This window comes from Mytilus californianus, unplaced genomic scaffold (genome assembly GCF_021869535.1).
Source record: "Mytilus californianus isolate M0D057914Y unplaced genomic scaffold, xbMytCali1.0.p SCAF_18, whole genome shotgun sequence".
In the NCBI taxonomy this organism is placed as follows: Eukaryota; Metazoa; Mollusca; class Bivalvia; order Mytilida; family Mytilidae; genus Mytilus; species Mytilus californianus.
Window position 1 is genome coordinate 3,453,969 of NW_026262666.1, and position 144,179 is coordinate 3,598,147.

Genomic DNA, 144,179 nt, shown 5'->3' on the forward strand with positions numbered 1-144,179 from the left:
ACAACATTACTTATCTAAAGGCATTTATTATATCTGATTGCAAGTGACGTTGCATTATTCCTCATATATAAGAAGAAATATATGCATTTTTAAGCAACGCAAACAAAAATTTTGTATTTTTTCCCGCAATTTCAGCATAATTTATGAAAACCAACCAATCCTGTTGTACAAAAAGTACTGAAATCAAATGGCGGTTCATAATTTCTATCAAAATAAAGAAACTATTGTATATGTATTCAACTCAAACAAAAGTTTAAGTATTATTCTCCTTCCATTATTAAATTTCTTATAAAAAACTGATCTTGAGGCCTTTGAAATAACTAGTTACAAATAACATTCATTGATTTTTATCAAAGGAATAAAAATTAGTTATTTTATATATTGCGAACAACATTTTAGTATATTTTCTCTGATATTCTTTTAGTTTAATGAAAAAAAAAACAATCCTGAACTGCAAAAAGTACAAAAATCCAATGGCGGTCAATAGTTTCCATTAAAATAAAAAAAAATTATTGCATTCTTATTCAACAAAAACAAAAGGTTATGCATATATATCCCTAAGTTATTCACATCTTATACAAAAGTACTGATCTAAATGCATTTATAATGTCTGATTGCAATTGACAATGCATTATTTCTGATATAAAAGAAGAAATATTTGCATTTTTATGCAACACAAATAAAAAATTAGTATCTTTTCCCTTAAACTAAGCATATTTTTTGAAAAACAATCAATCCTGATGTACAAAAAATACAGAAATCTAATGGCGGTTCATAAATTCTATCAAAATAAAGAAATTATTACATTCATATTCAACAAAAATAAGAGTTTAGGCATATTTATCCTTAAATTTTTCACATTTTATACAAAATTACATATCTAAAGGCATTTATAATGTCTGATTACAAGTGACGTTGCATTATTCCTCATATATAAGAAGAAATATATGCATTTTTAAGCAACGCAAACAAAAATTTTGTATTTTTTCTTTTTGAATTTCATCATAATTTATGAAAAACAACCAATCCTGATGTACAAAAAGTACTGAAATCAAATGGCCGTTCATAATTTCCTTTAAAATAAAGAAATTATTGCATTCCTATTCAACACAAGCAAAAGTTTAAACCTTATTTATTTAAAATTCTCATAAAAAATCTTACATGTATCTTGAGGCCTTTGAAAGAACTAGATACAAAATCATTGCATTTTTTTTATCAAGAAAAGAAAAATTGGTAATTTTAAACAATGCGAACAACATTTTAGTATATCTTCTCTGATACTCTTTTAATTTTATGAAAAACAACCAATTCTGAACTTCAAAAAATACAAAAATCCAATGGCAGTCAATAACTTCCATTAAAATAAAGAAATGATAGCATTCTTATTCAACAAAAACAAAAGTTTATGCATATTTATCCTTCAATTTTTCACATTTTAAACAAAATTACTTATCTAAAGGCATTTATAATATCTGATTGCAAGTGACGTTGCATTATTCCTCATATATAAGAAGAAATATATGCATTTTTAAGCAACGCAAACAAAAATTTTGTATTTTTTCCCGCAATTTCAGCATAATTTATGAAAACCAACCAATCCTGTTGTACAAAAAGTACTGAAATCAAATGGCGGTTCATAATTTCTATCAAAATAAAGAAACTATTGTATATGTATTCAACACAAACAAAAGTTTAAGTATTATTCTCCTTCCATTCTTAAATTTCTTATAAAAAACTGATCTTGAGGCCTTTGAAATAACTAGTTACAAATAACATTCATTACTTTTTATCAAAAGAATAAAAATTAGTTATTTTATATATTGCGAACAACATTTTAGTATATTTTCTCTGATATTCTTTTAGTTAAATGAAAAAAAAAACAATCCTGAAGTGCAAAAAGTACAAAAATCCAATGGCGGTCATTAAAATAAAGAAAGGATTGCATTCTTATTCAACAAAAACAAAAGTTTATGCATATTTATACTTCAATTATTCACATTTTATACAAAATTACTTATCTTAAGGCATTTATGATGATTGATTGCAAGTGACGTTGCAATATTTCTGAAATAAAAGAAGAAATATTTGCATTTTTAAGCAACACGAACAAAAATTTAGTATCTTTTCCTTGACATTCAGCATAATTTATGAAAAACAACCAATCCTGATGTACAAAAAGTACTGAAATCAAATGGCGGTTCATAATTTCTATCAAAATAAAGAAACTATTGTATATGTATTCAACACAAACAAAAGTTTAAGTATAATTCTCCTTCCATTATCAAATTCCTTATAGAAAACTGATCTTGAGGCCTTTGAAATAACTAAATACAAATAACATTCATTATTTTTTATCAAAAGAAGAAAAATTAATAATTTATACATCGGGAAGAACATTTTAGTATATTTTCTCTGATATACTTTTAGTTAAATGAAAAAAAAAAATCCTGAACTACAAAAAGTACAAAATTCCAATGGCGGTCAATAGTTTCCATTAAAATAAAAAAAATATTGCATTCTTATTCAACAAAAACAAAAGTATATGCATATATATCCTTAAATTATTCACATCTTATACAAAAGTACTGATCTAAATGCATTTATAATGTCTGATTGCAATTGACAATGCATTATTTCTGATATAAAAGAAGAAATATTTGCATTTTTATGCAACACAAATAAAAAATTAGTATCTTTTCCCTTAAACTAAGCATATTTTCTGAAAAACAATCAATCCTGATGTACAAAAAATACAGAAATCTAATTGCGGTTCATAAATTCTATCAAAATAAAGAAATTGTTACATTCATATTCAACAAAAATAAGAGTTTAGGCATATTTATCCTTAAATTTTTCACATTTTATACAAAATTACTTATCTAAAGGCATTTATAATGTCTGATTGCAAGTGACGTTGCATTATTCCTCATATATAAGAAGAAATATATGCATTTTTAAGCAACGCAAACAAAAATTTTGTATTTTTTCTTTTTGAATTTCATCATAATTTATGAAAAACAACCAATCCTGATGTACAAAAAGTACTGAAATCAAATGGCCGTTCATAATTCCTTTAAAATAAAGAAATTATTGCATTCCTATTCAACACAAGCAAAAGTTTAAACCTTATTTATTTAAAATTCTCATAAAAAATCTTACATGTATCTTGAGGCCTTTGAAAGAACTAGATACAAAATCATTGCATTTTTTTTATCAAGAAAAGAAAAATTGGTAATTTTAAACAATGCGAACAACATTTTAGTATCTTTTCTCTGATACTCTTTTAATTTTATGAAAAACAACCAATTCTGAACTTCAAAAAATACAAAAATCCAATGGCAGTCAATAATTTCCATTAAAATAAAGAAATGATAGCATTCTTATTCAACAAAAACAAAAGTTTATGCATATTTATTCTTCAATAATTCACATTTTATACAAAATTGCTTATCTTAAGGCATTTATAATGACTGATTGCAAGTGACGTTGCAATATTTCTGAAATAAAAGAAGAAATATTTGCATTTCTAAGCAATACGAACAAAAATTTTGTATCTTTCCCCAGAAATTCACCATAATTTATGAAAACCAACCAATCCTGATGTACAAAAAGTACTGAAATCAAATGGCAGTTCATAATTTCTATCAAAATAAAGAAACTATTGTATATGTATTCAACACAACAAAAGTTTAAGTATTATTCTCCTTTCATTATTAAAATTTCTTATAAAAAATTGATCTCGAGGCCTTTAAAATAACTAGTTTCAAATAACATTCATTATCTTTTATCAAAAGAAGAAAAATTATTAATTTTATACATTGCAAACAACATTTTAGTATATTTTCTCTGATATTCTTTTAGTTTAATGAAAATAAAACAATCCTGAACTACAAAAAGTACAAAAATCCAATGGCGATCAATAATTTCCATTAAAATAAAAAAATATTTCATTCTTATTCAACAAAAACAAAAATTTATGCATATATATCCTTAAGTTATTCACAATTCATACAAAAGTACTGATCTAAATGCATTTATAATGTCTGATTGCATTTGAGGTTGCTTTATTTCTGATATAAAAGAAAAAATGTTTGCATTTTTATTCAACACGAAAAAAAATTTAGTATCTTTTCCCTAAAAGTTAAATTAAGCATATTTTATGAAAAACAATCAATCCTGATGTACAAAAAATACTGAAATCTAATGGAATTTCGTAATTTCTATCAAAATAAAGAAATTATTACATTCGTATTCAACACAAAAAAAATTTAAGTATTTTTCTCTTTACAATTTTGAAATGAAGTATGAAATTCTTATAAAAAAATCGTTACTTAAGGCTATTTGATTTTGAATAAAACATACCACGTTCAAGTACAAGAGAATATTAAGTAATATATATAATGTTTGAAAAGTAATTTATATATAATTTATGTGTTATTGCAACCAGTTGATTAAAAATTACCGAGTAAAGGTGTCTTCGTAGAGGTCCGCGTTTATCGAATGTAAATACTGTGGAGTTCGTTTTACATTAGAATTTTAATTATATACGTATCCGTCCGATCCGTGCATATAATTACTTTACTGATCGATCGCTGACCGTTGTCAAGGTAACTATCACATAGCTTATTTGACGTATCTGACGGATTCAATGGGTCATCGATCACCGATCAGTCATCGATCAGTCAAACATCCGTCACCGATCATTCACCGATCAGTCAAGTTCACGTCAAACAGTAACGCCTAAGGTTGCAAGTACTGTAACGTAAAATGTTACTTTTTCTATAAAATGTAATTAAAATAAATTATTTACAAAGAATTGTTACACAAATTAAGAGCATAATTTGGTAAAGAAGATATTCCTAATCTTTTTACAAAAATCCGCATGTGTGTTTATCTTTTAAAACAAAAAAGTTTTTAGCCGAACAGTTTTATCTTTTTACTTGATTCAATTCCAGTGTGCTGGTTCATATTCTGGATGCCAGTCTTTGCTCCTTTCAATTGGAAATACGGATAACAAAATGAAACTCAGAAATGGAAAAATACTTAATACCAAACTCGTTCAAGGGATATCTACACGTCTCAATCTTCAAAATCGCTTATCTAAAAATACTGTACTACAATGATCGCTAACATTTGTAATGATAAAAAAGTGGTTACCCTCCTACCAATAAGTGTCATGCAAGAAAATGACTTTCATGTCCCCGTCTTTCCACCAACAATACGGTAAGGTCTACGTTCATTGGTCGCATATTTTCCTTAAATTTTGAAACTGATATGAATTGAAAAACTAACAGTATTATCTATTTACTTACATGAAACAAACCAGGATGCGGTATTCAGTACGTAGGTATCTATCTAAACGCACGCAAGAACACCTTTATCGTTTTAGAAGACCCCCATAAATTTAAAAGTATCATTTATCAACACCTTAAGAAGCACAATCATCCTATTAAATATTTAATTGTCCAACCTTTAGAAGTAGTAAATAAGCAGCCTGGGGAATCTCATTCAAAATTTGTACGAACACTGAAAATAATTGAATTAAATTGGATTAAAAAAAATACAGACAGTCTATCCTCTAGGTCTTAATGATAACATCATGGGAATTGGTAATATATCAAGTCTGTTAACATTATGGTATAGTTTCTAAAACTGTTCGTAAAAACCGTTCTCATGGGCGTAGAATAAATTGCAACCAGAGAAAATTTCGTACCAACAATACAAATATTTCGGACCTAATTACTATTTCAAAAAACACAACCGCAGACATTATCTGTTATATAACCAAGCTCTGTTCTTTACCTGTTAATAAATTACATAAAATTTTAGAGGGTTGCAACACAATTCCATATTGCAGTCGTAAGTATAAAATCGTCCAAATTATAATTGCATATAATTTTTTTTATTAAACTGTTTTCCAAAATTGGTCGCCCTGACGATCATAAAAAACATTTCTTTAAAATCAAATATGTAAATAAAGATTTTGATTTTGGAAATATTGCCGGTATTCTTAATGATCATTCCGTTAAAGAACAATTCCTGGCTATTTTCATAATACTGAGCTCCCTTTTATTTGTTATGTTTACAAAAAATCTACCCGAAAATATGTGTTTTATTATAGCTAAGTGAAAAGATGTTAATATCAGTGACAATACACCTACGTCATGAAATTGCAGTTACTTAGTATTCCAAATGCATTTATGGCACCAGTTCCCATGTTATAACAGGAGACCTTAACATCGTCTATGACCGAGAGTTGAAATCTTTCCTCATTAAAGGACCTAAATATCGTCCCCGTCTATTATTAATTGGAATGAGTGTCGTAACATCATCCACGACTCACTCCGTACTTACTGCACGAAATAGATTGATTGATTGATAGTTGGTGTTTTAACGCCACTTTTAAGCGCCACATTTGGGCTATTTCGTGGCGGTCAGTTTTTATAGGTGGTGGAGGAATCCGGAGTGCCCGGAGAAAACCTCCGACCTTCGATAGGAAAACTGACAATTCTAGTCAATTAACACGAAATAGATAAAACGAGAAAAACCTGATAAAAAATCCTTAGATTCTTTTTTGAATTCAGTAATGAACATAGTTGATATTCGTATTAAACATTTTAAAGAACATTTTACTCCTAACAGCAACCATAATAGTCCTATTTCTCGTATCAAACACAAGTTAAAAGAACTCGCCAAGGAATGTGTTCTTGTCCCGGCTGATAAGGCCGTATTATTTTGTGCCTTATTTTGTACATAAATTAGGCCATTAGTTTTCTCGTTTTAATTGTTTTATACTTGTCATTTCGGGGCCTTTTATAGCCGACTATGCGGTATGGGCTTTGCTCATTGTTGAAGGCCGTACGGTGACCTGTAGTTGTTAATTTCTGTGTCATTTGGTCTCTTGTGGAGAGTTGTCTCATTGGCAATCATACCACATCTTCTTATTCTTATATGCCAATAATATCATTATTGGTTGACGTAAATTTTACATTGAGGTTCTGCAAAAGGAAATCACGAATTCACCAACATTCCATCTGACTCTATTTTTGGAAAATGACATCTGTAACAAACATAAACTTTTAGCTACCTCTTTACAAGCAGGACCGAATAACATGAAAGTTCCAACTATGTACTGGCTTCCGAAGCTGCACAAAACACCTTACAAATATAGATTTGTTACGTCTTCAAACCATTGTTCCACTACTAAACTGTCTATTCTACTTACTAGTACACTTGTTACAATCAAAAACCTGGTAATAAACAAAATTACTGTTCAAATAAGCCTTTGAAAATAGTGGGACTAATTACTTTTGGAGAATCAAAAACTCTTTGGAAGTACTTGATAAACTACATGCTCATATTGGTGATTTCGAATCTGTTCAAAGTTTTGAATTTTCTACCCTATATACCACTTTGCCTCATAATCTCATCAAGAAAAAAATCTTTATGGAGATTCCTTATAGCGTCAAGTTATCGGAATTCCAATGGGGACTAACTGTGCACCACTTGTTGCGGACCTGTTTCTGTATCGTTATGAGTTACAATTAATGACTAAAATCGGCAAAGACCCATCGAATCAACATTTGATACAAAAATTTAATAACACTTTTAGATATTTGGATGATATATTGGCTCTCAATAAGTGACGACTTCAGTATGTACACTAAAGAGATTTATTCTGCTAAACTGACTTTAAATAAAACTAATACTAAGGTAACGGGGTATTTTCTTGGTAAATACAACAGACGATGATCTTATGGTTCTTTTCTTTTAATACACAATATTTAGACTCTAAAACATATAACAACAAATACTAAATATTCACATTACAAGACAGTACATGTAACATATGGGCAAAGGGGAATAACTACAATTCATACTTATTCCTTTAAATATCTACATACTCAAATAAGCCCTTAAGCACAAAAATCTAACTTTTAGTTAACTTTCCAATACAATATTCATATGTATCTCATAATAATAAATAATTATATACATCTCAAATCTCTTAATAAGTTGTCCATTTTATAAATAGATTTGTACACAAAGTATACAAATTCTGACCAACATAAATATATCACATAAACTACACTTTACATAAACAGGCACTTACTTAAATAAAACATAGACAGCACAGACATTACAAGTAAACAACATAGAACACAATGCTTACCCTATATATGGTACACAGGTCAGTGTACTTACTATGTATATGGTACATAGGTCAGTGTACTTACTATGTATATGGTACATAGGTCAGTGTACTAGTTGGAAAACATCACAGTGCTGTGTATATAAAATCTGAGCACTACTCATATGACAAGGTATTAATCCATATCCTGAATAAATAAGAATATAACATTCATAAGTCCAATGACAGGACTATTTCACCAATTAAATAAAATACACAACTACATTTAAAATATGTAGTTTTTGAGTTCTGTATTATTCAAATACCAAATGTATCTATCTATTACTTTTAATGTAACTTTATTATATTTAAAGTACTAGAATGTTTTATATTAAAATGTTTAATATGACTCTGTGTTATTATTTAATGATTTAATCTTTTACTCTTTCATACTCCAAATATTCCTTCATTCAATACATACATTCAATCCTTTCACAAAGTATTAAAATAACATACTATTAGTTTGTTATTAGTTTGTTAATTAGAAATAAGTTAAATCAACTGACCTGAATATAAGAATATTAAAAATCCAAGAATTTGAAGTATAATATAAATATAAGAAATCAATTTATCAAGCAGGTTATTTCATGTCTGCAGTATCAATCTCCAGAAACAAAGGAAAACCTATAGTAAGGCCTAAGGCCTAAAGATTGACCAATCAAAAGATTGGAATTTTCCCTCCAAAATGATATGAAAGAAAAGAGGTTCACGAAAGGGAAAAGAGAATATACTAGAAATAGAAACAATGAGTAACTAAACTATCAAACACTGCAATTAACTTAATAATCAACAATCATATTTAATATATATATCAATCAAATATGACTCTGCCACACTAACAATGAACACTGCCCTTTCCAGGATCTTGATATCTATATCATTTTTGCGGGAAGCTTAACACCAAAATTTACTACAAAAGAGATGATTTTTCATTTCCTATTGTTAATTATCCATTTTTAGATGGTGACGTTCCCTTGTCACTTTCTTATGGTGTTTATATATCTCAACTTGTTCGATTCGCTCGTGTATGTAACAACGTATTTGATTTTAACGAAAGAAATCTCTGTATACTGAAAAATTATTACACCAGGGTTTTCGATATCACAAACTTGTCAAAACATTTACTAAATTTTATCATCGGTACAAGGACATCATTCGTAAATATAAATCTTATACGTTCAGGTATTTCACAGCCAATCTTATATGGTAATATTCTATACAAAGCACAAAAATGTCGATATTCACCTCAAAAGCTATCCAAACCTTTAAACAGACTTATTCAGAAGGGATATAGTTACGGTGCTGTTGTCAGGTCATTAAAGATTGCATTTTTTGGAATTAATATTGATTCACTCATAAGGTCTTTGCATCGGAAATAAACACATTTATTCTAAAACCAGCTGTTGGCATGATACGGGTTATGTTCTTCTCGTATATTTGATGATGGTATGATACTCGACCCCTAACGGGAGGGATTGTGCTTTATTTTCAGATGATGAAGATATAAGCTTTCAATCAGTTTAATTGAGGTCTGGAGCTGGCATGTCAGTAACTGCTAGTAGTCCTTTGTTAATTTATGTTGATCATTGTCATTTTGCTAAGTTTCTTCTGTTACCTATTCTAACATCGGACTGGGACTTCTCAATTTTGAACTGAGTTTTACTCTGCGTATTTCTGTGTGTTTGTTTATTCTACATTGGCTAGAGGTATAGGGGAAGGGTTGAGCTCTCACAAAACATGTTTAACCCCGCCGCATTTTTGCACCTGTTCCAAGTCAGGAACCTTTCGCCTTAGTAAGTCTTGTATGTTTTTTTTTTAATTTTGGTTCATTTATATGTTTCGGAGTTTAATGTGACGTCCATTTTCGCTGACACATTCCCCGTATCCATTTTCAATTTCATCAATGAATTTTAATTTGTCCTTATTAAAGAGAACAAGTACGGGAGCAGCGGAGCTATTATAATGTAAATTTTATTGTGACAATTGGGCCCGTTGAAGTTCTTAACAAAACAAATACAGAGGAAGTACACAAAACAAACCAGATAAGTTCAACCTCCAGCGCCATAAAGTTTTGACCTGATCATCCCTGGTATTTTCCCCTCCAGAGAAAAATTCCATGATAAATATCTTCACGCAGTATATTCAAGTAACCATAACCTTGCAGCTTGATAATTTAAACTTCGAGCATCATGACATATTATTTTATGCAGTAAAATGCAAGTTTCTTCTATTATCATAAAAACCGCTGAAAACAGAGAAATCTGACACGGGCAGAAAAGTTAAGAATGTTGAGCTCTACCTACAGTCCATTTACAACGGTCGGACGACTCTTATAGGAGTTATTGTTCTTAAATGACGAATTTTACCATTTTTTCATTTTTGCATATGGTCTTGAAAACTATAATAAATAGAGTGAAACTTAGACGGCAAAAAATATCAGCAAGAATATTACTACAAATAAGTAAACATGGTCGAAATCGTCAGTCGAATCCTTATTGGAGTTATTGCCCTTTAATGGCGATTTTTACGAATTGTTTGCCTCTGCCCTCATATCTTGTAAACTTTAATAAATAGGTAGAAGCTTTAAATGGCAAAAATGATAAGTAAGATAAGATCTATAAATTAGTCAAACATGGTCGAAATCGTCAGACGATTCCTTATTGGAGATATGGTTCTTTATTGACGATTTTTTCTAGTTTTGTGCGTTTTTGTCTATATTATCTTGTAAACTATAATAGATATATAGACACTTTAAAGGGGCATTAGCTACGAGATAAAAACAAAAACTTAAATTAGGATTTTTTTTTTTTTTTTCAATCATTAATGAAAGGGAAAAAGTGAAATAATAATTCGCTTTTAGTAGCCAGTTTGGTTCAATTTTGTCAAAACAAGCTAGGAAACATCGATGATGAATTATTCCCTTGCAAGTGAATAATTCGACCCCATTGAATCCGTATTCATGTGACCTTCAATTTATCCCTTTAGTCTGAGATTGGTTACGCATGAACTAGGCGTGTTCAGCTATTAAAAGGAAAAGAATGTCAACATTGAAAGTGAAACTAGGGTAAACCATTTGTTTGACTGATTCGATCCACAAAAACTCATTCTTAAACAGGTAAAAACGATGATTTACATATTTTTTCAACCTATGGTATGAAATCAAACAGACCTAGAATATTCCAATTGCACGTGTTCGCTATCTATTTTTATCTATACACAGGCAAAATTTGCTCACGCGAATTTCACATGAATTTCACATGAAATTCACGTGTAAAATTACATATGAGATTCACCTCAAACAATCTTATACATGAAACTCACATGAAAATTTTCATGTGAATTTCATGTGAATTGAGATTCATGTACGTGAAATTTTTCACATGAATTTCATGTGAACTTTACAAAAAAAAATGGTATTTTTCATGATTTTAATTAAATTTGAAAATGAAGATGTTATTTGAATTACATTATTTTACAAATTCACATGAATTTCACGTGAAAAAAAAAAATCATGTGATTTTCACGTGAATATTCACGCGAGTTTCACATGAGATTCACGTAAAACTTACATGAACTGGTTTCACGTATAAGATCGTTTGATGTGAAAATCACAAGAATTTCACGTGAGATTTACATGAACTTAAATTCACGTGAAATTGATGTGAGTGAAATTTCCCTGTGTATTTGTGTTTATATCGGGTTATGTGACCGTCGGCAGTCTTTGGAGGTCACCTCGATGGTTAATTAGATGGCGTTAAGACTAAAAAACACACGAAATGCTGAAACATATTATTGAGTTCATGCATAGTAAATTGTTTATTTTAGACGTTTTACAATTTGGATATACGTTTTAGTATGTTATAAATCAAATATGAGAATTTGAGTCACATCGGTGAAAATGAATATGGCAGCTTATGCCCCTTTAGATAGCAAAAAAAAAAAACAGCATGGCAAGATCAACATATGATATTTCAGCATCGTTGAAATACTCAGTGGACTCCTTATACGCTTGAGCTTCATTTAGGATTTCAAATAAATTGCAAAGTTTTATCATCTTTACTTATGAAATCAATATATTGTAACTGTTTTTCTAATGTTGATATATGGTCTATGTCTGATATATTTGGATATATTTATTTAAGAAAATAGTAAATCTAATATATAGTGAAACTCATCCTATTTTTATTACAGAGAGGTCGGTGGTTCTATCCGGGCACTCTGGCTTCCACCAATTAAACTGGCAGCCATGAAATAGTCAAGAGTGCTGAAAGTGGTGTTAAACACCAAAAAATCAGTCAACCGATCTACTACAGAGCGGCAATGTCTTTTTTGCCTGTTCGTGTTATTATACTCCTACTCTAGTAGTGCGGGCTATATTGTATAGACCTTGTCCATCGTCTGACCCAACAACTATTTTCGTCTCATTTTTTTCCTATAGGTTATACTTTTTATAGCAGAATGACTTCATATTCGGCCAGTGATTAGTTGTAATGTGTGATCCCTTTGATTTCATCTACCATTCATAATTCATAGGTAACTCCGTTGATAACGCTTCTGGTTGACTGTTATTCCACAAAGGAATCATACGCCAATTAAGTTATCAGTGCTTCTACATTGACATGATTTATTTAATTCTCTGTATATCGCTTTAAAATCATTAGAGAAACAGATTCCACCACCACATGTCGTAGAATACGATAGTTATCCACTCTCGACACTTAAATTCTAAATATTTAAAACGCCCGGTGAGCCTCGCGTTTTAAATTTGAAAGTTTAACTGTCTCGAGTGGATAAATATCGTATCACACTTGATGCAGTGGTGCAATCTATATTTTTTCGTTGGGTTTTATTTTCTTCGTTTTTCAGTCCTTTTAAATTTTGTTTTGGAGTTAAATATTTCTTTACGGTATTACTTTTTTAGATCAAATATAAAAATGAGAACAAAAATTACATAATATATTGTACAGACCTAACCAACTACCAAAAAAACATGTACATACAATGACAAACAATAAACAACAAATCATGGTCCTAACAGACTTTCTCGGTACATGCATAACCTGGGAGATTAACTGTTTACCGCAATCTTGGATTGTAAAATAAAGTCCATAATCGGTGTAGTTCTTTGCTTACATTTGCAAAATTTTGAGACAGATTCGGAATAATTTGTAAGACTGTTTATTTTAAGAAAGATAAATAAGTAAATTATTGCATTATTTTGGCAATTTTAACAAATATTAAATGTTGTTTTTGTTTGAATAAATTTTTCATCTTTTACACTTAAGGGGAGATAACTCTAAAGGAAATTTGTTTATAAATTAAGGTTAATGAAATTTTTATATTTTACTTGTAGCAAGAATGCAAGTTCGGTGACACCATCTTTAGTTTTCATTTTGTTAAAGCATATTACAAAACCTTTCTTCTCAAAATTTTTTTCAAAATTCTATCTCATAGATTTCTACTTAAACACAAAAAAAAAAAGTTTTTTCATGGAAATCTATGCAAAATTCGGCAATATTGCACGATTTGTAGTTTGAAAAATAGCACGGTGACCTGTACCTTTAACTAAATTTTTGAAAAAAGCATGCTAAAATCTACATTTTGGCAAAGTATAAGTTATTTTATCTTAGAAAAGTATATACCTATGATCCACCTTAGCCCAGTTTTAGCGCGCACAAACGTCCACCTTGATCTATCTATGTATATATCATATGTCGTAAAAATCAAACTAACAATTACAAAAACTGTACAGCCAGTGCAGCTACCAAATGGAAAAGTGAAAAACAATTTATCAACAGTTTGACCTCTAACCAGGTAGTGTAGCACAGCTGTTGGTAAAATACAACATCTTAAGAAAACAAAAGAAACAGAAACCAATATCATAAAAGTGTTCATGGAGTCCACTCATAAAATATAATTATTGAAATCGGCAGTATTTTTAAGAGACCGCAAAGTATTTGAAATAATCAGCCCATCGGAAGGAAGAACCAATATAACTAAATAAGTTACTTTTTATTATACCTTATAACATTTTTTTTTACAAGAAACATTATCTTAACAGATCAGATACATTTTAAAAAGTAACCCGGATATTAAAATTTTGTCAAATACATAAGAATTCCCGATCCATTAAAGTTTGAAGGTTTCACCCTTTTAACTTTTACAGAATTTAAAAAAAAAAAAAAACAGAAATTCACTTTTTTTCAAAATTAAAATGCATGATACCATATTAGGCGTAAACTTCATTTTTATATGCATTTCATCGGGTACGCTCAAGCCTAAAAATAGGAAGCAAAATACTAAAAAGGAAAAAAATAATATGCTCCTTCAAAAATAGATTTTAAGAATAAATTTTCTAAATTTTCATTTATATCATTGCAAAATAACGATTTTTAATTTCATGGTAATCAGTTGTTCTTAATTCTCTAATCGTCCTGTACATACATGAACTATGTTCCACTGAATGTAAAGCAAACAGCAATCAATCAATAATCGTCTGACCCATAAACTGTATAATCCATGTCATTGTTATGACATTCCTATTTATCCAGATAAACAGCAATCTCATTTGGGTCATAAGTAGTAAGGTCACAGTACATAAACAGTTATTGACATTATTCACCTATAGGATATACATTTGAACATATATGAGGCACAGAAGCGTGAAGATAAACCTACATCTGATTTTTATCATTAAATAAAAGCAACAGTAGTATACCGCTATTCGAAATTAAAAGTGTTGTTTTTTATTGTTGCTTTTAATATTCAAAGGACAAGCACAGATTTAATATATAGCGCCTTTTACTTCATAAGCAGCTATAGGAATTAACATTAGTTGTTTTTTTTACTGATGCTTTTCGAATTGCTTTAATTTAGGAAAACGTCTTTTTGTGGAAAAGAAAAAAAAACTATGAGAATGGCTTTGAAAAAGTTAAAGTTTTCATTTTTATTGATATCATGTCAAGTTATATTTGTGATTATTTTTGGACTTTTGGCTGAATATGAAGAACCAGCACAAGCAAAGTCAAGAAAAGGAAAAACTCCGGTAACAACAATGTACCCAAGTAAGTGTCGACGATAATGATGGTAAATATGAGGGTCTGGATGTTGGGTCCCTCAATTTATATTCTTTAACATCATATACAATTGTTTTCTATTCTTTATAATTCCACACCAATTTATTCTCAATTCTTTATTTTTTGCCTACTAGTCGTCTATCTTTAATTATTGTCTTTTTTATTCTGAAACTGTTGTCTATTGTTTTCTTTTCTGTAAACTCTGTCCAGATCTGAAAGATGAATTACCTATCCCTTTTCTGTACGTCATTTAGAAAGTTGACTCGAAAAAACAGACATAATTGAACACCCTTGTTTATATACCAGTACATTCACAACATAGATTATTATATGATAAATGAATGCATACACAGTCCGGAAATTATGCTTTTCATTCGATGTAAAGTGAACCACACAGAACCCCTACCCTCTACAAAAAAAACACGAAAAAAACAAAATGCAAAATAAAATAAAAATATTTCAAATAGAAGTGACGATCACATATACAAAAAAAAAATGCACATACTTGTTTATATTTTCTCTTTAAAAATATTAGCGAGAATATTTATTATGGGTTTGGATAGTATTCACTTTTTTGTCATAAACCTAGAATATCTTTAATGTTTAATGTGTCATATATATAATATACTTTTATATAACACTACTAATTGTTTGCTTAGATCATTTGAAATTAGACTCCAAAGTATATTCTCTATACACATAATATACATCGAATAGTTAAAGTCTTGTTTAGAAAAAAATAAAAATATAACACAGAACTGATCATTTATTTAAGAAACATTCTTGATTTTTTTAAACACTCACATCATTTTTGTCAGTATTGTAATAATTGACTCGGTCGATAAACTGAAAACAAAGCAAAACAAAAATGCAATGGTCTGAGAAAAAAAAGACATAAATTCTTAAGATAGTAATAAAGTTGAAAATTCCCACAAATAGACAGCCTTGACCTTTGTTAGTTTTGTATGTTTTTTTTTTTTTTTTTTTTTTTTTTGATTCATTTATGTTTCGGAGTTTAGTGTGACATACATTTTCGTTGAATTAGTACACATTGTTTGTTCATTGCCAGCTTAATCCCGCTTCCGGGTCGCTGTGTTGAAAACCCATTGGTTGCCTTGGGCTTTTTTTCTGCACTTTGGGGTCGGGTTGTTGTTTTTTTACACATTACCCGTTTCCATTCTCAATTTTATATAAGTCACCAACAGCCTATACGAGCCCTAAATAAATTTAACAGAAACAATCTAAGATATGCCTTCAGCATATATATTCATTAATTTAAGTGCAATACTAGTAACCTTTTACAACAGCGATACTGCGGATTTATTTAGTTTTTAGGTTAATTCCAATTTTCGTGGATTGATGGAATATTGCACTTTCGTGGATATTTGATTTCGTGGTTTTGCCAAAATCTGCATACATGCTTATATAGAAAATTTGTACTTCGCTCAACATTAAAATTCGTGGTTCACCTTTACCAACGAAATACACGAAAATTAGTATTCCACGAATTAGAATAAATCCACAGTATTACAGCCGATTGCATTGAGTATGTAGGCAAAGGTAATATCTTTTGTTATCTTGCGTGCTTGGTGAACCGTGAAGTCATTATTATGTCAGGTATACTACCCTCCTTTCGAAGTAGACTAGTCCTACAGACAGATAGATTGGTTATCTGTCGGACTAGTCTACTCTTAAAATAGAGTAGTTTACTTAACCTTATAATGACTTCACGGTTCAGCTAGCAAGCAAGCTAACCAAAGATATTACCTTTGCCTACACACTCAATGCAATTGGCTGTAAAAAGGAAATTGTTGCAGTTATGTTTACATTTTAACAGTAGTATATAGAAAGTAAGATCGTCTAAATACTTTATAACAATTGATATATTTCATTTGAGTATGTGTACCAACTTTAGTTTGCTTGTTTGTTCGGTAAACCATGAATTCTCTTAAAAGCCTTTGAAAATACATCAACAAACTGGTCAAACAGGGGTTTCAGTCATCCATTTGTTACTTGACCCATAATCGGTGCCCGATTGGGCTAAAAGTAGTTCATCGACATTTGTCGCTACCCTGTAAATACTTAGCTTGTGAGTTCGAACCTAGCACGGGGCAGGTGACGGTTTGATTTAAATCTTTTAGATTGATCAGGATTGCCAGTTTCCCTGTCTAAGAAATTGAATAGTGGTTCCTCTTCGGTTACTCTTACTTACTCTGCCTATAAACCTGCCCATCATGATATGACCAAGAGTGCCAACAGTTGTATTAAACATCAATAATCAATCAATTATTATAGTCTTTTCATAGGTTATAAACAAATGTAACAACTAGTAATGGTTCACCGAGCCAAAAAGCATCCCTAATTTTGTTCAGCTTTGTACACACTGACTCAATCATATGTTTAAACTATTTCAGTGTTCCAGGATGTGCATGTAATGATATTTATTGGTTTTGGATTTTTGATGACGTTCCTAAAGCGGTATGGCTACTCAGCAATCGGGATCAACTTGCTCCTAGCATCATTTGTTATCCAGTGGGCTCTTATTGTTAGAGGCTTTATTCATGGCAACGTCATGCAAGGCGGAAAATTTAGCATAGGTCTAAGTGAGTAAGTACCAACACAGACTACTAATATTTTTTATTTCATCTGGCAGGTGCAGATCCAGTCAATTTGAAAAGCAGAAGGATTTCTAACCCCCGGAGCACAATGAAACGTTCATATGATTAAAAAAAATCGAAAAGGGGGATTTCGACACCAGGAACAACCACTAGAGCCGCCTCGATATGTATTACAGACGCTCATAAGAATAAGAATTATGAGAACCTCATTTTAATGCAAAAAGTTGATGTTTATTTATAAATATCATTTTAAAGAAGCGTGTCCATGAATACCCACAGTGAATGACAGTTCTCTTAAAGTATAGAATTTTTGAAAAAGAAATAACTTTTAGGTCAGTAGTTGGTCCTAACTCATTAAAACGAATGTCTTGACTAGTATATTTAAAGATACTGAAGTGAATCCATTGAAACGAGCTTTGTCATGAAATAGAAGTCCCTTCATAATATAAGTTCCAAGTGGAAGAAATATTCTGTAATATAATGTATATTTATAGATTATCGTTGATCATCTCAACGAGATTGATTTTCTCGCTTGAGCCGGTACGGCGAAAGTGAGAAAAGCAATCGAGTTGAGATGACCAATGATAATCTGTTTATCGCTATTTTACCTATGACGACGATGTCAATTTAATTTCATTGACAACGCTACGTGCCCCCTTAGTTATTTGCTCCTTACGGAATAAAGGGTATAGAATATGTGTTCCAACAGGAACATATATGATGGCATTGTTTATAAAAAAGTGTCCATACTAGTATGCAAATTTGTATTATATTTTTACAGTATGCTGACGGCCGATTTTGCTGCAGCCACGGTTCTTATTTCTTTTGGGGCTGTTCTTGGTAAAACGAGTGCTTTACAACTACTTATAATGGCTGTGATAGAAGTTGTGTTGTCACAACTCAATGAACACATTGGTCTTGAACTCTTAAATGTAAGTTCAAATGTAGTCAAGCAATTTTATTTTGTTTTCGTAAAAATTGTTGTATGTGCACATATTTGTTCACAGTATATATCTATCCATTAGAAACTATAGTGTATTAAATATTCCTCACCCAACATAAAGGTAACTGGTATTAAGCAATTCCCATTTGTTTTGCTAGTACTCGCACCTTTCTGCTAACCATTGTGAGAAATCAAGTTGACATACATCTGTTTGCTGGTGGATTTATGCATAAAAGTTAACATCTTTTTTTTTAATATTTGCCTATTTCTAGCTCAAGCTAAACGGGTTACATTGAAGGTCACATGAATATGGATTCAATGAGATCGAATTATTCACTTGCAAGTGAATAAGTAATGAGCTGTGTTTCTTAGCTTATTTTGACAAAATTGAACCAATTTGGCTGCTAAAAGCGAAATATTATTTCACCATATCACTGTCATTAATGAATGAACAAAAATAAATCATATTTTTTTTTATATATTGTAGCTAATGCACCTCTAAATACGATGCATTTAACTATATCCATGCCTGATAATATTTAAGTTCAAAAATTGAAAAAAATTAAAGAAATAAATTTAAAAAAAATGTATTACTAGTATATTCAACCAACAATAACAGCACATATGAGTTATTGAACCTGATCATAACAGACGTCAGGAATTTTGAGTAGACAAAAATATGATTTAAAGTGTAATAAATGGAATATATCAGAATTAAATTTGGACTTAACTAGTGCAATTTGGATTATTCTATATTATCATATGTGCATATTAGCAAAAAAACTGTCGCTGAAAGAAGTTTTCATTGTTTTCTTTGGTATGAAGTAGATAAATCGAGAGAAAAGGTAAACAACATTGTATACAAAGACACATGAGTATAGTTCAAACGATAGTTATTAATCGTTATAAATCAATGTGGACATATACATATAGTTTACCGTTATGAAGAAGAACAGGCATCCTGGTCAAAATAAAACTATTAACCCTTCTTCATCAAAATAAAATGACACTACAAAGTTACCACAAAGCAACGACACAGCAACGTTACCACAAAAAAGCGACTTAACAAAGACAAGTAGCACTTCAAATCCACAAAAGAAACGTAAAAAAGACGAGGTTTCAGATAGTAGCGCATCCCAATCTACATTAAGCCTGAACAACAGTAAAGTAACTAATATTGACAAGGAGGAAACAATATCGAACACCATGTCTTACGCCTTATCGTGTATAAACAGTTTAAATGAACATACGTTACAAATTTGTTTTTCGTTCATTTTTTGTACATAAATTAGGCCGTTAGTTTTCTCGTTTGAATTGTTTTACATTGTCATTTCGGGGCCTTTTATAGCTGACTATGCGGTATGGGCTTTGCTCATTGTTGAAGACCGTACGGAGACCTATAGTTGTTATTTTCTGTGTCATTTGGTCTCTTGTGGAGAGTTGTCTCATTGGCAATCATTCCACATCTTCTTTTTTATATATACCTATGCAACCCCGAATAAAACAACCGGGTATACGCATCAGCTTGCTACTAGTACACCAATATATCCAACACAGTACTTACAATATCCGCCACCCCAACCTCAAAACGTGCCTAACCATGTACCGATGCTATTCCAAGCCCCCTCCAAACACAGCAGTCTCCGCCGTTGTTACCTCATCAACAACCTAATTATGTGAGTAGGATACTAACGGAAGTACTTAACCGACTGAACGGTCTTGATCAGAAACTAGGTTGTCTCGCCGAAACTGATAAAAAAAACTTTTAAAGCTTGAGGAAAAATATGTCTTGTTGGTGATTTAAATTGCAGAACGTCAAATGTCTCTGACTTCATTGAAGATGATACATACCATATAACATTGCAAAATCAACTACCGAATCTATTCAGTTATAGCAATGACTCTTCGTTATCTACACGCATAAATCCAGATACTATATCCAATGATTCTGGTTCGAAACTAATAAAATTATGTAAATCGACAGGATTAAGGATATTAAATGGTCGACATAAAGATGGATTACCAAATGACTACACATATTGCGGCACAAAGTCATTTTCAGTTATTGATTTTTTTTCTAACAACTGTTGATTTATTCAGCATTATTGACAAATTTATTATATCCAGTTTTACGCAATTTTCTGATCACGCAAGTTTGCACCTAGAAAAAAAAACAAGAATGTGAATTTCACGGATAAATTAATTACTGATTGTGAACTTGATTATGGAGTTGAAAGGAAAACTTTTAAATGGAGGGATGAAATCATGAATACAAATCTCAATGTAAAGAAGCTCTGTCTAATAATATTGACAATCTCAACTCTTTGTGTGAAGATTTAAATTTTGAATCACAGGATGGCATAGATAAAACTGTTTCCGACTAAAGTGAATTTTTAAATGGAATCATGTCGCCCTACTTTAAAGTTAGGCCAAAAGTGAGTACGTCTCGGAAGAAACAGGACGGAATTATTCCTACGATTGAAGACAAACCATGGTTTAATGATGAATGTAAACGTGGGTATAATCATTATAAAAGATGTCTAAATGTGTTTAACCATAGTAAGTGTAGTACGCATCATCTGAACTTAGTAACAGCAAAACGAAATTATTAATTACTTGAAGCAAAACTGAAACGAAATTTTAAAAAGCAGCAAGGAAATATGTAAGAAAGCTTAAAGCGACACAATCCTAAACTATTCTATAGAAAATTTTCATCTAAGAGTAAAATTAAACCTAAAGCAACGGGAAAGGAATTTTTTGATCATTTTGAACGAATAGCGTCCGAAATTAATTCAGAGGAAAATTCAAGAAATGGAAATTCAAATAATGATAAAATACCGATTTATGAGGAATTAGATTTTGTTATTACCAATAAAGAAATACTATGTGCTATATCTAGTTTAAAGAGAAGTAAGAGTCATGGTATTGATGGATTGTTGAATGAATATTTCATCGAATTCCAGGATATGTTGATGCCAGTGTTCAATAAATTATTTAATGGTATATTAGTTTCAGGATTTTTTCCAGAATCATGGTCTATTGCAGTTATGGTACCAGTCTTCAAACGCGGCGACCCAAGTGACCCGAATAACTTTCGAGGCATAAGCCTAGTCAGTTGCTTAGCCAAACTTTTTACACACAATAAAACAATAGATTAATTACATGGGCAAACACGTATGATACAATAACTGATGCTCAATTTGGATTAATAAACGGACTTTCCACTGTTGATGCAATTTTTGCTCTGAAAAGTATTATTTCAAAAACACTGTCAGAAAAGAAGAAACTATATTGCTGTTTTGTTGACTATACAAAAGCTTTTGACACTATTGATCGAATGAATTTATGGTTTAAATTGTCTAAAATTGGTATACAAGGAAAATTACTGTCCGTTATTCAATCTGTGTATTTAAATGTCAAATCATATGTTACAATAAATGGGTTTTACACAGACTTTTTCAAAAATAATGTTGGTTTAATGCAAGGGGAGGTATTATCGCCCATTTTGTTTGCTTTATGTGTTAATGATTGTGAGATGGAGTTTATAAACAATAATTGTAAAGCTGTAGAGTTGAAAGAATTAAGTTTATTTTTATTAATGTATGCAAATGACATGGTCATTTTTTCGGATTCTATGTATTTAAATGTCAAATCATGTGTTACAATAAATGGGTTTTAAAACAGACTTTTTCAAAAATAATGTTGGTTTAATGCAAGGGGAGGTATTATCGCCCATTTTGTTTGCTTTATATGTTAATGATTGTGAGATGGAGTTTATAAACAATAATTGTAAAGCTGTAGAGTTGAAAGAATTAAGTTTATTTTTTATTAATGTATGCAAATGACATGGTCATTTTTTCGGATTCTATGTATTTAAATGTCAAATCATGTGTTACAATAAATGGGTTTTAAAACAGACTTTTTCAAAAATAATGTTGGTTTAATGCAAGGGGAGGTATTATCGCCCATTTTGTTTGCTTTATATGTTTATGATTGTGAGATGGAGTTTATAAACAATAATTGTAAAGCTGTAGAGTTTAAAGAATTAAGATATTTTTTATTAATGTATGCAGATGACATGGTCATTTTTTCGGAAAAAGATGGTTTGCATTGTATATTTATACCAAAAAATGGAAATTAACTGTAAATATTGATAAATTATTGAAAATTACTGTCAGTTATTCAATCTGTGTATTTAATGTCAAATCATATGTTACAATAAATGGGTTTTACACAGACTTTTTCAAAAATAATGTTGGTTTAATGCAAGGGGAGGTATTATCGCCCATTTTGTTTGCTTTATGTGTTAATGATTGTGAGATGGAGTTTATAAACAATAATTGTAAAGCTGTAGAGTTGAAAGAATTAAGTTTATTTTTATTAATGTATGCAAATGACATGGTCATTTTTTCGGATTCTATGTATTTAAATGTCAAATCATGTGTTACAATAAATGGGTTTTAAAACAGACTTTTTCAAAAATAATGTTGGTTTAATGCAAGGGGAGGTATTATCGCCCATTTTGTTTGCTTTATATGTAAATGATTGTGAGATGGAGTTTATAAACAATAATTGTAAAGCTGTAGAGTTGAAAGAATTAAGTTTATTTTTTATTAATGTATGCAGATGACATGGTAATTTTTTCGGAAAAAGATGGTTTGCAAGAGATGTTAAATGCATTGTATATTTATACCAAGAAATGGAAATTAACTGTAAATATTGATAAAACCAAAATTGTAATTTTTAGAAACGGTGGCTTAGTAAAGGAAGAAGATAAATGGTTTTATGATGATGTGCAAATAGATATTGTTAACAAATTTACTTATCTAGGTGTTGTTCTTAATTTTAATGGAAAATTTGCTGTTGCACAAAAAAAAGTTGCAGAACAAGGTAGAAAAGCTATGTTTTGTTAATTTAGTAATATTAGAAAATTTACATTTAATTATGGCACGTTATTGTCATTATAGATACATATTTGAGTAGTATTCTGTGTTATGGTTCTGAAATATAGGGCTTCCATAAAGCTCAAGACACAGAAAAGATACATATTGATTTTTGTAAAATAATTTTGAATGTTAAAACAAGTACACAGAATGTCATGGTTTATTGTGAACTTGGTAGATTTCCAATGTTAGTAACCAGGAAATTGCGTATATTTAAATATTAGATTAAAGTATTGAATAATAACAATTGTATATTACATGGTTGTTACAATTGTTTATATGATATGTGTTTAAAGAATCCAAAATTAATGACCAAAAAAAATGGGTTTGTAATATACGAAAGGAATTGTTCCATCTTGGGTTAAATGATTTGTGGTATTCACAAAATTCTTTATGTAAAGATCATATTATGGTTATTAAACAGAGACTATGTGATATTGTCAAACAAGAGTTTGATGCTACTTTAGAAAGTTCATCAAAATGTTTTTTGTATAGATATATGATATCCAATTTTTCTTTGCAGTCATATTTATGTAAACCAATACCCGAAATTTATAAAAAGTGTATTGTTGAATTTAGTTTGTCATCACATAATCTAGCTATAGAGAAGGGAAGGTATTCTAATGTAAATAGAAACCTTAGAACCTGTACATTGTGTATTGATGATATTGAGGACGAAATGCATTTTATTTTATCATGTCCTTTATATTCAAATTTGCGTGAATGTTTGATAAAACCATATTATTGGCGTAAGCCATCTGTTTATAAACTTTTACAATTATTAAGCACTACTAATGTAAAAGACTTGTGCAACTTAGGAAAATATATATTTAGAGCACTGAAGCTCAGAAATGACTGTTTTCAGTAAGATGATTTGTAATTCATTTGTTACATATATTTGCTTTTTGGAATTATATCTATATGTATTTATTTTTTGTGTATTTAATACTTCTGTCTGTTTTGTCATGATCTTAATACTATTTTTGTAATCTATATTTAGTATTTATTGATTATACATGTACCTATATGTTGTAAAACATTTGGTTAATAAAGAATTGAATTGTGTGTTTAAAAAAAAATATATATATAAGAGGAAACTCTTTTGTACGTGCGTGCCTTTGTAACTAATTTTGTAAGAGCGTTTGCGAGAGTACTTGATATTTTTTCATAAAGTAGGTGTTTTTCTTATAAGCAACCACCTACAATTTCAATATAATCTAATTTGTGATTAATTTCCAGGTAGTAGATGTTGGTGAATCTATGTTTATTCATGCTTTTGGTGCTTATTTTGGGCTAGCGGTAGCAAGAGTATTATACAGCGACAATCTAGATGAACATCAAAATGAAGGGACAGTTTACCATTCTGATCTATTTTCCATGATAGGTAACCATTTATATATTGACTGTGTTATATTTTGATGCTTTAACTTTGATGAACTGAAAAGCTTAGCCAAAAAATCCAGTACTGAAAGATGTATAATATTTCAAAATTATATGACTATTTTAAGATTATCTTATTTAACAATTCATAATTTGTACAGCAAGTTTGATGTTCCCGTTCAACTTCCGACTTCGTAACATGTGTGCAGGAATATTGTATGGTACTCATATGTACCCTGTGTAGGACTGTAATTTCATAAAAAAAAAATCCTTTTCCAGCCACTCGTTGTATCATATATTAATAACAGATGAAATAGTTTTTGGTATTAAAAGTAGTACATTGTACTACGTAACAAAGTACATTGGCGGATAGATGGATTAGCCGCTTAGAGTTCGAGAACATGATTAACTTGAGTGAATGATAATAAACCCTATGTTGTATAAGATCGACACACTGCATTCTAAACGTGCAAGTGCTGGTGCATAAAATGAGAGTCGTCTGGTAGCCATGATACCTAGACACAGTATTCCTACTCGTGAGCCGACCAATCATTGCTTTTTCTCCTATTTACCGCGTGCTAAGCAGATACCAATTTTCAAATCATTGGTTTGACCTGTACGGAGATCAAACACATAACCTCCCGCGCTAGAGCCGAGAACGCTTCGGCCATGACACCACACATGCAGACGGGAATTAATAAACACAATACAAAATACTGACTTTAAGATTGAAGTTCAAACTAATGTAATACTAAAACATAATTGTAGAAAAACAGTTAATTAATTTTGAAATACTAAAAGAGTATAACATGTTGCAGGTAAATTATCAGTTCTTCAAACTTACTATAGTAGAAAAAAAGGTTTCAAACTTGAAGCAAATAAAAAACCAGTCTTTTCTCTCTCACTTATTAGTGTTATTTTCTTAATACTTTATTTTTAGGTTTGAATAATACATATTTTATTTCTTTTTTTGTTCCAACAGGAACTATATTTCTGTGGCTGTATTGGCCAAGTTTTAATGGTGGAGCTGCTTCCGGTGGAGAACAGTACCGGGCTGTAATAAATACGTACCTCTCGTTGGTTGCCTGCACTATTATAACATTTGCAGTATCGTCAATAGTTGATAAAAATGGGAAATTGGAAATGGTAGGTGCGAACATGGATTAAGATTTCGTTTCGTTCAATAGATCAACCGTGTTTGAAAGTTTAACTTAAATTGTTTCCGTATGTGAGTAAGTGAAAGGTCTTTTTGGGTCGTCAATTCTCTTCAACTTTGTACTTGTTTTGGCTTTCTAACTTTTTTATCTGAGCGTCACTGATTTGTTTTATGTAGACAAAACGCGCGTCTGGCGTATCAAATTATAAGCCTGGTACCTCTTTGATAACTATTCAAATTCTAGACACATCCAACAACTTCATAATAGTCGATAAACATTAATATGACGGATTCCCTAAAAATTGACGTTTTCTGTTTGCGTAGTATATCGTATGATTATAAGAAAACTAACGCGAAATCCCGCGCATGTCGATTGGTTTCACCCATGATAACTAACAAAGGACATGTAGTAACATATATGCTATTGTTCAATTGATTTCACCCGTTTCTCTTTACTCAAATTTGCAAATCATTGGCGATTTCGTAATTATCAAAAGATGTGGCGTTTTGGTTTTTTAATGCGATTATTTTTTATTTTTTTTGTATTCTTTGCGGTGCGATGTGGTTTGGATGTTTTTTTGTTTTTGTTTCAATCGGATGACTGAAATGACAATCATTCAGAATTTAAATCATTTTGCAACCTTTAACCCATATGATCAATTCTAAACAATGAAAAACGAGTGTATCAGCTAAACAGCTTAAAGTTTACTGGTGAATTACAATGTTACGAATTCGTATTATAGATCAATCACTCTATGAATTAACATCATCCCCAAGTGTTTTGCACTTAAGAAAAAGCATATTCAATGATTTAATTAAACAGATAATTTATACCCCAAAAAACCGTGTGTATTTCATAGACTTAACCTTTATATCTCCATCCTTGTTTATGCCACTTTGAGGCCATCAAGAAGTATGGTTGGCTGATATTCGCTCGGCTAACGTCAAATGTCAGCAAGCAGTATATCGATCGACAACAATTTTCAATTAAAATTAAATTATAACCACCATATGATCTTCCATAAAATTATCGCTCATTGTTTGTATTTACAATGTAGGTCCACATACAGAATGCAACACTCGCTGGAGGGGTAGCTGTGGGAGCTACAGCTGATATGCCTTTGAATCCTTGGGGAGCCCTAGTGATCGGTTGTTTGGCAGGACTCTTATCGACTATCGGTTTTAGATTGGTAACAGTAAGTATCAAAATCGACAGAAAAATGATTTTATCATTAAAGTTAACAGGAGGCTGGTACATAAATGTATATATGCCTCTCAATCCACGTGGAGCTCTAGTTTTGAATTGTTTGCGGGACTCTTAACGACTATTGGTTTTATATTGTTTACAGTAAGCTAGAATCGATATGAAGTTGATATGCCTCCCATTCCATATGTTAAGCTCTAGTTTTTGTTTGTTTCGCGGGACTCTTAACGTTTACATTAAGTATCAAAAAGTCAACAGGAAGCTGGTATGCCTTTCATTTCATGTGGAGGAGCTCCAGTTAGCGGTTATGTGACAGCACTGTTATCGACTAAAGGTTTAAGATTAGTAACAGTAACTATTAAAGTCAACAGGAAGCTGGTATGCCTTTCAATCATTGTGGAGGAGCTCCAGTTATCGGTTGTGTGGCAGCACTGTTATCGCCTATATGTGTTAAATTGTTAACTTCAATGTTTATCTTTAGCCGACAATAACCTGATATGCCTCTAGATCAACATGGAGTTATAGATTATCATCTCAACTCGAGTGCTTTTCTCACTTTCGCCGTGCCGGCTCAAGCGAGAAAATCAATCTCGTTGAGATGACCAATGATAATCTGTTTATCGCTATTTTACCTATGACGACTTTGTTAATTTCATGACAACGGGCACGTGCGCCCTTAGTTTCTAGCTACAATTTTACATAACACTCTACTGTGCTGAGAAAGGAAAGTATCAGTCAGTAAGATCAAAGGAAAATTTAGTAAAATATCGATAACTCTTGTTATTTGTTGTTTGTTAGGATTCTTATACACTATTGGTTTTAGATTGTAAACAGTAAAATAAGGGTGCCCAGTGTAAAAAAAGTAGGGATGTCAACTCGGTCAATATATACTAATCGATTACTCGTTGAATTCACCGAGCGAAGAAAAACATCTACAAAATAGAAACATAAAATAATACCAATTTTATGTATTATGGTTCGATCGCTGTCTTATGGATGCAAAACCCTCTAGTATGAGTCAGGGGCGGATCCAGGATTTTGGAAAGGGGGGGCGTATCATTAAATTTTTTGGACCTTTTTTGGCTAAAAAACCATAAAATAAGTGTAAAATGCATTTTATAGTTAACGTGTAGGGGTTGGACATTTTTGGTGCCGTATTCTCTCCATCAATTGTCTATTATAAAATGATTGGATGGATCCAAAGCTATGTACTAATTGATATATTTGATGTGGGATTTGTCAGTACAAAATGGACAAGGAAAATTCTCGTTTGTTGTATGGTTAGTTAGCATAACCTCACAGATTTCTTGTTGTAAACAAGATATACGGCTATTCAATGAAATTTACAATACGACCGACACGAAGAAAGACAAACAAGCAATTTTTATCCAAATGTTTCACCCAAAAAGGGAAGTGAGGGGTTCCAAATCAACCAAAGGCTACGAATGAGTCGGAAATGACAATGAAGTTGTGAATGGCGGTCGACACATGGTGACATATGGGCCACGCCCAGCAGGCAGGTTGCAGTCGGGCATTGAAAAAAGTATTCAGTATATCAGTTCGGCGAAACAGACATTCCGGTCAGATATGGGATTCACATGCAACCCCTCAAAAAAAAATACACCAGTTTTTTTATTAATCAGGTTCATTTTAATGCTAAATAATTCTGTTGAAAATATTTTTTTCTCATAGCAAAAAAGTGGACAAGATTATTGTTTTCAATCCAGATACGGCCAGAATTTTTGTTTAAGGCAAAAATCAGGGTCAGAATGTTTTCTCTAAAATATCTCAGACTGACCCCTCAAATCAAATGGTCCGTACCTTAGACTTAAAAATCTATATCTAGAGCTTACTGACTGGGGATCACTATTCAGCAATGTTATTAATGGGCTGGGGCGTGTGGGGTTAAACATGTTTTCGTACATGTAGGTAAATAATATTGCTGTGGAACTTTTTTTTTCATGAGAGTGTAATAGAGTATTACTTTCTGTTGGGTGGAATTGTGAAATAGAAGTCAATACGTTCAACTTCTTGCTCAATACTTTGTTGCTTTGAAGGCGTCATCCTCAGCCTAAGGAATGTGTTACTGTAATCTGAATTTCAAAATGTCTTAGTGACGTTTTTTTCGACGTACTGGTCAACTCCACCGTAGCGAATCACATGACTTTGACATAATCAATAATATATTACGGTAAATACGAGCGAAAAATATCTTTATAAGTAAAGAATTGTCGCATAAAAATTAAATACACGGGAAATGGCAAAGTTCACAAAGTCTATTCTGATTAATCATTAAAAAAAAAAGAAAAAAAAAAAAGTGCAAGCAAAAGGGGGGCGTACGCCCTCTACGCCCCCCTCTGGATCCGCCACTGTGAGTATAACTTGTACATTGTAAATTAAATGTAATCCATCCTCTACTGCATTTAGATCACACATAAAACACATTCTACTATTTTTTCTAATTCCAATAAAAACGACCAGTTTCAATACATAGATTGTGTGAGGACAGACGAATTTTCGTTATCCATTTACGAAATATTAGAGGAATACATTTTCGAAAATAAAATTGTAATTCTACATTACTTAATGATATTCTAATTATGTAAACTGGCAATTATCTAATCAATTAATTAATAAAATCTATAGAAAAAATATTATCTTGTCAAAGTTTTCTGGGACGAATCGATTTCTCAACTTTAGAACGTAACTTTAACCTACTTTGGGACTATAAGACGATTACCCAAAAGTGCAAGCCTTGGAAATGTGCTCTTGATCATAGCATACGACTGATCGGAGGAATTTATAGTGATAATTAAACGCAAACATTTGATTTGTATTTTGATTGGTTTTGATTAATAACTAAATTCACGGGAGGCGCTGTTAATAAAACTATTTTTTAGCTCGAAACCGATTAGTCGAGTTTCATTTTGGTATTCGATACTCGGAACTACCGAGCGATACTCGAGTACTCGAGTATTCGTTGACATCCCTAAAAAAAGTCATTTATTCTCAATATCTCTTTCAGAAAATGTAAATTTTCAGTGTGTGTTTTTTAAGTTTTGCAATCTCATTGTGTGTTTTTTTTTTAAATATCTGTTTTTATTTTTTTTCGAAAAAAAATAGCTTCAACATACTTTTACCATACTTAAGTTCACGAGTTAAGTAAACGGATGACACACGGCAAAATTTGATTTCAAATTATATGAAAATCTTTATATTTTACTGTAATGATTGTCATTGTAAGTGGGACTATCTTGGAACTGAAGTATGAAGAAACAGTAAACAGCTTACAATCTTGATTATTAGGACTTTGTATATAGACAATTATTATTTGTTTTTCAGCCTTATTTGTCTTATAAAGTCAGGCTTCATGACACGTGTGGTGTACATAATCTACATGGAATGCCAGGGGTTCTTGCAGGCATTGCTAGTGCAGTATTGGCATCTCTGTCTTCATATGAAAAATGGGGCGACAGGTATAGATTTGTATTATGAAACACAATTTTGAAAGACAACAGATGGAATGTAAACTTTCGCTTATGGTTGATTGGTATTTGTTTGGTCAAAGCCAAGTGGCAACATTTCATTTATATTCAGGAAAAAAACAAATAAACGAACTCATTTAATAAACCCAGTGTATAAAATGGACTGTGTGTACAGCAGTGCTTAATGATTTAGATTGTTTCCCCTATCAACTGTTTATATATATTTTTATATTCTCACGTTTATATCTTAAAACTTGTATTTGTCATGACATTAAATTTGCAAATTAGTGTGCACACACTTAAGCTCTCTTGCTTTACTGATCATGATTGCCGATTTCATGTCTTTACGATTTAGGTTTTACTACAAATCTTACAAGTATCACATAAACTTATCATCACAAATGATCCATGTAAAGATAATCCCTACAAGACGGAAATGTACACCTTACACTTTTTTCATATACTAAAAATATTTAAGGCATTGCTTATATAAACTGACCTTACCAAAAAAACGTTACGTTAACCAATGAACCAGTAAAATGATGTCAAGGTCAGAGGAACATTGAATGATGGAATGATGATGATGTACAACACATATTCCATAATGCATATACAGTTTTAGTTGATCTTCTACTTCAAGTTTCCTAGAAACAGACCTATTCATGTAAACTGAATCTAATACTGATCAATGGACCATGCAAATGAGGTTAAGGTCAGATTAACCCTGTCAGGCAGATATGTACACCTTACTCTTAATATAGTTGACCTGATGATTATAATATAAGTACTAATAACTGAAAAACACAGCTGATTATGTAATTTTGATCTTGGTCCGCTGTCGCCGCTGGATTAGTACCCCTATGTCTAGCATTCTACAACTCGTTGCTTGCAATAACAAATTACCCACCACTGCAAAATCTTTTGCCTTCAAAATATTTTTTTTCTCTTTTGTACAGTGTATTTGTAATTTTCCACGGTCGAGCACCTGCATTCAACAGCCCCGAGTACAAACATTACCACAACACAAATTCGACATGGGAACCAGGGCTAGGCAGGAGTGGTGTGGAACAAGGAGGATACCAGATGGTTGCTTTGATAATCACTTTGGCTATTGCTTTGGTAGGCGGGACGATCACAGGTACAGTATATAAACATTGTAATGTAGATCAATTATACGCCATGTAATACACATTAATTAACGCTATAATATACAGTTTTTGATTTTAGTTCATTTATATGTTTTGGAGTTTAGTATGACGTCCATTTTTACTGAACAAGTACACATTTGTTTAGGGGTCAGCCGAAGCCCGCTTCCGGATGCGGGATTTTCTCGCTGTGTTAAAGACCAATTGGTGGCCTTCGGCAGTTTTCTTCTCTTTGGTCGGGTTGTTGTCACTTTGACACATTCCCCATGTCGATTCTCAATTTTATTGCATACCACTTAATGAGTTTGAACAATATTATAGTACTGATATCGAATTGATCATTCGGGACATTTGTACGAATGCTCTTTACATCGTCTTCTAAGAAAGTACATATTTTTAAACGTTAGGCCAGTTTGGCCAAAATATAAAAAGTAATGTTTTATGCCAACCTTCATATTCTCAATTTCGAACATTGCTTTAAAGGGACACTAGCTACGAGATATATAAAGTACTATTTTTTTTTTGTTCAAACATTAATGAAAGTGAAATAGGGAAATAATATTTCGCTTTTATCAGCCAGTATGGTTTAATTTTGTCAAATTAAGCTAAGAAACATTGATGATGAATTAATCACTTGCAAGTGAACAATTCGACCTCGTTCAATTCGTATTCATGTGATCTCCAATTAAACCCCTTAGCTAGAGATGGATAAAGCATGAATTGAGCGTGTTTGGTTATTTAAAGGAAATTAATGTCAACATTGAAAGTGAAACAAAGGTAAATCATTTGATTGACTGATTCGATCCACAAAAAATCATTGTTATACAATGATTCACATATTTTAATCTATAATATGAAATTAAACAGACCTAGAAAAATCCAATTGCACGAGTTCGATTTCTATTTATATCTATATTTATGTTTATATCGCTTATATAACCATCAGAGGTCATTGGAGGTAAACTCGATAGTTAATTAGATGGCGTCAAGACTAAAATACACACGAAACGAAGCTACATATTATCGATCCCATGCTCTGTAAATTGCTTATTTTTGACTTTTTATAATTTGGATATTTGTTTTACATGTTTATAAATCAAATACGAGAATTTGAATCAAATCGATGAACATGAATTTGACAGCTAGTGACCCTTTAAATTGCAACTTTTATCTCATTATAGAGTCGTCGAAAGAAAAGTATTATACTAGTACAAAAACAATATAACTTAACCTACCTATCATTTTTTTCTGTCAGGGCAGGACACAAGCATGTATTTTGGCCTTCCGGAGGCAGGAAACCAGAATATATTTTGGCTTTCTGGAGGCAGGAAACGATAATATATTGTGACCTTCTGAAGACAGGAAACCAGAATATATTTTGGCCTTCTGGAGGCAGGAAACCAGAAAATATTTTGGCCTTTAGGAGGCAGGAAACCAGAATATATTTTGGCCTTCTGGAGGCAGGAAGCCAGAATATATTTTAGCCTTCTGGAGGTAGGAAACAAGAATATATTTTGGACTTCAGCAGGCAGAAAACCAGAATATATTTTGGTCTTCTGAAGGTAGGAAATAAAGGCAACAGTAGTATACCGCTGTTCGAAAGTCATAAATCGATTGAGAGAAACAAACTAAAAATGAGGTAAACACATCAACTATAAGAGGAAAACAACGAAACAACAGAAACACTGAAGTGCAACAAAAAACAAAAACGACAATGCAACACACACAGAAACGAACTATAAGATAGCAACTGCCATTTTCCTGACTTGGTACAGGACATTTTAAGAAAAAGAAACCAGAATATATTTTGGCCTTCAGGAGGCAGGAAACCAGAATATGTTTTAGCATTTTGAGGCAGGAAACCAGAATATATTTTGGCCTTCTTGAGGCAGGAAACAAGAATATATATTTTGGCCTTAGTCATTAGAACATGTAGAACAAACGAAATGATAACTCTACTGTTTAATATGTTTAAGCTTTTCATTATAATCCAAACTCTACTGTACTTGATAATGTATATATTTGTATCTTCTTTCTTTCCATCGTTTATACTTTTTCAAATATTTGTTTTATAGGTTTTATTTTGAAACTACCGTTTTGTGACAGACCTGACGGGGATTCGTTGTTCGACGATCGAGTACATTGGAACGTATCTACAGAAGGTTACCCATCAGGCGTTGTTACAAATGGCGAGAGGAATGGTATAAATAGCAATGATGAAGAAAGAACGTATGTATGAAAAAAGATAAATAACAAAAATATCGAACTCCAAGGAAAATTCAAAGCGAAAAGTACTGATGAGTCTTTTGTAGACGAACCATGCGTCTGGCGTAAATATAAAATTTCAATCCTGGTATCTCTGATGAGTTTATCCCTTATCAAATGGCAAAATCAAAAGCTCAAACACATCAAACGAACGAAAAACAACTGTCATATTCATGAATTGCTATTTTAATTTGAAGTATTTCATGAGATAATGATACAATTACATGTAGAGTGGAAGATGGTGATCTCGCTCAGTACTTTCAATATATATATATGCCCTGACATTTTGGGTGCAGATGGCAGTTATGCACAAGCCTAAAACCTGCCACGAAAATCCCAAAAGACAAGTAGAATGAAATGTTGTCAAAAAGATATATGTCTTGCAATCATCTTATTCTAAAATATGTAGTTTGCCGGTATAATGCAAATGTTGAAATTAAAAGGCAATATTTAAAGGGGCACTTGCTGTCAAATTCATGATCACCGATTTGACTGAAATTCTCATATTTGATTTATAACATACTGAAACGTATATCCGAATTACATTTAGACTGAACTATGCATGTGCTCGATAATATATATCAGAATTTCGTTTGTAGACGCCATCTAATTAACTATCGAGATGACCTCCGTAATCTGCCGATGGTCACTTAAACTGATATAAACATAAAAATACATATAGATAGATCGGCGACCTCGTGCAATTAGATTTTTCTAGGTCTGTTTGATTTCATCTTATAGGTTAAAAACAAAAGATAATTATCGTTTTTACCTGTATAGGAATGTTTTTTGTGGATCGAGTCAGTCAATGAAATGGTTCACCTTTGTTTCACTTTCAATGTTAACATTCTTTTCCTTTTAATGGCTGAACACGACTAATTCATGCATAACCAATCTATAGCTAATGGGTTAAATTGAAGGCCACACGAATACGGATTCAATGAGGTCTAATTATTCACTTAAATGTCTATGAACCATGACTGAAGTTGCAGGGCCAAATTGTCTTTATGTAAATGAGAATACAAATGATATGAACTAAAGATGACGAACTGGATCGTCCTTCACTGTATTGGATACATAAATTACATAAGTGTCCTTACAAAAGACGTTGTTTTTCTAGGTCTCCCATGCAAGTGTTCGACGAAACTACTTTCTAAAATATTAGCATCAATTCTCTTTTAACTGGTTTGGTTCTTATACATGTGGCTTTGAGCGTTCCTGACGAAGATAAATTCAGAAAAGCACTTCGGACGCATGCAATTTATAATTTGTTTGTTTTAATTTTTTTTTTATCAGCAATCAAGTATCGTTTAAGTAATTGTGAATGAAGGGGAGGACTGAATAGGCAACGGATACTTAAAACAAGAATGCACACGCTGAAATGTCTCGACTCCTTTACTAACCATTGATATTATGTAGATAGTCCTAAATATAAAACTTTATTACAACTATCAAATAAACTTAACATGATACACAAAAAATAAACCAAACAAGAAATACATGAACACCTTACAATCATTCAATACACTAATTATAGTTGACCTATGTCTTAAAGTTCAGAAAAAACAGACTTAACCAAGAAAACTTAACGTTGACCAATGAACAATAAAATGAGGTCAAGGTCAGATGAACCATGCCTGGCAGACATATACAGCTTACAATCCTTCCATACAACAAATATAGTTGACCTATTGCTTATAGTTTAAGAAAAACAGACCAAAACACAAGGTTTGTAATTATGGTATTTGATGTATAATATAACAATTACAATTTTATTAATATAGAATTATGTTAGTAATTAGATAATTAATTGTATTATCTAGCTATGCTGGTATTTCTTCTAAATTAACTGAAAAAAAAACAAATCAATCATGATCGTATAGTTGCCCCAAACTAAAATATTATAGATGAACTGGGTGATTAATTATCTTTACCCATTACTTTTACATACGAATAGAAAATTAAAAAATTAGAATTAAAACTACAAACGATAAGACATTTAACAATATCCGATCAGAATTACAAATACAACATCATAACTAAATACATTAAAGTTGGATAACAAGTACCCTGACACGTCTTATATAATTAAATACATTAATGTTGGATAACAAGTACCCTGACACGTCTTATATAACTAAATACATTAATGTTGGATAACAAGTACAATGAACCGTGAAAATTAGCTCAAGGTCAAATAAAACCTGCAAGACTGATATGTACATCATAAAATATTTCTATACACCAAATATAGTTGACCTATTCCATACAGTCTTAGAAAAAAGACTTAAACTCTAAAACTTAACTTCGACCACTGAACCATGAAAATGATGTCAAGGTCAGATGACACCTGCTATCTGGAAATGTAACCTTACGATCATTCCATACACCAAATATAGTAGACATATTGAATACAGTATGAGAAATACAGACCAAAACACAAAAACTTAACTTTAACCACTGAACCATTAAAATGAGGTCAAGGTCAGATGACACTTGTCAGTTGGACACGTACACCTTACAATCCTTCCATACACCAAATATACTAGACTTATTGCTTATAGTATCTGAGATATGGACTTGATCACCAAAACTTTACCTTGTACACTGATCCATGAAATGAGGTTGAGGTCAAGTGAAAACTGTCTGACCGGCATGAGGACCTTGCAAGGTACGCATATACCAAATATAGTTATCCTATTACTTATAATAAGAGAGAAATTAACATTACAAAAATCTTAACTTTTTTCAAGTAGTCACTGAACCATGAAAATGAGGTCAAGGACAATGGACATGTGACAGACGGAAACTTCGTAACATAAGGCATCTATATACAAAGTATGAAGCATCCAGATCTTCCACCTTCTAAAATATAAAGCTTTTAAGAAGTTAGCTAACGCCGCCGCCGCCGCCGCCTCCGAATCACTTTTCCTATGTCAAGGCTCGACAAAAGTCGCAGGCGCGACAAAAATCCAAATATCTGTTACAGTACATACTAATAAAAATCTCTCTCGTCTAGCAATAATAAATCATTTGACTTTTCTTCACTCTACCTTTAATAGTATTCCCCCTCTCATAACTTTTAAAAAGACAAATTGAAATAATTCATCCTGCTTTATTTCAAACAAAAAGAATGGCCAATGTAGAGACAATTATCTTATTTTTGAGAGAGATCAATCGAAATTTGTATAAATCACTCCTACTAAAAAACAAATGCCCTTAATAGGACATTAACGAGATAATTGATTTCTTGATTGATCGACAAGTTATTTGTTACGTGTAGAGGATGCAATTTCATTAAATAATCGGCATTACCATGGGAACCAATTGTGCTCCTCTTCTTGCTGAATTGTTGCTTTATTCACACGAAGCTGACCCCATACACTAGCCATGTCCGTTAACTACAAGTTCCACTGTATAAATGCTGTCCTCTCACTAAAACTGTAATAAAGTATGGTGACTAAGTTAAACGCATCTATCCGATATAACTTGAAATACACGAGACAATAAAGAATTAAGTCTGATTAAATATCTTTAAAAACACATCGAAATTGACAATGAGGGTCGACTAAGAACAAAACTATATGACAAAAGAAAGGATTTCAGCTTCCCAATTGTGAACTTTCAATTTCAATGTAGCAACATTCTAGCAGCTGCATATGGAGTATATATCTCAAAGTTGTGAAGATATTCAATTGCTTGTACTTCCTCTCATGATTTACCTGGGATCACCCTTGGTTTTTGGTAATGGTTCGTGTTGCTCAGTCTTCAATTTTCTGCATTGTGTTATGTGTACTATTCTTTATCTTTCCATCGTATCCATTTTTTGCCATGGAAATGGCAGTTTGTTTCTGAGTTATGAGTTTGAATATCCCTTTGATATATTCACCTCTCCTTTATAAAACTACGTTACAAATACCATTTACGTATCATAAGAGGTTTTCTTTAAACTTACCTTAAAAATTACAACACAATGAAAGGTTGATGAGACATCTTGGAGTAATGATACGATACGAAACGGGGAGAGGCAAACGAACATGAACTCGAACACTTAACAGTATAACCTCCCGCTTCTCAAAGCAAGTATACAAGAAATTACCGTGTCGACGCACTCAGTCTCATTTTGACTGGATTTCATGCGACTCCCTAAAATTTGTTTGTTACCTTGATTTGTTTATTCTTTATCGATTTATGATATTTGAATATCGGTGTACTACTTTCGCCTATTTATACCCATAAACATGTAAGTATCTAGAGCATTTACTTGAACTGACCATCCAAGCAACTTCCGTCATGTTTGAAAAAATTAAGCATTTGATTTTCCTGCATCTTTTATTTTTTTACGTTATAAAATGATGTTATACTTTCTATTCTCATTCAGACCTTTAATATAATGAAATCTGCAACCAAACAGAAAGCTAGTACAGTAAAGCCGGATTCATTTGTGAAGCTTACCACCGAACATATTTGAGACGTACTGCATGCCTGTGTAAAATTAAAACTGAAGACAAAAAACTTTCTTATAGTGTACATTTTTCTTGATTGTGATTAAATGTCTACTGTTGCATATAATGTTAACTGTTGTATAAAGAATACAACAATTGACTTTTTTATTGACTACAGGAATGACCAGTACTAACTAGCAACAATTAACTACGTATTTCGCGTTCAAGCTGCTTCAATATGAGTCTCGATGTCATTTGATAAAATTAAAATTCCTTCCCAAAGAGATAGATTCAATAATATTGCATATCTATATAGAATTCCAGCAGCACTCACAGAAAAAAGGATATATTTTTCAATCATAGTGAGTACTACATTCCAGAGCAATTTCTGTGTACCTCACATTGAAAGATTTCTGGACGCCATGATCATTTATGTGACCGTTTATTATGAAAAAAAATCTCACAGATTTTGTCAGTGATAGAGCAGTACTGCTAACACGTCCGGTTCCATAGAACTCACCATAGTGTGTAGTGGGTTTTCTGCTGCTAACTCTTTAGTTTATTACATTGTGTCTTGTGAGTATGCCTTGACGTGTGTTTGTTTTGCTTTGGTCATTGTGTTGTCCATTTTCCTTTGATTTTGATGAGTTTTGATCTCACCGTCAACTCATGCATAGTACGTGTTTGCCAATTCTATAACTGTATCTGATTTTTATTTACTTACAAAACACTTGAACAGTAGTTTTGTCTATAACTTGGTAGAACAATAACTGCAATATACAGATTTCAGAGCTGCACTTGCCTTTTTGCAAAGTACAATTCATAAAGCTTTCATATCTAAATGAAATGTATATCCAAATTACAAATAATCTAAAATAAACAAGTAACAATACATGGGCTTGATAATATGTATCAGCACTTCGTTTGTATTTTTGTATAGACGTCATCTAATTTTAATTTCAAAACCGCATACATGACCTCCGAAGACTGTCGACAGTCAAATTACCCGATATAAACGTAAATACGAATACCTAGCGATCATGTGCAATGGACTTTTCTATGTCTGATTCATTTCATATTGTAGTTTTAATAGTATTTTTTATCATTGATTTTACCTTTAGGAATGTTTTTTTTTTGTGGATGAATTAGTCAGCCAAATGGTTTATCCATGTTTTACTTTCAATGTTGACATTCTTTTCCTTTTAATAGCTGCATGAATACATTCGTAAACCATCTCCAGTTTATCGGTTAAATTGAAAGTCACATGGAAACTGATTCAATGATGTCGAATCATTCACTTGCAAGTGAACAAATTTCGCAAAACTGTGATGACCTGATTTTTCAATCTTCAAAACCATATTTTAGAAGAGTATTGAGATGACCGTTCAACATATACGAAAATAGTATGCAACGGTTCATATACGGTGAAATAATGTTTATCAAATCAATTGTTTATTCGTAGCACACGTTTGAGGTATGTAAATCAATATCCTTTATGACTTTGAAATAAATAATTTCACATGAGTTCTAATAGTCTGGATGCTGCAGAAGTGGTATTATAAATATCTACTTTAGCTATATACCGTAAGCAATATTTTGCCAAATACGATTCGCCCATCATATTTGCAGAAATTCCCAATAAATACATTATATGAAATAACTCGAATATTTTAACCATACGCACAGAATAGCTTTGACTATGTTGACTGTTATTCATGTATGAAAAACTATCGAGGATTTCCTGTAATAGTCTCATGAATGCATCTTTGCATGAATCAACATTTTCAAGATGGTAATAGCTCAAAAAACGAATGAAATGTGTCATTGGTTTGCAAGTATATACTGTAAAAGGATCCTTAGCGTCCTGTTGTAATTCTGGTAAAATCGCCAATGATTTGGAATCAAGGTTGATATCAAGATTTGTTAAGTTTTTTATTATAGTGATTGTCTTTTCATGTTTCATCAATTCCATTACATAATCATGTAATTCATGAAATACAACGATATCAATAGATGTTTCCACCGGAACAGGAATTGTTTTGTCTGTGAACTTTGACATGACATGAGCTGTTATGATTAATGCTTCTGGATAACGTTTATGACTATAGAAGAATGTTGCTAACAGCAACCATCCTGATATTGCATCTGAATTAACACCAATCAATAATTGACTAAGGTAATAATGTATTTGAAGTATTGTAGTTTGTTGATAGGCCTGCAATGCATATTTGGTATCTCAGATACGAAATGGTGTGCATCTGCAAAAAATAAGTTAAATATGCTTCTCGACAAACAACTTTTAGAATGATGTAGAATGTTCTTTATCAATCTGTAAATATTCCCTTTCGCCCTTCCAGACGAAAAAAGATGAATTGTTGCTTGTGCTAGTATGGTTTTTACGCTTAAAGGCCTATTAATATTACAAGGAAAACTCGAGTAATCATGGAGAGTTTCTGAAGATGAAAAGCATCGAATGCCTTGCTGATACACCATTCTGAAGAAGACCGACCAATTCCGTTTTGTTACTTGTGTCGAACTGGGAATAGAAAAGATTTTTGTTAGGAATAAAATTGTGAAATAGTGTTAAATATTCTACACAGTATAACAGTTTATGTAGGCATGCCATAAAATATGGAATAATGTTGTCTGGTCGCCAAATTGACGGATCTAATTCTTCAGATATCCAAAACATTAAAGTGTTAAGGGAAATATGAGCACAATAACCCATTTAAACCTGGAAACTTCTCTATTATTTCTTTCAGTAAGATTTTCAATAAAGCATAGCACAGTAACTTGGTATGACAGAATGAAAAAATCAACATCTTTTCTGCAACTGAAAACGATATCCTCCATTCAAAATTTTCATTCTTGGATCCTTTGCAACCGATGGGGACAAATAAGACGCCTAATGATGTTATTTGTGAAATAAGATCAGATGATGGCCATTCTGTACGTGGTCTACTGACCCATGGTTGCGCTTGTGATATCCATTTTTCACATTTGATGATATATGCAACATCAAGCTTTTCTACATCATCTGATATACATGGACCATGAAGATTCTTTAACATTCTCGATTGTATCTTCATTCGACATATGACAGCCATTTTTAATGAGAGGACATGTACACCAAAATCAAAATCTGAGTTTTTTAGTAACGTTGCTATAGTCTTGAATGGAAATTCATCATTGGGTACAAATCAAGCTATGGACATTTAACTTATACCATTGAAGTTAGTGATCTTTACCTACCATTTCTCTGGAAAATGCCTGTACCAGGTCAGGAATATGGCAGTTGTTTTTTACTTGTTCTGTTGATTGATAGCAATTCATTTTGTCAGTTTTCATGGACTTCCCTATCATAAATTTGCCTTTGAATTTGGTATTTTTATTAACCTTTTTTTTCAGCTGGTAGAAACAAACAACTATCTTATTCATGAAATTATCTTCTTTGTTTATAATATCAGTGGTATTCTAAAATTCATTAAAAATCATATGCAAATCATAAGTTAGCATGCTATAAAATTGAAAAACATTGAAAGAGAAATTCGTCAAATTATAACATTGAAGTAAATAGTTTAATAAAAACATTAATATATATATATATATGCAATTCAAATCAACAATTAATAAAAAAAAATCCATGTTATAGCCATGCATGCATGATATTGATAAGGTTTCTAGGGAAATGAATGAGGAGGTTCTTGCACTGACCTAATCCCAGAAAATGCAATCAAATTTTCCCCCTGATATTCATAAAAAAACAATTTACCAGGACAGGGATATTTAAAATATTATTTCAAAGGAACAAAAGATGACTGTTCTTATTCTTTAAGGTGGTTTTTTGAAAGATCAGTCAAGTACAAAATATGTATATATATGCATGTAATTGAAATGATTATTAGATCTCTCAAACGAAATGACAAATGAATGAATGACTGCAAGTTTGAAGGATAGTATTATTAGATGCCCCTTAGGTTTAGGGAGATGAAAGTAAATACATCTTAGTTGTGTGATTTGCACCCTATGCACTAGAAACCTTAAATTCATAAACATCTTTTGAGGCCAAATTCACAAGAGTTTTCTTGCCCAGTGGTCGGATTGGCAATTGCCAAATTGTACAAATAGAAAATAAACAAAATTGGAAAATCCAATACTGAAGGCTTATTCCTTACAATTATCTTCACAACAATGAGTTATAAATTCGTTGGGGAACTTTGCTGTAGTTTCAAAATGGATTCCACAGCCTGATTTATCGAGGGATCGTAAATAATAGTATTTGCCCCTTCAACTAAACTGCCTGTTTCACCATCTTCAATAACTCTATAGACCAAATTATTGTCCTCTGTGTAAATAATATGAGAGCCTTCTCCTATGCTGTATGGAATTTCTACATATTTAACCTCTACGACACTTTCTTCTGTCTGTGAACTCTCATCATCTCCTAATGAAAAATCAACCTGATTAAGTAATTCTTGTTCTGTTTCTATAGAAACCGTGTTTGTTTGGTCTGTCAATAGATTCTCATTCTCGTTTTTGACATCTCTTTCAGACAAATGCCTTTCTCGCTTAATCGGTATTTTAACAATATTGGGATCATCCATGTTCATGGCTGCTATTGAATTATAACCTTGAGTTGTGCAATTTTCAAGATGTTTTGTGGAGGCAAGATGACGCCTTAGTTTATATGGCGAGCTTGCCTTGAATGAGCAGATTTTGCACATGTAATTCTTCTGTCTGCCAAAATGTGACTTTCTGTGTTCATTCAGCTGTGAAATTGTTGGAAATCTATTATTGCAGAGGTCACAATAATGTATCTTATTATCAATGTGAGAACTTTCGTGTCGTAAGTATTCCTGATGACTCGATGAAATACGATCGCAGAAATTGCATGGATAAGTTTTTAATCCTGCCTGCTCAGCAATTTCTCTGTGTTCTTTCAGAAAATGATACTTTTTGCCGCCTAAACACTTGAACTTCCTGCTACAGTGATCACACTTATACCTTACCCTGTCATGGTACCGAAGCCGATGCATTCGCAATCCTTGTGCCATCTTGAATGACATTCCGCATACTTCACAAACAAAGTCTTTACTATCTTGATGAAGTCTCATGTGATTACGCAGAGCAGATTTTAATCGAAATCTTTTCTGACAAACTTTACATGAATGTTTTCTTTCTTGTGTATGAACTGATCTGTGCTGTAAAGCCGTCGCAACTGAAGAGAACACTTTTCCACAAACATCACAAATTCCTGGTGTTTTCTTCGGCTTCTTATTTTCTGTAGTCTTTTCATGGTCTTGTTTCCCTTTTGTGAGGGGCGGTCCTGCAACTTTATGTGTTTCTAGCATATGGCGTTTGACATATTTAAGCATACGAAACTTTTTACCACATTTCTGACATGGATACTTTGGTTCACTGTGTATTGGTAAATGATTTTGAAGTCTGTTTTTAGTTTTGAATTGCAATTTACAAACGCTACATGTCAATTCACTGATATCTGTTTCAAAGTGATCACGTATATGTGACTTCATGGTTTGAACAGTTTCTCTTTTATTTTTACATATAGGACATTTAAATTTCCCTTTTTTAGCAGGTCCAGTGTACCTCTCAAGAACAGCAGAGTCATGATCGTAAAGCTCATGACGAACTCTTTCCATTGAAGAAAAGAATATTTCATCGCATTCTCTACATTTAAAATTTTCACTTTGTACTTCAGGCTTTTCACAAACGACTTTAAAGTCTTTGGCAAAATTATGTTCTCTTATCAAGTGACTAGTCAAAGTAAACTTTTTCTTGAAAGTTTCCTGACAAACTTCACACTGAAAAACTTCTTCATTTCTATGTTTTCGTAACATGTGGCGTTGCAAATTCCACTTCTTCATAAATGTTTCTTGACAAATTTCACAGGATAATGGGGAAGATGATATAATGTTCTCTTCAGCCTGCTCATTTTCATCAGCAAATCTTTTATTACTGTTCAATTTCAAAGACAACTTATCAGCAGACAAATCTGAAGTTTCTACATCCCCACCAGCAGCAAACTTTGCATCCAAAGAATCTTCAGTCTTTAGTACCGATACTCTTTCCATTTGACCCGGCATAATCTGACTACCACTACCATTGACCTTCATTACATCATCAGATAAATTATTTACTGCTAAATATCTGTCTATGCTAGAATTTGCTTGGGCTGGTTGCTCATTATCACAATCTTTTCTTTTATCAGCTGAAACTTTAGAACAACAGCTTTCAATCATGTGACGACGGACATATTTCATCATCCGAAATTTCTTTCCACAATTCTGACAGGGGAATTTTGCCTCTCCATGCGTTAGCATATGATCTCTTAACCGCACTTTGTTAATGAATTGTAATTTACAAACATTACAAGTGAGGTCTGTTACATCTATAGTAGTGTGCTCAACGATATGTGTACGCATAGATTCTTCAAACTTCATACATCGTCTACATAAAGGACATTTAAATGGTTTAGCACAATGATCTATCATTTTCAACATTACAATAAAGTTGTGATCATTTACTTCATGCCGAACCCTCTCCAATGAAGATGACATTTCTTTATCACACTTTCTGCATTTAAAGATTCCCTTGTTTTCGTTCATTCTGTCTTCACAGTGGATGGCAATCCCATAAGCCCAATTTACAAATTTTTCATCGGAATCATTTGATTTTAGTTTGTCCTGTTCATTGCCCTTATAGTTGGTGTCTTGTCCATTGTCTTCCAATGGAATGTCCTGTATTTTGTTCTTATCATTAGACTCTTGTACGCAGCTTTCTACTTTGATCTCTTTTTCGTTGTCAGTGACCTTATTACTCCATCCATTGCCAAAACCTTTGATCTCCTGGTCAATGTCATCATCTTTATTGTGCTGTGCACTGTTTATGTTCTCGACATCCTGTATATTTTCACTATCTGTAGTGTCCCGAGTATTGTTACTTTTCTTGGTGTACTGTCCAGTGTTACGCATCTTAACATCCTGTTTATTTTCATTATCTGTAAGATCCTCCTTATTGTTATTCTTCTTGCTTTCCTGACTGGTGCCCTTATCCTTGATCTCAACTTTTATTTCTTTCACGATTTTTTTCAAAAGAGAAGACTTGTTTGGCATTATTTTTTCATTTGTTACTTCTGATTTATTAAAATTAGGCTTCTGTTTTTTAAGAACTGAACTTGTTATCTTCCTGGAAACTGAACTCTGTATTTGATCAGATGATTCATCCAACCTAGATTTTGTTACGGAGACATTTATAGTTTTCTCCTTCCCCGTTGTTACTGATATTTCATTTCCCAGCAACCATTTTGGTGTTTTTATTTTCCTTCCACTCCTTGACATTGCATTTTCTATTTGTATGGTGGCAAGACTCGTCATGTCTGAAAAGAAAGAAATGAATGAAATAAAACAATTGACAATGTTAAACTAAACAATACCTACTTATATACCATGAATACTGACCAGAACTGTATGATATAGTAAAAAGTGTCAAGATTGCTACAATGTACTGTGTGTACAGTATAGAACTGTAGAACAGAAACATAGATTACATTATCAAGTGTATTTCAAGCTTTCGTATTTGTTCTTTTTATTCAAAAGGCAAACCAATAGTGGTAAAATAGTAAAAAAAACAGTCCTATTTTCCCCATTAAATCTTGGAATCATTATGACATTACAATTTGGTCAACAGTCATTCCTAAAGTTTTGTAATACTCAAAATGTAAAAGACTGCTAAAAAACTGACTGGACCAGTAATGCTTGAACAACAAGTAAATCTGTGAGCTACTGCTCACTGTTGATACCCCGCCGAAATATTTCGGTAAACAGGAAGTTGTTGAGTGATGAACCTGAAAACGCATCACACGGTATAGCTGACTTATATAAACCCTGAAACCAAATTTCAGAAATCCTTGTCAAGTATTTCCTGAGAAAAATATGACGAAAATTTTCAACTTGGCTATCATGTGTAAAATAATACAAGTGTTTGGTAAACAGGAAGTTGTTTAGTAATGAATCTGAAAACGCATCACACGGTGTAACTTACTTATATAAACCTTGAAACAAATTTCAGAAATCCTTGTCAAGTAGTTCCAATGCGACGGAAATATTCATGGGACGGACAGACTGACGGATGGACTGACGGATGGATGGACTGACGGAAGGACAGACAGAGGTAAAACAGTATACCCAACTTTTTTAAAGCGGGGGTATAATTACTGGACAAAAAGACCTCTTAAGTCCAAAAAACCTTTGGAACCTCTGGGTCAATTACACGTTTGCAAAAAAATAGTATGAGAGCTTTCTGACAAAGAATCTCAGAGGAATTGCTTTCACAAGGTGTCATTGTAGTTGGATAGTAAAAATCTACCTCCATGAACTCCAACAAAAATGGTCAAATCAAAATGACAGCTTTTTGTCAATAGTGTCAGAGATGTTTGACTAAATTTGTCAAAGTAGTTTCAGAAGAGAAGGTGTTTGTAAAGGTTAATCAAAGTGCTTGTAAGCAATGAAGGGTACAGATTGCTTTAATTTATCAGTGGGAAGTAAAATTAACATTGCATTGTATAATTAAAAGCATTGGTTGTAGTTAATTTAACTACAATTACAGACAAAGGAAGATAACTCCAATTTTCAAGATTACTTAAACAATGACATCATTGATATTTTTAGAACAGATCTTAGATTCCTGCACCTTGCACACATTATGTTATTTTCATGCAAAGTTTAACATCATTTTGTAACATAAATATCTGATCAAATATTTCATTGATAAATTTCTGGAAATGTCCATGGATAGAATGTATAGAATGTTATGAGCAATGCACTATATTTTGTGTATATCAAAAGTAGTGATCAACCTTGGAAGATATAGATATCAAGTCAGTAACATAGGGTTTTGATTGCTTTTCATGCAATCTTTACCCAAAAACAACAATAAACAACGGACACCAAGTGATGAGAAAAGCTCACTTAAAGGGCCAGGTGAGCTAAAAAGTCAACCATGCCTATTGATATCACATAAGAAGAACACATGTTTTTTGCAGAGCATTAAAAAAAAAAAAGAAAATGTTTGTCAACAAATAAAAAAAAAAAATTGAGGAACAAATTCCACCTCCAAATTTTAAAATCTCTTAAATGCTCGTTAAGCCTTGAAAATTGAACTGTGTCAAGAGGAGAATCATAAAATTCAAGGCAGTGGTAGAATCTATATTCATACTGTATAATGTATATGGATAGTTACTTTATAAATCACATCTGGTATGCCTGCCAATGAGACAACATTCTATCAAAAGAAACAAAGGACAAGGATGTAAGCTACTGACAATTGTTTGATCAGACCCATACCATAGAGTAAGCTATGCTATTTTTTTTTTAACTTTCTGTGTAATTAATTTCTTGTACATTTGACGTTTTTTAGCTAATTGTGTAGTACATGTAGACATATGCTGTGTGTTTTATAACTCTCTATCTTGCACATTTATCATTTTTTTATACGTTCGTTCCTTTGATATCTTTCTCCTTTTTTTTGGTAATACATTTGTTTTTTTATGATTGATGGTCTTTTTTCTGTTTAATTCAATAATAAAGAGCTATCAGTCTTTTGCCATCCTCTTTAGATCTATGAGTTTGACTGTCCCTCTGGTATCTTTTGTCCCTCTTCCTGTAGCTTTGTTTTTTTCAGTTTTACTATTTAGTACAGTTTCTGTGGAATGAAATATGTGTCAGATGACATCAGTATGATGCAATTGTTGTAAACACAATCCTGTCCTCTTTTCATGGATTGTGACATCACCCAATTCTACTTATCACTGAATTCAAACCGTTAGCAACACAATGGAGCAGGATATGCTTACCACTCTGGACCACCTGAGATCACCCAAAATTATTGGTTGGGTTCATATAGTTCAGCCTTTAGATTTCTCTGTAATGTTTTGTAAACTATTGTTGGTCATTAATATTTTGTTTGTTTTTTCGCCATGTTCAGGGGTGAAATTGGTCTCCAACCAAAAAAAGCGGATATGGGGTTCCCAGAAGTAAAAATATGGTAAAAAAAGAAAAAATGACGAAAAAACTTGAACTGAAAAAGGAAAAATCTGCAGATCCACAGATAACTTTCATCATTGCATGGTTTGCTCAGTTTCTGTTTTAGACTTGTGAGTTTTTAATGTTCCAACAGTATCTTCCACCTCATTTTGTTACTACAACATTAGTTTTCAGTAAACTGTTTTTGAAAATGACCATAAGAAAATAACACAGCCCCTATGTAAGTGCAAATGAACATCTTCCATAAAACAGGACTTTATTGACATAAAACATTTCTTATTACTTTCATCAAGGTAACAATTTTCAATAACATAATTATTTGTCATAAACTGTAACTAGAGGCTATAAAGAGCCTGTGTCGCTCACCTTGGTCTATGTGCATATTCAACAAAGGACACTCTCCAACACTGTAGACAAGAATAGAATTCATGACAAAAATCTTGGTTTTGTTGATCTTGTATTGCTGATCATTTACACTTTTTAGTTTCTATCTTCCTGAGTTTTTACTCAAAACACAAAAGAGGGTAAAACAATCCTCATCTAAGGGCAATCACTCCTATAAAGGGTGACAGTCTACATCTATATTGGCAAAATTTGACTTGTTCGTAGATCTTGCCTTGTTGATCACTTTTGTGATTTAATTTATCTATTATAATTTTTATCATACAAGGCAAAAGGCAAGAAAATGGTAAAAATCATCATTAAAGGGCAAAAACTCTAAAAAGGAGTCGTCAAGACGATTTCCTCCATATTTTTCTAAAGTGTAGGTTTTGTTTTGCCGATCAATTTTTCCTACCTAAGTATATATCTATCTATTTTAATATTTAAGATATAAGGCAAAAGAGAGGTGAAAGATACCAGAGGGACATTCAAACTCATAAGTCTAAAAATAAACTGACAACGCCATGGCTAAAAAAACGAAAAAGACCAACAGACAAATAATAGTGCACAAAACACAACATAGAAAACTAAAGACTAAGCAACATGAACCCAACCAAAATCTGGGGGTGATCTCAGGTGCTAAGGTGATCTCAAAATTGCAAAACAAGAGTGCACACGCTGATATGTCTAGCCCGCTTTACTGATCACGGATTTTATATTGATAGAAATATCATATAAACTTAACATGATCCAAGAAAATGAGGCCAAGGTCAGATACACCAAACAGGAAATACATGTACACCTTACAATCATTCTATACACAAAATATAGTTGACCTATTGCTTATAGTTTCTAAGAAACAAACTTAACCAAGAAAATTTAACATTGACCAAAATTTCAACAATTTATTCTCAAGTTTCAGTTTCTTTGTCTTATAGTGGCCTGAAATTTATATACAATTGTTAATTATTAAGTCCTCATAAACAGTAAGGACTTATTAATTCAAAATAACTGTATAAAATTGTTGCTTTCTACTAGTAGTTGAAACAACATTTTTTGTTTAATCTGCTTTGAAAAGTATATTCTGTCTTTTTTTCCTTTTTCAACATATTTTTAGTAGTCATTCTGTTGGTAGCAGCACTGTACAAGATTTTTATTGTGTGGTTTAGTTTTACAACAAACATGATTGATTGGTGATTGCCTTAGGCTGCATCCTCAGAAAAAAGCTATATTGCGTCTATACAACATACATGTATTGTCTTTATAAGCAAAGGAGGAAGTTTGTGTGACATAAAACCGGTTAAAACACAATGCATTTTGTGCCTTACAATCATTCTATACACAAAATATAGTTGACCTATTGCTTATAGTTTCTAAGAAACAAACTTAACCAAGAAAATTTAACATTGACCAATGAACCATGAAAATGAGATCAAGGTCAGATGAACCATGGCAGACAGACATGTACACCTTACAATCAATCTATGAATCAAATATAGTTGACCTATTGCTTATAGTATCTAAGAAACAAACTTCACCATGAAAATTTAACATTGACCAATGAACCATGAAAATGAGGTCAAGGTCAGATGATACCTGCCAGACAGACATATAAACCTTACAAACATTCCATACACCAAATATAGTTGACCTATTGCTTATAGTTTAAGAAAAACAGACCGAAACACAAAAACTTAACACTGAGCAATGAACTGTGAAAATGAGGTCAAATTCAATAAAACCTACCAGACTGACATGTACATCGTAAAATATTTCCATACACCAAATATAGTTGACCTACCGATATTACATAAAAACTTAACTTTAACCACTGAACCATGAAAATGAGGTCAAGGTCACATGACACCTGCCAGTTGGACATGTACACCTTACAATCATTCCATACACCAAATATAGTAAACCTATTGCTTATAGTATCTGATATATGGACTTGACCACGAAAACTTAACCTTGTTCACTGATCCATGAAATGAGGTCGAGGTCAGATGAAAACTGTATGACAGGCATGGAGACCTTGCAAGGTATGCACATAATAAATATAGTTATCCTATTACTTATAATAAGAGAGAAATTAACATTACAAAAAATCTTAACTTTTTATTCAAGTAGTCACTGAACCATGAAAATGAGGTCAAGGACAATGGACATATGCCAGACAGAAACTTCATAACATAAGGCATCTATATACAAAGTATGAAGCATCCAGGTCTTCCACCTTCTAAAATATAAAGCTTTTAAGTAGTTAGTTAATGCGCCGCCGGATCACTATTCCTACATTGTATGTCGAGCTTTCTGCGACAGAAGTCGCAGACTCGACAATAAAATGGTAAAAAATATCATCAAAAGGTAATAACTCTAATAAAGAATCTATTGACGATTTCTACCATGCAGACTTATTTTTAGAACTTGTCTTGCTGATTATTTTTGCATGTAAAGTTTCTGTCTATCTATCATAGTTTTCAAGATAATAGGCAAAATTGAAAAAATGGTAAAATTTGTCATTTAAGGACAATAACTCCTATAAGAAGTCGTTTGACAGTTTTTACCTATATGAACAATTGTTAGAGCTCAACATTCTGAACATGTTTGCTTTTGTCAGATTTTCCCTATATATAACAGTTTTCAAAATAATAGAAAAAACTTCTTTTTAACCCCTATATTCTATTTTTAGCCATGTCTGCCATCTTGTTTGGCAGGCGTGGGTCATTGGACAAATTTATAAACAAGATACCCCAATGATGATTGTAGCTCAAGTTTGGTTAGATTTGTGCAGTAGTTTCAGAGGAGAAGATTTTTGTAAAAGTTTCAGACGATGACAACAGAAGACGACAAACGCCAAGTGATGAGAAAAGGCCTTTGGGCCAGGTGAGCTAAAAATCAATGTTAAATATTTTTCTAATTTATGGTTTCATCATATAAGAACATGTTGGTAATTTTACATTTTTTAGCCAATCACACTGTTTTGGAGTACTCTTTGGATAATACCAAAAAACACATTAGATACTCAAAAGGTGTATTTGAGTCCCATGCATAAATTACAAATAACATTTTGTGTTCACTGGCCCAGGTAAGAGGAGGGTTGACAATTGTCAAACATGTTTAACACTGCCACATTCTGTAAGTGGGTGTTAGATTACGTTTTACATTTGTCATTTTGGGTTTTTATAACTTGTTTTGAAGAATGGGTTTTTCTCATTGTTGGTCTACCTATCACATGTACATATGTATCACAATACCTTTATTTGGAGACGTTGATTTAAGGTCTTTTTCTGTCATTTTTTGCTTTTTGTCTGTTGTGAGTGGTCCCTCTTGCTTTCTCTTTCTGTCTCTTGCTATTTTCTTTTGGTCCTCATCGTTGCTCTCATCTTTCAACAATTTATTCTCAAGTTTCAGTTTCTTTGTCTTATAGTGGCCTGAAATTTATATATAATTGTTAATTATTAAGTCCTCATAAACAGTAAGGACTTATTAATTCAAAATAACTGTATAAAATTGTTGCTTTCTACTAGTAGTTGAAACAACATTTTTTGTTTAATCTGCTTTGAAAAGTATATTCTGTCTTTTTTTCCTTTTTCAACATATTTTTAGTAGTCATTCTGTTGGTAGCATCACTGTACAAGATTTTTATTGTGTGGTTTAGTTTTACAATAAACATGATTGATTGGTGATTGCCTTAGGCTGCATCCTCAGAAAAAAGCTATATTGCGTCTATACAACATACATGTATTGTCTTTATAAGCAAAGGAGGAAGTTTGTGTGACATAAAACCGGTTAAAACACAATGCATTTTGTGCCTGTACCTTGTTGGGCCATCAGGATCATAATTTCTATTGTACTGTTTGCCTATGATTGTTTATGGTTTTTTTTCATTTTTGGAGGAGTTGGGTGTTGGTGGTGGTTGGTCTGGTTGTAATTATAATTTCAGTTGGTTTTCGTTACATGGTAAACATGTTAAAAGATGAAAACAAACATTTCCCAAACTTAAATAAGCTTCCTATTACAAATTTCAAATTAAAAGGTGCATAACACATGGAAATATCAACTTCGTATCAAAGTCTTCTAAAGTTCAAAGGGGCATAACTGGGATTTGTCAAAGACAGGATGTACTTCTTACATGCACATCTTCATGATCTGATCTGATAATGCATGAAATTTCTTGAAATCTGATGAAGCATGTAAAAATAGTTGCATTCATAACATTCATACTAAATAGTATAAATTTTCCAAGTTAATGGGCATAACTCAGTAAATACTACTACAAATGCAGGAGTACAAGTTAAACTGTGAGATATTGCTCACTAATAGCACCCCAGATGTCACTAAAGTATTCTGTAAACAGGAAGTCAATGAGTAATGAATGCAAAAAACAGATCACACAGTAAATTTGACACCAAATGTCAGCATGCTCTGATTTGTAGTTCCTGAGAAAATTGTGACGAAATTTTCATACACTACATAGCCAGTTTGTGTACGAATATATACAAATGTAGGTAGTCGGTAAACATGATAATTGGTATTTGATCAGGGATAAATGTGAAAATGCAAAACAAGGTAAAGTATGATCACATTAAACATATTTCAGACATCTCTAAATTGTAGTGCCTGAGAAATATGTGACAAAAAATGCATTAGACTGACAGACAGAAAGACACCAGTACATCCCCTCCAGCAATGCACTGGTGTAAAAAAATTATTCATGCTGCAAAGCTGACACATCATAATCTGTGACTCAAAAGAAAGTTTATTCCTATATACCCCCACCACTTCACACCCCAACTAAATTTTCTCAGGCATAATTATAAATTTCACCTGACAGAAACTCCTGTAGTTCTTTCAGAATATCTAATCCTGCACACTCCACACTTTGCTGTAGAAAGTTGTTCCCAAGCTGTGAAGCAAAAGAAGTCATCGTCATGGAACTAGTATCCAGTGTAACTGCCAGTAGCATTTTACTTGTTGTTGACCTTGACTGGAAAAAAACAACAGTGTTTAACAATATGTAATATATATAATTGTGGGAAAACCTTAATTTAGTACAAATGTAATATGTAAATGCAAAACAATCTTAATTTCTTTAATATATCTATTGTTAGACATGTTGTTTAAAATGACAATTACAATAAAACTATGTATAGAAATTCTTACTACATGTATCATTTTCATACAAAGTGGAATTAAGTTCTAATAGGATTATAAGTATGCTTCATTTTAACACCTTGTACTTTCACGACTTGATTGTGGTTTTCTACTGCAGTTGGTTTAAATTTCTGACCACTTAAATAGTTTGGTTTGTTAAAACAAATTGCAAATTGGGCAAAATTTTGAATAAACTAAAGGTGGAGAGCAACACTTATAGTCAGTCAAGTCACAGTAAGACAGAATTTTTTCCTTTCTAGTAAATCTATATGTGTCAAGTCAAGTTATTATAGTGACATTAATAAAGTATTCATCAAACTTTGTATATTTGTCCCATCAAACAAGTCATTTGTAAAACAAAATTCCTTTCCAGTACTGAACAATTGAATGAGTTTTATTGTTAAACCCTTAATAGTTTAGGTTCTATTATTCAAACCATGATTATTACATATTCAAGGAACTGGTCTTTATCAAATTCTTCTAATATGTCTGTTTCCATGGCTGCAGTTATTGTTGTTGGTTCTTAATTTATCTGAAATTAAAAAACAAGGAAATATATTACAAGACAAGAATTCAAAGAGCTTAATAAATGTCATGAGGCTAATATAAAAAATAGAAGATGTGGTATGATTGCCAATGAAACAACTCTCCCCCAGAGACCAAATGACACAGAAGTTAACCAATATAGGTCACTGTACAGCTTTCAACAATGAGCATAATCCATACTGCAAACTCAGCTAAAAAAAGTCCCCGAAATAAAAAAATGTAGAACAGGTAAAATGAGAAAATTAACAGCCTGATTTATGTAAAAAAAACAATGAACAAACTACAAATATGATATTATAGGATTAAACGCCTTTTTAAAGGAATTTATTGGTGTATAAACTCGACCAATTCACTCACAAACAAATAATGTTATGTTTGTGAGTGACTTGGTCCAGTTTATACACCAATAAATTCCTTTAAAAAGGCGTTTAATCCTTATAATTCTGTAAAAATGGGAGATAAGGATTTTAATTTCCCACTCCTCACCGCTATCACACGTAAATTGTATGTTTGTGTGATTGAATTGGCCTGGCGCATCAATAAATTTTGTGGTAAACGCAAACAAAAAATGTACTCTATGAAATTTGCTATCTGATAAAAAATAAACTACAAAAATATCTTATTATCATCCAAATGAATGTTTTGTGTTTATTTTTTAATTTAACGATTAACGTGAAGTGAAAATAAATATGTTTAACATAGATGCCATCTTGTTTACATTGGTTACAAAAAGTAGTTCTGTCAACGCCGTCTATCGAAAAATAAATAACGTCAAGAGCAACTACCGGGAGCCCTCTCGACCAATCATATAAACGTATTCCCTTATATGCAAATCATATAAGAATTATACAGCAATAAACAACAACCATTGAATTACAGGCTCCTGACTTGGGACAGGCACATACAGAATGTAGAGGGGTTAAACAAGTTAGCGGGAGCACAACCCTCCCCTAATGTATGTGTTGTTCCTATTACAAACATTGGGTAGGCAGTAGATCAACAATGTCAGCAAAAGGTTTTTTCTTTTTCTGAATGATAATTTACCTTCTGGATTTTAAATGCAGGAAACTACTTAACAGTGTTTGTTTGAAAACTTTATGAACTTCAGAAGATGTATGTACATCACTGTACATGATGTACATGCAATTATAAGTTGTTTTTTTTTTATCAACATAGATATTCATTGTTATGTTTGTGTGTGGTTTTATAAGGAATTGTTCAATTATAATTTGCTTTAATGGATACAGTTATGTGGGATTTAAGTAATTACCCCCAAAAAATTATCGCTTTTTGGATTTAAAAAAAAATCTATATCTTGTACATGTTGTACGTGCATCATTGTTTGTTCCTAATTGTTTTCTGTTAATTTTACATTATTACATGCGCAGTAGTCAATACAAAAGGAACGAAAATATCAGCTGTTGACAATAACAATGTCAACCATCCAATAATCAAAGAAAGAATCAATTTCAACATGGTCAAGTATTGATTTTCCAGACTGGTTGTATGTCATTTCAAAAAAACAACTTTTTACAGTCAGGGATATAACTCTATAGGGTTATTACAAGAAATAACTTGCATGTGTTATTACAGATATTTTTATAAGTTGTCTACTCTTTAAACCTAAAATTTTATAAATCTGTAATAACATATGTTTGTTATTTGTAAAATAAATGATCAACATTTTAATTTCTAGCGGGCTCTAGGGAACTCTGGAAACTTTGTGCAGAAACTAAATGCATAGCCTTGATAACTAATTTTTGAATTAAATTAATACACATATCATTAACCATGGTAAATCAATGAGACAAGACTTTTAAGTGAATAACTTAGCTGTAATAACAAGGCTTAGTTATTAAAGGCATGTAACTTATTATATGAGACACTTGGGAATTACTGGGAAACTTGCGCAGAACCTCATTACATGCTCTGGTCATTATTTCTTACAATGAATTAAAATAAATTGTAATTAAGCATGATGTATGTCTGAGCAAATGCTTTGGAGTGATATAGAGAAACTGTAATAACACCCTTTAGTTATTACAGGCCAATATTTTCTGTAATAACATAGGTGTACTATGCATGATTGTCAAAATATGAACTGTTATATCTTTCTATAGTTAAGTATACATAAAGACAATAGTAATATCAATGGAACCTGTATACATTTTAACAAAACTAATGATGTATATTGTCCTTTTGAAACATGTAGCATACATATGTTATCACAGGTCTTTGATTTTTTAGTCCACAATAACAAACATATGTTATTTTTCTTTAATAACCCTATAGAGTTATATCCTTGACTGTTTTATTAATTATTTTCTTTCACTTCCGGTACTTGTTACTTAAGAAATACAGTACAAATTTCGCGAAAGGCTTCCCAAACTCCGAACACCAAGTTTTTTCTTGGTGTGACACCAGGAAACTGCTACATCCCTCCATAAATTCTCGGAGAAATTTGGGAGTATTCCCTCCGACTTCCGCTACCTTTTGTTTATTGTATTAGCGACATCTCTCCCAGTCCGGTGTGACGCGGTGTCACACCAGGTAATTAATTGCCCTAATCCTTCTGATCTATACCGGCACGCGACAGTCAAGGTATGTGAGATTACTTATGTAATTAAACAATTGTATTTCCTGTCTATTGATAATCAGGTTATATTTCTGATTGCTTGAAACAAATAAAAGATTTAAAACCAAAACGTTGTTGTTAATTCTTTCAATTACACTGTACATTTAAAAATAGTTTTATTAAAAAAAAACTATATTTGATTTTTACCTCGTTTTTTTTCTGGTCAGTAAATTAATATTTAATTTACAAAAGAGACATACTTGTGTAAAAAATAAACGGAGACTTACGCTGAATAAAAGTGGGCAGTTTAAAGGAAAATTACATGTCTCAAAGTTTTGTATACAAGTAAAAAAGAAAATATTATTCACTATTCGTTATGCTAATAAGTCCACGCCATTTTCATTTTACGATTACATAATTGCTTGGAACAAATTAAAGATTTAAAAGCAGAATGTTGTTGTTAATTCTTTCAATTGCATTAAAGTTTTATAACAAAAACTATACTTGATTTTGACCTTGTTTAAGTTCATCGGTAAATTATTTTATTTACGAAAAGAGACATACTTGCGTAAAAATAAACGGAAACTAACGCTGAATATAAAAGTGAGCAGTTTAAAGAAAATTACGTGTCTCAAAATTTGTATATGCAAGTAAAAAAGAAAATACTATTCACCATTCGTTATGCTTAATAAGTCTACGGCATTTTCTCTTTACGATTTGTTGGCATTACTTTAGGATAAATAATTACATTTCGGCTACAACAGGAATACTTCTATAGCTGCATCAACTCGTCGTTGCATAATATTCATTTACGCACAATGAATGTAAACTTGTGTGTTGTATAAAGGACAGTGATTTTAATTTTTTTTAAAAGAAATTAATTGCCGTGGGAATACCATACACATCTCAGTGATCAGCAGTCCGTGGTTGAACTTTGAACTTGACTTCGCTCACAATATTGAATGCTAAAAATAGTGACATCAATTTTGTCCACGAGATTTTTATTTGGCGGGAAATATTATCATGTAACAGTAAACTCAGGTGACCTTTCTGGATGACCGTGGGAAAATTCATTCGGGGTTTAAATTTGCTGTTGAATGATTGACATTTGTATGCCTTAAGATTGAGACTCTAGAAGGTCCTTTTACAATTGATTAACCGAAATCTAAAATATAATCCTTTTCTGAATAAACGAACACCAGCCTTTTAATTTTACGTTTCTCAGTCAACACAGGACATAAACCTGGACATTATTTATACGTCCATGGTCAACAATATACATAAATGGTAGATGAAAACAGGATGCATGTCGTTCAGTTCCTGTTGGGCGTTGGTAGAGATCCTCTGTGAAAATGTGTAGATCGTAAAAATCCGATCCACATTTTTTTCTCATATTTCTTTCTTGTAGAACACGATATACAAATACATCATTTTGTTTTAAGCCAGTTGATATTTATATATTGAACAATTAATGAACCGGATATTGCTCACTGAGTAGGTCATAAAAGATTCTAATTGTAGTAAAATCGTCTTTGTTGAAAAAACAAAATTATGACCTGACCGGACTATAATAAAAATACAAAATAAGTGTTTTATTCGTATTTTTATACGTTTGTACGTTTTATTTCAAATGACAATGACATGGGGCAAATACATACAAGAATAATTATCTTATTTTGAAAGAAAATGTCACATTTTTATCTGTCAAAGAAATGAAATTTTAATACCGTGTTTTAAAGCACACAGGTGCAATCAAGATCGATTAAATGTACAAAGGTAATAAATCTGGCTAATCCGATTATGTTGTCACGCGTCATTAATTTTCAGTACATCCGATGGGCAATAAACCAATTAACAGCCACGCGGTGTTGGGAGAGAATCTTTGGAGGAAATTGGGAGTATAATCCGTGATTCGCGGTGTGACACCGCTACACTCCGAAATCCGTGATTAGAGTTCGCGATTACAAACTCTCTGTGCGTACTGTACAACAACAACAAAATTTGTTACTTCATAAGAACATGATGAAAATTGCCTTTTTGTTAGTTTTTCGTCCATTTATTGTATTAAACATGTTAAAACGTTATATTCTTTTACCAAATCGCTTGACAAACATTGTTTATTTTTGTAATTTTTCTTTGTCCAACATTGAAATGTTTATACGAACCATGAATCAGACAGACGTGAACCAACTTTTACCAAAATCTGCATTTTTAGGAAAATAACCACAGAGACACAATGGTACAGCTAACAGAAGAATAATGATCCAAAAAGTGAAAAATATACATTACTCATGCATTAACAGACATTTGGATTGATCTCCTTCATTAAATGTATATATTTTAATGTAAATATTTTTTTAATGCACTGTTTCAACATATTCAATTTATGATTTAAGTTGCTTTAAGTTAAATTTATATATCTTTTGAATGAGAAACATTCAAATTTTGTTACAATTATGTATTTGAAATTATGTTTACAATGGAGATGAGTGATACCACTCATACTTGCCAACTCACATGATATTCGCGTGTAATACATGCTTTTTCGACAGTTTACACGCGAGAATTTTGTCACATGGCGTGTACACGCTTTTAATCACTTTACACGCCATTACACGCTTTTTCGTTGCTTTGATTTTTTGGTCGTTAGTGAGATCACGATTCACTGGTGTTTTCATTAATAGACGATAAATACCGAGAATTTCAAAGTAATTGTTGAGTCGCCATTGTTTATTTACGATATGGACGAACAACAAAAGCCCTTCACTTCAGGTAAGTTTGTAAGTAGGTTTTAAGATTTTGTGTCTTCTTTCTCTCAAATTGACGTTGGGGAAATGTCCAGCAGAAAGAGGTCACTTTCTGGACCTGTACTGTCTTCTAAAGAATCTAGTGCTAAGCAAAAACGATACATGTGTACGTACCAAAAAAGTTGGGAGTCCATGTTAAAATGAATCAAAAGAAAGTGACCATGGGCCATTGTCATGATTGTGCACCCTATGTCATTCTCATATTTATATTGGATCATCTGCAAAAATTATCAATCATTTGCAATCATAACAACATGTGTGAGAGGATGTAACTATTTGATAAAGCATTCAATGGTATTCAAATTATAAAATATTTTGGAATTTCTTTTTCAGTTTCAAATCTAGCCAACAGATTTCCACAGGCCATATGGGAAGGGAATATCACAGAACTGTTGGATCAGTTCTCAGAGTACCAGCTGTCTGCTGATTAACTACCCAGTTTTGACCAGACAATAGCAACATATATAATTTGTGGGGAGCAATGGCAGACGTAGATGACATTTTTAATGGCAAAAAAAACGTCATGACATTCTTTCAAAGCTTGCTATTTAAACGTTAAAGCTATTTTAGTTTTGCCAAATAACAATTCTGACTGTGAGAGAGAATTTTCAATTATAAAGAAATTTACACTGAATTATGATCAGAACTCAATGATATATTGACCATGTTGACACTGTGTGCCTTGTTATCATGTAATAGTAACCAAACTGGCACTTATTTTGAATATTTGCCTAGTAGTGTTGTTTTGAAAGCAGCAAAAATAGGCCACTGTTGAATGCAATAAAAGTTTACAGTAGAATATTGTTTTTTTTTATATTAACAAATTTGTATAATGTTCATTTTAAAAAGTCCGCATCTACATCTCGCGTTTTCACACGCTTTTTGACATGTCATGTCATGTCATGATTTTTCATTGTCAGAGGTTGGCAAGTATGGATACCACTGAAATTTAGAAATTTTAGTTTTACTAAAATACATGTAAGAAAGTAAACAAAAGATCAATCATGAACAAATAAAGCTCTGTACTGATATGGAATATAGGCATAAGACATGTAAAATGAGGATGATTTATGCATGATTTCATATAAAAAGAGGAATTCATAGTAATGCAATTATAAATAACAACCAATAGTTGGGTGGTTGCTGTCAACTGGAAATTTCAACTGATTATCCAACACAATTTATATCTTGGCAATGCGCTTATCCAAAAGTATTTAATTATATATAATTAATGATCCTCAAAATTCATTTGTATAGAGAATTGGTCAGTTGGAATTTTGATGTTAAATTTTTTTATGCATAATCATAATTTAATTTGCAACTTTTAGTAAAATTTCTGAAAGAACAATACTGTATTCACTTCTATTGTGCAAAAAATAAACCTCTGCCCGGTAGCAGCACCTCTGAATACAAAAGATTTTATGAAGATTTTGAGAAGTTCGTCCCAGTTGACCTGGGCTCATGTGGTGGAAAACATGTCATAGATGTTGACGTAAAGGTATTTACTTTGCATCGTCAATGTTTTCCAGGAAAAAGCCCCTATTAAACTTAACTGCACCTCGAATAAATTACAACGTTATGTTATTTCATTTGGTTTAATGCCGTCACGTGGTGACCCCCCTATGGACCCCTATGGGTTAGTAGATTTCATATGGGGTTCATTTTGTCACATTTACTATCAATAGTGACGTCATCAATTAATGCTTTTGTGTTTCATTGCTTTTTTTATATATACATGATATAATTTAGCAGGAAATAAGTCCTGTGTGCTATAAATTCGTTATAGGGTTCACTACTGACCCCTACGGATCCATAGAGGGTTAGTAAAATCGATAGATTTGGCCTTCGGCCTCAACCCCTATGGATGTTACTAACCCTGTATGGGTCCGTCATTCCGGACCGTAGGGGTCAGTAGCAAACCATATATAACTTATATTATTTATAGTAGGGTGTTATTGTTTTTATTTGGAAGAGTAGGTGCCATATGGGACACTTAACATGCATTATTGACTAAAGGACTCAGAATTCTAGCTTAGTCCCTGTATTACTCTTATTAGTCTTAACATTTTTAATTTTTTTCAAAGGGAGATAATTTGTTATAGCCAAATTTGATCTTTCATGGCCAGATCGAAAAGTATAGCTCTAATTGAAAATATACATACTATGGGATTTATAACTATTTAAGATTTAGAGATCAAAACTGTTTTTTTTTTTTTTTATTTTCTAAGATTGGCGGGTCAAACCAGGAAAACATCTCTGCACCTCTAAATTAATACAAATAGTTACGATATATGGTGCTAATGTGTACTGTGTGCAATGTAATCATATAAGTATGTTTAAATTTTTATACGATCAATCTTCACACCTTTAAATTGTTAAATCATATTCCTATAGTCTACCTATATCATGTATATTCAACATTAATCGAGAAACCTAAGATCCACATCATTTCCAATATGGCGGACTTCTACGAAGAAACAAGCGTGCCCAGTATTGTGTACTTTCGTCCCAAAGACATCTCGCCCTATAAATAAATTCAAATTCGACAAAGTCAAACTTATTTCAATCGAAAAAAAATATTAATGTTACAGTGACGTGTAGACTGAAAAGTGTGGTGGCAAATTCTGAAAGTGACACATTCATTTTTAAGGAGCCCCAAGGGTGACTGGAGAATAGAAATATGGTCACTCTTGGTCTCCTCCTGACCAGCAGGAAAACCCTTGCCAAAGTGGGGCGTCCGTTTGGTTGTGCAGGATATATATATTCAAAGCCATGTCTGGTCAGGATGGGGATGCTTAATCCGATGACTTGTGTAAAGAGAGTTTGCGACGCCCTCTGCACCCTTCCAACAACTCTTTGAGGGGTCCGTAGGTGGCCTGTTGCATGACTAAATTTTGGTCCCTTTTCAATTTACCCTCATTTTCTAGTGGCAGTCCAAATTTTCAGCCTTTATCCTGGTCAACCCCCACTACAGGACCTACGTATATACCTATTGTATGTATTGTTAAAGTTGTTCTAATGTCCTGAACATGCATACAATATTTGCCACTGGACATTAACTTACAATCAATCTATCATCGTTGAGGAAACAACAGGCATAATATTGCATGAAACAATGCATTTAAACATTGTTTCAAAACATGCCTATACAGGTTAATCATCTGTATTTTCCAAGTTAAGTTAAAACAGAGACATATAATTAATACACATGTGTATTTGTTTCTGGTAAAAAAGGGGGGGTGAATTAAGTTTTTAATCTTACATTGAACTTTTGATGTGGTTCTCTCATTTATCCATTACAATGAGGCCAAGGTCAGATGACACCTGCCAGTTCGACATGTAAACCTAACAATCATTCCATTCTCCAAATATTGTAGACCTATTGTTAAAATAGAGACATATACACATGTGTATATATGTTTCTAGTTAAAAAAAAAAGGGGGGGGTAAATTTTTGATCTTACATTGAAATTTTGATGTGGTTCTCTCATTTATCCATGACAATATAGTGTCTGAGATATGAACTTGACCACGAAAACTTAGTCTGGTTCACTGATCCATGAAATGAGGTTGAGGTCGAGTGGAACTGACAGGCAAGAGGACCGGATCACTATCCCTATGTCTAGCTTTGTACAACAGAGCTTGTGTCGCAGGCTCGACAAAAATCATCATTAAAGGGAAATAACTCCAATAACAAGTGGACTGAAGATTTCAGCAATGTAGTTTATTTGTAGATCTTGTTTGCTGATCATTCGTGCTATGTAAAGTTTCTATCTACTACTGTTTTCAAGATAATAGGCAAAAAGTGGAAATTTTTTATTAAAGGGCAATAACTTTAATAAGGAGTCGACTAATAATTTCGGTCATCTGAACTTATTTAGGCCGTACTTTGACCTATAATTGTTAAACTATTTTATACATTGTGACTTGGATGGAGAATTGTCTCATTAGCACTCATACCACATCTTCTTATTTATATTATTTGTAGAACTTGTCTTGTTAATCATTTTGGCTATTTCTATCAATTATTATAGGAGAAAACGCAAATAATTGGTAAAAATCGTCATCAAAGAGCAATAACTCAAATAAGGATCTGTCTGACAATTTCAGTCATTAGACTGAATTGTAGATCTTGTCTTGCTGATCACTTTTCGGATATGAAGATTCTTTCTATTATAGTTTTCAAAATAATCAGCAAAAATGAAAAAAAAATAAATGGTAAAATTTGTCATTTACGGGTAATAACTCTTATAAATAGTCGTCCGACAGTTTTGATGTAAATATATAGACAGCAGATAGATCAACATTCTGAACATTTCTGCTGCTTTCAGATTTTCTCTATTCAAAGCGATTTTCAAGATTAATAGACAAAACTTGCATTTACCATGATGTTCTATTTTAAACCAAGTCGACCATCTTGGTTGGGTCATCGGACATATTTCTTAAACTATAGATACCCTGATGATGTTTGTGACCAAGTTTGGTTAAATTTGGCCCAGTGGTTGCAGAGAAAATTTTTTGTAAGATATAATAAAAAACACCCCCCAAAAATGGTATAAAATCATCATTCAAGAGCAAAAACTCCAATAAAGAGTTGTCTGACAATTTCGCCAATGTTGTCTTATTTGTAGATCTTAATACCTTTCTGATACTTTTTTATTATTAAAGTTTCTCTCTATCTATTATAGTTTACAAAATAATGAGCAAAAATGAAAAAAACTGGTAAAATTTGACATATTAGGACAATAACTCCTACAAGAATTTAAGTCGTCTGACAGTTTTAACGAAGAAAGACAGCAGGTAGATCTCACCATTCTGAACATGTTTAATTGCCCCTGTCAGATTTTCTCTATTCAAATCAGTTTTCAAGATAATAAACTATCATTTTACCATATGTTCTATTTTTAGCCATGTCAGCTATCTTGGTTGGCAGACGGGATCATCGGACACATTTATAAAACCCAAGACCATCAAACTTTTAAGGCAACTGTAAGGGCACATTTCAGTTGTAAATTTCAAAACAAAATCAAAACTAATCCCGTGCGCTTATCAAAAGTTTTGGTCAAGCAGTATTATCATGAAATAGATAAAACTCAAACTTTTAGTTATAAGGCAGTTCTTATTTAAAAGCAAATGTCAAAACCTTCAAAATATGACTTGCACTTTATGGTCCATGACATTGACTGAATATATCAAAGGTTTGGTCAAGCTGTTCTGTGCAAAAAATATCAATTGAGGAAGGCAAAACTTATTACATATTTTAAATATGTTAAAAAGAAACTTGACACTACGACTGATGGGATGAAAGTGAAAACTTTCAAAATCTTTTTCCACTATTCTTTGAAACATGCGAAAATTAAATTATAATGTATCATGAAACAAAATACCTAAATGACACAATCTGCCTCCACAGTGTGTGTATAAATAAAAAATAAATTGAAAACTGTAACTTTAGATTTTTTGGCCACTGTAGTACATTATCTTACAATTAAAAGGAGACCGATCTGCATCAAAGGTAATGTATCATTAGGAAAATACTAGTTGTACAAAATAAATGACAGTATTGTTGATTCATCCTAAAAAGTTTTAGATATAGACATTGATCCTCAATTTGGGCGGGGTGGGGGGGGGGGGGGGGGGGGGGGGGGGGGGGGGGGGCTAATAATGTGTGTTTTTGTTTTGAGATACAGAATTTTGTGATGATTTGCTATTATCAAAGTAAAAGGGTATTTTTTTTATTTTGTTAAGTAAATTAATGACTCTTTCTTTTACATAAAATTAGAGAATTTAAGCCAAAAAAAAAACCACACTTTTAACTGAGATTGTCTTGTACTTTTAAAAACAGCATTTCAAACAATATAAAGGTATTTTTATACAAGGAAGAAATCTGGTAAAGATTACAAAGAAAAATACCTGAATTAAAGTGATTATGAGGCGTACTAAAGTTATTTCATAAAGTAACCGTAATTAAAAAATAACCAAAATTCATTATTTGTGCAAAAAATTAATAGATTACTAAGGAAATAATGAAACTAACTAACCCCATTTTTTGTTTTCAAGTTTTTTTCTTCCCATATAAACTGAGTAAAAGGACTGTAAAAGGATATTCTTGGTATCTGTTGACAATATGATGATGGAAAATTAAACAGACATAATCCTATCTAACAGCTGATTTCCAAACAAAAGAAACTTATGATCATTTTACAGGTCCCTGTTTAGCAAATCTTTTTGCATTGTTTGTAAATAATGCCACTTTTAATTGGTTGAAGAAACAAGGGTATCTTTTTGGTAGGGTTTCAAAAATGCAAAGAATAGTAAGAGTTTATCCTCAAAAAATCAACTTTCAGAAAATTCATTGACAAATAAATAGGTACCTATAAGAGACCTGAAGAAATTAAAAAAATCCTCAATATGTCAAGTAAAAAATTACCAATACCTAATATGCAGCTAAAACATATAAACATTGGAAAACTTCAATTTTATTTCACATTTTTTTCTTTTTATATTTTCCTTTCTAAAGCTTATGGGGAGTTGTTATGAAAAATACTTAATTAAAAAATTTATAATATTAAACCTCCAATTTTGATTAAAATTGAACACTGTCCTCCTTTTTGAAAATCCATTTCAAAGCATATGAGGTTTTTCTGTGCATTGGTTTATAACTCGCTCCGGTTAAAATGAAAATGGTAACCCTTATTACTATTTTTTTAACTATTTCCTAACAAAATGTTTCTAGTAAAACCTATTTGAAGCTATATTATGTACTAATTTCAAGGATATCATGATTATTCAGGACCACAAATATCAACTAACAAATAAGCTAAAATTATTTTTATTTGAATGGTCTCTGCAAAATTCATTATTAATAGTTGTAAAGGCCATTATAACAATTCTTTTGGGATTGCTGCAGAAATTAAATGTGATCTACATTGTTTTTAAACGTAAACCAATCCTGCATATATACCTGAGGCATATATTTTAGGAATTATATCGTATTGGAGTTTGGATGGGAGATGACGATGGACAAATGAACAGACATTTTCCCCTTTAACATATCATTGCCAATTAAAACAGGAAAACATTTATGTTATAGGTCCGTTTAGAAAATATTTTTGTGGGGTTTAAAAATGTCATTTAAAAGATTCTAAAAGACCTGAACAAGAAAAATATTAAAACAATCATGCAGTTATTTTTTTTTACTTGCAGTAAATTTATGAAAATAATTTCAACAAAAATTGGAAACTATGAATTTACTTATTGAGGTTATATAAGAACGATAAGCATAAAAATTTCCCTCAAAATATCAAGTTAACAACACTAAAACATTGGGAAACTTCCCATTTGTTCTAAAATTATCAATAACTTTCGAAAATTACACATTTTTCTGTTTACTAGATTTTCCATTCTAAATAAAACTAGTATGCCGCAATGGAAAATAATTTGAAATTTTTCAAAATCATATCTAGCCTCTACTTTTCTAACTTCTACTTTTGCAGTCAGGATTCTACTTTGTCAATATTATCTCCCCTCTATACCACCTATTTTTTTCATAAAGGAAAATGGAAGCCATTACAAGGAGGATGCTCTGTCAAGTTAGCTCTTGAAAACGATTTTTTTTTCACATGGCATCATTATAATCCTTACATGACAGTTGAATTTTAAAAGACAAAAGTATCTGAAAGCTATCAAGTTAACGTTAAGCATCATTTGATGTAATTCAATGCCTTTGTCAACTTAAAATTACTGTCTGATTGGTAGTCGGGGGGAATTTTGGAAAGTTAAAAAAACACTTGAAAAATTCCGATTTAGTTATTTCGTGGAAGGGCAGACTAGATATTTTCAGAGGCTGAAGACTCATTACTAGATGCACACAAAAAAATGAGTTTTATTTTTGAAGTTATGCATTTTTATGATCCACAAGTTACGTCTGTCGTCGAGGGCTTTTAATAAACTATTAAGGGGGTGTTATAGTGCATGGTGTGTCCGACTTTTCTTTTTTAAGTACATTTCATGAATATAAAATTTAATTTGCCTTAATTTTTATGGACAATATAAAAAGAACAAAAAAAGAGTTTAAACATTTGTAGTAGTAAATACTGTTGCCGGGGGTGATGCAAATTAATAATTTTAAAAGATCAATCTTTTATCTTTCTGTGAATTTTTTTTAGCGGAATTTATGCTTAAGCATCTTTAAGATCCATAGGTATTTGCACCAACCATGTTCACATGTTTTGTGAAAATTTTTCTTGATTTGAAAGTGTACAAATATCTCTATAAGCGCCATACTATAATTTAATACAAACATGTATATAAGATGCAAAAAATCTTAAATTATGCACTTACATTAATCTTTTAAAGGCCATAGAAACAGATGTAAACAATTTAAATATGATTTTATTAATTGTCATTCACTTTTTCAGAATTTCCATTTCCATGATAAGTTGGAGGTATTTGTTAACCTCCCACAAAAAAGAATATATAAATCCAAAGCATTGAACTACTTTTCAACAAAAAGTTTCTAGTAAAATTTATATACTGACAAAAGCAATTTTTCATGGGGAGGGAAGAAAAATTTCTTTGATTTCAGGATATATCAAAATCACAAATTTTAATAACCAAGTTGATTTGATTGCCAAGTCTGAAACAATGAAGTCATAAACCCAAGAACTAACGATTTTATCAAAATCTAGAACAAATGAATCCAAATATAAAAGTCTTTCAAATTCAGTTTTAAAGTGACATTCTGTTAAAGTAAAATAAAATGGAATAGTTATCACCACAAACTACATGAATAGTAAAGTTATTATTTTTATGTGATTGACCTCATATTGAGAATGGTACTTTTTTTGTCCTTTTTGTCGAGCCTTCGACTTTAGTCGAAAAAGCGAGACATAGCGATCCTACATTCCGTCGGCGTCGGCGTCGTCGTCGTCGTCGTCGTCGGCGGCGTCCACAAATATTCACTCTGTGGTTAAAGTTTTTGAAATTTTAATAACTTTCTTAAACTACCTTGGATTTCTACCAAACTTGGACAGAAGCTTGTTTATGATCATAAGATAGTATCCAGAAGTAAATTTTGTAAAAATAAAATTCCATTTTTTCCGTATTTTACTTATAAATGGACTTAGTTTTTCTGCCGGGAAATATTACATTCACTCTGTGGTTAAAGTTTTTAAAATTTTAATAACTTTCTTAAACTATCCTGGGTTTCTACCAAACTTGGACAGAAGCTTGTTTATGATCATAAGATAGTATCCAGAAGGAAATTTGTAAAATAATAAATCCATTTTTTCCGTATTTTACTTTTAAATGGACTTAGATTTTCTGCCAGGAAACAACACATTCACTCTGTGGTTAAAGTTTTTAAAATTTTAATAACTTTCTTATACTATTTTGGATTTGTACCAAACTTGGACAGAAGCTTGTTTATGATCAAAAGCTAGTATCTAGAAGGAAATTTTGTAAAATAATAAATCCATTTTTTCCGTATTTTACTTTTAAATGGACTTAGATTTCCTGTCAGGAAACAACACATTCACTCTGTGGTTAAAGTTTTTTAAATTTTAATAACTTTCTTATACTATTTTGGATTTGCACCAAACTTTAACAGAAGCTTGTTTATGATCAAATGCTAGTATCTAGAAGGAAATTTTGTTTTCTTCAAGTTAACATTACATTCAGTCTGCAGATAAAGTTTTTAAACATTTATTAGATTCATAAACTATCCTGCATTTTTACCAAACTTGGACAGAAAGTTCTTACAATCAAAAGATAGTATCAAGAGGAATATTTTTATTGATTTACTTCCTCATTTTTGTTGAGCCTGCGATTAACAGAAAAAGTAGGCGAGACACTGGGTTCCGCGGAACCCTTACGAATTTTTGGTTTATAGCTCTTCATCTTTTTAATAAGCTTTGGATTTTCAAATATTTTGACCTCGAGAATCCCTGGAGAGACATTGATTGTCGAAATGCGCATCTGGTGCAGAAAAATTGGTACCGTTTATGTTATTAATGACTGTAAACACAAGAGTGCACACGCTAAATGTCTCGCCTGTTTTACTTATCATTGAATTTATGTTGAAAGTCTGTAATATGAAGGTTTTACTACAAGTATCATATAAACTTAACATTGACCAATGAACCATGAAAATGAGGTCAAGGTCATATGCACCCTGCCAGACAGACATGTACACCTCACAATTATTCCATACACTAAACATAATTGACCTATTGCTTATAATATTTGTGAAATAGACCAAACCACAAAAAACTAAAATTTGTCCAAAGAACCATGAAAATGAGGTCGAGGTCAGATGAAACCTGGCAGACAGACATGTACATCTGACAATCATTCCATACACCAAATATAGTTGACCTATTGCTTATAGTATCTGAGAAATAGACCAAACCACAAACACTAAACATTGTTTAATGAACCATGAAATTGAGGTCAAGGTCAGACGAAATCTGTCAGTCAGACATAAATTCCTTACAATCATTTCATACACCAAATACAGTTGACCTATTGCTTATAGTATCTGAGAAATAGATCAAATCACAAAAACTAAACATTGCTCAATGAACCATGAAATTGAGGTCAAGGTCAGATGAAACCTGTCAGTCGGACATGTGCCCTTTACAAACATTCCATACACCAAATATAGTTGACCTATCGCTTACAGTATCTGAGATACGGACTTGACCACGTAACTTTAACCTTGGTCACTGATCTATGGGATAAGGTCAAGGTCAGATGAACCCTACCTGACGAACATGTAGACGTTGAAAGGAATCCATATACCAAATATAGTTATCCTATTACTCATAATAAATGAGTATTTCACTTAACAAAAAAAATGTATTTTTTTCAAGCAGTCACTGAACCATGAAAATGAGGTCAAGGACAATGGACATATGACGGACAGAAACTACGTAACATAAGGTATCTTCATACAAGGTATGAAGCATCAATGTCTCCTACCTTCTGAAATATAAAGCTTTGAACAAATAGTTTACGCCGTCGCCGCCGGGTTGTAGTACCTATGTCTCGCATACTGCGACTTTCGTTGCAGGCGAGACAAAAACCAAAAATTAAATCTGACAAGAATCTAATGTCCTTGTTCATACCCAAGAATGGTATCACAAAATTTAGTGAACAGTTTATAAAATGATAACCAGAATGCATTAGATTCTGAAATAATGGTCAATACTCAGTACACAAATTACTGTTTAACAGAAACTATTTTTTGACATTCCCTGTAAGTAAGGTGTTTCCATCAATATTCTTTGTTATTTAGACTGAACAGACTTCAGTCAAAGATGCACAGCATAACTTATGGATGAAAAAAAGTCTAATGGATATTTTGTAAAACAGTTCCAGTACTCTGATACTTCTCAAATTACAATAATTTTACAGTTTTATGTATCATCAATCAAAACACAATAATATCATGCAAGTAGAAAATATGAAAACATATTATATCTGTAAATTTAAATATTAGTAAACCAAGTCAATATACCGATAAAATATGGAAAGATCAAATAAAAATTAAAACATTTTTTCTTCAGATGCTATATCTTGATAATGAGGAAGTTTCTGTTCGTGTTTCTTAACATTCCATGGAGGTTTAAAACAGTAATTTGGTGTCTAAAAAATATAACCACAGGCTAATTGTAAATCTTAAATGCCAAAAAAAACTAAGTCCATCTCTCAGTAAAATACTGAAAAAAGAAAATATATTTTCCAATATTTCTTCAGATATTTTCTCTGAATGAAAAGCTTCTGTTAAGGTTTCCTAAGTTTCTATGAAGCTATGATGCTATTGATGTCTAAAATTCTTAAACCAAAGACTGTGTGCATAAAAAAAACAAAAAAATGTATTGATAAAATACAAAAAATTAAATTCCAAGATTTGCTTTTAATATTTTCTTTAGATAAAGAAGAAGCTTCTGCCCAACTTTCACAAAATTCAATGACGATTTGACAAAGGAATTGATGTTTGAGAAACTTGAACCATGGACTGCATGATATTGTAAATGTTAACCAAAAAAAACCCCAAAAAAACCAAGCTTAGTCCATTTACCAATAAAATACTACAACATGAAGAAAAAAATGTCTAGTTATTGACCAACACTGCAGAAACTTCAAGAATGAGGAGATAAACAGGGGTATAACCTCCCTTTGACCCTGTTAGACTTATCATCCATTACAACTGAACCGAGTACCTGTAGTGAAAGGCTTGATATTTAGTCAATCACATGTCTGACTGGTAGTAAACGAAGATTACTAATATTGCTACATGTAATTTCTTAAATGTATCATCATTATTCCAATTTTGGCAAAGATATTTTAATTTCCATATAAAATTATGGCTATACTAAATTATTTACAATATTTTTTTTTATTTTTAGATTCTCCATTCTTAACCAATGGAAATGTGTACTAGATAAAAACAATTACATCTGTTGGGCAAAAGTTAAGGTCCACAAGTTAAATATTCCATGGCATTTAATGGTAGAGAGAAAAGGAAAATTTAGTAAAGATAACCCGTAATTAGAGCCTCCACTCTTGTTGAAAATGAAGAATCTTTACATTAAAATTTGTTTAGAATGTTTCAAATACATGGTTTAACTGGTTTTTACAAGAGTAATATGAACAGTTCATATTGGAAACCTTTCCATCGAGTCCGAAAGAACCAAAGGATGACTGTGGAATAGAAATATGGTCTCTCTTGGTCTTCTAAGTGGAGCGTCTGTTTGGTTGTGCAGGATGTATAAATTCACAGCCACGTAGAGTCAGAATCCGATGCCATGTGTAGAGAGTGCCATGCTGTCTGCACGTTAAGAATCCTTGCAACAACTATTCGTGGGGTCCGTAGAATTATTCATAATTATTTCCTGCAGCCACAGTAATTGTTATCTGAAAAAGAAAATACCGGTAGACACTTTTCAATTTTTCTGTCATATTTCAAGAAATTGAAATAGGAAAACAATAGTAAACTGGGAAATACAATTAAAGGTTAATTTTATTTTTAATATTCTTGAAGTGATTTATTGTAAAATATTTTAAACTGTAGACTTTTATAAGCAAGAAAGAAATTTAACAAAGCAAACTTTGACAACTTTAGATATTAAAAAGAAAGGAGGAGAATCTTTCCAAAATAATAATTTTTGCTTTCCTAAAACTTGATACGTCCTTCCAGAAAACATTAAGTTGTAATTAAGATTATAAAAATCCTGGGAATTTACATGATCTTAAATAAAAAAGTTTATAAATCTATGTAAAAGAGAGGCGAAAGATACCAAAGGGACATTCAAATTCATAAGTCGAAAATAAACTGACAACGCCATGGCTATAAAAGAAAAAAACCAACAGTTTTTCTTACCTAAAAAGTCAGCTCAAATGGCCATTTTCAACATCAATCGGTATGGACCAGCTTTAATGCTGCTAACATGAAAGATAAAATGCTTCGTCATTCAAAAAAGTTAAAAAGAATCACTGTTGGTATATTTATGAACCTATATAGAAATAGGTATATATAACATAACGAGGTAAACGAAGATGCAGAGAACACATCAATGTGACAACATCCCAACACCACAAAAAATATGACTTCAAAATATGGTTAACATTCTGTAAAAATGGTTGAAATCAATTTGCTGTACAATATTGTCAACAACACATATCACGGTCAAGGGTAACACTTAATGCCCCCGTTGCCTACGACGGGGGCATAAAAAGGTCAAACCAAATTGACAATAAAGCACTGTCAAGAGAATATAACCACCAATGATCCTACCAAGTACGACAGTTTCAACGTAGTCTTGTCCAAAGTTATTGATGTGCTCCAATGCTTGGACAGAGACCATTGCCATATCCCTCGTGGTGTGATGCACAGCTGACTAAAAAAACTTCTATAAACTCTCAAAACTTTTACAAATAATGTTCATTACAAAGTCTTTCCAAATTAATTTTGCAAAGAATTCTGCTCAAGCCGGTGCTAGGGTCCGCCTTAAACTTGCAGTGAGGTGATTTTATTTTGTGTTGCTCCCTGTTGAAGCCCTCACTGTGACTTTGAGTTGAAGAACAGCAATAAAAGCGCGGGTCCTTTGCTTTTTGTGTGTTTTTTGTTGTGCATGTATTGAATTTGTGTCATGGATGGATACCCCATATCCTTTGCTTTTCTATTATATTCCTATTAATTTTTATTTTATGATAAAAATTAAATTTGTTTTAATAGAGGAATTATATACCTACTTATACATTAGCAATATTAGACCATCAAGTCTTACTCCACATCCATGAAATCATAGTCACTGAAATAACCTAAAAAGGAATTAAAATTGATACAAATCATATATTTTTCAAATCTGTTAAATTGTCAGCCTAAAATTTTCAAAATTTATTCTGTATTTTGATTACATAACAGTATAGCATCAAAACTATGTGTTTAATGAATATAAAAACTTGGAAAAACAAAACAGAAATCAATGTTTAGACTTGGCTGAAGATAAGTAAACATCTTCCTTGGAGCTGCTATCCTTTATTCCCTTTTCCAACATTTACCCTCGTTTTCATTTGTTTTTAGAAATACTGTTCATATATAAAAAAAAATATTAGATGCACTTTCAACTGATATTTTTTTAAATTATTAAATGGACTCAATTGAAATGGTCATTTGATTTTGTTAATATGTCTTTTGATTGAGTTAAGCCATTGCAATTGATATTTTATAGTGTGTCTTTCTATGTTGTGATGTTACACTATTGTTTCAGGTTAGAGTGAAGGTTGGCGCCTATTAAAACGTTTAAACCCGCTGGATTTGTTTGCACCTGATGTTCAGTGGTTGTCGTTTGTTGATGTGGTTCATAAGTGTTTCTCGTTTTTTATATAGATTAGACCGTTGGTTTTCCTGTTTGAATGGTTTTACACTAGTCTTTTTTGGGGCCCTTTATAGCTTGCTGTTTGGTGTGAGCCAAGGCTCCGTGTTGAAGGCCGTACTTTGACCTATGATGGCTTACTTTTACAAATTGTGACTTGAATGGAGAGTTGTCTCATTAGCACTCATACCACATCTTCTTATATCTATTTATCAAAATCAAATTTGTCAGTGATCCTATTTACCGTTAAAGTTTTGATTTGAAATTTTAAGTTATACTAGAAAAGAAACAATTGTTTCAATTTGATTGTCAGGAAACAATATTCTGAAAATTAATGAAGTTTTCAAAAACCAATTATACTGAAAACAGTTGGTCTAAAACTAAGGTTTTACTTTTTCTGTTTAAAAAGTGTTATGAAGGAGAGTGTCATATCAAAATATGTAGTCAATAACAATGTTTGGTAAGTAAAACCCTACTAGGGCCGAAAATGTTGAAATTTAGTTTTAAATCTTCTAGACAGTTACTCTTTTATATAATTAATCTTTTAATTTCAAATCTGGTTACTATACACTTTTTTCTTGTTAATTTTGGTCATGTTTCTAAATGACAAATTAAAATAAAATTCATATTTTTTTCGGCAAAGGTAAATATCAACAAAATTTAAATTTAGATTAATATATAAAAATACAATTCATTAGAAAATGTTTTGCAATACTAAAAAGTCTAAAATGGTTTGATTCGAAGACAAAAATTATTCATGCAATAATGTGAAAAACATGACTTGGTGAAAAGATAAAAGTATTCAAAACTTTAACACCTATTTCAATAAAAAGATCTTCTAAACTGCATTAATGAATTTCATCTTTCAACAAACTTATTACATTTCAGGTAGCAAATAAACACATTAATTTAGACAAATCTTTTCCAATATATTTTGTATAACTATGAATTTTAATTTCCAATAAATTGCATCTTATGAAATAATTAAAAAATGGGAAGTCTAATATCATTAACTCAAAGACCAATGAACCTTTACTTTTCCCACAAATCATTGGTAAAAGTTTGTTGGCAGTAATAACCTTGTAAATATTTTATGTAAAAATAGTTGTTATCTTTATATCATTAAATACTAAAGGCAATGATCTAGGAGTGAAACATTTAAAAGGATGTAAAATCTCAATATTAACAATGCTAGCGGCCGTAGTCACGAAGGTGGTCTAAGTAGTTCATCTGCAGTCAGTCAACACCGAGGTTGCGAGTTTAAACCCTGACTTGCCGACATGATACAGCCAATTAAGAGTGCTTAAAGTGGTATTAAACACTAACAATCAAACAATCATTTACAACGACAAATGGTAAAGGGAAAAACTTACATTGAAAATAAGTTTAATTTTAAAATAACTCCCAAATTAAAAAAAGTTGCTTCCAAATGTACGAAGCAATTGTTTAGTGTGAGGTGATGTTTGAAAATAAGCTCAAAGTTTGAGATAATTATTGTATGATGGAGATGCAGATATTTTCAGATGACTGAATAAAAGTTGGTTCGAATTTGGGAAATTATTTATCATTATTTATCATTTTATTCTTTTTTTGGTCAAAATAAGTAAAGTAATAGGTACCTTCACATAAGACTATGTAATAATAAAATTATCTAGTTAATGAGGTAACCTTGTTAACCATCAGTGCCTGCACATCCATTTCCGAGAAACAGTTTTAAAGAAGCTAAATTTCTAACATTTTTTCACATGCTCTTAGATTTAATAAATAAAAAAGGTTTTTCTCGCTGCATTGAAGACCTGTTGGTGACCTTTTGCTGTTGTCTGTTCTATGGTCGGGTTGTTGTCTCTTTGACACATTCCCCATTTCCATTCTCAATTTTATTATCTAATTTTTTCATTTCCAATGCATCCAAATATGTAGAATACAATATAAATTTTGATTTAAGATATTTTTAATATCCTTTTGAAAATTATCAATTAAAAAGTTTGAATATTGTAGTCAAAGTTCAAAGGTTCGTGCACTAATATTGCTTTTTTTAAATTTCAATGAAAATCAAATATCAAATCAAAAATCAAATATATTTCATTTCAGAATTACATTGAAAGTTCCGTTTGAGTTACAACACCATCTTCTGAAAGCATAGAAACCACTGAATCCTCCATAGAACAAAAACAAGAAACACACCAATAAGAACTAGCTCAGTAACTCCAAACCCACTATGTTAAATGTTAGTTAAGACGCAGCGCTGCAAGCAAAATGTAATTCTGATATGATAATTTGATATTTGCTTAGTCTACAACAAACTTTTAAGATATAAATTAATGGGTTGCTACGAAACTGTGCATGTACTCAATTTAACTTAGTTTTTGTTTCTGTTAATTTTAGATATTAAATACATGTACAACAAACAGAATTGCATGCACTTTTTATTTTCATCTTACAAAAAAGAAAAATGTGTTTTTCTAATAAAATATCAATGACAAGGTAATATTAAAAAATATTAAACAAGAATGTGTCCATAGTACACAGATGCCCCACTCGCATTATCATTTTCTATGTTCAGTGGACCGTGAAATTGGGGTCTAAACTCTAATTTGGCATTAGAATTAGAAAGATCATATCATAGGAAACATGTGTACTAAGTTTCAAGTTGATTGGACTTCAACTTCATCAAAAACTACCTTGACCAAAAACTTTAACCTGAAGCGGGACAGATGGACGGACGGATGGATGGACGAACGGACGGACGAACGAACGGATGCACAGACCAGAAAACATAATGCCCCTACTACTATCGTAGGTGGGGCATAAAAACTTTAAAATAATTCCACTTATGGATCATATTACAGTCTGTTGTGAAGTAAATACAGAAAAATATAATATAATCCTTATAAACCTTATCCAAAGTCATTGCAACTATCATTATCAGTTCATCGGCAGTGATCACTGTTGATCATAAATGATCTGTCAATTCGGCATTTCATCCTGGGTTAATCTACAACCACTAATTTTTCCTCCCAGGTTGTTTCATGTTATGCTAGCCAAATTTTACTACTGAATAATATGAAACAATCGAAATTTTAGTTCTTGGAAAAGGACAAAGGACATTAAGGACTATATATATAATCTTCCACCCAAGAAATTGAAGTTTTTGAGCACTACTTTAACTCTCTTGAAAACATAAAAAAGGCACAAAATGAAGAAATGTATAATGTATTGACGTCATAATATGCATACTTTTCATGAAAATTAAGACAAAAACCGGATTTTATGGAGTTTTCCATAAATATTTGTTTTGTGAAACATTATCAACAACTGTTACAAACTAATTTTAGAGATGCTGTCTAATACAGCTATTTACATATTTCCTTCAATTTTAAAGTTGTTGTTTTGTTTTTCAGATACGATATACTCAAAAGTTGATACAAAAACGGAAAATATAGATATCTTATAAAACATTCCGATTTCATCGGTCAAATGATCTTTTAGCAGTAAAGTTGTAATTAATTCAATGAAAATCTTAATAAATGATAGGTTTGCACATTATTATATTTTATATAGCCAGCCAAGGAAATATCTTTAAATTTTTTCATTTTAAATATTAATTTTAATCAGTAATGAAGACTCTTATTTAATAATCAAGAATTCTGAAATTAATGTCTGCATTTTTAACATCAAATTTATAAAAGAAGTTGATGGACAACCAAAACAAAAGAGGGACGAAAGATACCAGAGAGACAGTCAAACTCATAGATCGAAAACAAACTGACAACGCCATGGCCAAAAATAAAAAGACAAACAGACAAATAATAGTACAGATGACACAACATAGAAAACTAAGACTTGGCAACACGAACCCCATCAAAAACTGGGGGTGATCTCAAGTGCTACGGAAGGGTAAGCAGATCCTGCTCCACATGTGGCACCCGTCGTGTTGCTTATGTTATTACAAATCCGGTAAATAGTCTAATTCGGTAGGTCACATTCGTGAAAAGGGAAGGGTATTGTAGTTACGAAATAAGGAACATATCCGATATCATCTGTGAAACGGTTATTCCATTACGGTCAACCAACTCGTGATGGCGTCCGTAAAATTTACGAAGGGATGATTTCAACTTCACCATTTGGAACTCTTGGTTTAATAGCTTCCTTGTTAGCAGATATCCTCTATCAAGGAAATCATCATAGGAAATACAAGCCCGGGAATATCGTCTCAATTGGGAGATATATACTCCGTATGCAGGCGCTGCTGAAATGTTGGTACATAGAAATGGAAAGTTCACAATTGGGAAGCTGAAATCATCTCTTTTGTCGTAAAGTTTTGTTTTCAACTGACCCTCATTGTCAATTTCTAGATGAAAGTCAAGATATGAGGCAGACTTAACTGTATCTGTAGTATCCTTTATCATTAGTTTGATGGGATAGATTTGTTCAACATAGTCACCAAATTTTGTATTATTTAGTGAGAGAACATCATCTATATAGCGGAACGTAAAGTTAAAGGATATTGCTAAATTCTTATCTTTCTTCCTAAGAAGTTCCTGTATGAAGTCAGCCTCATAATAATAAAGAAACAAGTCGGCAAGAAGAGGGGCACAATTGGTTCCCATTGGAATTCTGACAGTCTGTTGAAAAACACGTCCTCCAAACGAAACAAATATGTTGTCAATCAAGAAATCAAGCATCTTGATAATGTCAGTTTCAGAGAATTTTTTGTTTGAATCAGAGTGATTCTTTACAAAGTAGGATTTATCCCTCCCCAAGACAAGATACTTGTATCTACGTTCGGCATTCTTTTTAATGAAACAAAGTAATACCAACTCTTTCAATTTGTCTTTTAGTTTGGAATGGGGAATACTTGTCTAAAGTGTAGAAAAGTCAAATGTTTTAATACTATTGAAAGACGAGAGAGTCTTAGATTGTATGTACTCTAAAAGATCTTTGGAATTTTTTAGTATCCACATCTGATTCACGCCACCTCTAGAATAGGCAGTTTCACAATAACTTTGGAGCCCGGCTTTGATTGCTGATAAAATAGATGTTGATAATTTAGAAAGAGGTTTCTTGGAGCACTTTGAAGACCCAGCAATATACCGTTGTTTGTAAGGACACTGTAGTTTAGGTATCCAATACAGTGATGGAAGATCCAGTTCTTCATCTTTGGTTGAAATTCCAAAGGAACATAGAACAGACCTATGATTATCCAAGATTTCCTCTTTGGTAAGTGTCGTGAGGGTTTATGTTGGGTTTCCAAATGAATTGTCAATAACTAATTCATTTATCAAGCAGTTTATGTAATGATATTTACACACAAAAACGATGTTGTTTGGGGCTTTATCTGCGGGGACAACAACACATTTGTCATGGAGGTAGGACAAGTGCTTTGCAACATTTGGGTCTTTAAAAATTGACGTAGCGTGGGTATTGATAGACCCATTTAGTTTCTTAATTCGGATTTGTATCAACGACCTCACAGCCTTGATCCATTCGGAAAGAGTATCTACGTCTTCTCTCTCGCGCTTAGCCCATTGCCTGGCATAATCCTCGACTGAATCCATCAGTATTTTGAAGTTGTATTTCCAATTGATGGATTTAGGCTCGAGATATTTCGGACCTTTGGATAACAAATTTCGCAGGGAAGTGTTATTGACAATGTTGAGGTCTCCGGTAATAACGTGGCCAGCCGGATTATATGTGAATTGGGAACTAGCACAGGTGCAATCAGGAGGTTTAGACTTGAAGTCGTCAATGTTGATATCCTGCAAAACGTGTTTGTAATTGAAAATTTTAGTTGCAATTGGTTTGGTATAGGTATAAGAAATTATTGGTACAGACTGATCTTTAAAATAAGGAGGTATTTTCGACTGATATAATTTATGATGAAGGATATTGCCTAAGTTGACGCCAACGAGACCTTTGTTGGCAAAGGAAAGTTTAAGAAAAGATCTTTTCTCTTTTTCATCTTTTCCAATGATAACTGGTTTAAAAAGTCTGTGACTTGCAATATCCGAAATGATAGCTGTAAGTTTGTATTGGTTTGAATGAGGGTTTGTAACAGTGGTTTCCAAACATAAATTGAACAGAGAATGAAGTTTTGAAAGGGGTAATGAATAAAGTTTCGTGCGAATGTGATGAATACCTAACGGCTTTTGTATAAATGGCAGCAAGTCATTGATAGAGACATCATGCAAAGTAGGTGATGTATAATGACCATGACCATGACTGCGTCTACGTCGAGGAGTAGAAAACAAACTGATGTACCGGTATACATTTCTAACAGAAATCATATAAAATTCAACTGAATTTTAAACAATCTAAATCAAGTAATATTTTTCCAATTACTGCAAAAAACTTAAGATAAATATATAAATATCTAAATTGACAATCAGAAATTTGTCTTCCCTTTACTAAGAATATTATAGAAAAGGATTCAGGTATTATTTTTCCAGGGTTCATTGTTAACTTTCAATATCAAGAGACCATTTGATAATTAATCAATGTTTTACATCAAATCTTAAATTGAGGGACTTGCAAATGTTATTACAATTACAATACATTTTTTTAATAAAGAATGTTATATTATTGTTGATATATTGAAGGCCAATCCATGGGGCACTCAGCTAATTCTCATCTAATTTTTTGGACATTAAAGAAATTTTATTGTCTGGATCTATAAACCTAATTTCATTTATTCCTCCAAGAATTCAGTTATCACATCACAACTGTCAGTTCAACGTTTTCGGCTGCCATGCTGCACTGTCTAAAGCAAGGTCTATGACTGAAACATCCTCTGAACTACATCTGTAATAAAAACAAAAATTATAAATTAGTGTAAGCTTACATATAATTTAGATGTGGTTCATTCGTGTCAAAAACCTTGAGTTTGCATGTGCGGCTCTTATCGGTTGTTCCTTACTTAAAAGAGGTACAAATGGCAAGAACTCAGTTTTGCAAATTCTGTTGGAAAAAACAAACACCATGTTGTTTTGTGAAGCTATTCCTTTTCTTTTTTAGTGGAGGGGGGTCTTTCCATCTGATCCCCTTTTAAAAAAGGTTAAAAGGAAGCTTCAACCAGTCTATTTTTTCTAGTTAAATTGAAGAATGTTTAAAAACTTTGCGGTTATGACCCATAATTGTTTAATGGTATTTTTTTTCAAATCAGGTGCCGCAACTATATAGTGCAGGAAAACCATGCATTGAAGATCATAAGATCAAAGTGCTAGGTTGATGAATCAGATAGTAATTGTAGATATATCATGATTTCTTCAACTACTTTGAAATATGTTCAACAAAATTAAACTCAATCTTAAATAGTTTGTACATTCGTATATACTCATTGTATGCGTATTAAAGATTTAACTTTTTGTATATTACAATGAAAATATATTTAGTTTTAGTTTTTAATTCAACTTGTCTTTAAAGCATGTTATATAATTGTTGATATAGCGATGGCCAAACCTTTTCACACCATCTTTGAGGGCACCCCGCTAATTCTCAACTGAATTATTGGACATTATTTTATTTTATGGATCTATAACCAAGTTTCCTTTATTCTCCCAAAGAATTCAGTTATTGCATCACCACTGTCAGTTCAACTGATTCCGCCTACAACGGCTTGGCGCCAGCAAACACATTCAACCCTGCCACATTCTGTATGTGCTTGCCAAAAACCAGGAGCCGGTAATTCAGTGGTTGTCATTTGTTGCTGCATATCATATTTGTTTTTTGTTTATTGTTTTGTATATAAATCAGGCCGTTAGTTTTCTCGTTTGAATTGTTTTGCATGTCATTTCAGAGCCTTTTATGGCTTACCATGAGGTATGGTTTTTGCTCATTATTGAAGCCATATGGGACCTAAAGTTGTTAACTTCTATTTTGTATGGTTTCTGGTCAAAAGTTGTCTCATTGTCATACAACATCTTACTTTTATATGCTGCAATGTCTAAACAATAGGGAGCCATGCTGTGCTCCCTCAGAACCATGCTGTGTTCTTTTGAAATGAAGGGTGTGCCACTGCTTTATGAAGTTGTCTTCTCATGAATGCTATTTTACTTTTTAGGCAGGGGCCGATCATAAAATAAAAACAAATTTCACATTTAACGAGTTACCATGGCAACAAACCATGACGAAATGTGTATATATCTTGTATAAAATGTCTTGATTTTCCTTGTTTTACATCAACTTTTTAATGTAAATTAGATTGGAAAAGTATATGCGCACAAAGGAAAATATATATATATTATATTTCTTGATTTTATGCATTTCCAAACATTATGTACAAATTTGAAATAATTCACAAAAACATTTTTGGGGGCCAAAACCGGGCCTTAAAGCCCCTACTCCTTTATACAAAGCTGAGATGATTCCCAAGGGTCAACATTATTTGTATAATCCTAAACATATATGTAAATATATTGAATAAAATTAGTTTTTTAACAAAACTTCTTGTCAACAGATATGTCCGTATTATAGATAAGTCATAAGTCTGATAAATAGTACTGGATTTTCCCACTAGAAGATGTATGCAAACGAGACATATTTATTACTTTAGAGGTCCTTATCAATTATCTAAGTAGATGATTGTTTTAACACATACACAAATAATGTCTATTGCAGTTCTCAATGATACAGTTCTTATTTTCTCCGTCCTGATGATAAATATTATCAGAATTATCGTAGGTATCGTGTTTCATTGTTTCTTTTCTCGCTATTGTTTTAGTTCTATAAGTTTTGTGTCAGTCTAAACTTTGATTTATCACTATTTGAAATTAATATTTAAATAGGAACATGCATTTCATCATTATAATGATAGAAACGATTCAGCTTAGTAAATTGTTCCTCACCCAATGAGAAAAGTATTGGATGCACATGGAGTTTTTGGTTGTTCTTGGTCTCTTAACTCTAAGGATTTCGGGGATTATTGACATGAATAAATGATGTGTTGGATATTATCTGCCACACAAATAATTTAAGCTGCATCTATAAGAAAAACAAAAAAATATAAATTAATGCCGTGTTCGAAAACGCTGACACCACCTACAAGCAGGGCCTTTTACAAGCTCAGAGTATAATTAACTCCTTAAAATCATATTGACTGGCAGATAAATCTATGCTATTCATTGTAATCGGCTACAACTAAATCAACACATATTTTTCCAATTATTAAAAAAATTCAGATAAATATCCAAATTGACAATAAGAAACTTTACTGCATTTTTGCCTTTTACTTAAATTATTTAAAAAGTTTCAGAAATCATTGTAAAATTTTCAATTTTCAATACCAATAGACTTTTTGCTGTTATATATATTAATTCAGAAATTAATGTGTGCAGGGTTTAATGTAAAATCATAAATTGGGGGAATTGCAACTATATTTACAATTACAATATACAGATATGATACAAAACCAAGCCATTTTTCTAGGGATAATTGATTTTTCATTACCATATTTTACAAAGTTTAACATAGCTTTACAACTACAATTGTACTGACCGAATACCTAAATGCTACTCATCCTCATCTACTACGTACAATGGAACCATCTTCAAGGTCTAGGACTGTAATATCCTCTAGGTTTCATCTGTTACAAAAACAAAAATTGTAAATTAGTGAGGTGTTAGATAACATCTGAAACAAATAATTTAGTCTGCATCGATAGGAGAAATGAAAAATTATAAATTTGTGCTGTGTACGGATCGTATGATATCTTAATAGGTCGGTGACACACAGGGGTTTTCATTTCAAAAATCTTACTTTTTTAACCGCCTGTATATCACATTTCCACTTTTTTTAACCCCCCTTATATCCCACATCCCCACTATTTTTACGGCTCTAAATCCAATCTTTCTACTTTTTTAATCCCTAAATTGCATACCACAAAAGCGTGTAATCCCCCTCTATATGCTTCTCATCCTAATCTGCTTCAACTAAATCAAGTCTCATTTTTCCAACTAATAAAAAAAAAATCAATATCAATAGACTATTTGCTGTAATAATGAATTCAGAAATTAAAGTGTGCAAGTTTTATGTCAAATCATAAATTAGGGGACTTGGAAATATATTTACGATTACCATACATTTTTATCAAAATACGTTTCATTGTAATACAAGTTTGAAAATGACACATAACGGCCCAGTTGTAATAAAGAACAAAGCTGATTTTCCAGGGAAACCGATTTTTCATTACATAACAAATATTCACATAGCTTTAAGAACAACTGTAATGACCAAATACCTGCAATTGTCTCATCACCATCTGCTGTGTACAATGGAACCATTTTAAAGGTCTACCACTGTAATATCTTCTGGGTTGCATCTGTTACCAAAACAAAAATTATAAATTAGTGATGGATAACATCTGTGACAATTATTATTTCGACAATTATTATTTCAGCTGCATCTGTAAAAAGAATCCTCTTGACTGCATCTGTAAAAAAAAGTAATCCTCTGGGCTGCATCTGTAAAAAAGAGCTGCATCTGTAAATAAAAAGCTGCATCTGTGAAAAAAAAAGCTGCATCTGTAAAAAAAAAAAAGCTGCATCTGTAAAAAAAAAAAAGCTGCATCTGTAAAAAAAAGCTGCATCTGTAAAAAAAAAAAAGAAGCTGCATCGGTAAAAAAAAAAGAGCTGCATCTGTAAAACAAAAAAGAGCTGCATCTGTAAAAAAAAAAGAAGCCGCATCTGTAAAAAAAAGAGCTGCAAAAAAATAGCTGCATCTTTTAAAAAAAAAAATAGCTGCATCTGTAAAAAAAAATAGCTGCATCTGAAAAAAAAATTCATATTAATATTGTTATGGTTCGAACAGACAAAAACCACAAAAAGTTAAAAATCAACATTAAATTCAATAAAGGTCAAAATTAAGAAGTAATTAAAGAATAATGTTAATACATGTATCTAATATCTTAAACAACAGTCTAAAATGTAGATTGTCATATAAGTAATAACATTTTTGATCGAGCAATTGTAAAACAAATTCCTATAATACTTACATAATATTCTTGAAGGCTTTCTCACAATTTTCCTTGACTGTAATTATAATGTTTAAATAAAAACGAGTCCTTAAGCAATCCAAACATCTCAATACAATCCCTAAGATACAATTCTCCTTTTCTTGTAACAGCATATATCTTCAGAGATGTTTATATAAAAACGAGTCCTTAAACAGTCCAAACATCTCAATATTATCTCTAGGACTCAATCTTCTATTTTTGTAACATGATATATCTTCAGAGAATCATAGTAAGATCTCATTATCTCATAATTTAATACATACGTTGTACATTTTCATATCCTTAAATATTTAAAATAGTCGGCCAATATTAATATTAGTTTCGCTTTGAACAAAACTATGCAGGCAAATACCTATTTTATTATTACTTCAATAATTCATTAATACACGCATAGATGTATTGGTTAGAAATAATTGATTTGATGATGTAATTTCACCTGGTGTTTCGGTTTCGGTTAATATTTTCTAGGCATTATCCTCATCAGGTATTTTTTTATTATTATAAAACACCCATGCAACCACTTTGTTATTATAAAACACCCATGCAACCACGCATCCCATATTGCTTATTGAAGTTCACCTATGAAATTTCAAACGATAAAATGTCGTTCTTAGATGTTGATGTAATTAAAGGTCAAAGATTTACAACACATGGCGTTCTTGACCTTGAAATACATTTTAAAGAAACAAATTCTTATCTCTATCTGCACAGAAATAGTTGTCACTCACAACATGTATTCCGAGGATTTATTAAACATGTTAAAGGTGAAGCAGATAAGAAACACAAGTGACCATAACAAATTAATAAACAATCTAACTAGTTTCAAAGTGAAATTATTAGATAGGGGTTATGATAACGTCGAAATAGATGATAGTATTACTGATGCTGTACTGAATGATTACAACAACACAAATCAAAGAAAAAAGAAAATATTCCGTTAGTTTTAATAACTAAATATAACCCATATGTACGTAAAATTAAAAAACGTATCATGAAACATTGGCATTTATTGCAGTTTGACGAAGAATGTGTACAAGTATTTAATGTTGCACCAATAGTTGCATATAGCAGACATAAAAGTATGGGGGACATGTTTACTAGATAAAAGTTAAAGACTTTAACATATAATTGACAGTTGGACCCATGATGATGGCAGATCTGTCATAATATCTAGATCTATTGATGAAGAATTCAAATATAAATATATCAATATATACATGAATAATTTAATATTTGATTATGTTAAAGTAATGCATCTTAAGATGACCATCCCAAGCTCTAACTGCCGAAACACTAAAATAGTGTCGCGTCCTATCATGCAATATGGAATGCGTGGTTGCATGGGTGTTTTATAATAACAAACTGAGGAAAACATGACACATTCGAAAAATGATTGAAGTGACACATGATCTCCCCCTCTCCCGGAGTATAAGTGATAACAAGAAATTTTTCTCTTGTCTGACATAATGTCACATATCCTTTCAAATATTTTCATTGTTTGTCTGTGCACAATTATATTATTAATCATCGGTATATATAAGATCAAGTGATACGATTAAGATAATATGTATAGTATTTGGATTTCAACTGCAATAAAACAGGATTATCTTTCTTGATTTGCGAGTTATGAATTTTGAATTTTGAATTTTGAATTTTGAATGATCCTTCTCGGCTTTCGTATCATGCTTTTCAATCATTCACAATAATGAGTATTTTTGAAAAAGCCGAAATCTGGTCGCTTTACTTATTATGTGTGTTTGCGTGTTGATGTTTCGGTGCCAGTGACCAGTTTGAATTGATGGATGCAGCCGGATTACCCAGAGAGAACCAACAACCTTTGGCAGGAAAACTTGAAATCCTTGTCAATTAAGATCTTAATCGAACGCGCCTATCGGGGTTCGAATTTAAACTTCATACCCGACGGGCTAGTGATCAATGCAGATAAAGTACTTAAGTCACTCGGCCACCGAAGTCTCCAATTAAATTGTTAAATGATTTTTTAATAATTAAGTACCGTAATAACTACGGTAACAAAAACGACTGCATATACTTCATAAATATCCAAATAAACAGAATACAGCATAATTAATATACTGCAGAGGTAAATGGTTCGGAATAATGTATAAAATTACAATTAAGAATTTAGAATGTTTACACATCCTTAGTAGCTTAAGGATGTTCGCTTGTCATGTTTTGGGATTTTTGTCAGATTTTCGGGATCCTCTGGTTTTATCCATTTGAATGCCTTAAAAAAAATTGCCCACTAACCCCCATTTTTCTTTTTATAAATTGTTTGCATTTATAATTATGAGCCATCTGTTAAAGTCTTATAAAATCCTTGTTATTTTTTAGTACTTTTTGAGAACTTAAACTTGTCAATGATAAAGCTATGAAAAATCAAGAGAGAACATTTTCCCGCCAAATTTTCAATGGCTAATATCTCAAAAACAAGCATACGGACCTATAACTTTTTTTCGCTCTTTTGATTTCTTTATTAATCCCCTATAAATATATACCAGTGTTATGAAAAGCTTGTTATTTTGAAACTGAGTAGCGAACTTCCTTAATACTCTTTCCAATGTGTAAGTTCTCTAACGTCCAGATAATGCACGAAATAGTTGTCCCTGGACGTTACAAATACAATAAATATATCCACCTCCAATGAAGAACCTTTCCTTGCTTATTTTATCATCAGCTCAGTTTATGATTTATAACAAACTGTTCTAGAATTGTCCGTTTATAAATTTACAAATTATAAAGAAATTAAGGTTTAAACTCCCTCAGGCAAATTGACTTAGATGGATTTGGATAATTTATTAAGGTCCTTTTTGGTCATATAGCTCGTCAACTGTTTCGGTTCGTATACATCCTTGACTTTTAAATATTTGGCTTTGAGCGTTCCTACTATGAAGGTTAATCAAAAAAAGGGCTTCGGACACATGACATTTATAACGTGTGGTTTTCATTTTTTATGACATAACCGAATGCGAACATATTTGACTCTTTTGTAAGACAATACTATTCTGGAATCACATCAGAAAAGGATCATACCTAAAAGTAAACAGAAAGCACTACAAGCAAATCACTTTAATTTCTCCCCATTTATGAATGATAATTGATTGTATGAGATTGTTCAACGTTCTTTCCTTTAAGTAGACTAAAGTTAGATATTATAACTAGGTAAACAATCATTTCTACTGAAAATCTTTAAACGTAATTTATATTAAATTAGGGAAATAGTAATAACCTTCAATGAAATCCGAATTCAAAATGCATTTAAAATTAAAGGTTAATTGTTCACGAACAATTGAAAGGTCTTTCCTTCCATATTTTTCCTTAAAATATACTGTCATACACTTGTCGAACCAACATACTGGTGTTGTCTCTTGATAGGAGGAATTTAGTGGTATATCTATGACTAACGCTAAAATCATGGGTCCCCAGTTTGTTTACATTTCACCGGGAACTTTTTGAAGATGGTACTACTACAAGTAGTAAGAATAAAAAATCTGTGAGGTTCATGATTGGATGGTATATGCTTTTAATTGATTAATTTTATGAAAGATCAACCATTTATGTGCCAAAATAACTATAATTTAGAGTGATACATTTGAAAGTTTCTGTGGCATTTTATTTCCTATTGGAATAGGCTGACTGACAATTATGCAGTGTCATTTAGTGCGGAATTTGAGAGCGTCCTTAACCACTGCTTGTCGAGGATATTTCCAGTGCATAAGCATGCTGATTTTTTTTTTTCATTGAAATAATCTATTATGTACTTTCAGCAGATGATGAGTTTAATTTCAGAATCTATTAAGAATTTATACTTTTTTTTAATTGTCAGATTCCAAACAGACAATGTACCCTATTGATAATGCATTGTGAATAATTGAGCAATTGTACCCTATATGATCAATCATGACCTTGACCTTTGAACTTGACATCAATTTTATAGTCGTGTATCAAGGACCTCAAATCAAAAGGTCCTAGGCCTTATACGACTAACGGCTTATTAGATTAAGCAACATACCACTTATGTCAAGTATTTAAGCGGAGATAACTCCTATTAATAGTCAACGGATAACTTCGACTTAAATGTATCAAAGTTGCTCCATGTCCCAAGGAACAGTTAAAAAACCATTTTGTCGATATTTGTAAAGATATTTGAGAAAAAGAGATAATAAAGTTTTCGGTGTTGGGGGAGACAACTGCTATATAGGAAAGTTACTGTATAGTGCCCTAACCGCAAGATAGCTTTCGGTCAACTGATACTTGATACCTAATATTATTTCAACATGTTTTTTTTTGGGGGGGGGGGGGGGGGGGAGTTCATGAAAGTTTGGTGGAAAATAAAATAATAATAAATATCTATACTATTGATAATCTTCTGAGTTCAAAAATATATGGTTGCTAAGGACTTTCATGTTCATAACAAGTGGTTGCTAAGGACAAAAATCATTGTTAAGGACAAAAGTATTACTTCCAGTATGAAAAATGTCATATCTACTATTCATAGCCTTTAAAGTTAAAAAAAAAAGTGGTTGCTAAGGATTTATATGTCGTTGCTAGGGACAAAATGTGATTTCCAGTATTAAAAATTTCATTTTTATACTATTCATAGCCTTTTAAGTTCAAAAATATATGGCTGCTAAGGTTTTTATGTCGTTGCTAGGGACATTGACCTCTGACCTTGACCTAATTTTGTAGATCATATTATGCTGAACATTTTTGCAATTCAAAGTTTCTTTCTATCTCTAACCTTGTTTGAGTTATAAGCAAAAAATCTTCATTTCGGACCCGAAAAACAGTTTTGGTGCCCTAGGTCCATAATAGTTGGTCCAATAATTTTGGACCCAACATAACAAACGAAGATCTCAATAAGACACACATTTTCATGGTCACATGAATTGATGATAATTAGTGATGATCCTAGGTGGCCTCTTACGGTTTCTGAGTTTAAGTGGCCAACCGACATCGGTTAATTTTCAAAGGGGCATAACCCTACCAATGAGTCGTTGAATCTTTTCGATTCAAATGTAACGAAGAACCAGGGTCTGGTCCTGAACAAATTCCACCCTTCGGTTTTTTTCTACCTATTATGATTACGGTGTTTGAATGATAACAAGATTTTCTGTGTTAGGGGAGATAACCGCTATAAAGGAAATGTTACGGGGTGGTGCCCTAACCACGAGATAGCTTTTGGTCAACCGATACTTGATACCTAATATCATTTCAACTTGTCGCGTACTTTTTTTTGCGAAATTTCGTTAAAGTTTGGCGGAAAGAATAATAATAATAATCAGAAGAAATACAGTAAGGTCTTTCCTTAAAGTGAAAGGAAAGACCTTAAAAATACGGATAATATTATATTATGTAATAATCTGCACCACAAATGAAATGAATTTATTTAATTCAAGCGATCTTTTAACGGAAAAATAACCTCAGATATAAAAGAAAGCTGATTTAAACCCTCATGCATAAATATTTCTACACTTCGCGATGGAGTAATCGAATGCACCTTTCTGCTTTTTGTCACATAAATTGTATGTATAGAAAATAATATTCTTTACCACAGATATAGTTGTGTGAAGAAGAACAAAATTTGCTGTCACGGAATTTCAAGATCAGGAACAGAAACAAAAACATAAATGTTATGTTTTGTAAGAAGTTTCATAACATGTTGCTGCTTCATCCACACCCTCATTTTTCTCGTATCCGTTATTTAATTTTGAAGTTATATGAAAATAAGGAGATTTGAAATGATTACCAATGAGACAACAATCCACAAGAGCACAAATGACAGATATATAAGCAGTTAAAGTTAAACCTTTTTCACATCAAACTAAGACAATTAAACATAGTTATATACATCGTATGTGGACAAGTCTTATTTTAAATCTAGTGCAGAGGTCAACATACTTTCAGAAATTAATTGCAGAACAAGAGTTTTTTCATACATGTTTTCAAAAAAGAGGTGCATCAAACGCAGGAAATTATACTTGACTTATATTACTCATCAAGGTTGTCAATTGCATACATGTCATACGAAATAAATAACAAAATTTTATTAATCTGGAAATCCTATGACAAATGTGTTTTTTTTATATAAATATTAAAGTAATGTCTATTCATTTGACGATGGGCCCACTGTGAAATTCAGTTGACAAATATACCTGAAATGAAATAAAGAAGAAATTAAGGTATACATAATCCAATTATATGAAACTCATTTCAGGTAGAAGTGCTGGACTTTAAAATCACAGTACTGAATTGAGACAATACAATACGCTTCAAGTCTTATGTATTGAGATCACGATCCCCGCTTAATGAAAAACGAGAGACGTATTCATGTTCTTGATCTGTTAGTAGCATCTTAACTTCATTTCTATTACAATGTATTATGTGTAGGCAGATATATTGAATTAGAAACTTGAGAATATAAAAACTTAAATAAAAATTCACTGACGAAATTGCAGGCAGTGAACTCCAATCAAACGGAGGAGATTGTGTTTGTAGACAGGATAAAAAGAGGCGGCAGTTACCAAGGTACATACAAAACTCATAATTCGAAGAGAAACCGACAACTTCGTGTTGAAAAATCATGATGTGTCCTTTTCTATATATGTATAATCCACAATTCGAATCCAACTCATTAACGTTTTAATATTTTTTTTTTATATAACTGTCTATTATTCCTCAAACCTTCACCAGTGTGATTGAATTTATATATAAATAACAAAATATCTTTGAAGCATACTTTTACTATCATTACTACATATATAATTTTTTTTATAAGGTACATTTAAAGAAGACTAATACCTGCGTAGATAGTTTCGCCTTGATAGACAGGTTTTTATCCTTTCATTGGATTTGATGATGTTCCATACAGAGTAAGATAGTTTTACCTTTATAGACAGGTTTTTATCCTTTCATTGGGTTTGATGATGTTCCATAGAGAGTAAGATAGTTTTACCTTGATAGACAGGTTTTTATCCTTTCATTGGGTTTGATGATGTTCCATAGAGAGTAAGATAGTTTACCTTGATAGACAGGTTTTTATCCTTTCATTGGGTTTGATGATATTTCATGGAGAGAAAGATAGTTTTACCTTGATTGACAGGTTTTTTATCCTTTCATTGGATTTGATGATGTTCCATAGAGAGTAAGATAGTTTACCTTGATAGACAGGTTTTTATCCTTTCATTGGGTTTGATGATATTCCATGAAGAGTAAGATAGTTTTACCTTGATTGACAGGTTTTTTATCCTTTCATTGGGTTTGATGATGTTCCATAGAGAGTAAGATAGTTTACTTTGATAGACAGGTTTTTATCCTTTCATTGGGTTTGATGATATTCCATTGAGAGTAAGATAGTTTTACCTTGATTGACAGGTTTTTTATCCTTTCATTGGATTTGATGATGTTCCATAGAGAGTAAGATACCACTCCTTTAGTTCCGCTGAAATAGACAGAGGTTTTAGATACCCATAAGCTGGTAATTAAATGAAACTTGACTTTTACAAATCGATGCACAGAGCGACTGTTTGTTGTTCCTGAATCTGAAGGATAATTGGCATTAAAGTTTATCCTCAACAAATTGAAATACTTTTGTGGGAAGTTTAACTAGCTGTGAAACCACGTTCACCACACCATTTTCTTCAGTCGGGATTTTACCATTTATTTACAGTCGTTCCATTAGTTAAAGTTGTCGAGCATTTTGTTTTGTCTGTTTTCATGGTCTTGCCTTTTGAATTTACCTTGAAAAAGACAGACTATACTGGGGCAGAAAGGAAAATGACAGACTATACACCGTTCTTGAAAGGAAAAAGCAAGACTAAACCAGGGCTGATAGGAAGAAGACGGACTTTAAAAATAGTTGTGAACTTAGTGCTATGGACTAAGGCAAGGAGGTATTGTTCATAGAAAGACACATGTTGTAAATCAAAACTTTTTGGAATATAAAGGTTTAGGAGCCTAATTCATCCACGATATCACGTGGATTTTTTTTAAGGTAAAAAGAATTTCAAGTTGATGAATAAACAAATCAAAATATAAAAAAGGGTGATTTTTGGTCGAAATTTTTGTAGGATCCCTTATTTACTAACTTATCTTTTCGAACATGCTCTTGAAATGATGGCTTATTGACTCTTAAACAACATCTTAATGTATTTATGAATTAATTATACTGAAAGCTTTAATTTTGGATGTCTGTATTTTAAACTTTAATTCCAAAACTTTTATATTTTAAACTCTTTGTTCCCGGCATAATTAAGATACACTTAGTATAACCTGTAATCTCATTTTCTTCATTTCAGAAGAAGGAACAAAATAAAGAAGAAAAAGAATTATTATATAAGATATTATTATTAGATGAAAAACTCATAGATAATAACTTGCCATCGGTACACCAAGAAAGGGAAGGATTGGAACTAGAATTAAAAATAATAAGGGGAAAAAATGTCAAAGGGATAATTACAAGAGCAAAGGCAAGATGGCAATAAGAGGGGGAAAAGGGAAGTAACTATTTTTGTAATTTGGAAAAAAAAACATTACACAGAAAAAATTATTCCCAAACTTATTCTGGAGGACGAATCTGAGATAACAGATCCATGTATTATTAGAAATGAACAAAAACAATTTTATAAAAAATTGTATACTAGTTCTAACCCATTGTTACTTGAAACTCACAGGAACTCATTTCTTCAGCATGACAATCCTTTTATTACAAAACCTAATGAGGAAGAGGTGGGTTCCTGTGAGGGACCTTTACCAGTGCAGGAATGTCTGTCTTCTCTTAAACATATGAAGAACTCTAAATCACCTGGTATAGATGGATTCACTGTTGAGTTTTATAAATTCTTTGGAATGATATTAAAATACCACTGGTAAGATGTTTAAATGAGGCTTTAGAATATGGAAAGTTCTCTATCACTCAAAAACAGGGACTCATTACATGTATACCAAAGGAGGGTAAGTCAAAATTTTATCTAAAGAACTGGCGACCTATGACACTGCTGTGTGTAGACTATAAGATAGCTACAGCAAGTCTAGCAAATAGATTTAAAAGGTCTTGGTAAACATAATAAGTCAAACACAAAAAGGTTTACTTAAAGGTAGGTATATAGGCGAATGTACTAGATTTATTTATGATCTGATGGAAAAGATGGAAGAAGACTCCATTCCTGGACTTTTACTTTTAGTCGATTTTGAAAAAGCTTTCGACACAGTCGAGTGGTCTTTTATATTGGAGGCTTTGCAATTTTATGGCTTTGACCATACATTTATAAGTTGGATTAAAGCATGCTACTGTGATGCCTCTAGTGCAGTGTTAAATAACGGTTATATTTCAGAATTTTTTTCATTGAAAAGGTGGGTCCGTCAAGGGAATCCTCTGTCTCTTTATCTATTTATTTTAGTGCTTGAATTACTAAGTGCAGCTATCAAAAATGACCCTGATGTTGCTGTTGTAACAATTAATGACTCTGAATTTTTGTTGAGTCAATACGCTGACGATTCTTCCGTAGTCCTGGATGGTGACCAAAAGTCCCTAAATCAGTGTTTATATTTGTATGATAAATTTTCAGAATGTGCTGGACTTAGGTGTAATGTTGACAAAACCGAAGCCGTATGGATTGGGTCAAAAAAGGGTAGTATGGAAAAACTTTTACCAGAAAAAAATCTTGTTTGGAACCATTCTGGGAGGTTTAAACTATTAGGTATATGGTTTGAGCTTGCTAAAGTGGATAAGACTCTATGTAATTTTACAGCCAAGATAAACAGTATCAATACTTGGGCTTATAGAGAACTAACATATATTGGAAGGGTTGTAGTTTTTGAAACTTTAGCACTTCCCATTTTGGTTCAAGTTCTGACTGTCCTTCCTAACCCCCCAGAAGGGGTTTTGAAGGAGATTCAGAATATATTTTTTTATTTTTTATGGAAAGGTAAACCTGATAAAGTGAAAAGGACAGTGATAATGTCTGAACACTGTGATGGTGGTCTTAAGATGCCTAATATTTATTATTTTTGCTATAGTGTAAAAATGTCTTGGCTGTATAAATTATTAATCCCCAAAATTACTCTCCTTGGAAAGTCTTGCTACTTAGTTATATACAAAAATTGGTGGGGGGGGACAAAATTTTACACTTAAGTCAAGAAGGATTGCTTTATTTAGCTGAAAAAGTCAATCCCTTTTGGCATGATATCCTGGTAAATTTTTCCAAGTTAAAAAATAAGCTTAAAGCTGAAAACAATACTGAAATTCTGGCCCAGTCCATATGGCTGAACCCAAACATCAAAATGGATGGCAAGATGATTTTGAGGTTCAAATATATTGAAAATTGTATATTCTTTATTAATGATCTGATGTCAGATAATAATTCTTTATTCTCATATGATGAATTTATAAAACAGTATGATATCAATACTAATTTTGTAGAGTTTTATGGTATTTTAAGTGCGATTCCAAATAGATGGAAAAGTATAATAGAAGGTAGTTCAAAACTGGATATTATTGAAAATAAATTAATAGATAAATTTAAAAAGGAACCAAAATCTTGTAAATTTTTCTATAAATTATTTTTTGAGGATAATAAAGTGGTATCTTTATCTTCCTGTAATAAATGGGAAATAGATTTAAATATGCAGATTGAAGATTGGAATGCTATTTATTCCATGTCCTTCATTATAACCAGAAATTCTTTTTTTACAAAACTTTCAATTTTGATAAGATTGTTCATAGGATTCTACCATGTAATTCATTTTTATTGAAATGTAAATTAAAAGAAACTGAACTATGTACATTTTGTTCAGAAATTAAAGAAAATATTTTTCACATTTTTTGGGAATGTAATGTGATACAAAACTTCTGGCTATCCGTTATAGATTGGATTAAAAATTATGGCATTATCCTGCCTTTCAGTGCAAAAGAAGTCATTTTAGGTGTGTCTGAGGATTTTGTCAACAGTAAAACAGTTAATAATATTTTGTTGTTATTCAAATATTATATATACAAATGTAGATGTAAGAACTTATCCCCCACAAAATATGGTGGGATAGAATATTTAAAATATTGGATTAATATAGAAAAATACTCGGTATGTTTCTTAACCCCTGTACAAAAAGTAAACATGGATCAGAAATGGCATTTGTTAGAAGCTGCTTTTATTTAATTAATAAACAAAATCAATTGTAATATTTATATTTATATCTTATTATATCTTTATGACTTGATTGATCTTTCAAGTATTACTTAATTTTTTATAATGTGTATCAAATACTGTAGTATGTAATTTCACATGTTTCATCATGAAAAATAAAATAATTACAAAAAATAGTATAACCTATAATACTAACGACTCTTTAATATATATAAATAGAGAAAAACTCTCAACTCATGGCGTACCTTCTCATCGGATGTCTCTTTAATCAAGAGTTTCAAAGTAAACACTAAAATAACGAGAGAGAAAAGGTCTACGTTTTCGGGCGTGAACATTGTTTACTGTGTTATCTTAGAAACTCCATGATTATAAAAATACAAAAAGCTGAAATATTCATTTTTTTATTAATCAACCGAGTTTGTGAATCAGTCTCAACTGTTAAAGGCAGTTTCTCATAAACCAAATGGCTTATCACAAATTGGTTGTCCAATACGCTTTAACTCAACTCAGTAGCGATACGTTTTTGACGTTCTAGATCCTAAAATATATAGTCGTTCAACCTGCAAAATTAACATTTTTTTTGTATTTGCGAATTGTGAATTGTGAATTCGCATGGTAGGTGATAAATGCATAGCATTACCTTGTCCAAGGTACCCGATATCGGTCAGGTTGAAGTTCGTGCAATTTCCTAGTTTTTTGTTTTTTTTTAAAGATGATGTAGCAGGTTTGCTAATAGGACCACTATCAACAAGAGACTTTCATTCGAGGGTCCTCAATGCTCTTCAATTTCGTACTTTATGGCCTTTTAAACTTTTTTTTGGTTTCGAGCGTGATGGTTTTTTTAAGACGAAACGCGCGTCAAGCGTACACAATTTTAATTCTTGTATCTATGATGAGATTATTTGCATCTTCTTAACGTTATTAGGATATTTGAAATTCAGAAAACTGATGTCTTCTCTAATATTTGTTTCAATATTTAGATGATACATACCACTGGCTATCATGTTGTCTAACTTAAGTAAAACTTTCCACTTTCCTATAGGATTTTCTCCCCATAAATGAACAACTTTGTAAGTCCAAGTAAAGGTGCCTGATTGAGTGTATGTGAAGTACGCGTCGTTGTATCTTTTTGGAAGCAGAACTACTTTGGTCCTACTGGGAGACACCAGATATACCTCAACTGCTCCTCTACAACATGAGTAATTAAAGCTCACTGTAGCCATTACATGTTCTAAATGCCGGATTGGACAATCGCCACGGGAAACGTCAATTTTGTTTTTGGCTTTTGATCTTTCCTCTAAAGTCCTACAAATAGAGTTAACATTTATAACTTGCAGTAATTTTCATATCAATTAAAAAAAATCATAAAAAAAGTATTATTTTGCTGGAACAATTTCATTAATCAGCAATAACGCAAATAAGTTGGGTTTTTGTCTCGCCTTGACGGAGTCAAAAAGCGAGACATAGGTATGCTGTTTCCGTCGTCGGCGGCGGCGTCAACAATGTATTAGTTTGTGATTAGGTCTAGTTTATGGTGAACCACTAGTGGTAGGTCAATGATATTTGGTATGCAGTTGAATTAGCATTGGCACATCTTATTACCATGAAGATTATTTGACCCCGCCCCCTCAGTCATGGTTTATTGACTTTGAAACTTTTCTTAGTTTTCATGTATTAGTTTGTGATTAAGTCAGTTTGTGGGGAACCACTAGTGGTAGGTCAATGATATTTGGTATGCAGTTGTTTAAGCATTGGCATATTTCATTTCCATGGATATTATTTGGCCCCGCCCCTTCATTCATGGTCTATTGACTTTGAAACTTTTGCTTAGTTTACAAGTTAATGTTTGTGTTTAGGTTTCTTTAAATGGAACGACTTATGAAAAGTCAATGGTATTTGGTATGCAGTTGTATTAGCATAGTCACATCTCATTTCCATGGAGATTGTTTAGCCATGTACCTTTAGTCATGGTTCATTGACTTTGAATATTTGCATAACTTTCATGTTAAAGTATTGTTATTTTAATTTCAACATTTGCATTATCAAAATAACAAATAGGCGAGACATATCTTTGTGTTAACAGTTTATTTTTTTTGGCACGTAAAAAAGCGTGACATTGGTATCATCAGCCCAGAAGCCAGTACTTCGATACTGATGTGAAAATACGACGAATTTGGCTGTAATTTCTTTTTTTTATTGTTTTGGAAACAAAATTTTTTATGATACTGATTATATACATATGCACAGATATGACACTAACAGTAACGTAAGCTTATATTTAGAAAAAGAATGGTTAAAAATCAGGGGTCAAGTATAACTTTGTTTCCTTACTGTGTATTGCTACCTATGAATGATGCATTGTGGGAGAGCATCGCATTGCTGACGCATAACAGACATTTTTGCCTTGTCAAAAATCAGTTGAAAATATCCGTTAAATTTACAAAAAAAACCATAATGAGTTAAATATCTTAAAATCATGACCAAACCTTGTTTCGTCATTGGTCGACTATAAATTAACAAAAGTGTCAGTGAATCATCGATTACAGTAGCCTTTAATTTCGCAATCCGCTATATAGATGATGTTGTCTCACTAAATAATTCACGATTTGGTGAATACATTGAACACATCTATCCCATCGAACTTGAATGAAGAATACAACAGATACAGTTAAGTCTGCCTCATATCTTGACTAACATCTAGAAATTGACAATGAGGGTCGGTTGAAAACAAAACTTTACGACAAAAGAGATGATTTCAGCTTCCCAATTGTGAACTTTCCAAGTGGTGCAGTTGAAATCATCCCTTCATAAATTTTACGGACGCCATCACGTGTTGGTTGACCGTTATGGAATATCTGTTTCACAGATGACGACGGATATGTTCCAATTGTCGTAACTACAATCTCGTCTACTTCCCCCGAATGTGTCCTACCGAATAAGACATATCACTGGGTTTGTACTTACATGTGCAACACGACGGGTGCTACATGTGGAGCAGTATCTGCTTACCCTTCCGGAGCACCTGAGATCACTCCCAGTTTGTGGTGGGGTTCGTGTTGCTCAGTCTTTGGTTTTCTATGTTGTTTTGTGTACTGTTGTTTGTCTGTTTTTCTTTATCTTTTTTTAGCCATGGCGTTGTCAGTTTATTTTCGAGTTATGAGTTTGAAAGTTCCTTTGGTATCCTTCGCCTCTCTTTTACATCATTCGCGAATTCCATCCTGGTCAGCGGCGCCGATATTTAGTTACGGGGAATCTATTACGCCTGGCCTTACCGACATGAAGCCGAAATTTGTCTAGAGTTCCAGGCTTTTCTTTTGTATTACATGTATACGTCTTTAGTTTAGTAATCATGTATGATTGTAAGATACAATAGTTTTCAAATGCATGTTTTTTGCACAATAGAATTCATGTATAATTGAAAGGTGCATTATTTTTTACATGCATTTTTCGAGAATAAATGGTTATGGGTGACTAGAATTTCCAATAGTCGAATTGATAACTTAATCAATGTTTGTAAAATTTAGTTTCATAATTGCCTTTAAGGCATTGATGCATAACTAAATTCCAAAATATATATATCGTGTAAATATGAACTACATTTGTATTATCATGAAAACGCACGAATAAACATACCAGTGATTTTGAAGGGTTATGTCCCTTATCATATCGTCACATGACTCTTATATTATTCTATGTCCACTTTTGATAAAAATAAAGATACTAAATACCAGTTCCAATGATCTATCTCTGAATACAACTATAACACACGATTTTTGTGCTATACGATTTTTTTCTTTAGAACTATAATACTTTTCTATCTCCACACTTCCCATGGCATTATACTTTTACAGAGAAAAATAGTGTTATAGTTTTGTATCTTCACTATTTCTCATTATATTTGAAGCCTTCAAAAATTGTTATTAAAATCATCTTAGAACTCTATGCTGAAAGTATTTGCCTGATATGTACTTAATCTATGAGTAATTCTCAGCAAATCAAGTATTACAGAATTCAAAAATCCATGGTCTATCTCCAATAGAACATAGGACATAACTTTAAAAAGAAATATGTTCCGTTGAAGTGTTTTATTTCTAAAAGAAGGGGATTGCGTTTTTTTATTTTAGGTGTTGTTCTATTTTTTTCTATTAAATAATAATGCTCTTCAAGTCCACAAACTGTATTCCTACATAACTTCCTATATCTGAGTCAAAAACTACGGGAATCGAACTAACATCTTTATGTTCAATTTTACCAACAATTAGAAATATGGGAGTGAGAATATCATAGTAAACTCACGACGCTAATGTTTAATTCCTGAAACTTGTACTTACATGTTTGGGCTGCTAACTTTTGATTGCCAAGTTAGTTGTTCCGGGACAGTTTTCCACTTTATTGCCTTCTTAACCATAGCCTCAGCATTCATCAAACCGAATCCCATTTTGTGATGAACTAATTAAAAAGATTAATTATAATAATTACGATATAAAATTGATCTCATATTTGTGTTACCCTTGCAACACAAAAACAGGGAAAGACCATTAGAACTGACAAAATGAAACGCTATCAAGCAACGGAATAAGCCATATTCCTGACTTGGTACAGGCATTTTCTGAAGAAAATGGTTGGTTAAACCTGGTTAAACTCTGCTCAGCTCTTGTTATAATTTGATATGACGTCAAATACGCTAAACAGGCCTTACATCTAATAAATAAACTCATCATAGATACCAGGATTCACATTTTGTACGCAAGACGTGTGTTTCGTCTACAAAAGACTCATCAGTGACCCTTGAATTAAAAAAATTAAGATAAGGTCAAATAAAGTACGATTTTGAAGAGCAATTGAGGTCCCAAAATTCCGAATGGGTTGTCAAATACAGCTCAGGTAATCTATATCTTCGATCAGAATTATCTAGTCCTCGTCAGGATTGCTGGTAAAACAAATGTTTCTTTCTTGAAAAACCATAAATACAAGCCGATATCTCAATTATCCACTGATCGTCACATTGATTTTTTAAAATATCAGCTGATTGACACAATATAAAAATAAAATTAAGAATATGTGGTATGATTACCAATAAGATCCCTATCCACCAGAGACCAAACGTATAGGTTAGCAACTACAGGTCACCGTACGGCCTTCCACCCTGAGCAAAGCCCATCTATAAAGGGTCAAACGAAAAACACTAGCGTGGCCTGATGTATATTCAACACAAAAAAAACGAGGCCTGTTTGAACTAGTACGCTGTTCTCACTCGACAAAAGACTTCACATTGTGACTTGCAGCTGACAAGTATAAAAATGCAGGAAACTTTATAATCGGTATTTATTTGTCTTCAGTAATACCAAAGACCAATGAAACACTCTGTGTTACCATAATTCACCCCAGACGAGCAGTCGACTCTTTTTTGGTCTCAAGGAAAAACCTAACAACTCCTCAACTTCGTACTTTTAACTATTTTGATTGAAGCGCCATTAACTTCGAATACTCTCAGATCTTTACTTTGTGTCTTTAGTTTATTTGTTAGTTGTTTATTGTGCTTCTCGTCGATCTGATGGGTCAATCCTTTAAGTAACTGATTTTTATCTTTTGTTCTAATGTCGTACTGTTACATCACTGTATCAGGTTAGGGGAATGGTTTCGCACCAACAAAAACATATGTATCCTCGCCCGCCACATTCTATCGGTGCTTGTCCCAAGTCAGGAATCTGTAATTCAGTGTGTGTCGGTTATTGCTGTATATCATATTCGCTTTTGACTTATAGTTTTGTGCATAGATCTGGCCAAAAGTTTACTCGTTTTAAACTATTTTAAACTATCAAACACTCTTCCACTCTCAAAATTAACACTAAGTTCTTCAGATCTAATTCAGTTTGAGAGTAAAAGACCGAATTGAGTCCATCAAAATAACCTTTATTAGTATATTAGTTAAATATACCACTGCATATATAATATTCATCTTATTTGGCAGAAAAGTGATAATACTACAACACTGAGATTAATCTTTGAAGAAACAGTGAGCTTACCAGTAATCAACAATAATAGTTTTACGATAGTAATAGTTATACCCCGACATATTACTGATTATTCCCCGATCTATTACTGATTATACCATTACATTTGACTGAATTTTACTTTAAAAGTGTTATGGACGACATGATAATACCACAAAAAGAAAAATATGATGCCATAAAAACTACCAACCTCTTAAGCCTGCTCCAGTACGTTGCCATTTGTTCTCAATATCAAAGCGATCCTTGAACCCGTATGGTTTGGAAGTCCTAACTATTAAATGCTGAACATCTCTCCAGGTAAGGTCATTGCTAGAAAGTGGAAGATTTTAAAAAGCATGTTTACTTGTTATACCTTTGTTCCGACCAATATGTTAGGTAGCTACTGTTATCTTTTATATGAACTGATCGGTGGTAGTATAGTAGAAATTGTCACATCTGGCTTTGATGTATAAAAAAGATTTGCTAAATACTGCTAAGGTAGTTCAAGTCAGTGCTATCGTGTTGTTGTATATCACATTTGTTTCTGTTTAATGTTTTGTACCTAAATCAGGCCGTTTAGTTGAATTCGCTGAATCATTTCGGGTCTTGTAATAGCTTGTCATACGATATGTGATTTCCTCATTTTTCAAGTCCATATGATGACTTATGGTTGCTTATATCAATGTCATTTGGTCTCTAGTAAATAGCTGTCACATTTGCAATCATATCATATCTTCTTCTTTCTTATATATAGGAGGAAACCTTTACCCTGTTGAAACATCCAGTCTAGCTTCGTTTGGAGTCCATGCGCAACCCTAAACCTTTGTTTTTATATGCATTTGTATATTCATACAGAACTCACGAGAATTCTTTTGAAAATGAGGTTTCAAAACATTGGCTTGAAAAAAAATAAAAATTAAAAAGTCTAAAAAAAGTGAAAAAAAAAGTGAAAAAAAAACACCTGAAACAATTCCATAAAAGGTTGCACAACTTCAACACATGTGAAATCTGTATGATAAGTAGCAAGCAACCGGTTAGAAAACTTTGGTCGGAATTGATTTCACAAAAATCTAATCATCTGTTGTAAATTTTACTAAAAAAATGTAAATTAATTCTTTAGTTTGGAAAAGTGGAGGAAAAGTTCCCCATAAACCAGGTGTAAAACATAAACGTGTGCAATCTTTCAGTGAAGTGACATGGATATGAGTTAAAAATGTTGGAGGAAATGATAACACAAAATGAATATCTATTTTGTAAATGTTGCTGATAATTGACTGTGTTCCCAAAGCATTGCAAAATAAAAAAGTAATCCTTAAACAATATTTTCATAGAAAGTGCCAAGGATTTGGGAAGAAAACTGTAGAGACAAGTTGATTACGCAAATTAGGTACCCCCTTTTCCAGAAACATCACCATTCTTAAAACAGGTTAAGGACTTCGTCCGACCCCTCCTATAATAAACGCAAACTCGGCTGAGAGACAATTGAATAGGGACTAAGTTTTTATCTCCCTTTTCTGGAAAAAGAAATAAATAAAATTAAACCAAATGTCCTAACTCTAACAACAAAATGAGATATTTGTACAACTGCTAAGAATTTATTGATTCGGGGTTCATATTTTACGCAGATGTGCGGATCTCAGTATTAAAATTGTACATTCATCTATAACGGAGCACCATCCTTGTCACATGATCCCTGTCACGTGATCCTTGTCATAGTTACATTCTTAAATTGTCTTGTTATTCCTTCTGTATTTCTCAGACTTTAATGAATAAAATTGAGAATGAAAATTGAGATTGGAAACGGGGATGAAATTTTTTAAACTTACTTTGCCTCTAATGCAAGTGTGATGATTCCCACTGCAATTGGAGCGGAGAAAGAGGTGCCTCGTAAACCATCTATACAACCAGAATTGGTAGTAGTTGACGTCTGTAAAGGTTGAAAATACATATCGTTGAAATAAAAGTTTAACTGTAATTTTTACATTGTTCGGCGAGGTTTAATTTGTATGATCATCTGATCTGTAATTGTACCAATGGTAACATATTCTTTCTCGTGACATATCTGACTGAGTTTGAATTCTGATGGCAGTTAATGAATGCAATGGAGGAGCCGTTTACCTGTCATTGCACCAGTCTCGTTCTGGTTTACATATATTCCATCATGTTTTTATTTTGAATATAAGAGATGATTAATGAGTTTTGAAAAGAGATTAACAATTTACAGTTACCTTTGCATTGAAAATTTCAGTTCTATAGCGTTTGGCACCTTACCAGAGCAGATTAAATAAGTGGAGTGATACATTTGAGATCACCCCAGGTTTTTTATTGGGTTTGTGTTGCTCAGTCTTTAGTTTTCTATGTTGTGTTTTGTATACTGTTGTTTGTCTTTTGATCGTTTTTCGTTTTTTGCCATGACATTGTCAGTTCGTTTCGACTAATCAGTTTGAATGACACTTTGGTATCTTTCGCCTCTCTTTTGTAGGCAATGACATGCATAATTTATAACAATACTTTTAAAATTCACCGTTGATAAATTAAGACCTATTTAGAAACCAAAGTTCCAATTCCCTCATGCAAAGTTTTCCTAAGATGAATTTGATTGTTTTTTTTCTTTTTTCTTTTTGTTCAAATAGCTCATAACGTGTCAGTATTTTTACATCCCCTCTTCAAATTTTAAGATTTGAGCTTTCATTCGGAAATTTATTAAGTGTTGTTTTCATTCTTAAAGATAATTGTCGTTTATGGTTAATGTTTGCATTTATACTTCGGGTTATTTCAGGTTAATATATGTAATGTAAGTTTTACATGCTAAAGAGCGGCGGAAGATACCAGAGGGACATACAAACTTATAAGTCGAAAAAATTTGCCAAAGCAATGGCGAATAAAGACAAACACCAGCCCCTAAAACACAATATGAAAAACTAAAGATTAAGCAACATGGACACACAAAGACCGGGTTGATGTCAAATGGTAAAAATATCTTATAAAGTAAAAAGTTTAGGTCCATTGAATGAAAAATGTCATTGTATTATAATAATTGCGATGGAAAAAGTGTAATAATGCATAATACAAATTTACTACAGACCCTTGACAGAAAGTCTATAACATGAGTGAATACAGCCACTAAACGATCTGCTTTTAACACCAAGTTATCCAAATAACATAATAGTCAGATATGCCTTAAAAGAGTGTCTGGGTGGGGTTTACAGAATACAGAATAACGGACCAATATTACAGAAAAATAGGTAAAAAAATTAAAATAAAGCAAATTGGGCAAAAAAAATAAATAATAGAGAATAATGGGATGTTACAATATAAATAATAGAGAATAATGGGATGTTACAATATAAAGAATAGAGAATGATGGGATGTTACAATATAAAGAATAGAGAATACTGGGATGTTACAATATAAAGAATAGAGAATACTGGGATGTTACAATATAAATAATAGAGAATAATGGGATGTTACAATATAAAGAATAGAGAATACTGGGATGTTACAATATAAAGAATAGAGAATACTGGGATGTTACAATATAAAGAATAGAGAATGATGGGATGTTACAATATAAAGAATAGAGAATACTGGGATGTTACAACATAAAGAATAGAGAATACTGGGATGTTACAATATAAATAATAGAGAATAATGGGATGTTACAATATAAATAATAGAGAATAATGGGATGTTACAATATAAAGAATAGAGAATGATGGGATGTTACAATATAAAGAATAGAGAATACTGGGATGTTACAATATAAAGAATAGAGAATAATGGGATGTTACAATATAAAGAATAGAGAATACTGGGATGTTACAATATAAAGAATAGAGAATACTGGGATGTTACAATATAAAGAATAGAGAATGATGGGATGTTACAATATAAAGAATAGAGAATACTGGGATGTTACAATATAAAGAATAGAGAATACTGGGATGTTACAATATAAAGAATAGAGAATACTGGGATGTTACAATATAAAGAATAGAGAATACTGGGATGTTACAATATAAATAATAGAGAATAATGGGATGTTACAATATAAAGAATAGAGAATGATGGGATGTTACAATATAAAGAATAGAGAATACTGGGATGTTACAATATAAAGAATAGAGAATACTGGGATGTTACAATATAAAGAATAGAGAATACTGGGATGTTACAATATAAAGAATAGAGAATACTGGGATGTTACAATATAAAGAATAGAGAATACTGGGATGTTACAATATAAAGAATTGAGAATGATGGGATGTTACAATATAAAGAATAGAGAATACTGGGATGTTACAATATAAAGAATAGAGAATGATGGACAGAATATAAAGAATAGAGAAAAATAACCTAAAACATTAAAGAATACAGACATGAATGACCCCCCTCCCCCCATTCAAAATCTAATAAAACTACTGACGAGGGTTACGGAGCAATAAATAGGTTCTGTAACTAATCTATGGAATTTATCAGAACAAACATAATGAGAGTAAATAGAACTTGATGGGTTATTCTGACTATGGAGAAACACTCAACCGACTACCGTAGCATGGTCAAGATGTTTTTACAAGTTTATATTATTTCTATTGAAATATAGAAGGTAAACTAGTGCTGCATTATTTATATTTACCAATGATCTGTCAAAAACGCTTCCTCCATAAGCACTGGCCAATATCGAAGATCCTATTTCTCCATACCGAACAACATAGTCGTAACCAACGCTTTGTATCCCGATAGTATAAATAGTTGTATGATGGGACTTTGTATTAGGTGTTGCAATTGAGCCCCCATTTCCGGCTGCAAAAACATATATGTTACCTTTCCCTTGTCTTCCCTGGAATAAGAAAAGAAATAAAAGTGTTTATCAAAGAAAGCTTCGTTTTATTCATCTAAATATATAATCAGAGAGTACATGTTTTACTGTAAATGTATAAAGTCAAGTTTTTTCTCTCAATTAAAAAAAAAAAGATGAAAATCAAAAACCTTACACAAAAATTCAAGGTCAGATGAAACCAAAAATAAAGTTCTATCACTTAAATCTAGTCTATCTATTAATCTCCCATTTCTTCTTGCGACCTTCATCGTTTTAGATTTTCATGTGAATTAAAATTTCAGTATTATAATTAAAATGTTATTATTCAATTTAATATTATCATTCGATCTTTTTAAGTAATGTAATAAATTGGGATGCAGCTAAGACAAAAGGCGTTTTATGGTTAGTCTTAATCTTACGATTCAAACCATTAACAAATTAATCAAATTCATAAAAAAGCACTTGAACACATATTTGCATTTATACAAATAGACCAATCTAGGAAGCGATTTCTAAGATAATGCATATATTCATATACAACCATCATCAAGTCGGTCTCAATGCTGTTATCATATGTTTGACCATGGCCGATATTGTTGAACGATCTTCAATACTCGGATCAAATTACTATTTTTGCCTTATTGTTTTTTTTATATTGATTGTCTGCTTTGGTTCTTCAATGTTCCTTGTCTGTCCTCTCTGACCTCTGCTAGTTTCACTAGTTCAATAGGAAATACTAACCCTTCCGGTGCACCTGAGTTCATCAAGGGGTTTTGCTCACTCTTTAATTGTATGTGTTGTGTTTTGTTTGTATTGAATTTGTGTAATATGTATCGACGTATGTTTTTCTTCTTTTTTTGTCATGGCGTTGTCTTTTTTTGTTTGACTTGGGGGTTTTGGTTGCCCCATTTGATATATTCTCTCTCTCTCTCTTTCTAATAACTTTTGCTACCAACTATTTACAGAAAAATTTAAATATTAAAATCGTTTTCATGAAAAATTTACAGAAAAGGCGCAATTTAAAAAAGGTAAAGAAAAATGACCTAAATATTAAAAGAATAATGAATGAAGGACCCCAACCAGATTATCATTTATAAACGAAAAGCAATTTTTTATTTTCCGTTTTAAAATTTCATACCACTTACTTTATCATTCTAGAAAACGATAATAAAGAAAATTACAAACTTTACAATGATTCATGTAATATATGTTTCTTCTAAACTCCCTTTTTATGGTGATTTTCAGAGTTATTTACAGGCGGAAACCCAGTTGAAATAGAACAAAAGAATCGAAGCTCTTTGTTAGAGAAGGCTATAAATGCTTACTGTAATGTTTACTGTAGTAACACAAATTTTAAAAGTTAATAGAAACAAATCAAATGACAGTTTTTTGCTAAATTACGAAATATTTTATCATAAAAACACAATTTGCATAAGTTTTCAATTTATCTATTACAAAATTAAGCAGAACAATTAGATATCAAGTCGACGACATGGGTGTCTATTAAGTTGGATCTAAAAAATGCATAACCTCCGATTTTTCAAAAAAATTTACCACGGACGGAGAACATATCAATCTATTTGTTCCTTAATTTTCGTTTCTGCCCTTCCATTATGTGACTCAAGAAAAAATTCCAAAAAATGGGTAACAATTGCATCGAAAAGAGAAAATCGAGTGCACCTTTTTATGTTAGGGCGTGTTTGAGTTGAATATTTTGTCTTGAAAACGTAAAAAGCAAAAGTATTTGATACATCATCTCGCTTCAGATTCTATCATTTTTATATATCAAGGCTACAGGTTGACTTTATAACATCGAAAATTCACAGTACTAAAAAAATGAAATATATAGGTCAAGTGAAATACCTTTCTAATGAATCATAAATGCAGAGTAGGTGTGTTCGAATAGCAAATTTTTACTAAAAGTACTTGACGACAGACTTTTAAGTTGGATCTTAAAAATGTATATCTTCGAAAAAACTTCATTTTTTGTGTGTGATATCTAGGGTTTATAGTCTTCAACCACTGAAAATTTTTAGTCTGCCCTTCCACGAAATATTGAATTAGAATTTTTTTAAATGTTTATGAATTTTTCGAAAATTCCACCTGACAACCGATCAGACAATAGTTTTAAGTTGACTGAATGCAGACAAGTACATTAACTGAGGCTCGTTAGCTAGTAGATACATTTGTCTTTTAAAATACAACTGGCATATAAGGATCGTAATGGTGCTATGCGGATAAATTTATCGGTTTTCAAGAGCTAAATTGGCAGCGCGTCATCCCTACAATGGCTTCCATTTTTACGATTGTAAAAATGAACTGGCGTAATGGGGAGATAATTTTGACAAAGTAGAATCCTGACTGTTTAAACATGTGCAATAAAAGTATTCATGAACTTACATATTTTGCCGCGTTTTCAAATGCTGCTAGGAGCAATGGTCCTAATGATGAGGAACTATACCTTCCAGTTGGGCCATAGCTATTACAGTAAACGTCAATTGTATCATACATATGAGATAATGCCATGGCTTGTTGCGATTCTGTTAAAAAATTGCCGCCAATCACGCCTAGTAATCCAATAGCTGAAAAATATAGGAAAGACGTAAATTTCAAAATTTATCAAATAAATACAAAACAGATGTCTCCATAGCCCCTATTCCCCAGTTATAATGTAATATTAGTCGTGATAAGTGAAAACCTATATGATACGGATATGTTGATTGGTTATGGCTTCGGATTTTTTTTTAAGTAAGGTGTGCAAAGCTAAAAAACACAGAACAACTGGATAGTTTCATTAAGAGCCTAGTAGAGTTTCGAATGGACAAGGAAACTCCAAATGGTGACAATTTTTTTATGGAAATGTACGACAAAAACAACTGAAGCGTGCATGAAATGGACAATGTTTACCCTTTTTGTGTTTTGGACAAAAGCTTTAGTAAATAGAAAGAAACTGATATAACAAAAATGATCAGCAAAATAAGATCTACCAATATGTCTACATGCATGGCCGAAATTGGAACTTCAGTCCTTATAAGATCTTATAAGAGTTTTGTCCTTATAGAACGATGTTTACTCTTTTTGCGTTTTTGTGAGAGAAAAAAAAATAGAAGATAGAGAAAAACTTAAAATAGATGAACCGATCAGCATGATAAGGTTTGCAAATAAGAAGAATGAGTAAATTTGTCTGTCTGATTCTTAATATAGATAAAGAGAAAAAATAACACTAACAATTGTGTGAATCCTAAGCGCTTTTCTTGGTTGCCCTTCACCAGGAGCGTACAAACCCCACAAATTTAAAAGAAAAGATGTACTAATATGTATTATAGGATATGTTTTCCCGATTGCCATAAAAATATTTTACTATCTTGATTCTAAATGGAATATATAGTGCAATGTTCCGAATGGATATGACGGAAACATATACGAGATAAATCTAATCAACGTGTGGTTTATCAATCACACTCAAACTGGACAGAACCGGTTTAAATGTATGCAGAATTATAGAAATATTGATTTCACTACTGTTCAGAGTGTGGTACGATATTTCTCTTCACTCGGGATAGTTATTATTTTCATATTTAAAACACGAGGCTTGTCGAAAGTTTTTAATATTTTGAAGTATAACTTGTCAAGAGTGGTCAAATATCGTATTGCACGATGATCGATGGTAGAATCTGTTTCTCTAATGATTGTTAGACGCTATGTAGGTAAACTTAATTTTTTTTTCAATGATCTGCAAACTTGTTTTTTCTTTAATAATCTTATATGGTAAATACACGTTCATTAAATTTTATATAGAATAAAATAAAGGCAACAGTAGTTTGTCGATGTTCAAATCTCAAGATTCTATTGAGAAGGAACAAATACGGTCAACAAACAATAACAGATAGAAACGCATAAACTCTGAAAGAAAAAGTGTGATCGAGTACGTCGACATGGTAGGCGTCTCATGGATCGAGTACGTCGACATGGTAGGCGTCTCATGGATCGAGTACGTCGACGTGGTAGGCGTCTCATGGATCGAGTACGTCGACATGGTAGGCGTCTCATGGATCGAGTACGTCGACATGGTATGCGTCTCATGGTTGTGCAAGGGAATTAGAAGTGGTAAACGTAGACAAATCAAAAGTTTTGATATAACTGCAAAATTGCAAAGATTTTGATTGAAGACTTTGTAGTAGATCTTTAAAATATCAAAGAATACACATCTGATTGACACCGCTGGTTTAGTAAACCTCGTTGCAATTTTTGTATAGACCATCTTTTATCGAACATAGAATGGCGCAATATTTAAATCTTATCGATTAACTGATATTTGCAAAAACATGAGTATCAAATACTATGTAATGTCAAGAACAATAACTCTTGTATAAGCTGTTTATTGAATGCATGGCCGGTCAGCACATGACGTCCTATCACCAAATAAGTTTTCTTATCCTTTACAACAAAACGAACTAAAATATTATAGATTTGAAAAATACGATCATCATCAGTGATGATGGATAAGTGTTTAACGTTCAATGACAAATGTTAAATGACTTTCAGGGCGAAAGTATTTTAATTTTACTAAATAACTATTACGAAATGTAATATAAATAGGTGATAGTTAAAACAAATCTCAGCTTTTCTTACCTACTAGTGTTGTATCATATGCAACACCAACAGCACAATAGTTATTCCCCTTTGTTGCACCTATAACACCCGCAACCGCTGTTCCGTGACTGAAAGAATACAAAATACCATTTAGTCATGCATCACTAAACGAGACTTCTTGTGATGAAGAATCGAATTTGTATAAATAACACGAACAACAAAACTGGTGTTAAATGTGGAGCAGCGTCACAGTTCCGGAGCACCAGAGATCCTGTTGTTCAATCCTTAGTTTTCTATGTAGTGTTTTGTATACTTTTATTTTCGTTGTTTGTTATTGGGTTGTCAGTTGAACTTTGGTTGTCAAATTTGTATCTTTCAACTTATCTTATCTTATATAAAAAATACCATTACAGTGCACTTCTGTATTTACTATTTATTGCAACAAGGATTTTTACTTCTCCATGAGCAACTCAACATGCCCTGTTTGTACCCCCCGAAACTCCTAATCTACATGTGAGCATCTTGGTTCAAATTCGGCTTTAATAAGGTGAATAAATCCACATTTTTTATGTGTCTGTCCCAATTCAGTAGACTGCAGTTCAGTGGATGTCGTTGGTTCATGATTGTCATATTTGTTTTTCGTGAATTGTTTTGTTATAAATTAGGCTGTTAGTTTTCTCACTTGATTTTTTTTTTAATTCCGGGGCCTTTTATAGCCACTATACGGTACGGGTTAAATCATTGTTGAAGGCAGAACAGTTGTCTATAATTGCTTACATCCACTTCATTTGGCCTTTGGTGGATAGTTGTATCATTGGCAATCATTCCACATCTCCTTATTTTCTATATTATTTTTATTTCTTAAAGCTTATCTGTAGAGTTTTCTTCGTCATTTCCCCTTTTTTACCTTTGGAGTCCTTCCTTAATTAATAACTCATAACACATAGCTGAGATGATGTAAACATTGTAAAATGGGGCGAAATCAAGTTTGACAATGTTTTTTTCGATGGTTAACAATCTGCTCTATCACCCTCTCGGCTATGTATTATCTAATTTATCATACTGAATGTTCTGTTATTACTGTCTATTAAATTTCTTATTCAAACTAGTAAACTATTGTATATTTAACAACCATCCGTCTTTAATAAAGCGCACAATTAATCAAGAGCAATAGAGTATTAGCCATGATATAAAGTAAATTATCTCCCTCGTTTTAACCAATCAAAATCTGGCAACTAAACACGAAGAATATAATAATATATCTCAACCTAAAGGATTGACCAGGATATAGTGGACTTCTCTGATAGGACTAAAAGCTCCTACTAAAGAGGGATGTTTGTTAACCTGCACACAATATCACATCAATTCAAATTTCCCGTAAAGAGAAGGGGGTTCCGCTCTCACTTGCAATTATTGACCTCTAAGGACCTAATGTGGAATAATGAAAGACATATTTGTATTCCTTAAATGTAACCTCAATTCTTTAAATGACAGTCTTAGTTCCTTTCATTTTCTATTCCGATTGACCACTTTCCAGAAAAAAAATATTTGCCAAAGAGATTAAGGCAAACACCTAACAATCATAATTACATCTCAAGATTTCTCAACTAAGTATGTTGTTCGTCAATGATTGAAACTGCCAGACAATATCAAACTCAATCCCGCCATTTTCTAGAAATATTTGTGGACTTTTTAATTGTTCGTCCTTGTCGTATAACCCATGGAGTTGTCTGTCCTTGTCGTTTTATGCATGGAGTTGTCTGTCCTTGTTGTTTTACCCATGGAGTTGTCTGTCCTTTTCGTGCAACCCATGTATTTGTCTGTCCTTGTCGTAATACCCATGGAGTTGTCTGTCCTTGTCGTATTACCCTTGGAGATGTCCGTCCTAGGAGTATTACCCATGGAGTTGTCTGTCCGTATCGTTTCACCAATGGAGTTGTCTATCCTTGTCGTAATACCAATGGAGTTGTTTGCCCTTGTCGAATTACCCAGAGTTGCCTGTCCTGGTAGTTTTACCCATGGAGTTGTCTGTCCTTGTCGTAATACCCATGGAGTTGTCTGTCCTGGTCGTATTACCCATGGAGTTGTCTGTCCTGGTTGTATTACCCACGGAGTTGTCTGTCCTTGTAGTATTACCAATAGAGTTATTTGACATGTTTGACTTTTTTATCTTCTTTCTTAAATTCTCATTAGGACCGTCACCTTTTTTTACTTTTCCCCGAAAGAAGAGTCCAGATGGGAGTCTTCATAATTTCTTATTTTATGCTTATGCCTTTCTATAAATTGTTCTGTATCCTCAAAGCAGTTAATCCATTGAACCCTAACCAAAAGAGGTACTTATAGTATATTTTAAAACTAAGCCTTGTTTGGTTTAAAAGGTTTGGTCCTTATATGTATTTTTATCATCTTACAACATGTTTGAATCTGTAGGGTTCGGGTCGTCGTCATCGTTGTAATAATCATATGAACTTGATTCATCCTACAAAATACTTTTATTGTTAAAAAATGTAAGAAACAAATACGATCAGATATGATAAGATAAGTCAAGATAAGAAATGATACGATAAGATACGGCAAGATAAGACAAGATAAGACAAGACAATACAATATATAAAATACGATAAGATATGATATGATAAGACAAGATAAGATATGGTCCGGTAAGATACGATAAGTTACAATAAGATAAGACAAGACAAGATAAGACAAAATAAGATAAGATAACATAAGATATGATAAGACAAGACAAGATAAGATATGATACGAGAAGCTAGATCTGATACGATACGATAAGTTACGACCAGATCAGATCAGATCAGATATCCGATTACAGGACTCATGATGGGCACAATCAGTACAGTGATTACAATAAGAATACAGATTAGACATTGTAACGTAAAAAGGACATTACTTTTTTGTATAACAAAATACCCTAACTTCTAGCTGAGTTGTGTCTTTTGATACTTTCTCATTTCTTAGTTGATTGCATATAACCTAAACTACAAACGTTTTAATATTTTATTAATACCATCCGTAAATTTTCAATTATGACCAAAAAGCCATCTATCTATCTATAAGTGTGACGTAGTTGGCATGCGCGAAATGTGAAATTAAAAGGACAAAAAGTTAAGTACCTATCGACAAATCTATCTGTTGCGTGGTAGTCTAAGGAATGAACTCACCATATAAGAAAGATCGGTATGTATATTAAGACATTTGAAATCTAACTGTTGCTTGGTAGTTTAAGGAATTAACTCGTCATGTTAGTCAGATCGGTGTGTATCTTAAGAAAAATCTATCTGTTCTTTGGTAAGGAACTAACTCACCATATTATTCAGATCGGTGTGTATCTTAAGACAAATCTAAATGTTGCTTGGTAATGAACTAACTCACCATATTAGTCAGATCGGTGTGTATCTTAAGACAAATCTAAATGTTGCTTGGTAATGAACTAACTCACCATATTAGTCAGATCGGTGTGTATCTTAAGACAAATCTAAATGTTGCTTGGTAACGAACTAACTCACTATATAAGTTAGATCGGTATGTATCTTAAGACAAATCTATCTGTTGCTTGGTAACGAACTAACTCACCATATTAGTCAGGTCGGTATGTATCTTAAGACAAATCTAAATGTTGCTTGGTAACGAACTAACTCACCATATTAGTCAGATCGGTATGTATCTTAAGAAAAATCTATCTGTTCCTAGGTAACAAACTAACTCACCATATTAGTCAGATCGGTGTGTATCTTAAGACAAATCTATCTGTTGCTTGGTAACGAACTAACTCACCATATTAGTCAGATCGGTGTGTATCTTTAGACAAATCTTACTGTTGCTTGGTAACGAACTAACTCACCATATTAGTCAGATCGGTGTGTATCTTAAGACAAATCTATCAGTTGCTTGGTAACGAACTAACTCACCATATTAGTCAGATCGGTGTGTATCTTAAGACAAATCTAACTGTTGCTTGGTAACAAACTAACTCACTATATTAGTCAGATCGGTATGTATCTTAAGACAAATCTAACTGTTTCTTGGTAACGAACTTAACGAACTAACTCACCATATTAGTCAGATCGGTATGTATCTAAAGACAAATCTAAATGTTGCTTGGTAACGAACTAACTCACCATATTAGTCAGATCGGTATGGTTTGTTTGTATTAACGAATCTATTACACCAACTGTGATACCTTTTCCTGTGTAACCTAAGGCCCAAGCTTCTTCAATGTGATGTGGGTATTTCATCACACCGTTCTGTAAAATAAACAAAATCTACTGTGAAGTACAGCCATCAATCTGATTGAAAATGTGTTTCTTATTTTGTGCTATGAGGTCGTAAGGAGATATTTAGGTCTTTCCACTTTTCTGTGGAAAGAACTATTGATTTTCTTCTGATTATTATTTTTTTTAGGTCTTTCCACTTTTCTGTAAAGACCTATTGATTTTCTTCTGATTATTATTATAAGGTCTTTCCACTTTTCTGTGGAAAGACCTATTGATTTTTTTCTGATTATTATTAGGTCTTTCCACTTTTCTGTGGAAAGACCTATTGTATTTGTTCTGATTATTAGGTCTTTCCACTTTTCTATGGAAAGACCTATTGATTTTCTTCCGATTCTTATTATTAGGTCTCTCCATTTTTCTGTGGAAAGACCTATTGATTTTCTTCTGATTATTAGGTCTTGCCACTTTTCCGTGGAAAGACCTACTGATTTTCTTCTGATTATTATTTTTAGGTCTTTCCACTTTTCTGTGGAAAGACCTATTGGTTTTCTTTTCTTTTTTTTCTTCTTCTGCCACTTTTTTTCTTGCGGGGTATTGTGGTTTTGCAAGATTAGATTTTTTTCATATGATATCGAACAGTTATTGCGCTTTTGAGACTGACCCTGTTTAGTCGAAGACTTTTTATTGTAAGAGTTATCTCCCCAATCACTGTTTTCCTTGTGAAGGCATCTCCTCCGTAACCGTAAAAGAGATCGACAAATTTATTTTACCAAATTGCTCGTTATATCCTTAGGATGTTTTGTCCAATTTTGACCGAAGCGACACGAAGACTCCATATGAGAGTTATTTCCCCTTATGCATTTGATATAAGTGATATGCATTTGTAACTGGTAAACCATAAGTGACAGAGACCTAGGGTCTGTTGATTTGAGGTCCTTGGTCCAAAATAAAGAAAATTAGGTCAAGGTCATGTTTTGTGATTTTTTACATTAAGTTCATATCGCTTCTTCCCAGAAAGAGTTATAGATATCGACAAAACAATTTAACCGAAATGTTTGTCGTGACACGTCCTTACTAGAAATTTTTGTCAAAATGGTACGCGTCATTTTATTGGAGGGTCTATGCCCCTGTTATGGTCAAATCAACAAATTACTTATCAAAACTTCAAACTTTGCAGCTTTCATGTTGTAAATGTGACTTATCTCAATTATCAACCACAGTCTACCACTACACTCACCCCCACCCCCCTTTTTTCAACTGGTTTTAGTTTTTTTTTATAGTTATCCCATTTCTATGAGGAAAAAAAATCGCTTTTAGTCCCCTACATTTTACTGTAAAATGCTAATCCTTCTTATGTACAAACTTCTTTCTAAAATAAAAATCTATCCCTGCAAAAATCTGCTCCAATTCATGCATTTTCTGAAATTAATCGATACACGTTTTGTTAAAATACTATAATAACAGCATTATTTTTGTGTGCATGCATTGAACGACAATAGTTTACCTGCAAAATGTAAAATGAATCAAGAAAAAATGTTCCCGTTAGGCGCGGTCTGCTTGATTGAGAAATCGCTCCCAAGTTCGTAAATATTACTGAAATCCTACAATCAAATTTCTAAACATGCATTAAAATACAAATCTGTGCTCCCGTAAACATGTGTACGTAAAATGAATGCATGATCCGACATCAATGACCTGTAAATAATAAAACCAATAGTGAACGTGTTTGTCCGATCAATACACATGTGCTCTGTTCAACGGTCTCACTTGAACTCCAGACATATATATTTGAGCGTCACGTGACTTCAAAACACCCTCGCGCGCGCGGACCTAAAATTAGAATAAAACAGTCCATATCCAAATATAGAAAGTGAAACTTTCAAGACAAAATGTTACTCAGTTTTTTCCTACAAGTTCAAACAAAATGCACACACAACACTTAAAAGAAACCACGAAGTCCGAGTTCCCGTAGAAAATAGAGAATTTTTTTTAAAAAGAAGATGTAAAGATTTTTATTCATTAGGAAATCCTGAGGCTGTCCGTTTGGGAGTGCGGGATGTACAAAGTACGCAACCACGTCGTCGATCAGAATATGGACGTTTCAAGTCTAATGCCTCGCATAGAGGGAGTGCCATGCAAACTTTCAATCAATCAATCAACCAATCAATCAATCAATCAATCGATCAACCAATCAACCAACCAACCAACCAACAAATCAATCAATCTGTTCAATAAGGGGTCCAAGATCGCATTTGTTTCTTTTTCGCTTGTTCCAATGGACCCTATCCCATGTGTTTAATTAGTATACCAGTCAACCAACCAACCAACCAACCAATCAACCATAATTCAGAAAATTGATGTGGAAAGACCTTCAATTGTTCTCTGAACAATTGGTTTTTAATGTTACTTTTTTTTGTTCTTTCCCTCCCTTTTGATGTATAATTTGATTAATAAATGTACAATAAAATATATTTGAACTGCTAGAGGTAACTATATATTCTTTATCTATCAAAATCACATACATTGTACATGCCATGATGACATGGTCAGGATGACCCCTATATGTCAAAGAATGACAATAAACATTGATGTAGACATCCTATCGTCCTGAAATATATTCCTGACATTTGAACATCTCAGAATCTATACATGATCTTTTGAATAAAGCCTTTCATATACATAATTATAAAAAGACTATAAATCTTTAATAATCAATGTAAAGGTTATCAATTAAGTAAAATGAAATACAACTGTTCCCTCTGTGCATGATTCATAAATGAAGTTGCGGGGTATACATGTATAATTTAATTTTGGATGTAACGCGTCTTCTGATTGGCTGACGTCGTTTTATTTATCAACTCATAGACATAATTTTGTCATGTGACCGTGACGTCATCAATGTTTGTTCATGATTTACTCCGGTTTAAAATGGAATTAAGAATTAAATTATAAGAAATGACTGTGATATTTTTTCTGCCTATTCGAAATAACATAAAAAATGTGGTCCACACTTTAAATAACCCGCTACGCGGGTTATTCAGTGTGGACCACATTTTTTATGTTATTTCTTCATAGACAGAAAAAATATTACAGTCATTCCTTAAAGGACATTAAAATAGCAAAAAAGCAACCTTATGACTCAAATTATAAAAAGGCATAAAGAATCTTAAATAATTTATGGTTACATTTCTCAAAGGTATTTTTCATTTTGTAGATACATTTTTTTTTTATATAGAAATAAACTTTAATAAGGCCTACACAGGCAAACATCTTGGAATTGATGTTTGCCTTTGGGGGAGGCTCGTTAGACATGATGTTAGAATTAGGAAATTGGAGGACTTAATATTGACAAAAAATTAATACACGTAGTTGTCTCATTGGCAATCATACCACATCTAATTTGTCAATATAATTAAAATTAGATCTCTAAAAATTATGGCTCCCTATTTTGCATTAGGAATAAAGCTTTAATTGTGGGTCTAATTTTAATGAGATTGCTAATTTGTATATCTAGTCAGCTGACTAAACAATATCCCATTAATTAGGTCTTTCCACTATTTTGTTCTGATTATTTTTTTTCTTCTTCCGCCAAATTTCAAAACTTGTTTTGTGGTTTCGCAAGATGTCGCTTAGATTTTTTGCCAATGATATCGAACAGTTATTGCGCTTTTGAGACTGACCCTGTTTAGTCGAAGACTTTTTATTGTAAGAGTTATCTCCCCAGACACTGTTTTCTCCGTAACCGTAAAAGAAAGCGACAAATTTATTTTACTAAATTGCTCGTTATATCCTCAGGATGATTTGTCAATTTTAACCGAATCAATTCGTAGACTCCATATGACAGTTATTTCCCCTTTTGAATTTGACATAAGTGATATGTCAATGTTACACATGAATGGTAAGTAATACAGACCTAAGGTATGTGTATTTGAGGTCCTGGGTTCATAAAAATAAATTTGAGGTCAAGGTCAAAGGTCAAGGTCATGTTCTAAATTTTGACTTTTCATTGTTCCGATATCTCCTCCGTAACCGTAAAAGAAAGCGACAAATTTAGTGTACTAAATTGCTCGTTATATCCTAAAGATGATTTGTCAAATTTAACCGAATCAATTCGTACACTCTATATGACAGTTATTTCCCCTTTTGAATTTGACATAAGTGATATATCAATCTATCACATGAATGGTAAGTAATAAACACCTAAGGTACGTGTATTTGAGGTCCTGGGTTCATAAAAATAAATTTGAGGTCAAGGTCAAAGGTCAAAGTCATGTTCTAAATTTTGACTTTTCATTGTTCCGAGATCTCCTCCGAAACCGTAAAAGAAAGCGACAAATTTATTTTTACTAAATTGCTCGTTATATCCTAAGGATGATTTGTCAATATGACCTTGAAAAATACCAACCGGAAGTGACCTTGAGTAAACCAAAACTAGCCATTTTTGCACTTATTTCATGGAAAAGTACCTAGAACTATATATATTTTTTTAAATACGCATACATAAACCTATCATTTGAGACCGGAAGTGACCTTCAATTGAACCGGAAGTACATAGTATCTCCCTTATTACAGGCAAAATTATATAGAAACCGTATATTTTTGGAATCAGTGTAAATAAGGCTATCATGTGAGACCGGTAGTGACATTTTTTAAACCGGAAGTTGACAATTATCTCCTTTATTTCAGGCAAAAATATATAGAAACATTTATTTATTGAATCAGTATGAATAAACCTATGCTTGGACGACAATAGTAACTTTGAGTAAACCGGAAGTAGCTTCTCATCAATAATTTAGAAAATTGATGTGGAAAAACCTTCAATTGTTCTCTGAACAATTGGTTTTTAATATTATCATTTTTTTTCATTATAATCATTAACAGATTCTAGACTCCATTTGGAATAACACTATACAAAACACACATCAGTATATTGTAAATATGACTTTCAGATACGAAATGACTACATAAGAAATATCACAACCCTTTTAACACTAGTTACGTACTAAATGCCACATATCAGTCAACTCAGGGTCTAGATTTGCTGTGTCAGCATAAGGCATAATGAATTCCTTCCTGTCTATCTCCAGAAACTCGACCTAAAATACAACACAAATATAAATTTAAAAAAAAATCATCTTTATAACACAAACTGACTACCTATCTGATGTAACATATCATCCTGTTGTAAAATATCGACCTGTGGTAATATGATATCGACCTGTTAAAGACCTGTTGGTCATCAACTTTAGATGTGTCTCTTTTCAAATTGCTGGGATGCCCATTAATATAGTTCATTCAACTTCTTTTTTTGTTTAGGTTACAGAGTCTTTTGTTTTCATTTCTAAACTAAAAAGCCAAAAATTTCAATTTTGAGTCATCTCTAAATAAAATTGGATACATTTTCAAAAATACGCAACTTTTCGAATATTTTTAGTCCGCGAACCATGTCCAATTATGTCAGGTCATGCGACTCCAAGTGTCTACGCACTATGAGATTAAGTAACTTATTTCATTCTGTCAGTTCCTTAGACTCCGTTTGACTATGCCCCATGTCCCTTCCTGTCAGTTCGTTAGACTCCGTTTGCCTATGCACCATTTCCCTTTCTGTCAGTTCCTTAGACTCCATTTGACTATGACCCATGTCCCTTTCTCTCAGTTCCTTAGACTCCGTTTGCCTATGCACCATTTCCCTTTCTGTCAGTTCCTAAGACTCCGTTTGACTATGCCCCATGTCCCTTTCTCTCAGTTCCTTAGACTCCGTTTGACTATGCCCCATGTCCCTTTCTCTCAGTTCCTTAGACTCCGTTTGCTGATGCATCATTTCCCTTTCTGTCAGTTCCTTAGACTCCGTTTGACTATGCCCCATGTCCCTTCCTGTCAGTTCTTTAGACTCCGTTTGCCTGTGCACCATTTTCCTTTCTGTCAGTTCCTTAGACTCCGTTTGACTATGCCCCATGTCCCTTTCTCTCAGTTCCTTAGACTCCGTTTGCCTATGCACCATTTCCCTTTCTGTCAGTTCCTTAGACTCCGTTTGACTATGCCCCATGTCCCTTCCAGTCAGTTCGTTAGACTCCGTTTGACTATGCCCAATTTTCCTTTCTCTCAGTTCATTAGACTCCGTTTGCCTATGTACCATTTCCCTTTCTGTCAGTTCCTTAGACTCCGTTTGACTATGCCCCATGTCCCTTCCTGTCAGTTTCTTAGACTCTGTTTGACTATGCCCCATGTCCTTTTCTCTCAGTTCCTTAGCCTCTGTTTGACTATGCCCCATTTCCCTTACTCTCAGTTCCTTAGACTCTGTTTGACTATGCCCAATGTCCCTTTCTCTCCGTTCCTTAGACTCTGTTTGACTATGCCCCATGTCCCTTTCTCTCAGTTCCTTAGACTCTGTTTGACTATGCCCCATGTCCCTTTCTCTCCGTTCCTAAGACTCTGTTTGACTATGCCCCATGTCCCTTTCTCTCAGCTACTTAGACTATGTTTGACTATGCCCCATTTCCCTTTCTCTCAGTTCCTTAGACTCTGTTTGACTATGCCCCTTGTCTTTTTCTCTCAGTTCCTTAGACTCTGTTTGACTATGCCCCATGTCCCTTTCTCTCAGTTCCTTAGACTCCGTTTGCCTATGCAACATTTCCCTTTATGTCAGTTCCTTAGAATCCGTTTGACTATGCCCAATGTCCCTTCCTGTCAGTTCGTTAGACTCTGTTTGACTATGCCCTATTTCCCTTTCTGTCAGTTTCTTAGACTCCGTTTGACTATGCCCAATTTTCCTTTCTCTCAGTTCATTAGACTCCGTTTGCCTATGTACCATTTCCCTTTCTGTCAGTTCCTTAGACTCCGTTTGACTATGCCCCATGTCCCTTCCTGTCAGTTTCTTAGACTCTGTTTGACTATGCCCCATGTCCTTTTCTCTCAGTTCCTTAGCCTCTGTTTGACTATGCCCCATTTCCCTTACTCTCAGTTCCTTAGACTCTGTTTGACTATGCCCAATGTCCCTTTCTCTCCGTTCCTTAGACTCTGTTTGACTATGCCCCATGTCCCTTTCTCTCAGTTCCTTAGACTCTGTTTGACTATGCCCCATGTCCCTTTCTCTCCGTTCCTAAGACTCTGTTTGACTATGCCCCATGTCCCTTTCTCTCAGCTACTTAGACTATGTTTGACTATGCCCCATTTCCCTTTCTCTCAGTTCCTTAGACTCTGTTTGACTATGCCCCTTGTCTTTTTCTCTCAGTTCCTTAGACTCTGTTTGACTATGCCCCATGTCCCTTTCTCTCAGTTCCTTAGACTCCGTTTGCCTATGCAACATTTCCCTTTATGTCAGTTCCTTAGAATCCGTTTGACTATGCCCAATGTCCCTTCCTGTCAGTTCGTTAGACTCTGTTTGACTATGCCCTATTTCCCTTTCTGTCAGTTTCTTAGACTCCGTTTGACTATGCCCAATTTTCCTTTCTCTCAGTTCATTAGACTCCGTTTGCCTATGTACCATTTCCCTTTCTGTCAGTTCCTTAGACTCCGTTTGACTATGCCCCATGTCCCTTCCTGTCAGTTTCTTAGACTCTGTTTGACTATGCCCCATGTCCCTTTCTCTCAGTTCCTTAGCCTCTGTTTGACTATGCCCCATTTCCCTTACTTTCAGTTCCTTAGACTCTGTTTGACTATGCCCAATGTCCCTTTCTCTCAGTTCCTTAGACTCTGTTTGACTATGCCCCATGTCCCTTTCTCTCCGTTCCTTAGACTCTGTTTAACTATGCCCCATGTCCCTTTCTCTCCGTTTCTAAGACTCTGTTTGACTCTGCCCCATGTCCCTTTCTCTCAGCTACTTAGACTCTGTTTCACTACGCCCGATGTCCCTTTCTCTCAGTTCCTTGGACTCTGTTTGACTATGCCCCATGTCCCTTTCTCTCAGTTCCTTAGACTATGTTTGACTATGCCCCATTTCCCTTTCTCTCAGTTCCTTAGACTCTGTTTGACTATCCCCTTGTCTTTTTCTCTCAGTTCCTTAGACTCTGTTTGACTATGCCCCATGTCCCTTTCTCTCAGTTCCTTAGACTCTGTTTGACTATGCCCCATGTCCCTTTCTCTCTGTTCGTTAGTGTTTGATTATCTATCCACTGTCATTTTTTTCTTCATTCGTTGGGACTAGAATTGTCTATGCGTTATGTCTCATTTTGTCAGTTCATGCGACTGCGATTGTTTATACATCATGTTCCTGCCTGTCAGTCCATGAAAATACGTATAATGTCACCTTTTGTCAGTTCATACGACTGTGATAGTTTATGCACCTTTTCCTGCCTGTCAGTCCATAAAACTACGTATAATGTCACGTTTTGTCAGTTCATACGACTGCAATTGTTTATGCACCACGTCCCTGTCTGTCAGTCCATGAAACTACGTATAATGTCACGTTTTGTCAGTTCATGAGACTGCGATTGTTTATGCACCATGTCCCTGCCTGTCAGTCCATGAAACTACGTATAATTTCACGTTTTGTCAGTTCATACGAATACGATTGTTTATGCACCATGTCCCTGCCTGCCAGTCCATGAAACTACGTATAATGTCGCGTATTGTCAGTTCATACGACTGCGATTGTTTATGCACCATGTTCTTGCCTGTCAGTCCATGAAACTACGTATAATGTCACGTTTTGTCAGTTCATACGACTGCGATTGTTTATGCACCATGTCCCTGCCTGTCAGTCCATGAAACTACGTATAATACCACGTTTTGTCAGTTCATGAGACTGCGATTGTTTATGCATGTCCCTGCCTGTTAGTCCATGAAACTACGTATAATGTCACGTTTTGTCAGTTCATACGACTGCGATTGTTTATGCACCATGTCCCTGCCTGTCAGTCCATGAAAGTTACGTATAATGGCACGTATTGTCAGTTCATACGACTGCGATTGTTTATGCACCATGTACCTGCCTGTCAGTCTATGAAACTACGTATAATGTCACGTTTTGTCAGTTCATGAGACTGCGATTTTCTAGCACTATGTCTCATTCTGTCAGATTATGGCACTCCGATTGTTTATGCATATACATGTCTAACATTTTATACGACTCTGATTGCCTATGCACCATGTCTCATTCTATCAGTTCATGCGATTGTCTATTAACCTTGTCTAATTTGTTCAGTTCATGAGATTGCGATTGTCTACGTATCATGTTCCATTTTTTTTTTTCAGTTCATGCGACTGCGATTGTTTACATTCTACGTACTTTGTCTAATTTTGTAAGTTAAGTTCTACTCTGTCGTGGTCACATGCAGACTGGTTTAGAAGCATCATTTTAACGAACACTGGTGATAAAAGTTTAGAAGGGCTAGGCCGTAACAAAAAAAATTAAAATGGAAATACAGTTAGGTAAAGACACTCTATTTATTAAATTTCCATTTTGCGCAGTCCCGGTTCTAAAATAGAGACCGGCTGATGTTCATTAGATTAACAGTAGCAATAAAAAACTAAGTATAGTGTGTGTAAGTGTGAGCCAAAATTTGTTCCTGTGAAAAAAGTTCCAGTGGAACTTTTATCACAGGAAATATGTTCTGGGAGAACTTTTTTCACAGGTAATTTCTATATAATTTGTTCCATCTCTATAAAATAAGTTTCACACTTTACCTGGTGAAATAAGTACTGGGTTGGTGAAATTTGTTCCTTACCTAGTGAAATAAGTTCCGGGTTTATGAGATTTGTTCCTTACCTGGTGAAATAAGTTCTGAGTTTGTGAGATTTGTTCCTCACCTGGTGAAATAAGTTCCTTGTCTGTGAAATATGTTCCACTGGTTAAACAAGTTATCTTATATACTGAGCATTTGTCATCAGTGAGTTTAAAGTTATCATTCAAGTGCATTATACAAATTAGTATTATATTAATAATATAATAGATAAAAAGTGTAAATCATACAGTTTGGATGCTATGGAGTATAGCAAATGTTTAATTATATACTCTGTAAAAAATATCTAAATGACACTTTTGAACCAGAAAAGATTAGAATAAGAAAAATCATTCAGAAAGAAAGTATAGTTTAAGAGGAACATATGTACTAATTTGAAAAGGACAAAGTGACTTGATCATTTATAAATATCAAAAGACATGTAGAAAAAAAAGACACACTCTTTTGAAACTGTGCCATGTCCTAAGTACATGTATGACTAGAACACAGGGCCATGACAGTTAACAGGAACCAAAGAGGAATACCCCATAAAACATAAATACAAATTATGATACATTACCATTGCTTTTATTTCTTATCTTCATCCTATAGTTACAGTCATGCCTTCAATTGCAAATGTATCCCATGCAAGTACACTCAGTACAGCATTTAGCTTGCATTATAATTTAAGTGTAACAAGAAAATGTTTCGGTGTGCAATAATGATTGAGCGGAACTTATTCATTAGTTTCTATGAAATATTTACATGTGCGTTTAAAACTAATGTCACAGAAACTTATTTAAAACTTTTTAATATTAATTGAAACAAAATTCATGGAGCTATGATTTTTGTTTCGGAACTTATTTCACATTTGGCCAAAAAATTTGTACCGGAACAAATTTTACAGTTTCTGTGATATAAATTCCGGTGGAACATATTTCCTATGAAATTTGTTCCGGCGGAACAAATGTCACGCCGGAACAAATTTTTTGTTACATAAGTACCTTCTTTTCATTTGTCATGCGCAGTATATCATTGTCATCCTCATTCAGTCCTACTGTACCATCTACTAACTGACTTGGAATCTTGGACTCGTCCAATGACAACTTATAGTACGTATCACCGAACAATTTGAACTGTAATATTCAAAATGTATATTATGTCTATAACTTCGTATGTTGTTTGTGCTGTATTTAGACCCCTTTAACAAGAAATTTGTTTTACATGCACACGTATAAAAATTGCGGTTTTTATCCAACGCAATCATAGGTTTGAACGTTGTTTTCAATTTAGACTTGTTTATATTTTTTCGTTTGGGCTTGTATTATATTTTCTTACGGGTTCATATGATCCGTTTATCCTATTTCGACTCTTTAAAATTCAAGAGTCTATCCTAAATTGAGGTAAATTATATGGCCTTCCAAATACCGTTTCGATCCCTAACATCCCTGAAGAGACATTAATTGTCGAAATCCGGATATGGTGTACAAATTTTTGCACCTCATGGTTGTGGTATATCATCTTTTCCACAAGTTTATTTTTTTATGTTTTGTATTAAATTACTATTAAGATCATTTTGTTTCATCTGTGATCAATGTATTTGGCAATCGCCAATGGCATTCAGCAGGGTTTAAGAACATCCGTTGTTCGACCTGTTAATCAAATGCGTTTTGTTAAAATATACTTTTTCACTTTTTGGTCTTTTGGAAAATGTTGTTTGTGCTGTATTTAGACCCCTTTAACAAGAAATTTGTTTTACATGCACACGTATAAAAATTGCGTTTTTTTAATCCAACGCTATCATAGGTTTGAACGTTGTTTTCAATTTAGACTTGTTTATAACTTCGTATGTATATATGAGGGTGTGGCAGGGGGTTTACAGAATAGAGAATAATGGGCAAAAAATTGACAAATTAGAGAAAAATTGACAAAAAAAATAAAGAATAGAGAATAATGAGGTGCTAAAAAATAAAGAATAGAGAATAATGAGGTTCTAAAATATAAAGAATAGAGAATAATGAGGTGCTAAAATATAAAGAATAGAGAATAATGAGGTGCTAAAATATAAAGAATAGAGAATAATGAGGTGTTAAAATATAAAGAATAGAGAATAATGGGCAAAAGTATAAAGAATAGAAAAAAATGGCCTAAAAATAAAGAATACAGACATGAAGGACCCCCATCCAGACCCTTATACATGGATGTACACAGGTTTGTACCATAGGTACTTGGGGACAGGACAATTTTTTTTTAGCCCTCCATCTTTTTACCAAAATCCGTAATTTTTTTGTTTACTATCAATTTCAATTATTTTCGCTGATAGACGTAAGGAGGAAAAGACAGGCTTGATGTCTGTCAGTCAGACAGACGGAAACAATGTTATCGAGTCCTGGAAATGATGAATAACTGTATTCATTCTGCAATCGACCTTTCCATTTTACAAATACAGGGTGGCAGATCATAGGTACATGGGGACAGGACAATACTTTTTAGCCCTCCCCCCACTTTTTTTCCAAAATCCGTTATTATTTTTGTTTTCTATTAATTTGAATTATTTTCCCGTTTTTTTGTATTACATGAACATAAATATACTAGAAATAACTTGTATTTTCTATTTACTATCAATTCCAAATTTACTATCCACAGCGGTCACTGATATATATCATATAAACAGCTCTCTATAACGGATTTTTTTTAAAGGGGGAGGGCTAAATAAAAATTGTCCTTTCCCAAGTACCTATGTGGTAGATGACATGAACCAATAAACGTATACTAAACGTTTATAGTCTTCTGCTAAAGTTCAATTTGGGGTCCTCATTGCGGCCCGCGTTTAAGTCATATCGGTTTCATTCAACAACGATTTGGATGGGAAAAAACATAAGATTTAAGCTCAATGTTGAATTGCAAAATTAAAACAATATTCGTACAGTGTAGGAAAGAATAAAATGTATTTGTACTCGCTACGAAACAGAGAAAAGCTCGGCGAGCTTTGCCTTTCTCTCTGTTTCTTAAGCTCGTCAAATACAGTTTATATTTTCCTACACTGTACGAATATTGTATACTAGTATGTAAATTGTTTATTGCAAAAGCTTTTTCGATAACACTTCCTGATAAACCCAAAAGCATTAATATAATTCTGAGAGATCTGCGCGTGGTATTCTATTGGTTGAGGGTTGATACGGTGGATGATCTTGAAAAAAATAGAATATACTTGAAACATGTTGTTTTTTTTTCTGTTAGGGTTTGATAAATCCTATACAACCGTGACTGATATCGATGTCATCGCGCATGTCTGTATATAGAACAATGGCCTTTGGTCGTATTACACAAACTACTTCCTTGTATTCAAGACTAAGTACATAAATTATTTAATATTTCTATTCAGCAAACTTAACAACAGTTTAGAATTTTTTAATTAAACAATTAATGATTTAGCTCATTTGTTTTACTAAAGTTCAAAATATCCTCTTAAAACACTTATTTCTAGGTTTTGAAAATATTTGATGGAATGTTTTTGTATTTGATTTTTCTATTCATACCGCAATCATTATACCAGCAAAGCCGACCAACATTTTAATGCGGTAGACCAAGTTAAAGGGATCCAACCTGTGAAAATTAAATACTTTTTAATAAATCCATTCTAAGCTATTCACAGAATCGTTTGGCCTTACCTGTTTTGACAGTTTAAATTTAGGATATCTAGATAAAATATCCTGGATATCTTCTTCAGTACCATCTGGTTGAAGTTTGATGACAATGTCTGTTGATTCAGAGTTCTGTTCGATGTTCAAGCTACTTTCTGTCTTAGTTACATCGTTTTTTTTATTGAGCTCAAATTGATTGCTTTGTAATCCGTTGACTAGAATTATCAGGACAATAAGCAGTGATGATGCCATACTGTCAAAAAAATAAGTCAATTATGTATAACAAAAATCATGGATTTATATCAATGAAACAGCAACTACGGGAATCACAAATCCATATAGAAGTCTTCAACAACAGACAGGTGCCTGTACATATCATTGATTTTCTCGTTTGAATTGTTTCCCATTTTATCATGTCGGAGCATTTTATAGTATTCTATACGGTATGGGTTTTGCTCATTGCCGAAGGCTGTGCGGTGACCTAAATTTATATCATAAATAGTTACATACCTATATATATAGTACATCCACTTCATTTAGTCTCTTGTGAGTAGTTGTCTCATTGGCAATCATACCACGTTTTCATATTTTTATATGAATAAAAGGAAAATAGAAGAATATCTTGTATTCAAAACTGCATGTAACTTCCGATGGTATATTGTACTGCTTTTATCATGTTTATCGATTCTTTTTCGGAAAAAAGTTTAAAATGACTTGAATTTTTCGGATGTACTTACATTTTGTTTAAAGCAACTGGTCACAATGAAAGTTTGTAGATATACATACATAGTAGTTTATCCTTATTCAAAACACCAGGAAACATATATTATTTGTTTGATTATAGCAAAGCTTAGCATGTACGGACACATATATCCTTAACTTTAGTTCACTGACACCATTAATCTCTCAATAATGTCATTGCACTTATTGTTGACTCAAATGTTAACTAACGCCAAGGTTTGCATCTTTTGATTGTAATTTTGAGTGGGTCATCATATTATTATAATACATATGCATGAAATTTTGTAAAGCATTCAACAAAGTGTAATTTTAATAAGAAATAGAGTCTGTCCGACTTAAAGCACGAAGTTGCTGGTTAGGAATTTTAACACCCCAAAACGACCGAACGAAATAGAAAGTGTAAAATTGGTACAATAAGGTCGCAGACTCAGTCCTCTGGTATTTGTTTGTGTTATTTTTGAAAAAAAAATCTTTTGTACAATTTTAGTGATTTTTTTTAGAAAAACATGTACAGAATTTTTTAGCCTACAATATTGCGCCAGCCACATTCCTTACACCATTGTGCGCTCTAAGTGTTACACCATTGGGCGCTCTAAGTGTTATGGGAGCTCTAATTGTTATACCATTGGGAGCTCTAAGTGTTACACTATATGGGGTTCTAACTGTTACACCATTGGGCGCTCTAAGTGTTATACCAGTGGGAGCTCTAAGTGTTACACCATTGGGCGCTCTAAGTGTTACATCATTGGGTGACCTAAGTGTTACACAATTGAGCGCATTAAGTGTTACATTATTGGGCGCTCTAAGTGTTACACTTTTAGGCGCTCTAAGTGTTACACCATTGGGCGCTCTAAGTGTTACACTATTGGTCGCTCTAGGTGTTACACTATTGGGCGCTCTAGGTGTTACACTATTGGGCGCTCTAAGTGTTACACTATTGAGCGCTCTAAATGTTACACCATTGGGCGCTCTAAGTGTTACAACATTGGGCACTCTAAGTGTCATACCATTAGGCGCTCTAAGTGTTACATCATTGACGCTCCAAGTGTTACACTATTGGGCGCTGTAAGTGTTACACCATTGGCCAATATTAAAAGCACAAGAACAGATAGTACAGGTATTACACCTTTAAAAAGGACGGAATATTAATCACTGGAACAGAAGAAAAAGCAAACGTCCTAAACTATCATTTTCAATCGACCTTGAGCTTGCAGACTTCCAGTCTTATTTGCATCACACCTTACCGGCAGATGTCAACAATCATACCAAATATCATTAATTTCCTTCATAATCATTCAAAAGATATGAACTAGACACGACTTTACTCCAAAAATGTCCGTTTATCTATCAGTTAAATACTGAAAAACATATTTTCAAAATTTTGCTTCAGATATTATCTCTTGAAAAAGCTTCCGTCAAAGTTTAATGACAGGCTTGAGAAATAAAGTTATTGATGTCTAAAAAACATGAACCCGGACTGTACCTGAATGTTAAGGATGTTCTTAGGTGAAATTAAAAAAATCTAGAATTTAAAATTGATACTTTAAGTCAGAAGAGCATTAGTTCAGGAACAAAATAAGCTAAAAATTTATAATGACGAATTGTTATCAGTACATGGAAGTCATGTCGTTGCAGATATCTTCCTACAATGTGTCTTCTTGGTTAGTTAGCTTATAAATACATGTTTGGCTTTTGAGATATTCTTTTAATGATTCCAAATTTGTAATTGTATATCTGGCAATGATTGTAATGATCAGGTACTTTGAATTAAGAAAATGTTCTTTTTTGTAACAAAATTTATAACACATAGTGTTACTTTACCTACGTTTTTCTCGTATGCGTTTTATAGTTTTAAAGTTTAACCATCTTTTCACAACAAAATGAGACTTTTATACGTCTTACATCGCTATATATGTGACCAAGTTTGATTTAGAAATTGTTACATAAGAGGAGCAACTCCCTCTCTATATATAAATGTTATATAATTTTATCAATGGCAGACTGTTTCAAATAGCTGATCCATGTACAACGCAGCAAATTTGACTTCAACAAAATTTATAGTATAATACATGTGAAGTTTGTCAATAAATCACCCTGTAAAAATGTTTTCATAAATATAATAGTGATTTCATTTCAATTCTATAGGTTATCTTTTATAACAGCCTTGGCAGAACTTAAATCAAAAGAAAAATTAATCCCCCATTCACACACATGAGGTATGGATGGGGGATCCATAATTTCTGTATTCTTTAAATTTAAGGGCATCTTTCTTTATCTGTAAAAATAACGCTTGTTTTGTAAAATTCTCATAAAAATAATTTTACAATTCAAATTTTCTGTAATAAGATGATTTCTTTATTCTGTACATCGTTCATTTCTGTAACCAGTATTGTGTTACATGATTCTTTTATTTTCCACAGAATTATTTATACTGTTGATCCCCATTACTATCTTTTATTATCTATTCTTAATATTTTTTTATTGAACAAAACAAACATAACTAAAAACCAGCGATAAGCGCAGTTTTTAAGACGGACAAAGAGTTCTTGCTCCTAGAGAAGCACCCGTCGTACGTAACCAAAACCTTTGAAATAGGATCACAAAAGGGAATATCACGTTCCTTGATAGCGTTGAAAGATAAATCTGCAACCTCAGTGTTACATTTGTGTGTATATGTTTATTGATATTCTTTCTAAGAATATATCTGGAACTATGACAGCACATTTGTTCTCTATTCGTAATCATATGACATGTGGTGCGTGATTAGCAGGAGAGCGCTAACCCAGTCAACGCACCCTCGGTGTTTGTTTGTTACCTTGATTTGTATTTCTTAATCGATTTACGAGATTTAAACATGGGGAAACCACTATATAGATATAAGAAAATGTGGTATGAGTGCCAATGAGACAACTCTCCATCCAAGTCACAATAGATATAAGAAGATGTGGTATGAGTGCCAATGAGACAACTCTCCATCCAAGTCACAATAGATATAAGAAGATGTGGTATGAGTGCCAATGAGACAACTCTCCATCCAAGTCACAATAGATATAAGAAGATGTGGTATGAGTGCCAATGAGACAACTCTCCATCCAAGTCACAATAGATATAAGAAGATGTGGTATGAGTGCCAATGAGACAACTCTCCATCCAAGTCACAATAGATATAAGAAGATGTGGTATGAGTGCCAATGAGACAACTCTCCATCCAAGTCACAATAGATATAAGAAGATGTGGTATGAGTGCCAATGAGACAACTCTCCATCCAAGTCACAATAGATATAAGAAGATGTGGTATGAGTGCCAATGAGACAACTCTCCATCCAAGTCACAATAGATATAAGAAGATGTGGTATGAGTGCCAATGAGACAACTCTCCATCCAAGTCACAATAGATATATGAAGATGTGGTATGAGTGCCAATGAGACAACTCTCCATCCAAGTCACAATAGATATAAGAAGATGTGGTATGAGTGCCAATGAGACAACTCTCCATCCAAGTCACAATAGATATAAGAAGATGTGGTATGAGTGCCAATGAGACAACTCTCCATCCAAGTCACAATTTATAAAAGTAAACCATTATAGGTCAAGGTACGGCCTTCAACATGGAGCATTGGCTCACATCGAACAGCAAGCTATAAAGGGCCCCAAAAATTACTAGTGTAAAACCATTCAAACAGGAAAACCAACGGTCTAACCTTTAAAAAAAAAACGAGAAACTAGAAACACTTATGAACCACATCAACAAACGACAACCACTGAACAACAGGTTCCTGACTTAGGACAGGTGCAAACAAATGCAGCGGGTTTAAACGTTTTAACAGGCGCCAACCTTCACCCTAACCTGAAACAATAGCGTAACATCACAACATAGAAAGACACACTATAAAATATCAATTGAAATGGCTTAACTCAATCAAAAGACATATTAACAAAAACAAGTAAACATACACTGAACGAATAAAATTGATCTATGACACAATGTAAATACAAAATTAATATAAAAAAGGGGGGATGTAAAACAATATCAGAAAGACAACCATATAGCCTTAATTTAGCCAATCAGGCTAAATTTTTGCTTTATCACCATTGTTAAAGCTTTAAAAATTTCACCTATTCGGGGTATTTGAAATGCATACGTAATAAAGTCAAAAGTACTTTTAGTTTGGGATTTTTTCCTCCGGAAAAAATTATCAAGTTAAATGCGCCTTTGTTATTTCATTTACCAATTAAGACCGGCTAGTCTGAATTAGTTCATTCCTCCTATTCCCACTTTTTATAAATCTGGTAAGAAAAGTTAAAATTTCATGTGGGAATAGGGGGAAACTTGTGCAAACAAAGGATTATACTGTATAAACATTGTTTAATCAATTTTTAATTGACAAGTGTTTTTTTGGATAGGTAATAGGTTATTTTTGTATGTGTATGAATTCTGTGTTTTTAATTAAACATGTTAAAATAAATATGAAAGAAATGGAAACAAATATAAGTAAATTATTTTATTTCTTTTATAACACAAATTCAACAGTAGATTCAAGCAAGCATTATAATATGAAACAAACAATACAAGTTAACAGCACTAAAACAAATCACACATTGTAGCACACACATTAGAAATTCACTATATAAGTCTATTAAAGTTTATTAATCTATTCAACGTGAAGAATGTGGGAGGCTGCATCACCAAACTGTACTGTTGTGATTTCCTGGTTGCGGTGTCTAACCTTAAGCTCTTCTAATCTGTTGTTGATTTCGACATACTTTCGTTTTTGGGCCTCTCTCTTCCCACCGGCTGCATACTGGATCATGGTCAGGGGGTTGAAAGCTTCCGCATGTTACAGTAGTTTTATGAGTTTAAAGATGTTTGGATGTGGATGCTGGACATGTTTCTTCAGCTTGCTGTGCCATCCCTCTAGATGTTGTTTAGTTTTTCGATCCCTGTGTTGTGTAATGATCCCAACGGTGACTGTTCTATTCGACCCAGTATTTTGTTACATAGTCTGTAAAGGGCGTGTAGTTGATGTTAGTATCAATCTGATCTATGTCGGTTAGGGAATTAAACCACACATCTTCGACCTCAGCAGTAGGTTCAAGTGGAAGGACAGCGGTACGGCGTACAAGTTGATGAATGTTGTTGCATGTCTTCCTTGTATGGAACCTGAATCCCTGTTTCTTGTGTTTTTCTCCATATGCATTGTGTGTAGTGGAGAAAACAGACTTTTGCGTTGATGCTAGGAAATACAGAATAGGCTGCAATTCGGATGGCGACTTCATAGTCCAGGAAGATAGTGGTAGGCTGAAGTTGTAGTTGGTGTTGGTGGCATAAGTCAGGAACCTTCTGTATACTAGTTCGCTCTTGGCTGGAGGAAAACTGTGTATCAGTGGATACATTGCGCCGTCAACCATTGCGTGAAATGTATAAAGTTGGAAGAATAGGCTCGGACAGGAATGGGTCACCTTTGGTAGTACGTGCCTAAATACCATCTATGTTGATTTCATCAACAGTTTTTGGTAAAACTGGTAGGTACGGATGACAATTTTTTAAGTTTACAAATTCAATGATTTTTTAATCTTTCTTCTATTTATCTGACTTATTCTTTATTTTTAAGTAATTCTTTGAAGAAGAAAAAACATATTACAAATAAACAGTGTATTAAATTTTTTTTTTTAAATAATATTATACTTAAACAGTGTAAGAAATATGTTTTCTTTTACAAAAGACAGGTAAATCTTAGGTGAATTTTTAATTAATCTTGATTGGTATAAAAACAAATTATTTATCAAAACATCTATTGTTATTTGCATGTGGGAATAGAAGGAATAGTGAGTCTTCTCTATACCTTATGTTCTTAACATAGCACCTTCTATCAAAAGACAACTAAAACACAAACGTTTGTTTGTCGACTAGCTTGCTGCTTGTATGTTTTCTGAGCTGCCGATTTTATTCAATAAATATGTACAAACATGTCACATCAATACACATTAAAACTGTGGCAATCATAATGACTTCTTATATCTTCTACTTATATCCAATTGTTTCGTGGCCGACCAGGAAAAACTACTTTTAGAAACCTGTGTCCTTTTGTCAATGCCAGGCGAAACCCCCAAGTGTTGGACCTCACTTGATATAAGAACGTTCAAAAGACATTCAAGAAAACATTTAAATGCAAAGAATCTCCTATCAGTCAAAATACTGCGGCTATATGAAAATGATTTGAAGACAGAAATGAGTCTGAATAAACAAATCCGATTACGTTTGTATAGCCATACGACCTTGTATATATAAAACAAAAGATTTTATCCTAAATGCCAATTTGAACACACTTATATAAAAAAAAAACATTTCAAACGTTCCTTAACGTACATGTTAAATCATTTGATGTCCACTCAAGTAAAGCAGGGCTAGAAATGACCATATACTACACCTATCATTTAACACAATAATTCTTCCCGCCCAAAAAATTCATACGCCTTCAAACTACTACGTGAGAAGACAATTAATTCCCGTTACACTACTTGCCACGGAAATTAGGAAGTCTTCTCTATACCTTATGTTCTTAACATAGCACCTTCTATCAAAAGACAACTAAAACACAAACGTATGTTTGTCGACTAGCTTGCTGCTTGTATATAGAAAACAACAAAGATAGCTAGTGTATAAAAATTATTTCAAATCTAACAAAAAATAATACTTAACACCAAAACTTGCGATTAATAAATCATAAACCTAATTGCTTAGACACTTTTAATCTGTTTTCAATATAATCAGCCATATAGCCATCTTTGCTAGAATCGCTTTTCCATCTACCATAGCGCTTCCAGCACCTTTCGTTAACGTCAGAATTGGCCGCCGCAGTGGCACCACCAGACCTCAAAGAGTGCAAACCAAGATTTAACTCTGGTGCAACTAATTTCAATCGCTTCAGTATGCATTCTCTAGCTGTGCTATAACTGATCGGTTTATTAACCTGAACTAAACCAGACTTTTTCTTAGATTTGTACAATGGACGAAACAAATACTTATCTGAAAAAATATCAAAATGCGCCATACCAAAATACTTTAATAACATGTCAAATGGACAAGCCATTGATTGACCTTTTGAAACTAGAACTTCATCTCCGGCTCTATATTGATCGGTTTCACTCTTTTTAATCTTTACAACTAAATAGTTATCTTTAAAAATGATGTCGTTACACTTCAGATTACTCAACTCACTAAATCTAAGAAAAGCGCTATAACTAAGTAAAATCATAGCCAGATCCCTAACTACTGTTAAATCATTCGACCCTTGAAACATAGAACATAAACTTATCAAATTGTCATTGGATACAGGATCTTTCTTTACAACTGGCGCTTTAGCAGTACGTTTAGCCGACTCAACTATATTTTTACAAAAGCATTCTCTGTAGGATCTAACTGACCTGACATGTCATGAGCCCATTTAATAGAATAAAAAAACACTATTAATTGTACTGTATGTAGCACCTGAATCAAGCAAATGAACTAAATATAAAGAAACATGAATAGGAGATGCTGGTAAATAAGTCAAATTATGTTCTTGCGAAAATGTTTTCCATTTTTTTAAAGCATAATTATATTTTCTAACAGTACTGTCACTTCTGGCATCAAGCAGTCTCGAAGAAAAACTATCCACCAAATCATGCAAAGGATGATCCTCTCCAATACCATAATCCTCCACGGCTTCTGTTACAAACCGGCCAAGCTTTAACCCTGTACAAAAACACAAAATAAAATCAATCAAATCTGATCTTAAATGCAATCAAAGGAAATTGCATATATTTCCCAAATACACCATTATTTCCCCTTCCGGGAACAACAGGACTAATGTTCATTATATGGTGTTTGTCTGTTATGAAATGTTTCAAATTTCCGAAACTATCATGTAACATCAACCAATAAGGTGAAGAATACCACAATGGAACCACCCGAGTACAATTTGCCTCATCACTGCACAATTTTCTTATAACCATACAAACAACATTCGGTGGTGGTACTAACCAATTGTTTTCACCAAACCAGTTTTGTGAGAACGCATCAATTGCTTCTGTATTCTTACACCAGCACTTAGAATTGAATCTCGAACATTTAACGTTGTAATCTGTAGCAAATCTGTCTATAGTATGTCTAACCCATAACTTATCTAACATTTGAAATACAGATTCCTCAATACCCCAGTCGTCACAATCTGAATATCTACTCAGATCATCAGCAATTTTATTTTGTTCTCTTGGAATCCAATGTGGTTTAATTTTTATATTGTTCTCTGAACACAAATAATTTAGCTCACAAGCAATATTTTGAAGTTCCGATTTTTTGCTACCATTTTTTACTATACTAGTTACATTCTTATTATCTGTATTCAATTTTAAACAACGGTTTTCTAAACATATTAACGAGCTTTTCACTGTTCTGCTTTCTGCTTCAAGCTCACGCCATGTTGAACTCTTACCACTTTCCAATACTGTCCAACTACCTACTACAGTATTAAAAATATTACCTACCTGGCAATTCTAGACCACAGTCAGTCAGAATTTCTAACGAGTCACAGACCGACTCGGCACATATGCCATCAACAGCGGGCACAATATAGCCCCCGAAACCTACTTCTGAGGCATCAGTGAACGCCACCAAATCACATACATCTGACTCATGCAGATCATTACCTTTCTCATTTAACTGAATTACTGAATTTAACCAGTATCTGAGCTCCTCAACAGCTGGAGCTGTCAGAGCAGTAAGTGACTTCCAACTTGCCCTTTACAGTATACAGTTGTACAATTCTCTAGTTCTAAGCCTAACCAAATTACCTAGCACAGCTTGCATCGATATAATCTGGCCAACAATTCCGGCAACAAACTTTGCACTATGCAAAATTTTACCATTTCCGACACCGAAAAGTATTTTACCGATAACATCAACCAATCTTTCTATACGTTCACTGGAAACTCTAAGTTTCCCAAACTCCATATCCCAAACCAAACCTATCCAGGTCATATTTTGCTGTGGATACCAAACACATTTTTCTTCAGCTATTAAAATACCAAATTCAGACAAACTAGATCTTATATACGAGCTAGTTCTTTCAGCTGATTGAAAATAATTTGTACAACCACGCCCATCATCAAGATACATTATTATCTTCAAACCCTGATTTCTCCAGTATTTTATCACTTCCTTGAGAACTTTGGTGAAATATGACCTGCACTGGCCAGACCAAAAGGAAGAATATATAATACAAAGTACTTTGTTATACCTTTGAAATTCCAACTGAAACCTAAATAAGTTTTATGTTCCTCTAATATTTCCAGATGATGATATGCACTCTTAAGGTCATATCTAAACAAAAAATTGCCTTTTTCAAACAATTCTCTTGCCACTGCACCATCTTCAAATTTAAACCTAAACTGGTGTATACATTCGTTGATATGCCTACAATCCAAAACTAAACGGGGCTTCTTTGATCTACTAAAAGCCACCGTTAAAGGATTAACCACACAAGGTATATCGTTAACTTCTGAAATGCAACCTTTTTCTGTCAATTTTAAAATCTCGCCAATAACGAATTCCCCGTTATCCCTAGCAGATTTATTATTTCTCAATATAACATTTTCTGGTAGCTCTTTAAATGGAATACCGTATCCCTTTTCTATAACACTTAAAATATACATGCTTGTGCCTACATCTCTCCATTTGTGTATTGATTTTTTTCAATTTACCTACAGGTGTGATTAAACTTGAAGTTACCGTTAACTGGCTAGACACCTGTTCGATACGTTCACGCTCGAGTAAACAAATACTATCATCATTCATGACATCTTTTAAAGACTTATCAGTTAGGTGATTCGTATTCACCTGAAAACTATTATCATGCAGTAAATCTAAGCAAATGCTACTTAATTTATTAGCATTAAATAAATTAGTACTTAACTTTCGTTTTCTCTCTGGACATTCAAATTTCCAGTGACCAGGCTTGAAGCAGTTATAACAAACTCCGGGTCTCCCACTTGCTTTTCCATTTGTGTCGTTACCGCTAGAAGTTGCAGTTGAATTTGGCCTGCTATACGGCGTTGGTCTTTTCTTCTTAGCTTTCCCTGCTTTTGTTTTCCTCTCCGCTCGTGTCTGCGCTCTCAGAATCTTACGATCGTCCTAGGAATCATCTGCGAGTGGATTCGCCGTATATTCCTGTACCACTTTCCATCCCATGTCGGACGAATCGGCAATTTTTACTAACTTTTGCCTGTAGCGTATAAGTTGTATACCTTCTGCTATTTTCTGCTTGGCTAAACCGGCACTTGGATCCCTGGACTCCAAACTAGCATCGGCTTCCTTCAAAGTTACGATAAGTTTACGATTAAATATGTATTGGTCCTCACAAGACTTTCTTTGAAACTTGTAGTCATCGCTCACCGAAAGTTCATTTTGTAATCTGTTCATTTGTACCTCTGATCTCTCTTTCTGTTGATGATCGAATTCCTGTAGTTTTATTGAAAACATCCCTTCCATTTGTGACAATAAATCGTTCTGTGATTTTCTAATTTCTTCCCCGACAATCCGCTTAACACTATTCTCGATGTCCGGATCCATCATGGCACTCAGAAAAAATTTGATGTTCACTCAAGTAAAGCAGTGCTAGAAATGACCATATACTACACCTATCATTTAACACAATAATTTTTCCCGCCCAAAAAATTCATACGCCTTCGAACTACTACGTGAGAAGACAATTAATTCCGGTTACACTACGTGCCACGGAAATTAGGAATTTTTTAAAAGTGGGAATAGGAGGAAGACGCCCCTGAATTCCTGTTCTCTTTTTGAAGTTTGAGAAAGAATTAAGAATTTTATCAAACGATCGGAATAGATTTCCCTTAGATATTTGAATGAGTTTTCTACAATAGGTATTTTTGTTTTTGAGATTTTCCTGGATGAATCAGCTTCTTGTAAGTTTTATATACACACAAAACAGATTTTAATTCTTTCTCGGAGTTTGGGTTTATAATTTTAATAAAATTTTCATTAAAATTATTTGTATCTACATCTTTGATGTTATATCTAGATCTAATTTTGGTATATCGGGGACATTTGATCAAGAAATGTATCTCATTTTCAACATGACCTGTGCAAAATTTACAAAATCTCTCATCAGAAGGTATAATTGGTTTTGCATATCTACCAGTTTCTATGGCTAATGAGTGTGCACTTATTCTTTATTTGGTGGGTTTTTTTTCTGAGATGTTTTGGGACATCAAAGTTTAAATATTCTTGTTGTTTAAATTCAGTATAAATTTTAATAAAAATAAACGTTTCACAGAGTTGCCTTCTCTTATTTTAGACAGTTCTAATTTTATTTTGGTTTTGTAAAAAGCTTCTAATTTATGTTTGAAATTAGTGTTATAAAGGTTATTTGATGTTCCAATATATTTTGATAATTCAAATAGTTTATTAGACCATGAATTTTCTCTATTTGTGAAAGTTTTATCCACTTCAAATGCAGCCCTAATAATTTCATGTGGACAGTCAGACTGTTCACCAATCTCATTCAGACGTACATAGTATTTATACATAAGTTGATAACACTTTAAACTAACAGGTAATGCACCCAATTCACATCTTACTGCTTATTTGGAAGACTTTTCATGAACCCCAAGTATGTTCTTAAAAGATTGAGTTTTGTGTTTATTCACAATTTACTTTTGTCTAGGGCTTCGAAATTAGGTTTAAACTCAGAAATCCATACTTCTGATCCATAAGTTAAAACAGGATTTACCATTGATTTGTATAATTAAGGCTATGTTTTAACAGACAAGTTCTCACTATATGGAAGTTGAGACTTAGCAAAATATGATTTTTAATGCTTTTTCTGAAAGACTTGACACTGCTTGCGCAAATTTTCTAAAACTATGAAAATCAAGTCCTAAGTATTTATAACAATCCACAATGTCGATTGCATTAGAGCTATAACAATAACATTTAATAATTCATCATCAGCATATAATAAATGGTATAAACTTTGGTCATGTAAATTGACTGGACTTGTTGACTTTGTGTCAAAGGTATTTTCCAATGTCATCGACACATATATTAAATAGACTAGGACTTAAACTGTCTCCTTGTTTGACTCCCGGATTAGCAAGAAAAGGCTTACTATATATATGATATTTACAAGAGTATGATGTATTAGAGTACATGTCATGCAGTATGTTATAAAATTTGCCATTAATTCCTTTAGCTTGTAATTTTTTAAAAGAATAAAGCTGGTCTCTAGACACTGTCAAAAGTCTTTTTGAAATCTACAAAACACATATTTAGTTTCTTTTTACATTTAAACATATACATTTGTATTTGTTTATTATTGTTTTTAAGAGAAAAACATGATCTACAGTTCTGTATTTTTTTCTAAAACCACATTGATTTGAACATAATAAGTTATTTGTTTCTAGGAAATTACTAAGTCTTCTTTGTAAAATTGAAGTCAACACTTTTCCTATACATCTTGTTATGCTTATACATCTATAATTTCCAAAATCAGATGGGTCGGGTCACCAGATTTATAAATTGATGTCAGTAAGGAAATGTTCCTGATTTTGGAGATTTTTCTGAATTTATTATTTTATCAAAAAAAATTTGGTTAACAGTAATGCTAAGGTGTTCGATCCCACCTTTAGAAACTCATAAAATATCAGACCAGGACCTCTAGATTTCCCCTTCTAAAACTGTTTTATACAGTATTTTAGTAAGGGATGAATCAGTACAGTTATGATCATTATCATCTTTGTTATGAATAATTTCCATTTTCTCATATTTTTTTTTAAGCAAGTAAATTTTTATAATGATTCACCCATTCTTTAGCTGAAATACCAGACTCACAGTTATTGTTATTATTTTTTTTTTGGTAATTATAAATGCTACCCCAGAATTCTTTGGCGTATTTTGTATTTATGTCATTTATTTGGTTTATCAAGTATTGAAAACAATCGTTTTTTAGTTTCTTTTAAAGTTTTTTGTATTCTCTTTTGCAGTTGCAATAGGTTAATCTTAGGGC

At 32.6% G+C, this 144,179-nt stretch overlaps 2 protein-coding genes and 1 long non-coding RNA gene across 4 annotated transcripts; 1 reads left to right on the forward strand and 2 right to left on the reverse strand.

The window, feature by feature from the left end:
• The first annotated feature begins 15,107 nt into the window (after positions 1-15,107).
• Positions 15,108-39,051, forward strand: LOC127726580 (ammonium transporter Rh type A-like). Its single transcript, XM_052233997.1, has 10 exons — positions 15,108-15,255; positions 17,682-17,874; positions 18,667-18,817; positions 25,011-25,155; positions 26,134-26,297; positions 27,366-27,503; positions 30,854-30,987; positions 31,953-32,134; positions 34,217-34,370; positions 38,788-39,051. The coding sequence occupies exons 1-10, from the start codon at positions 15,108-15,110 to the stop codon at positions 38,798-38,800; spliced, it is 1,422 nt and encodes a 473-aa protein (XP_052089957.1). The 3' UTR covers positions 38,801-39,051.
• A 3,363-nt stretch (positions 39,052-42,414) lies between these two features.
• LOC127726571 (zinc finger protein 62 homolog) lies at positions 42,415-62,842 on the reverse strand. 2 transcript variants are annotated; one of them, XM_052233986.1, is made up of 5 exons: positions 62,778-62,842; positions 54,899-54,982; positions 54,124-54,283; positions 52,551-52,727; positions 42,415-46,247 (listed from the first exon to the last, which is right to left on the reverse strand). In XM_052233986.1, the coding sequence occupies exons 2-5, from the start codon at positions 54,947-54,949 to the stop codon at positions 43,048-43,050; spliced, it is 3,588 nt and encodes a 1,195-aa protein (XP_052089946.1). In that variant the 5' UTR covers positions 54,950-54,982; positions 62,778-62,842; the 3' UTR covers positions 42,415-43,047. The 2 variants fall into 2 exon arrangements, with proteins under 2 accessions (XP_052089946.1, XP_052089945.1); XM_052233985.1 differs by having other exon boundaries at positions 62,744-62,842.
• A 29,475-nt stretch (positions 62,843-92,317) lies between these two features.
• On the reverse strand, positions 92,318-101,871 carry LOC127726582 (uncharacterized). Its single transcript, XR_007993595.1, has 4 exons — positions 101,758-101,871; positions 98,418-98,731; positions 93,648-93,726; positions 92,318-92,440 (listed from the first exon to the last, which is right to left on the reverse strand). It is a non-coding gene; the product is annotated as an uncharacterized LOC127726582 (long non-coding RNA).
• Positions 101,872-144,179: the final 42,308 nt, after the last annotated feature.

What these genes read in the sequence shown, in the direction of transcription:
- LOC127726580 (XM_052233997.1), top strand. Translation starts at nt 15,108, where the DNA reads ATGGCTTTGAAAAAGTTAAAGTTTTCATTTTTATTGATATCATGTCAA. An exon ending in TTTAGCATAGGTCTAAGTGA is followed by an intron (nt 17,875 to 18,666) that starts GTAAGTACCAAC and finishes ATATTTTTACAG; the next exon opens with TATGCTGACGGCCGATTTTG. An exon ending in GGTAGGCGGGACGATCACAG is followed by an intron (nt 32,135 to 34,216) that starts GTACAGTATATA and finishes TTTGTTTTATAG; the next exon opens with GTTTTATTTTGAAACTACCG.
- LOC127726571 (XM_052233986.1), bottom strand. Translation starts at nt 54,949, where the DNA reads ATGGAAACAGACATATTAGAAGAATTTGATAAAGACCAGTTCCTTGAA. An exon ending in AAGACCAGTTCCTTGAATAT is followed by an intron (nt 54,284 to 54,898) that starts GTAATAATCATG and finishes GTTTTTTTCCAG; the next exon opens with TCAAGGTCAACAACAAGTAA. An exon ending in ATCAACGTCTCCAAATAAAG is followed by an intron (nt 46,248 to 52,550) that starts GTATTGTGATAC and finishes CTTTCTTTTCAG; the next exon opens with ACATGACGAGTCTTGCCACC.